This window comes from Gobio gobio, assembly GCF_949357685.1.
Source record: "Gobio gobio genome assembly, chromosome: 19".
Classification (NCBI taxonomy): domain Eukaryota; kingdom Metazoa; phylum Chordata; class Actinopteri; order Cypriniformes; family Gobionidae; genus Gobio; species Gobio gobio.
In genome coordinates this window covers 49,859,927-49,974,926 of record NC_137112.1, presented here as the reverse complement: position 1 = coordinate 49,974,926, position 115,000 = coordinate 49,859,927, and the positions used below count along the sequence as shown (strand labels likewise).

General features: G+C 40.0%; 4 protein-coding genes across 5 annotated transcripts; 3 read left to right on the top strand and 1 right to left on the bottom strand.

Moving 5' to 3' along the window:
- Positions 1–6,476: 6,476 nt before the first annotated feature.
- arid3a (AT-rich interactive domain 3A) lies at positions 6,477–53,653 on the top strand. 2 transcript variants are annotated; one of them, XM_079844576.1, is made up of 9 exons: positions 6,477–6,650; positions 26,238–26,731; positions 27,917–28,193; positions 42,609–42,681; positions 43,124–43,307; positions 44,780–45,027; positions 45,806–46,069; positions 50,154–50,243; positions 51,769–53,653. In XM_079844576.1, the coding sequence occupies exons 2-9, from the start codon at positions 26,421–26,423 to the stop codon at positions 51,888–51,890; spliced, it is 1,569 nt and encodes a 522-aa protein (XP_079700702.1). In that variant the 5' UTR covers positions 6,477–6,650; positions 26,238–26,420; the 3' UTR covers positions 51,891–53,653. The 2 variants fall into 2 exon arrangements, with proteins under 2 accessions (XP_079700702.1, XP_079700703.1); XM_079844577.1 differs by lacking the exon at positions 6,477–6,650 and adding an exon at positions 6,733–6,937.
- An 8,954-nt stretch (positions 53,654–62,607) lies between these two features.
- ctdspl3 (CTD (carboxy-terminal domain, RNA polymerase II, polypeptide A) small phosphatase like 3) lies at positions 62,608–80,777 on the top strand. The gene is made up of 11 exons (XM_079843901.1): positions 62,608–62,897; positions 63,419–63,530; positions 63,668–63,781; positions 65,914–66,025; positions 66,104–66,221; positions 69,366–69,452; positions 69,796–69,858; positions 75,615–75,694; positions 75,799–75,925; positions 78,399–78,494; positions 79,956–80,777. Exons 1-11 carry the CDS (start codon positions 62,775–62,777, stop codon positions 80,019–80,021), a joined length of 1,098 nt encoding a protein of 365 aa, XP_079700027.1. The 5' UTR covers positions 62,608–62,774; the 3' UTR covers positions 80,022–80,777.
- Positions 80,778–82,399: 1,622 nt separating this feature from the next.
- On the top strand, positions 82,400–90,369 carry ndufs7 (NADH:ubiquinone oxidoreductase core subunit S7). The gene is made up of 8 exons (XM_079844857.1): positions 82,400–82,447; positions 83,039–83,075; positions 83,572–83,640; positions 83,735–83,852; positions 87,808–87,987; positions 89,181–89,227; positions 89,317–89,405; positions 90,144–90,369. The coding sequence occupies exons 1-8, from the start codon at positions 82,432–82,434 to the stop codon at positions 90,239–90,241; spliced, it is 654 nt and encodes a 217-aa protein (XP_079700983.1). The 5' UTR covers positions 82,400–82,431; the 3' UTR covers positions 90,242–90,369.
- A 1,770-nt stretch (positions 90,370–92,139) lies between these two features.
- Positions 92,140–107,517, bottom strand: gamt (guanidinoacetate N-methyltransferase). The gene is made up of 6 exons (XM_079844856.1): positions 107,246–107,517; positions 103,184–103,329; positions 103,049–103,112; positions 100,912–100,979; positions 95,046–95,156; positions 92,140–94,969 (listed from the first exon to the last, which is right to left on the bottom strand). Exons 1-6 carry the CDS (start codon positions 107,418–107,420, stop codon positions 94,829–94,831), a joined length of 705 nt encoding a protein of 234 aa, XP_079700982.1. The 5' UTR covers positions 107,421–107,517; the 3' UTR covers positions 92,140–94,828.
- Positions 107,518–115,000: the final 7,483 nt, after the last annotated feature.

Below are 115,000 nucleotides of genomic sequence, written 5' to 3'. Positions count from 1 at the left end.
CAGTCTATCACAGATCTGGGGCCCGTTCTTCGTAGGTCGCTAACTCAGTTAGCTGGATTTGATTGTTGACGATTTGACATGATCTCGGATTGTTTGGTTCTTCGAAGCTCATCCTGGACTTGCTGTCATAGTAACAGGTCCGTAAGTTTAAACCTGCTCATGAGCAGGCTTATTTCATGTAAACAGGATTAGATTGCATCTTGAGGTGATACTTAAAATCTGTCCCAGCCACTGCTACTTTATTACAAGACTGCATTACTGAACCAGGGGCAATAATAATAATTTTAAATAATAATATTAAAATGTTATATTGTATATGTATATGAGAATGTATAATGTTGTGTATAATACTATAGACAGCCACTTGATTGAGCGATTTATTTGTGATGGAATAATTACTTTATATAATTTTATTTTTATTGGTTTACACACATGTTGTACAGTTACTCTGAGCCGTGCATTAAGTGATCACGGAAATTATGGGAGTGGCTTGATGCAGCGCAAGAGAGGATAATTTGATCTTGACCCATAAGAAACTTGAATACTGTCACGTTACAAATCTGCTCCAAATTTAATTAAAAATTTAATTACAACATTGAAATACAAATGTAAAGGGTGTACAAATACTGTATAAAATCATGAATATAAATAATTGGTAATCATGTAAAAAAAAAAAAAACATTTATCATTTATCTATTATAACTTCTATGTTGGTTTGGTCGTTTGGCTGTTTCCTTATAAAGGTTCAGAAATTTGTGTTTTTTTGTGTGTGTAATTTGTCAGGTTTTTTGCTAGGTGGCTTTTTAATTATATGATGTCATTACGTTGCTGTCTTGACGCCAGCCAATCGCTGCACTGCTGATCGTGGTTTCGAGTATCGATGCATCTGCCCTCTTTAGGGGAAAAAAGAACGCGCAGTGATCTTAGATCATTTAATCCAGATATTTTAATCCAATCCGTAAATTCGTTTGAAGAACCAAATTAGCCAGAGATCAGTTATCACGATTAGAAGATCTGGGATCTGTCAAATCATCTTAGATGTATTAAGCGAGGTACGAAGAACGGGCCCCAGATCATCTGTAACGTATCTGCTTGTTTTACACTCTTTGACCACCAGGTGGTATTGTGAACAAATGAAGCCTCGAGAAATGAACCCTTTTGTGAACTATTTGGCTAAAAAAGCCAATTTGGCTTTTCTTCAAAAAGTTATTAAGTCTCCTAAGAGACCGACAAAAATTGCCAAGGCTGACTGTATTTCAAGTCATCCTGGCGGGGTATTGGGTAAAGTTTTCATCCACACCTCAGATAAACCTCATAGGTTACGATATTGCCTCTGCGAAAGAATGCCTGCATAGGTCGCGACGTCTTCCGTGTACCTATCCGGACATGGAACGACAAGCTTTAAACTGCTATGCGATCAGCTTCTGGCACTGATGGCTGCATGGTGTGTCTACGAAACAGGCCAGTGAAATGTCCAAGAACATGTTTGAGTTTGGGATCGATTCAGCAAGCGAGGTTGGGCAGGATAAAGAAAGAGTGCAAGGACACTGCAAACATATTCTGAGGTAGGTCCAATGCCAGCTATGCTTTTCTAGACTCAGGCGTTCTCTCTAGGTTCTTTCCAACAAAGCAAAAGCAGCACACAAAAGAAACACAAGCACATCTCCCTCCATCAACACAGTTATGAGTCTCCTAACCAAAAGAATCCAATGCTCCTTGCAGGTCAGTCGAAGGGTCGCCTCGCTCATCAGCCCAACCTTTTACAACACATTATGGTGAACTTCATCTCCGTCGTGTTAATGATAGAGGCTGAAAAGCACGATAATATAATAAGCCTTATAATGAGATGGGCAAGTGGTTAAGGTGATGGACTGCTAATCCATTGTGCTCTGCGTGCATGGGTTCGAAAACCATTCTTGTTGTTTGAAGGCTTTTGTGTTGGAGAGATCCCAGTGCCCCACTCAAAGCACCTTGCTGCCAACTTTAACATTATCATACTAAAAATAGCTTCAGAAGTAGCCTGGTTAAAACCAGACCATTCTCAGTAGTAACTGAGTTATGGTCTGGCAAAGCTTCATAGACAAATCATTTCCAAAGGGGCGACACCAACGGGCGTCGCTCAAATGCCTCTCGGAGCAATTGGATAGATCTCAAACCAATCAGAGCGATGAGGGAGATGACGTATGCAGAGCGACGGAGAAACATCTGACTGGCCGTTTCTCAATATGCGTTCTTGTCTGTACTTGTGTTCTCAAATAGGAAATGTCCCCAGTTTCCATTTCAGAAATCTGGTCACCTTACCTAAACCACATATTAATGTTTAATATATTATTTTTAAAATGTAAACGTAAAGAGGCAGGGTGTTTTATACTTCGTTTTATTATAAATATATAAGATAATCAATGTAGGCCTAGCTACGCGTTGCCTGAACCACATTCGTGTGGCTATTATTATGTTTAATTTTTATTAAATTTTTTTATGAAATGAGGCAGTGGTGTTGTATGACATATTTCGTACGCGAACTTCTGACTTGCGTCTGTGACTTACCAAGTTTGACTCCGGAGAATGAACTCCCGAGGACGGGAGGAAACTAGTCCGCTTACTCTGCTAATGGACAAGCAGCGTTCTTGACATCACTCAGTATATAGCCTATGTAGTGTAGGCAATGCATATTATCTTCAATGCATGTTTATAACAAAACGAAATAGAAAAAAAAACCCAGCCTCTTTTCGTTTACATTTAAAAAAACACACACACATAATATAGGCTATGATTATCACTGTAATAAATTAAATATGACACAAAACACAACCCAGTCTCTTTTTGTTAAATGTCAGTTTATGTATGATCATCAATAGCAATTATAAAAGTATAAGTAAAAGGTATAAGAAGCTATACAATAAATAAAGCAATTCAGTCAAAGTCAGCGCTAGGAGACTACAATGGTAAAGTTTAATATCGTAAAAATATAAAGTTATGAAACTTAATTTTGCCCTCAGACAAAACGATCTGTCTAGGAACAAATTATAGATTAATGAGAGCAAAGATCAGCCGTTAGATCTACACAAGACGAGACGGTTTAACCACTGCAGAGACTTCAGAGCCAGCGGCAGACGGCAGAAGGACTGGCCGAGGAAAGAAGCCTCTCGGTGGGGTTAATGAGCGATTGAGCGCCGCTGAACCACTGGAGCTCACAACTCCGAAAACGACAGATTTCATTTTAAAAAAGGCGCTCTCTTTAGAAATAAACCTCAGATTTGAGCTTTAAACAACTACATTCACGCCTGAAAAGGACTTAAAACTATATTTAGTAAAACATTAACACTACCAGAGGACTCTCGCTAAGACCCATTCGTTTAGCCACCAAAGGGCCAAGCTGGTATCAGACTTTTGCCGAATCCAGTCGGTAAGACAGCGATAACATCTTTTTTAGATATGAAGGCTTCGAGTGCTGTTCTTTGCTCGGGTTTTAACGAAAAGAAAAAGTTTAAATCGCTTAAAACAGACACGATAGCTGATTCGAACGAGTGATGCTCCACAGCGGCAAATCTGCTTCACCATCGCTGCGCTGTCGTCATCGTGTAAAGCCCGCCCCAACGTTTCTAATTGGTGCCGCGATTTCTAGGGTTTAGAAATGGGTTTGAATGGGGTCTTTGCCAGACTACTTGCAGAGCAAATCTAAATTTGCCGGAAGTTGTCTGGGTTTTCCCAGGCTACTTCAGAAGAGCACCACAGCCCAGTTTCATAAAGAGATTTGAATGACGAGGCGGCCGAGTGGTTAAGGCAATGGACCTTCATCGTCGTTTCATGTCTTTAGTGTTTGAGAGTGCCCGGCAAGGGGTATATAGTGTGTAGCAAGTGCATCCTGGCAGGGTACAATTCAATTTGTCTTTATAATATAATACTGTTTTCAATCCATTTATTTATACAATAACTTATAGTTGCCTTTAAATTTTAGGAAGGGTCCTTGCTAAATGTTATATGCCATGTTATATTTTGAGGGGTGTTTGGCATCAAAAAGTTGATCCAGTCTCCATTTTGGGAGAACAGAACCTTGAATCACTTGTATGCCAAAGTTCAAATCATAATATTGCATATATTTATTATAAATGTGTCCAGCTCTCTTTTGTCACGTCAGCTGACTGATGCCCCTTTTCCACCAGAATGAACCGGGTGCTAGTTCAGAGCTAGTGCTAGTGCCGGTTCGGAGTTGGTTCAATTGACAAGCCTTCTAAGAACTAAATAAATAAATAAATGTAGAAATGAAAAAATGTAAAAATAAAAAAAATGTAGAAATAAATAAATGTAGAAATGAATAAATGTGGAAATAAATAAAAGAATACATAAATAAATATGGAAAAAATTTCAATAATTCGTTTTTTTGCTTTTCTATGTATATGTATTTATATGTTTGTTCTTTTTTACATTTATTTGTATATTTATTTATGTTTTTATTTATTTTTAATAATGGCAGGGTTGGAATTCCATTCCCGGTGCATCTCGAACAAGCCTTCATCAACAATGGCGAACGTTGCGAAGACCAAATTTCGTCTTGTTGATCCGGACTGTGGTCCAGATGAGGTTTCACACCTGGCACTTTGATTCGGATCAAACTGAAAAGTCAGAAAATCCGGACCAAACAAGGCAAGAGTGAAAGGGCCCTTATAAAGCATAATCCATTATATAGAGGGAGTTTTGAGACTCTTTACTTTGAAATCTGCAGCTTTATCAATCTGTTACACATTAATATTATAAATGTCAGTATATGACTTTTCTCTATGTTGTGAATCATATGTATGTTATTTATTAACTATTACAAAGTGAAAAGTGGGCCATAGAATCAACTCCAGAAAATGCAATACTCGTTCTGTCCAGTAGGTGGAAACTATAAACCGTACAAAAGTTTTAATCAGTTCTCAGAAATGGCCTGTAGCTACTGGATAACATATGGCATTTATAATATCACTTGATCAGATCATTTCAGATAACAGGCTACCTTAATTATGCCATAAATGTACATGTGCGTAAGTGTATGTGTATTTAATCTGACTTAATGTTTCTTCTTAGGCTGATTATTAGGGGAGAGCGGCACAACCTAACGCTTTTTGACTTTCTCAGTTTGTGTAAATCCACTTGGGGTTCAGAGTATGTATTTTTTCTCACATTAATTGCACACATGTCTAATACAATTATGTGGTTTTGTTTCATTAACACAGTGTATACTTATTTACAGAATGGAATTGAAATGTGACAACATGCCCCATATGTGGGGGACACTATAACATGACCAAATATCAGCTTAAAATGTTACCTGATATAATCAAAAAAATATACGACAAACTAAAATATTTTGTCAACAAAATACAATTATTAACTTTTTTAAATAAAATAATGACTTTTTTAATCATTAAAAATATAAGCATTTTTGAGTTTGACTATAAACACATCATAAATACAGCTATACAGCATAGTTCAAAACATAATAATAATTCATCATTTATGAACATTAACTCTCAGTCATTATTCACCCTTTTCTCGTGGTTTCTCAAAAGAATTCATAAAAGTATAGAATATAATAACATATTTCTAATAGGGGCTCATTGTATCTGCACAACTGGGATGTAAATCGTGTCTCGAGTCTTCTGCTGTTAGATCAACATTAAAGAACATCTCAACTGATAAATAACAGATATAAGATCTAAATCTTATTTTAAATAAACACAAAAAAACAGAGATGAAAACTAAACTCAAGTAAGAAATTTACTTTTGCAATGTTCAGTGATATCTTCCAGAGATTTGTTAAATTTGGCTCTATTGTTTCTCTAAATAATGTTGATATGGCAACTGGTAGTTTCGTCATTCTGGTGTGTGTGGAAAGGGTTAAAACATGCGCGTTACAACTAAGGTTGTGCCCCGCGCTCTCCTACACATGATAACATTGAGTGTTTATAAACATTTAATGCATAACTTATGCTTTTCATTCGTTCATGATAATATAGTGTAGGTTGTTTGCTCTGTGTGTGTTTGCATGAAGCCCCAGCAGAAGCGAGACGGTGCCTGCGTAAAAGGGAAGGGCCCCTGGTAGGGAACGTCGCCAAATGTATAGATAGCACCATATAGCGTGCATATAGGCTGTGTATGTATGTATACATGTATACACCTCACTCAGAGGACGGTGGACGGCGCGTTAAAGGGTCTGCCTTTCCAAACGGGTTTCAGTCATCGACACAAATATATCTCACCAGGCCCCAAAACACACGTCTTTGGCGCAAAGGTCATTTAGTGCGGGACCTTCCACCCCTCATTAGTGTTGAGTCATTTGTAGATGTTTCCTATAGAGTGGGGGAAGGCAGCCCCATTGATTCAGAGGTTTGGAATTTGCATCTGATTGCTGTTTGTCAACCAATGGTTTGCCTCTGCGACCGCGGGCACCGCCTCAGATTAGACGCACATATGATGTTACTGCCAAATTAACCACTATATCGAAATCAAACGAGGAAGAGAGAGCTGATTTTATCCCTCAACGCTCTCGTGTGCTCGTGACTGTGATTAAACATTGACTCAGAGAGCGTCGCGAGGGTTGTTTTCACGGGCAAATCAGGAATGTTCCTTCCGCTTCCCAAGAAAAAAACTAAACGGAAGTTAAACTGGTAAGTAAGTGTCTTTTTTCCCCTCTCATCTCACATCCACATTCGTGTCGGCTGTGTGGGGAACACAGAACCTCTCCGGGATGAGGAGTGTGTTGTTTAAAGCTCATCTGATGATGTGTTTGCGTGGTAGTAGTGAGAGTAGAGTTGGTTACAGTGTGTGTTACAGAATACACACACACACACACAGTAACTGGCACGAGATTTATACATGCTAATGAGTGTAAATCCCCGGATTTTATTTCTTTATTTATGTACTTTTTCAACTTCTTGGGTGCAGTTTTGATGAGGTAAGTAACGGACTTTTTTCATTATTATTATGTGGAAGTAGTATTTTTAAAGACAAATCATTTTTATGTTTATAAACAGAATAGGCTCGTATGCTCTGAACAATATTGCAAGACAAAAAATAATAACCTATTATAGGTATTATTCTTTATGATGTGTTTTTCTGCTGACTAGCAATTAGAAACCGGTATATTAATTGTGAATAATTTGTTATCATAAATAATTATGAACATTTATTCCATTCTAAATGTGATTTTTAGGCTGTCTACGTGTTAAAAAATTAAATGTTACACTTCAGAATGATGTGGCTTTAAGGTTGAATAATAATAACAACAATAAATGGGAAAATAGGCCTACTAAAACACACAGTAAAAAAAAATCACGTCTCCAATTGACAATTGTTTTAGTGACCGATCACTTCTAAATTTTTTAGCTGGCCAAATTGAATTTCTGTTAATTGAATTGCATCAATTCACAGAAATTAAATTTGGCCAACTGAAAAATTTTGATGTGATCGGTCACTAGAAAATTTTCAATTGAAGACCCGATTTTATTTTACAGTGTAGCATTGTTGGTGCTTTTTTTTTTAAGAGATATCAAATTTGATTTCTAATAAGCTCTTTAAATCACATTTGCTTGTGTAGACTACACATGGCTTCATCACACTGTACTGAAACTCAACACGCACTTTTTTATATTTGCAACAGCAGCTGAAAAAGATATTTAATTCATCATCCTCTCACAGTAATCGTGATATAGGCGATTCGAGGGAATCTAAATCATATCAATCATGTATAAATGAATTCACAGATGCTCAGTGTTTATATAAATTGCTTCCACATTTAACCTTGGACAGAACAAGAGTTCCTTATACTAGTTGACTCCAATGAAACCACAGAATTTGATTCTGGAAAGATAAAAGAGAAGTGTGTGTGCTGGATTTTTGCCATTTATATGGGCGCTCAAAAGTGCAGCAGAAGTGAAAGTGCATTGCAAACACCGTTATATAATATATACACATTTTACCTTTGGAAAGGCGCTATTAAAAATCGAATGTATTGGTTTGCTACATAGAGAGCGAGCGAGAGAGAGTCTATAGAGATGGTATTGTCTCAAACCCGTTCACAGGAAGTGATGTTCACAATGAAGGTCTCGTGCATCTCTAATGATGTGGTTGAGTTTTCGCTGTGCCAGACGATGTTATTCTACAATCCTGTGGCTACACTAGAGACAGTTGTAATCGCGTGAAGAGTCTATTTGTCAGCGGATTTGCATGACACACATATATGTTATAAATATGACAGTAAAGCAAACATAAGGGGCAGCACCAGAAGAGGAACTCGCTTGGAGCCGTTTCGTCTGAGATGACGGAAACTACACGATACACTTCTAAATTTGTTACATTTATTGAGTACACATACTCAATCTTATCAGACACTATTGTGCGCACTGCTCCTGTATTCTGTGTTGGTGACCTGCATGTGTGACGTTTGTGTGTGAAATAAGTGTGTGTGGGGTTTGATGAGGTAAGATGAGGTATGCATCCTGCGATCAGAATGAGGGAACCGTATCAGCCATCATCTTATTTCAGGTTTTCAGGTTGGCGAACTGCTCTGAGCTGGCCTAACTGGTTTCAGCTTTGAGTGTCACTGGGTAGTGTTGAGAGGGATCAGATATCGAGTGTCGCAGCTCAAGGAAGGAACCGCTCTGTTTTTAGATTAATCCATATGTGTGTCTCGGCGTGGCCATTTTAGCACAGGGCTGTTGGGTAACTCTTGACACAAGCGAAACAGAAAGAACCATTGAAACAATAATGCTGTGCAAACAAACAAACGGTGAGGTAAGAAAAGCAGTCTGCGTTAAACGCGTCACATGTCCAAAGTGTGTGCTGCAATCGTGGACACAAGTAGAGCTGGACCAGAATATTTGTTCGATTCAGTGTTATGTTTTACAATTCTTATCGCCTAGCCTTTTTTTAATAGGGTGGATAGTTGAATAGTAACCCAACCTTGTTATACTTAAAGGAACACGCCATTGTTTTTGGGCTCATTCTCCGACTCTTCTATAGTTAAACAGTTGAGTTTGACCGTTTTGAGCCGATCTCCGGGTCTGCACTGTTACCATAGCTTAGCATAGATCATTGAATCTGATTAGACCGTTAGCATCTCGCTCAAAAATGAGTTTCCATATTTCTCCTGTTTAAAACTCGACTCTTCTGTAGTTCCATCGTGTGCTAAGACCGACGGAAAATGAGAAGTTGTGATTTTTCTAGGCCGATTATGGCAGGAACTATACTCTCATTCCTGCGTAATAATCAAGAGCTGTGAGCCGCCCCATGAGTGCAGCGGCGCAATGATATTACACAGGCTAACTTCCGTCAACATAACCAGCGGGACGAGCGGCTCACACAGAGAACGCTGGGACTATTTTCAGCCGCTGAATATGGAAACTCTTTGGTCATTTTTGAGCGAGATGCTAACGGTCTAATCAGATTCAATGATCTATGCTAAGCTAAGCTAACAGTGCAGACCCGGAGATCGGCTCAAAACGGTCAAACTCAACTGTTTAACTCTAGAGGAGTCGGAGAAGTGTTCCTTTAATAAATATATTTACTTCTTAGCCTAATGGCGCATTCACACCAGACGCGAATTAAGTGAATAAATTGTGCTATTCATGTGTAGTTAGACGCGTGAACATTTTGAGTTTACTCGCTTCATTCGCGTGTGACAACAGACGTGAATTCGCGTCATGGAAGGGGCTTCTGCCAGCGGCTCGGCTCGTTGTGAAATGGCTGACATGAGCCCCGATTCCACTGAAATTACCCGGAACAATTTGCACCAGGAACTTTTTCCCCCCAGACCTTCTACTGTCTGCGTTTCCACTGCGGTCTAAAGTACCGTGAAGAATAGCCAAATTAGTCCGGTGACGTGGGACTGTGCGCGACTGAGATTCAAACAGCGCTGCTTTTGCATTGGTTTACTAAAGAGGTAATAAACAAAACTGCGGAAAAGAGACGAGCACTGATACTAAAACGTATTCTGAAAGCTCGTAAAGCTAGATTTAAAATTAGACATGTTATCAGCTATTACAGAGATTGACCGTGAGATGGCTCAGACGAACGCGTGCCATCGGACAGAAAGAGCAAGACTGATATTTGCTGAACGCAAAAGACTTTTAAAAAAAATGCTGGTTGAAATAAAAATGCTGCGTGAGCTCAACCAATCAGCATGTTGAGCGCTAGTGCTGGGCGGTATACCGGTTCATACGGTATTTATTTTTATGATATGATTTTTGATGATACCGCAATACCGGTAAGATGGCTATGAGAAATCCAGAAGTAGATGGGAGCTGGATTTGGGAGTAAGAATAGGCGGGGACATGTGGGGTCAATTATGTAAAGATGGGATCACCTCAACCTTGAATTCTAAGTATAGATTAATTCAGTTTAATTTTTTACACCAGCTTTACTACACTCCATCTAGATTACATAAATTTAACAACAGTATTTCACCTCTCTGCTTCAGATGTGGTACAGAAGAAGGAACATTTTTGCATTCTACCTGGTTGTGCCCTAAAGTGAAGATTTTTTGGGTGCAAGTATGCGATAGTATATCACAGATTCATGGAATTGATTTCCCAATGGATCCAGAGGTGTGTTTATTGGGTAATTTTGCCAACTCTAATCTCCGAAATAGTCAAACTATTAAGCTTACTCAAATGCTGTTAATAATAGCTAAAAAGTGTATTGCTTTGAAATGGAAAGCAGACATTGATTTGCCAATTGGATTGTGGTTGGCGGAGGTCTGCAGCTGTGTACCTTTAGAGAAGATCACATATTCAATGAGGGGCAGGGGTGAATTATTTTATAAGATCTGGAAACCCTTTTTGAATTATATAAATATAGTACCAAATGGCTTGATTTGATAAGGTGGATTTAACCATTTTACATTGTATCTCCATTTGTCTCTTTTTTTATTTTAATTTTTGGTTTTGTTTTGTTTTGTAAGTTGTTCTTTTTCTTTATGTTTTGTATTTGTTGTAGGTGTTATATGTGAAAAAAAAAAAAAGTAAAAATAAAATTTTCAAAAAAAAAAAAGATGGCTATGAGAATTATGGGAAAAAGGGAATACCAATCATTGGAGTATTCATATGAGCAGTCGGTCATCAGGATAGCTACCAAGATTGTATCTGAATCTTCGCATAATTTAAATTCAGAATACGAGTTGCTGCCTTCTGGCAGACGATACAGGATGCCTATGTGCAAATACAATCGTTTTAAGAAATGTTTTGTACCAACGTCGATTAGACTTTTAAATAAGTACTATGTATTTTTTTTTGTTTTGTATATTATGTCTTTGATCATTGTATGTGTACATGGGCACCAGAGTCCAAGAAAAATTTCCCCATTGGGGAATAAAATTAATTTAATTGAATTGAATGTCGCAAAACAACGTTCGGAATGCGGCGTAGTGCGTCATTGTTTGAGAGGGGACGCATTTCACTGTTGCACTGTACTAGTGAGAGCAGTCAGAGCACAGCTGAGATCGCATTACTGAATCCGAGATCGCCCCCTATACCCTCATTCACTATTCCCGACGTTATCACTTTATTTGAAGGAGAGAATGAAAACGAGTGCGTGAAGTCGGACAACCGTTGTGTGTACATCGTTATTGCGGTGTGATTGTGGGATAGAATGAGTGCACTCAATAACGTCCACTATGGTTTCGGACACCATTACAGCGCTGTCCCCTCCAAATAATGCCCTATTTAAGGTTATAAGGGGCGATTTCGGATTCAGCCCTTGATTACAGTGGAGAATTCAAACTACACGCGGCGCGCAAGAGAGCGGTTTCTGCGCGGAGCGATGAGATTAACAACGCTAACCACATGGACTGGAGTGAGCGCATTTAAGTTTTTTTATGGGCATATTTCATATACTATAGTGCTCTAAACGAGAACTCGACGTGTGTATGCGCGCATATTTCATCACGTCTTCTTCAAATGAAATGTGCACTGATCTGGCTATACTGAACCATCTGATCACGACCGCGATGACACAATGGATTATTTTGCTATGCAAAAGACAATGAATGATGTTAGTTAATAAATAAACTGACAATTCAAAGAAGAATGGGCAAAAAAGTAACTGCTTTATTCTTTCTGTGTTAAACTGATGTGTCATTTGTTCAGAGCGCGCTCTTAAATGTATTGCAAATATCCGCGTTCTCCCTCGTTTTGGCAGTTTGTTGTTATATAGGATTTTTATAACAACAAGATAAGATTTTTTTTAAATGCTTAAGGTGCCCTCAACAGTTTTTTTTTCTCTTTCTGTGGTCATATTTTAATATTCATGTGCCTGTAATGAGTGTGTAGCAGGTCTGTGTTTTATTGGTTGTTTCTCCATAGCATCATTTTGTGGGGCTTTGCAAACTTGTATTAACTCTAGTGTGGAATTTTTCTACAATATTCACCCGTCGTGACAGTAAAATAGGGCATTCTAGTCAATCCACTGCAGTATTTCTTCTCTCAATCAGTAGAAAATGTGGTTAACACCCGGTCATGCGTAGGGGAAAAAAATACAGTCATATACCGTGAAACCGATATAATTTAGAAAAATAGCGTGATATACATTTTTGGTCATACTGCCCTGCCCTATTCAGTCCCCAAGTCCCACCCCCAAAAGTTCCTGAACTTTGAAAAAGCACTACCTTGCGAGCAGGGACTTTCTGAGGGCAAAATCTTTACCCAGAAATTAATTTAGACCCTGTGGTCGAAACACACCGAGTAACAGCCCAAAGTCCCTCGTTCCTGGGGAAAGCTCCTGCCGTGGAAACGCGGCTATGGATTGTTTTAAAATACGGCGAATAAGCTCAATGTGCGGCTTTAGCTAGCTTGTAGTCTCAATAGGGTGAATAAGCTCAATGTGCGGCTTTAGCTAGCTTGTAGTCTCAATAGGGTGAATAAGCTCAATGTGCCGCTTTAGCTAGCTTGTAGTCTCAATAGGGTGAATAAGCTCAATGTGCGGCTTTAGCTAGCTTGTAGTCTCAATAGGGTGAATAAGCTCAATGTGCGGCTTTAGCTAGCTTGTAGTCTCAATAGGGCGAATAAGCTCAATGTGCGGCTTTAGCTAGCTTGTAGTCTCAATAGGGTGAATAAGCTCAATGTGCGGCTTTAGCTAGCTTGTAGTCTCAATAGGGTGAATAAGCTCAATGTGCCGCTTTAGCTAGCTTGTAGTCTCAATAGGGTGAATAAGCTCAATGTGCGGCTTTAGCTAGCTTGTAGTCTCAATAGGGTGAATAAGCTCAATGTGCGGCTTTAGCTAGCTTGTAGTCTCAATAGGGCGAATAAGCTCAATGTGCCGCTTTAGCTAGCTTGTAGTCTCGATAGGGTGAATAAGCTCAATGTGCCGCTTTAGCTAGCTTGTAGTCTCAATAGGGTGAAAAAGCTCAATGTGCCGCTTTAGCTAGCTTGTAGTCTCGATAGGGTGAATAAGCTCAATGTGCCGCTTTAGCTAGCTTGTAGTCTCGATAGGGTGAATAAGCTCAATGTGCCGCTTTAGCTAGCTTGTAGTCTCGATAGGGTGAATAAGCTCAATGTGCCGCTTTAGCTAGCTTGTAGTCTCGATAGGGTGAATTCAGGGGGATTTGGACACTTTCTCCAAGTCATCTCAATGGCAAAAAGTGTCCCAATCGCCCTGAACTCACTCTATGTAGAGCTCAAACTGAGTAAAGAGCGCTTTCTACAACTCTCCAGACTGTCCCACCTCCTCACTCACTTTCTTCCAAGATCCTTTTATTCTGTTTCTATAAAGTATGAAGATGTGTCGACAGCTCCGGGTATCCACATATGATTCTGTCCTCAGTGTTGTCACCATAGATATACATAATAAAGGCTAGATGTCTTACGGCGGAGTCTCTAACGTCTTCACCGGCGGCCATCTTGTCACAGGCGAGCTTTCTGGCGGGCTCCTGATGTGAGGCGAGTGATCTGACCACAAATACTCTTATCACTCTCTTCCAAGCAAGATCCTTTTATTCTGTTTGTATAAAGTATGAAGATGTATCGACAGCTCCGGGTATCCACATATGATTCTGTCCTCAGTGTTGTCACTACTAGAGCAAGCTCCTGACTGGTTAGCGTGGCGCGAATATCCACCAGAGTTCAGATTTTTCAATTTGCTCGAATCGCGCCGCAGAATGTCTATCCGCGTCTTTGCATTGATTAACATGTAAATCACTCGCGCAAAATGTTCCATTCGCGTCTGGAGTGCACAACTGCACGAGCTTATATGGAAGAAGCGCGTGACTGAGCCTTTTGGGTTAAGCTGCGTTCGTTTGACGTTGTGGAAAATAGAATAATAGAATCAAAATGTATTCTCCAGAGTCCTGGCTTTATTACAGAGAAGAATATGTTCAGCCCCTTCCCTCCGAAGCTTTGAATATTCGCTGATGATTTCTACCGAAGCTTCGAAGCTCAAAAAATGGTATTCAGACCAGCCTGGTATTCTAGACACAAGCTGCCTTAAATGTATTCGATGTGCCTATAAAAAGGCCGAGTTCGCTGGTGTTGGGAGGAGGTTGTGAGTGGCTTGGCTCGGGTTCAAACTGTGCCTTTGCCAAAAGCCACATAATAAAACGTTTCTGTGGTGCACTGCTGTTCACCTCAAGCACCTGCCAAAAAAGTGCTGATTTCACTGTTTGGGAGTGTGCCATGAGGGAATCCCGGCCAGCTGATCTTCGCTTTTCTTTCTGCAGAGAGACGCTCTGTAACAGAAACTACATCCCTCGGCCTGTGTGGTCTGGAGCGTTTTTGGCCATTGTCAGATTTGGTTAACAAACAATTCTGCTGTATTAAGGCTGGCAGTTTGCCATCATAGTTGCACGCAAACAAAATCAACAGACTTGATTTACTGAATTACAACATCAATCATTCTGACTCTTTTGTGGGGCTGCCATTAACTGAAAAGACCGGATTCTTTAGGTTATAATACAAAGCAAAACACATACACTTTACTCACAACATACGAAACTACCAACTGACTCGTTCTGCCAGTTTATTTCCATCAGGTCTTTGCAGGCTAATACTGATGGAAAATTGGCAGTTCTGACCTACCCCCACTTCCTCCGGAATACTAGATCATGCTCATGCAAATGCATGTTTGGTAGTGAAAGTTGAAAATTGGCAGTATTGTCTACAAAGCTGTCTTTCTCTCAGAGCTCTGTTATTGACAGGGGTCATAAAGAGTTAAAGAACAATAACCGTATTCACATGAAGAATCTAGAATGCAAAGAAATGCAGCGATAGACCCGACCAGTGTTGATAGTAATATATACTTTAATGATAGTTTTTTTTCTTATAAATAACATTTATAACTTTTAAAATATATAAACATTTAATATATTAGTTCAAATAAATTACCTTTTTGAATTTATTAATAAATGTTTTGGAGAAATGTCTGTACCATCTCTTCTAATATTATATAAATTGATACAGTACACTTCCAACACACTCAAATTGACATAAATCATAGTATAATATTATTTATTCCTCCAAAAATGTATTATATCTGCCCACTATCTATAAAAATTAATTGAATGCATTAATTCAAGTGTGGTAGGTTTGTCACACGATACCAAAAAAAATGTCATGGTTCTCTGTGCAAATTTCGGTACCATAGCAAAGATTTGATTATAAAATCATGAAATAGATTAACTTAGTTATTGTTAAATACGCTATTAATGTGTTAAGTAAATAATACATTAAAACATTCATGCATGCAGCCTTTAATTTGGTAAACATTGCATTTAAAAAAAAACTAATTAAAAGTTAATATTAAAATAAAAAACAGAATTATCCTTTTGTGTGTGTGTGTATGGATTCTTCTCAATATATTTTAATCTTTGCTGTTTTCTGTTACTGCCTGAACTTCACGTTATTTGTAGTGCAGCATCCATAATCGCAGGACTTAACGGTCACCTTCAATCTGTCACTTTTAACTTGTTTGTTAAAGGGGTACTTCACCGCTGTAAAGATGAATGTGTATTTAAATTGGGTCATTTATGTAGTAGAAATGTTAAATTAATTTAGAAGTTGGTGCCTTCTAGACTGAGAAAAGCCAGAAAATGTATTCGTGGCTCATGTGGATGAAAGACTACAACTCCCAGAATGCACTTGCTTTGCTGCCCAACAAGGCCTACCAGTTACATCTCTTGCCCACCATGGCACCGGCACACATTCAAAGCGAAATGCTCCTATTTAAGTGAGTTTGTCATTTTACCGTTTTGTTGTGTTTTCATGAACCCACAATTCAAGCAACCCGCCCAGAATTGGCGCTAATTCTAAACCGAAACTAAAGTGAGCACGGCCGACCAGCGTTCATTAACGGCTGCAGTGTGCGTGTCCAATCTGGCGTGTTTTCAGTTCATGCCTATGGAAGCTTAACTTTCAAAGGAATTCATTGAGAACACTCGCTTTGCTCCGCACTGTCTGAGTCTTACATTCCCTATGGGCGGCTGTAAACATGCGGAACTAACTCTACTACTGGCTGTAGTCTCTAGCCTCTGGCCAAAAAAAGCCTCAGATGATGCAAAATGAAGATATTTGCATCATTGGAGGCTTTTTTTCCAGACATAAAATACATAAATCTCTCGTCTCAGGAGGATATGAGGGGGGAAACGAGATCATTTGAACATACTAATGGGTTTCTACTGATACAAAGCTTAATCCTAATCGCTGAAGTAACCCTTTAATTTTAGTAAACGATTAACAAACGTTACACTTTTTGACGTGTCCTGACAGCTGCTCAATCAGCACCTTGGAAAGAGCTTGTATAGAACAAATCGAGAACAATCGTGTAACGTCATATTTACCTCAGAAAAGCCATTCAATGCTCATAAACTAGAAAAATAACTTTAGAAAGGGGCGTTTGGCTAAATATATGCACTATATCATAATCCTTATATTTTTACTTAACCTGTTGTCTTCATGAGAGAGATTGGAAGGAGCTAATAATGTAATTCAACACCGGCCATATAATTGCACGTGAAAAATGAAAACGCGTTTATTCTGAAATAAAAGGTACCTAAAGTAAAGGTTGGGTGCTCCAAGTCCTCCAGACTTCTTTGGCCTTTGAAGAGTGGATCATTTTATGCAGGCTTTTTTCTTTTTCCAATAAAGCTTTGATATTGTACTATTTAAAGAGGAGAACTAGCCTGGGGGTGGAGTGACCGGCATCATGGAGAAAAGATCATTAATTTTTGGAAGTATATTCACTTTTACAGATGATATACGGCCGATTAGAGATATGGGCAAATTGTTCCATCTTTCCAAGCTACTTTGTGTATCCTGTAATAAGGGGACATGGTTGAGCTTAAACAGATCTTTGCAATGAGGTGAAATATGACTTCTGATACTTTGCTGAAATCAGATTATGGGCTGACAGAAGTGAGGAAGATGGATTTGTGATATATAAAAGTATGTCATTTTATGATGTTGAAGTTTTAATTGGATTCCAGATGTGTTGTGTGATTGTCGTATTGCAGCTGCTAGGGGTTCAATGAAGAGGGCAAAGGGTAGCGGTGAGAGTGGGCGGCCTTGTCGGGTACCTCTTTAAAAATGAAATCGATTTGATATGATACCATTAGTTAGGATCGATGCTGTTGGTGTATTTTAAGGTGTGTTCACACTTGTCATGTTTGGTTGGATTAAAGCGACCCCTGGTGCGATTGCTGGGTTAGTGCGGTTCATCTTAACACATTTGAACATCCGAACCCTGGAGCGCAGCAAACAAGCGGACGAGACGCTAAAGAGACGGGTCTCAGTCCGCTTCCAGACCAACTCTGGTGCGGTTCCACTGATATATGAACACAACACGGACCAAAGACATGTGAACCAACCACAGGACGTGACAAAAACACGTCCAAAAACAGGACGTGATGTCACAAGATGCGCCGCTACAAGTCAGCTGATTTGATGAAAGATCGGTGTATCCAAACAGGCAAAAAAGAGCTCATCAAAATATGCAGATCTGCGTTTCTGCACACCGGAGGAAATCCTGCTGCTGTTCTGAATGTGTTGAGCATTTGGTGAGCTCTTCGTGAGTTCTCTGCTGGTCAAAATAAAGCCAGATGTACACGCATGAGGTGATGGCGTTTAATTAGCACACAGCATTGTTCTGAATGTTCGGTGAGCAGCTACGTCGCAAAAAATACACATCATAAAAGCCGACCAATCAGGTTGTGAGCGTATCCCTATGCCTTTGGTTCGGTAACTTTAGGTTCGCTGTTAAAAATGCCAGTGTGAGCGCTAAGCGGATCAGGACTATATGATTTGTTTTTGTTTTTTGGTCCGGACCAAACTACAAGTGTGAACGCACCCATAGAGTGTTTTAATCCAGCTGATGATATATGATCTAAAAGTCAGTGAAGAGAGAGGACCATTTTACCCTATCAAAGGGCTTTTATGCATCCAAGGATACAATTATAAATGGTGGTTTGTGTGTGTCAGATGAATTGTTTGGCATGAGAATGAATAGTTTGGCACCTTACGTTTTCCCTTATAGGAGCCAATGGCTCCTTATAGGGCTGTGCAATTAATCGAATTTCGATTTCGATTTTGCCTCCCAACGATCACCAAAATAGTACAATCGAGAAAAAACGATTATTTTGCCTTGCGTTCTGAATGAAACGCGCATGCGTTCATCCGCCCCTCCCGAAGCCACAAACTTTCTCAGATCGTGAGTCTCGTGTGCATATCATCCGCTGGAATTTAAAAACTCTGCGCGAGTAAAGATGGCAGAAGGAGGGCAGTTACAGCAGCGTTTGGTGAGCAAAAAAGACAAAACCAACTCCGTTGTCTGGGAACAGTTTGGCTTCGAGGAATCAGACAACGAGCAGAAACATGCTACGTGCAAGATTTGCTACATGGTAGTGTCTGCAACGCAAGGGAAAACCACGAATTTGTTTAACCACTTGAAAATTAAACAGAGTGACCTATGACAATCTAATAAAGAAACAAAAACTGACGAGAGCAGGGGAGCCGTGTAAACGTCCTTTTTCCCCTCATATTTTTCAAATAATTCTCTCTTTGTAAACTTTGTTCAATGCATGCGAGTGCTGCCGTATGTTTGAATATGACCAGTCGTTTTCACCGTCATCACCCGGGTTTAGTGCCAGAAGACGCGAATGAGAAGCCGCGCGTGCACTCATCCGAGAGCGCGCGCACGTCTCAGCGCGCAAATATTGAGTTCTCTTTCAAGTCTTGCTCTTGAACGGACAAACTCACACAAAACGTATGTCAACGTCCATCTTGATGAGTATCCTGGCAGACATAGTCTGTATATGCCTTAAGTGAACTTTATACAGTCGATAAAGACGACGCATATCCGATCCGGATTGAATAGCTTTTGTAAGTTTAATAGGATTCATCTTTAATTTATAAACTCAAATATGCAATGTTATTTTACATTTGACACATTTCTGTACCTGAAAACTAATGTTAGACGTACCTGAAAAGCATATCTAGCCGAACCATATTGTTGATCTTATTTATTTGTGATTATCATTTTTACGTGAATACTTTTATACTTTGATTTGAATATGTTATAATATTTATTTTAATAATTCAAAAAGTACAACAAATGTTACAATTTCAATTGAATTGTTGAAAGGTGTATTTTTAATAAATACAACACATTCCCAAAGTCATGTGAAATAATCGTGTTACATAATCGTGATTTCAATATTGACCAAAATAATCGTGATTATGATTTTTTCCATAATCGAGCAGCCCTAGCTCCTTATTGATGTTTTTGTCTGGAGCCTATGAGTCTGTGTTTTCTACAAAGTCTTTGCGTTTGAGATTTGCCTTCCACTGGCATGTCATTCCACTGTGAAATAGACAGATTTGGTTTCTTGCATCATTTCGCCGCCTTTATGGCTGTTAATCTAATGTTAAGTTACATCCTGTTCTTGAAGACGTTGTTTTTAGACAATATGCACCTTCACTAGTGAACATCATGTCAGTCCATTGCTTTATTTACTCATACTTGCTCATGTTTTTTGTTTTGTTTTACCAATACTTTTTTTTTCTAGTCCTAGTGCTTATCTAAAAAGTTGTTTGCGTAGAGTTGCGTTGAAATTTCTGTTGTGTGTCAAATCTTCTCAATGGCACAATATCCTCAAGAATAGAAGCATGTGAAATCATGTGCACTTCTGTTCTCTTACTGCTCGGAGGAAGGAAATCTCATGTATATGGTGGCCCACGCTTTCGCCCTCAGATCTGCCCACAGCCCTTACACACACCATCGTCATGGGAACCGCTGAAGAGATGGTAACAAGGTTACACAATCGGCTCACCTTTCCTGAAACATTGAAAATAACATTTCAAGAGACATCAAACCGATGCTTGAGATTCAAGCCCAGGATCTCTCGCTGGGTGGTTTTCCACTGCCCAACACAAAAACACTTTAATTACATCTTTTCCTTTATGAAACCCTTTTAGAAATAAATTTTTGGGTTTTTAGATAAGTAGGTTGTAGGGGTTTAAATACTAATTTGTTTATTAATAAATATAAGTAAATAAATAGTCACATACACTTGGTTGATTAACTGAAATGTTTGCTCTCCCATATGTCAAGTTTTAACTTTATATTGTGTAAAGAACTTCACTTGTTACAGCATAGATGTGCTCCGTTTTTTTAATAATGCTATATATTTTGGCATTATATTTGTCACCTTGCAGTCTAGCTTTTGTTTACAGCATCAGTCATGAACTGGCTTTTTAAAAATCTTTTATCCTGTTGTCTGAGGTCAACTAATGCCGTCCGTGTGGTTTTTACATTCAGAGACCTCATAATGAATAATTAATGTCTATTTTCTGCCCTGGTTTTGAGCTTCTCTCATGGAACGCTCTGTTTTTATGGGCATGTCACACTGAAGACTTGGAAGTAAACGCCCACTGCTAGGATTGGATAAGATTTGCATATTATAATGAGCTCCGGCTCCCCCGTGAGTACACATGAGGGATTGTGTTGAAAGTGTGTGAGAAAACGTCAACCGGAATGATCCGGCCACAGGACTCGCAAAACGTCTTTATCAAACACACACAATGATTTATCTCTCATCCACCTGTGATTGATTGTAATGTTATTTTTTTTATTACTTGGCCCGCCCGATCGGCGAACTGCGCATCACTAACACACACACACACACACACGCTTCAGCAAAATTTCACTGCAGACAAATCAGCGTGTTCAAAACTTCCGCAACATAATCAGTAGATATCAAACCATCTGTACCAATGCAACCCTGTCAAATATAAAACACACGTTTTACTCACACAAGTGTTGCTTCATTCATTCTTGTCCTCTCATCCTGTCTGCAAATCCAGTCTCTTGTTTACAAACGAATCCGCGGTGAAATGAAGGAACAGACGCTCAATGTCTTCCCCACGTGAGCTGGATCTTCATTAAAAATAAAGTTCATCCACACATTCCTAATATTAGAATCTGAAGGAAGCTTTTGAGCGACTGTGTTCTTCCACAACCAGGCACAGCTCAATATCTCGCTATCTTCAGCATGTTTATTGCTCGCTGGCGCGATCTGTTTAGCTCCAAAGGCCCATGTTATTAATGTTCATTTCTTGCACGAGTCGGTGGGCGGGGCTACAGAATCAGGCGTTCTTCTTCTGTTGAGGCGGTGCTTCACTACACTCTGACGTCACAGCCGGGCACAATTAACTATCTAGTGTACTTCACTATCTAATGTAATTCAGAGTATTTCACCATCTAGTGTTCTTAATTACCAAGTGTTCACAGAATATGGGGCTGAATATGGGTTAACCACTCTCTCAAAACACTTAAGGGATTGCACTTGCATCTGAGATCCAGCGTTTGCTGGGGCTGCTGTCAATAAAAGCTTTTCTTTGACTAACAGGGAAGTTTTCAGCTCCGAAACTTACAGCATATTCTTATATCACCATGAACTTTTATATATCAAAGTTGATTTCTCAATTCATGACCCCTTTAAAAGAAAACACGCTATCTATCAACCACTGCACAATGCTTTCCGGCACAAGTTGTGCAGTTTATCAGCCGATTCCAATAATCTCAAAATGAGCTATTGTGCTCAAAAAGTGACAATTATCAGAATAAACTATTTGTTAGATTAGTAAATCAAATAAATGTCATATCTTGAGTATTAAGCTTGACACATTGGGAATCATTTAATGACACCCTTTAAGTTTCCACTATACATTCAGGAAGCACAGAGATTTGTGTGTGTGTTTCCTCTTTTAGTGAACTGATCTGTCATAACCAGAGTGATTTGTGTGATTAACAGGTGCCGCATTCTCAGGACACATGAGAAATGTTAGATGTTGACACTGGTGATGTGAAATTACTAAGTAGTGTTGGTTTCTGTGCATCACAGGATGTTTCTTAAAAACTACATGGACACATATTCAAACTTAGAGTGGTATTAAATGCTTAGCATTTCAGTCAACATCTCCTGTTTATTGTTTGTAATGTGATGTTTCTCTGTGATAAAGATATGACAATGCTTGATTTTATTCACCATGATGGATCGTATTGTGTAAAGTGGGCATTGCAAAATGGAACTGGATTGAATGAGAGTTTGGTTAAGTGACATCACTGGACATGCAAATTAACTTCAGAGGAAAACATTACATTTTGTTTTGAATGGAAATAGTCTAGTCAGAATCTGAGGTCAGCTAGTAGTTGCTGTGTGAGTAAACCTCACTCCTCTGATCTCGAGACGCTCTAGAGACTGACACTAGAGGTTGCAGCCTTTAGTCTCCTTGTTAGAGCGTCCAGACCCGGGTTCGAGTCCCGCTTGGAGCGGGTTACATTGGTGTTGTGACCCGGATGGGAGTGAGTGTAATGGAGGTCAGCTAGTAGTCGCTGTGTGAGTAAACCTCACTCCTCTGATCTCAAGAAACGCTCTAGCGACTGACACTAGTGGTTGCAGCCTTTAGCTGCCTTGTTAGAGCGTCCGACTCTCATGCCGGCGGACCCGGGTTCGAGTCCCGCTTGGAGCAGGCGGTTCTAACAGGAGGGGTTACACAAGTACAGACCGAACTTCCCCACCTCAAACGTTGTGGGCATCCAGGATAGGAATCTAGGCCAATTTCATATTATGAGAAGCTTGTATCGTGACTAAACTACAGTTGCAAACTAGCGTCTCCAAAACTGATCTGATGTTTCTCAATGCTAGAGTAAAGAATGTCACCAGACCAGAACATCTCGGTTTCATTTCTATTACCTTGGAATGCACGTATAGAACAGACACAGCTAGCCTGTGCAGTCATGCACTACAGACAGATATTAAAAGGTCAACCTCAACTCGTGTCTTTATCTGTTGGAAGAATACATGGCTAAAAGAAAAACCAATAATCCTTATTCTCTGTCCGTCAGGACTTCATCATATTCTAGTCAGGCAGGAGTAAGAAATAGATGTTGAATGTGTGGTGTAAATGCATGGATTTCAGATCTGGATGTTGGCCAGCCTGACGCTCATTATCAGTGTGGAATTAGACCCTTAGTGCTGCCTTTATCTCCACTGTGTTTGTTCAGACTTCACAATCGCCAGCGCCCAACATCCATTTCTGTGGGTTAACCCATAAACTCCCAGATCGTATCCGTCGGCTGAATCCGCTCGCCTTTAAGGGTGCCCTGTTCTGTGCCTGATTCAGTTGGTCTTAATCATGAAAATAAGTTTAAAGGAATAGTTGACCCAGTACTAAAATCTGTCATTAATTACGCACCCTCATGACTTTCGTTCATCTTAAAAACACAACCTTCGAGAGTTGAAACCAGCGATTTTGGTTCATCAACAGCGAGGCTTCATTTGATGAACGATTAATTGAGGCTTTTATTCATATAAGCTCAACCGTACTTGTTTAACGTACGAGGCACTTTGTTGTTGTCATGCTCCCCTTTTACACAGAGAGCGTCGTAACGTGACAACCAGAACACTCCCAATATAATCAGCGAAGCGTCACATGACATGTTGACATAGTGCGTGATGATTTTATATGAAAGCTTTCCACGTGCAGTGAATCGTCTAAGGTGTGGTCCTGATTGATGACACATAGTGAAATGCAAATGTGAGGCAAGTGATGTTTTCATATAGGACACGATAGCTCTGCTTTAGATGATTGTGAATAGGCTGTGTGATTCTTGTCCTGTGAGTAGAAGTCTGAAGACGGTATTTCTGATTTACACTTCAGTTGCAAAAACTGTGTTAGACTTGGTAAGTTAATTTTGATTTCCACGAGTCACTTCAAATGTGGTCAATTCTGACTCCACTATTTGTTTTTGTGTAATCACTCACAAATATTCACTGAAATGAGTGTAGGGAAGACATCAATATTGCTCTTAACTACTATTAATAAATGTTAGTCATATTTTTGCAGTTAAAGTCTTAATTTTGTGAAACAGTGATGTTTGTTCAATGATGACTTTTATTCTTCAGTGGGACATAAGTTGTTGTATAAAAATTTTATCTGAATGAGGACTGAGGATTCAAAAAGGACAGTCAACATAAATGTAATCAAAACGACAAATTGCTCTGTATTACAACTGAAATTTACATCATTATGCATATCATTACTTCTTACTACTTAAAGGGGTCATGAACTGGCTTTTTTAATTTTTTTTATCCTGTTGTCTGAGGTCAACTAATGCCGTCCGTGTAGTTTTTTTCAGAACCATCATAATGAATAATTAATGTCTATTTTCTGCCCTGGTTTTGAGCTTCTCTCATGGAACGCTCTGTTTTTATGGGCATGTCACACTGAAGACTTGGAGGTAAACGGCCACTGCTGTGATTGGATAAGATTTGCATATTATAATGAGCTCCGGCTCCCCCGTGAGTACACATGAGGGATTGTTTTGAAAGTGTGTGTGAAAACGGCAACCGGAATGATCCGGCCACAGGACTCGCAAAACGTCTTTATCAAACACACAATTGGTGGATATAACCGCGATCACTAACACACACTCACTCACACACTCGCACACAATGATTTATCTCTCATCCACCCGCTATTGATTGGAATGTTATTTTTTTATTACTTGGCCCGCCTGATCGGTGGAAATAACAGTGAACCACACGCACACGCGCACACACACACTGCCCTTCAAATCTCAAGTCAAGAGAGTGAACAACGCCATCAAGAAAGGAATGTTATTTCACTATTTCAGATTCTCTGCCTGCCGATGGATTTACGTTTTGGTAGCCCGTCTGGAACACACACACACACACACACAGCCCTGGGACATTGGGCTTTGCGAGCCCTGGCCCATACATGTCTAATCCAGATATAACCGCGATCACTAACTCACACACACACACACACACACACAATGATTTATCTCTCATCCATCCACGATCGATTGGAATGTTATTTTTTTATTACTTGGCCTGCCCGGTCGGTGGATATAACCGTGAACCACACACACACATCGCCCTTCAAATCTCAAGTCAAGAGAGTGAACAACGCCATCAAGAAAGGAATGTTATTTCACTGTTTCAGATTCTCCGCCTGCCGATGTACTTACGTTTTGGTAGCCCGTCTGGAACCCACACTCACTCATTCACTCACACCTACCTACACACACACACACACACACACACACACACACACACAGCCCCGGGACGTTGGGCTTTGCGAGCCCTGGCCCATACATGTTCTAGTCTGATCTCGAATCGCAGCACAATGAACCAACAACAGCTCAAATAAAGGATTCTCCAGCCTGTGACAGCGAGCTCTGTTATGTTCAGTTACACACACACACACACACACACATATTCAGACAGTAGATATCAAACCATCTGTACCAATGCAACACGGTCACATATAAAACACGTTTTACTCACACAAGTGTTGCTTCATTCATTCATGTCCTCTCATCCTGTCTGCAAATCCAGTCTCTTGTTTACAAACGAATCCGCGGTTAAATGAAGGAACAGACGCTCAATGTCTTCCCCACGTGAGCTGGATCTTCATTAAAAATAAAGTTCATCCACACATTCCTAATATTAGAATCTGAAGGAAGCTTTTGAGTGACTGTGTTCTTCCACAACCAGGCACAGCTCAATATCTCGCTATCTTCGGCATGTTTATTGCTCGCTGGCGCGATCTGTTTAGCTCCACAGGCCCATGTTATTGATGTTCGGTGGGCGGGGCTACAGAATCAGGCGTTCCTCTTCTGTTTTTCCTTGAGCAAAGACATAAATATTTTTTTAAATATATATTTCTTTCTGTTCTGTTCTCTCTCAGGTAGGCCCCTGTGTGTGGGGGACATCTTCCCCTTAGCTGTCTGTCAAGTAGAAGATCAACACTTCCTGTTTCCTGAAGCCCTGCCTTCTGGATCAAGCTTATAAAGAAGAAGCGGTCCCGTCTGTGTTTGGGGTCGGGGGAAGTGAAGGGGCCAGAATCCCAGCTTGTCCCGTTTCTCAGGCAATGAAGCTGCAGGCGGTGATGGAGAACCTGCACAGGCAGCAGAGAGCCAAGCTGCTGATGGAGCAGGCGGGGCAATCACACAGCCCCGCCCCCATGGGGGAGGAGCTTAAAGCAATCTCCGCCTCTGACACGGAGCAGGCGCAGATGGCGGCGCTAGCAGCAATGCGCGCAGTAGCAGCTGGACTTCAGAGGGCCAACAGCCCCATGTCTGAACACAGCAGCGGAGGAGAGGAAGATGATGAAGACGAGGATGAAGAGGAAGGGGAGGAGCAATACAAAGATATGATGGGGTCTGAGGAGGAAGAGCAGATGTAAGTGGGCAGTCACATGCAAATGAGTTGGTTGTTTACATTACTTACACTACCAATAAGAAGTTGTACATTCATATTTACAAGTCTTTTTTGCTCACAAAGGTTGCATTTATTTGATCAAAATATAGCATTATGAATTATTACCATTTTATTCCTGATACAAAGCTGAATTTATCCTCATTACTCCAGAGTCACGTGCTCCTTCAGAAATCATTCCCATATGAGGATTTGATCAACATTTCCTATTTTTATTAATGTTGAAAACACTTCATATTTTGTGAAAACGTCAAAGGTTTAGGGTAAAATACTTTTGTTTTGTTAAAAAAGATTATTCCCACGAAAATACTAAGCGGCAAAAACTGTTAACTGACTTAGCATGTCTTTTTTTTACTTTTTATCTAATAATGAGGACTTTTAAAGTCATATTTTCATCATTTTATCTTATAATTATGACTTAGCATGTCATTTTTTTACTTTTAATCTAATAATGATGAGTTTTAAAATCATATTTTCTTTTTATCTTATTATGACTTAGCATGTCATTTTTGACTTTATCTAATAATGAGGACTTTTAAAATCATATTTTCTTCTTTTTATCTTATTATGACTTAGCATGTCATTTTTGACTATCTAATAATGAGGACCTTTTAAAATCATATTTCAACATTTTATCTTATGACTTGGCATGTCATTTTTTTACTTTTAATCTAATAATGAGGACTTTTAAAATCATATTTTCTTCTTTTTATCTTATTATTATGACTTAGCATGTCATATTTTGACTTATCTAATAATCAGGACTTTTAAAATCATATTTCAACATTTTATCTTATTATGACTTAGCATGTCTTTTACTTTTTATCTAATAATGAGAACTTTTAAAATCATATTTCAACATTTTATCTTATTATGACTTAGCATGTCTTTTACTTTTTATCTAATAATGAGGACTTTTAAAATCATATTTTCTCTCTTAATTATGACTTTATGATAATTGAAATGAGCTGATCAATTATATAGTTGAATATTTAGTGTATCTGTAAATGATTTTTAACAGAACTTGTGATGTAGTGTATTTTGAGGACATTGAACCCATAGCCAGTTTGATTAATGGAATGAGTTACCTGAATTTATACCCGTCTCACGTGTCGCCTCTTTAACATTTTACCATCTACTGTGTTTCAGAAAACAGAAATGGGATGAAGATGACTTCGAGGGCGAGATGGAGGAGGACTATGATGACGATCTCGGGGACGAAGGGTTGCCGTCGGACCGTGAGGCCATTGCCCCGGGCAGGGGTATCTTCCTCTTACCCCACCGCCATCTCCACCCTCAGCTGCTGAAGGCTCGGCCCGGTTCTGAAACTGAACCGCGAGCGCTGACTAACTCCGCTCACTCATCCCATGGGCCGCACCATGGGCAGGACCACGCAGACTGGACCTATGAAGAGCAGTTCAGACAGGTGGGCACTGTGGGTAATTCTATCCTGAAACAGGTCTTGCCACAATGATGTTAGTCTAGAGGAAATGCAAACTAAATAAACCCTCCTCACGCACACCTGGACGGGTGCAGGTGTGCAGGATCAATGTTGTGTAAAGAATAGTATTTGTTGCGTTCTCTGTTGTAATGTGCAAATATTTATCTGGAATGGCAACAGCTTTCTTAAGAATAGCAATATAATGGTCTTCTTCGGGGAAGTTTGTTGAAGCAAAACCACATATCAAATAAATATTTGCAGCCAACGACAGTGTGCGGAGCTTGAGGAAATAACGTGACTAATGCAGCCCATAGACAATTTTCTGCTGAGTGAGAGACTTTATGATCTTATTAAAAGCAGAACTCCTGAAGTAAGCATTATACAGACATTGAGTAAATCATGTGTGTGTGTGCTTTTACACACGAACGGCTGTTCTTCTACCAGACTGCAGCTACGATCCTGATATTCAATCTCTCACAAAGACACTTGGTTGAAAAAGTCATTTTATGACATGCATTTGTTAGACATAAGAGTCACACACATGATCTGCGGGTTAGCCCGGGGCTTATGATGTCAAATACTTGTAGTCGCTTCGAGACATAATGACAGATACTGATTATAGGGCAAACGCTGGATCATGCAGACTCTCACGCATCATATTTGTGGTTGGTTTGTCGAAATGAACTTTGAATGTTGAAGCAGGACGTCTCTATGGTGTGAACTGGAACTTGCTTAGTGGCTTGTCATGCGGGAATTTTACAACATTTGTGTGCGTTTACTCATGGTTTATGAGGATATAATTTGGTTTATGGACTATATGTGATTTAATGTTAGCAGTAGTAAGTGGAACGGTTTTGCATGTCAGACCAGTGCGTGTTTACATAGAAAAACAATGGAATAGTAGCGCATTTGAATGAACGAGTCGATAGCGAACAACACACAGACATTTGAAGCAGTTTTACGCTCTGCTTGCTTCCAACACACGACCGTGAACCTTAATCGCTGGGACCGCTCCATCTTTCAGCATTAGACCAGCTACAAATCCAGCATCAAACTGAGCCTTTAGTCTGCTTGTTAGAGCGTCCGGACCCGGGTTCGAGTCCCGCTTGGAGTGGGTTACATTGGTGCTGTGACCCGGATGCGAGTGAGGTTTAGGGGGTGAGTGTAATGGAGGTCAGCTAGTAGTCGCTGTGTGATTAAACCGATTTCAAGACACACTAGCGACTGACACTAGAGGTTGCAGCCTTTAGCCTCCTTGTTAGAGCGTCCAACACTCATGCCGGTGGACCCGGGTTCGAGCCCCGCTTGGAGTGGGCGGTTAAACAAGTCCAGACCAAACTTCCCGACCTCAAACGTTGTGGGCGGGGCTAAACTCGACTAGAAATGAAGATCTTTTTAATTTAATCTGAGAGCTCTCAGTCTCTTCATTGGCCGTCTACACACTTTCAAGCTCCAGAAAAAGAGTAAAGACATCAAAAAAAAAAAATCCATGTAACTTTTATGAAGCGATGCGTGTGCTTTGTTTGCAAACAAAAAAACATAATTTACCAAAATGTTACAAGAGACTTTACTACCTTTCTGGGGCTTGAAAGTGGTTGTGTAGGCGTTCCGGGACAGAAACGGCTCCGATTTCATCAGAAACTCCTTCATTTGTGTTTCCGAAGATGACGGAACTTTTCAAGACGTTTGAACTTTGAGTTTACTCGCTTCATTTTCGTCATGGGAGGAGCTTCTGCCAGCGTCTCGTCTCGTTGTGAAATGGCTGACATGGATTGTTTTAAAATACGGTGAATAAGCTCAATGTGCGGCTTTAGCTAGCTTGTAGTCTCAATAGGGTGAATAAGCTCAATGTGCGGCTTTAGCTAGCTTGTAGTCTCGATAGGGTGAATAAGCTCAATGTGCGGCTTTAGCTAGCTTGTAGTCTCGATAGGGTGAATAAGCTCAATGTGCGGCTTTAGCTAGCTTGTAGTCTCAATAGGGTGAATAAGCTCAATGTGCCGCTTTAGCTAGCTTGTAGTCTCGATAGGGTGAATAAGCTCAATGTGCCGCTTTAGCTAGCTTGTAGTCTCGATAGGGTGAATAAGCTCAATGTGCGGCTTTAGCTAGCTTGTAGTCTCAATAGGGCGAATAAGCTCAATGTGCCGCTTTAGCTAGCTTGTAGTCTCGATAGGGCGAATAAGCTCAATGTGCCGCTTTAGCTAGCTTGTAGTCTCGATAGGGTGAATAAGCTCAATGTGCCGCTTTAGCTAGCTTGTAGTCTCGATAGGGTGAATAAGCTCAATGTGCCGCTTTAGCTAGCTTGTAGTCTCAATAGGGTGAATTCAGGGGGATTGGGACACTTTCTCCAAGTCATCTCAATGGCAGAAAGTGTCCCAATGGCCCTGAAATCACTCTATGTAGAGCTCAAACTGAGTAAAGAGCGCTTTCTACAACTCTCCAGACTGTCCCACCTCCTCACTCACTTTCTTCCAAGATCCTTTTATTCTGTTTCTATAAAGTATGAAGATGTGTCGACAGCTCCGGGTGTCCACATATGATTCTGTCCTCAGTGTTGTCACTACTAGAGCAAGCTCCTGATTGGTTAACGCACCGCGAATATCCGCCAAAGTTCAGATTTTTCAATTCCGCAGAATGTCTATTCGCATCTTTGCATTGACTTAACATGTAAATCACTCGCGCGAAACGCTTCATTCACGTCTGGTGTGAACGCAAATAAAGAGACAATTTAAATTTTTGGGTGAATTATCCCTTTAAGACCAATCCGGACCCACTTTGCTCCTCTACTATCTAATAAAGTGAAAAAAGAGCCATCTGGTATGGATCTGTCAGGAAGATTAATCTGATTATTATGATTTCCTTTCTGTTGACGGTCTATTAAACAGCTGCTGGTTTATGGAGCTGAAGGGCAGTAGCTCTATCGTGAATGCGTCCTGTGCCGTTGTAATACTGCTCTCCCAAAAGTGCTGTGCCCTTCTCAAGGGAATCAAACCGATCTCCGCTTCAGGAGCAGTGCAGGGTTTTTAATCTGTATTTTAATGATCATGGCACATTTTGTACTCTGTAGGTCATGTGATGTGCTGAGTGAAGCGTTTGCAGGTGTTTACGACTGTTCGGCGGCCGACCAAAATGCTATCAGGGGCTTTAGCGTTCTTGATCTTCATATCAAGTCATTGCCAGAAAACGTGAATATCGTGGGCAGTTGCGTAATCAAGACGAACAGGACTCTCTGTACGTTGAGATGTTGCACAATGATTGTATAATGTATACTTTACACCTCCGCCCCCTTGCTGAATATGAGATGATACACCCAGTCAGACCAATGGTTTTATGCAGGCTGCCTTACACCAGCGTGTTTGAGAGAAGGGGTTAAGGCCTGTGGTTTATTTTGGGCAGGTGGGTGGGGGCGGTGAGGAATGTGCCTGAGGGAAAGTGATAATCTGGACCCTGTCAGAAAAAAAATACCCGCCAAAGTCTTTATCAGCCGTCACAGCTGGAAGCTTTCCAAACTGAACTCTGGTACACTTTAACAAATAAAACCCATTACTCTAGTAAAAGCTCTCCTGGAAGTACCTGTGGCGTTACAGCGAGCATGTGAAGGACTGCCCTCTGCTGAAGCCGCTGGGACGCTGCCAAAACACACACAAAGCCTCCGATTGTGTTTGATACAGATATTAATTAATCGTGTTTCAGGCATTCTGCCAAAGTCTCCAGCATAACTATCTGCGCCTGCCATTGAGGGACTTGAATAAAGAAACAGATTTATTCACTGGTATCAAAAATTACATGTTCGAATCAATGGATTTATTGCTGCGGTTTGCCAAGACTGTGGTTGAAATTCAGTGTGATTTGCCTTTTTTTTCTATATTGTAAGGTTAAAACCAAAAATGTTGTTCTTGGAGAAACTAGATCAGTCATATAGAAATGTATATGCACCCAATGTGGTTTTATGTAACTTCCTCTTCCTGATAACCGAGCTCACGGTGCCAAGCATTTGTTTAGTGTTGTTTTCCGCCTTGAACTACATTTGCATGTATACACTATATACATGTTTATAAAGCGAACCGCTCAAGCTGGATTCTGATTGGTCGACATGCCTGAAGCGTGTGACGTGCAATCTATATCAATGTGGCTCGTTGCTACAGCACTTGGCAACCCTAACAGTCTACAGTTGATCGGATTTCAAAGGGTTTGTGATTGCTAATTTCAAATGTGGGCCTCACATGATATGTATAACTGCGTTTTGATATCAGTCATACTGAAGTTCTGTGAAGTCCTGGGACATTTCTGAGAAGATTCTGTTGTTTACGCACCCGTACGCTGTTCCTAACCTGTTGAAGAGTGTTTTAGAGACCATTGACTGTTGTACACTGTAAAAAATAATGTGTTGGCTCCAGTTTGCATCAATTTTTTGGAGTTATGACAACTTTGAAATGTTCAACTAACAAATATATTGAGTTAAAGGAATGTAATATGCTTGACTATGCTTCAACTACTCGAGTTGTACTTGTAACTTGTGAGTTAAGGCAGTACTTGCTTTCCCACACAACTTTATTTTGAGAATTTACTTTAATTCATGTTGTCATGAACCAACTGGATGCAAATGCTGCTGTCTGTAACCTTTTTTGTGTTCAAGATTTACAAAAAATATATATAATGAGAATGTACAACATGAATCCATTTTCCAAACCGTGTTTTTGTCTTGCCCTGAATCATTATGGTACGCTTATTATAAGTGTTTATATTGGGACTATTTCACACCGGAACCGCTGCGGAGGAGCACAGTCCGTGCGTGACTCGCCATAGACATAAACAGAGAGAAGTAGATCCGGCTGCAATGTTCTTCCGCGAGACGCCTGAAGTAATGTTTATTCACCGTTAAAAGTTACGAACTGCAGCCTTAAATAATAGACTAGCATGTAGGGATATCCCAAGTATCGGTACTGAAATAAAAAAAAAAGTGACGATAGCATTTCTGTTGTACTGGTAGTAACGTTACCGACTCCCAAGTATATTCGGTATCGGTACCCGGATCTGCGTTCAGGCGCTTCCGTGTTTATAAACGCAGGGCTCCAGATTGTAGCCAAGTGTCTGTGAATATTAAAAAATGCAAAATACTATTCAAATATATTACGCCTGAGTGTTCTGCGTCTCTGTGTGAATGGCACACACACACACACACACACACACACACGCTGTCCTTTTAGCCTCTGCTGTGTCACTATATGAGCACACGAACGCATAAACCGTCACTTTATGAGAATTTACCGTTTCATTTCAGAAAACGGTCTCATATCATAAACACAAACACTCAAAGGCCTTAACGAAATCCCGTCAACATAAAAGTTTGGTTTAACGTGAAGAAATTGACAGAATAGGCCTATTTATTAGGCTACTGTTGTACAGTTTAGCTACGTCTCTATGTAGTAATAATAATAATAATAGGTTACTACTACTAATAATGCCTAGATGGTTGCTTAATGTTTACTTTTAAACAGCATACAGCCTTTAAATGTTATAATGAGTATCATCATAAATGATAAACTGATGCTGACTACTGTAATTTTGGTATTGTGACATACATCATATATGAAGGTTGGAAGCTTTCACATTTTGTAGCTCTATAAAATGTTACACTTCTCCTTTTCACAGGAAGTTTGTGTGAGAGGAAGGAGTAGCTATACTTTGATGTGAACAGCAGGGCAAATGGAGCCCAGATGGACAGTAAAGAAAAGAGCTCTTTAAAAATTCATCACACCCTCTACAGGCAGTTGCCATTTAGTGGTTTTAACATTAAACATTGATTTGCTCACTGCAGATTGAGGAGGTCACCATTAAAGACACAAAGCTGTGTGGAGCCTGCAGTCTTTGTGTGTGTTTTTAGCCGCTAACCTAAAAGAATTTCTGTAAACTCTTACTAGTCATATTCAGTAATTACGTTGTTGTAGTTGAAACCGTTATATGCGTCTCCACTCGTTGTTTAAACAAATGAAGTTCTCACAGTTCCTCATGTAAACACATCAGCGCCTCATTTGCCTAATTCTCAGATTTGCTCTTGCCACGTTCGGTCAGCCGTTTAATTATTCCTGTCTCTCAAAAGAAGTCATAAAAGGATCTAGACGGTCTGATGAATGTAGACGTGTTCATATTGGTTTCAGACAGACGTCTCCCCATGGGTATTCTGCTATTGGAACAGCTTTAATTGCGCAGACCACTGACTCGTGTCCGAGCAGGAAAACGAGCTCTTGTAGACAGGAATTGCTGTTATGGGGAGTAGTTCATAGCTGGATATTGTCCAGGCATTGCTGAGCTGATGTCAGACTGACGGTTCTAGACACTGGAATGTAAACAAAGATGGCCGAAAAGCTTAGGCTAGCACTTTTTCCATTGCATCACAACTTTTTGTCCATCAATGTGAAATGTTGTTTAGTATTTAAAGGGATTTCTCACCATCAATGAACTTTTGTTTTCTTTTTAATTCCACAATGAATTGGGGTTTTCTTCAGTACGTGTGGTTTGACTTGCTTCTAAATTTAGACATGTGTACATTTATTTATGAATCATGATTTCTATGTGAAACCGCTCGCCCACATTTTACTCACGAATGTGTGTGTGCATATGCCTTGTGAATGAGACAGAAAAGAGAGGGTAGCTGGACAAATCTGGGATCATTGAGGATTGATGGAGATGAACTACGACAGGAAGAGAACAGGCTGCGATAAATGACTGGAGCTCTAACAATAACCAATGTAACCTGATTCAGAGCAGAGAGTTTCCTCCCTTTTGCTCTCTTTATGTCTGTCTGAGCTGGCGTCTCATATTTAAGTTAACTGTGTCATCTGTGTCGTTCATTGTCTATGCAACTTTTCTTTTTCTGTGAATTCAGACATTAGAACTCCTTTTAGTAATGACTCCGGTTTAATAAAAAGCTTCAATGTGGTGTATTAAACTGTTTAATTTAGGTAATATGTTGCTTCTATCATTAAAGGAACACGCCACTATTTTTGAAAATAGGCTCATTCTCCGACGACTCTAGAGTTAAACAGTTGAGTTTGACCGTTTTGAGCCGATCTCCGGGTCTGGTGGTAGCACTGTTAGCATAGCTTAGCATAGATCATTGAATCTGATTAGACCGTTAGCATCTCGCTCAAAAATGAATTTCCATATTTTTCCTATTTAAAACTTGACTCTTCTGTAGTTCCATCATGTGCTAAGACCGACGCGCAAAACGCTAAGCGTAAAAGCGTCATTTTCAAAAAACGTCTTTGGTTGGTTTTGTTGTTTTGACACGGCGTGTTAGAAACTGTCCGACCAATGAGATCGGCGCTTTAGTTGACGTGCCTGGAGCTGCTGAAGTTACAGTAAAACACCACTTGGTGGCGCTCAAGCACAAAACGCTCTTGCCAAAATTCCACAGCTTGATTGTATTGGTAAAACTGACTTGGTAATGCACAACAAAACATTGGTATTTGAAAATAAAATTTTAAAAAGTAAATTTAATTCATACACATTATACGTTTCAACCACTTGGTGGAATTGGCAGACGCTCCCTTAGCGGGTCAAAGCGTTCTCGAGTATTAGTATGCAGCATTAATGCACGTAGGGTTTTGATATTTGATGTCGGTATACAATTGCACACTTAAAACTGATCGTAGTGTTTAAATATTTGTAAGACTAGCGAATCTATAGAACAATGCAAGGAAAACTAACTTTACCGCAAAGTCCCCCGACTTTTCCGAGAGTCCTCTAGTGGTCGGGAGCATTTTCGTTGTGATGTGGCTTGATTTCATTGTGTTGTGAACTACTGGGCCACTGTAGATAAGCATGTAAATACCATAGATGTATATAATAAAGGCTAGATGTGTTACGGCGGAGTCTCTAACGTCGTCACCGGCGGCCATCTTGTCACAGGCAAGCTTTCTGGCGAGTGATCTGAACACAAATACTCTTATCTCGCTGACATCTGGACGGATTTACAAATGGTTTGGTTTCTTACAAACGTTATTAACGTGGCTATAATTCTGGATGCTTGAACAAATTATTCATAAGTATGCAGTGTCATAACTAACATCTCTGACGTTTATAACAAACCAAACAGTTTGAAAATCGGTAGAAAATTGAGCAAGTTATGGTCATTTATAAAGTACACGCACCATTAAAACACAAGTGAGTGAGCGAGCTGACTGTGACAAGATGGCCGCCAGGAGCGGACGTCGACCTCCATTGGCCAGCAGTGCGGACGAGACATCTAGCCTTTATTATGTATATCTATGATGTAAATACTGTCTCTTCTTCTTCTGCGTGACAAGCGAGTGTCAGAAGTGTAAAGTGGCGCCACCTTGTGTCCCGGGAGCGCCATCATCTACTGAATGTGCACGTTCACTCGGCAAATCACCAGTGGAAATTGCTTGAGTGTGAACACAAAGACACGCCAAAAAAAAAACGTCTCGATAAGCGCGCGCGATATTCATCCTGGTGTGTACAGGCCTTACTAATCAAGGAAATTTGAGCCGTCCCATGAGTGCAGCGGCGCAATGATATTACACAGAAAATAGTCCCAGCGCTCCCTGTGTGAGCCGGTTGACGGATTGTTTTGAGCGAGATGCTAACGGTCTAATCAGATTCAACGATCTATGCTAAGCTAAGCTAAAAGTGCAGACCCGGAGATCGGCTCAAAGCGGTCAAACTCAACTGTTTAACTCTAGAGGAGTCGGAGAATGAGCCCAATAGTAGTGGCGTGTTCCTTTAAGATCAGACATGCTTTAGTTAAAACCAGAGATCAGATTGAGATGCCTCTTTGCGTTACACACTCTGGTGTATTAAACAAACGGTTAAGTAGTGTTTTTTATACTATCTATAGACTGTATTCGAAACCTTGAGCCCTCACAGATTTCAGTATGGGTTAAATTAATAAATGATTTGAATAGTTTAGCCAGAACTTGAGTTTCAGGTTTCTGAAATCAATTTCTCGTTCCCTGCAGGTGTTTCTGCTGAGGCGTGGTTTAGCTGTGACCCTATAGTTTCTCTCAGTAATACAGAAACCACAGCCTTTGCCCATCACTCAAAGGAAGTCAGACTGAGGCGTCTGAGAACAGGCGTCTCGATGAGATCAATACTGTTCTTATGTGCTTTCATTGTTCGCCCCCCCACTGGTTTCCGGCCCTTCCCCACTGTCGCTCTGCCTCGTGAAGTGATTGGCAGGTGTGAAGTGTTTCTGCGTCGTTTCGAGGCCAACGGCTCACGTGTCGTCAAAATACAATGTCAGACCTTCTCAATGTCAATCCAAGGTGTCCATTTCAGCATTCACTCGCGTCTGAAAACCTTTAGAGATGTAAAACTGGCCCACCTTTACACCTTTGTCGCTTTTAACGTGATTGATGCTGCTTGTGTAATTATTTCTTCAGCATTCCTGGATTCAAATACGGACGCAAATGCTCATTTGAATCCTGGTTGTTCATTAGGTTGGATGTTTATCTTTGCGTTTCTCTGAATGTCAGTCAATGCTTCCGCTTTACCGCCAAGTCTGATGGAACATTTTAGAGCCTGAAATCAGTTGAAGAGAAATGCACATCCAACCGACTTTTATGGTATGTTTCTCCACCCTGTATTTGAGGTAATGTCAGATGGCTCGGCTTCCACCCGCTCAAAACAGATAAACAGATGTGTTTCTGTGGTATGAGGGCGGGGCTTCAGGCGGATCAGCAGAATTTGGGGCAAAAGGATCCATTGGTGGGCTGAAGTCCCTGAGGGGGAGATCTCACAGCGAAATCATAATGATTGGTTTCTGTTTACCTTCGGTTGTTTTAGTAAGCTAAAAATATCTGGCTTAAATACTAGATTTGGACGTCAAAATTCACTTTAGGATTCCTTAAGCCTTACATTGACATTGGCTGGTGTAAGGGACACAGATGGTAAAATTATGGGTAAAAAAACGAGGGTGGGTTCTGAGTACTGAAAATAGAGAGGAGGCGAGCCATTTGAGAGATTTATTGTGTGGCACTCCACACACACACACACACACATCCTGTAATTAACCCTTCACTGGCCTCCAGCATCACCTTCACACTCACTCCGAGTCGGCTGAGAGAAGACAGAGCTCTGTGTGCTGCTAATGAGAGCTCAGGAACAGGGGAAGGAGAAAGAAAGAAAGAAAGCAAGAGCCATTTAATGCTGCCTGTTGCTCCGCTACCATCACTGTGTGTGATTAAGGAGCTTCTGCTATCGTTAAGATCCTTCAGGCATTCGCACGCTTCGAAATATTGCTTTAGTTAAAACCAAAGATTTGTAAAGCAGCTTTCGCACATAAAATGCCACTTAAAGTGCTTCACCGCTGACATGCGGATAACAAGATCAACCAGAGTCAGCAGAAGAAACTGTAAACTGATCAAACACTGAATCTACTAGTCATCACAGCAGGGGCGACTCGAGGCTCATCCACAGCCAGGGGAAAGAAAGGCATTGTGTGTTTACTGCTCATTTCAGAAAGTATAGATGGATGGATGGATGTGTGGATGGATGGATGTGTGGATGGATAGGTAGATGTGTGGATGGATAAATGGAAAGATGATAGATGGATGGATGGATGTGTGGATGGATGGATGTGTGGATGGATAGATGTGTGGATGGATAGATGTGTGGATGGATAGATGTGTGCATGGATGTGTGCATGGATGTGTGGATGGATGTGTGGATGGATGTGTGGATGGATGTGTGGATGGATGTGTGGATGGATGTGTGGATGGATGTGTGGATGGATGTGTGGATGGATGTGTGGATGGATGTGTGGATGGATGTGTGGATGGATGTGTGGATGGATGTGTGGATGGATGTGTGGATGGATGTGTGGATGGATGTGTGGATGGATGTGTGGATGGATGTGTGGATGGATGTGTGGATGGATGTGTGGATGGATGTGTGGATGGATGGATGGGTGGGTGGATGGTGGGTGGATGGATGGATGGATCTGTGGGTGGATGGATGGATCTGTGGGTGGATGGATGGATGGATAGATGGATGTGTGCATGGATGTGTGCATGGATGTGTGCATGGATGTGTGCATGGATGTGTGCATGGATGTGTGCATGGATGTGTGGATGGGTGGATGGGTGGATGGGTGGATGGATGGGTGGATGGGTGGATGGATGGATGGATGGATGGGTGGATGGATGGGTGGATGGATGGATGGGTGGATGGATGGGTGGATGGATGGGTGGATGGATGGGTGGATGGATGGGTGGATGGATGGGTGGATGGATGGATGGGTGGATGGATGGATGGATGGGTGGGTGGGTGGATGGATGGATGGGTGGATGGATGGGTAGATGGATGGATGGATGTGTGGATGGGTAGATGGATAGATGAGGGATGGATGGACGGACGGATGGATGATGGACGGACTGATGAATGGATGGATGGATGGCTGGATGGATGTGTGTAGTGTGTGTTAGAAGCATTAGTGCACTTGATGTTAATGAATATGTTAATGAGTTGATGCACTTCCTGTGAATCAGATCACATTGCAGGTTCTGGTTCTGGTTCAGGTTCTGGTGTGTGTGTGTGTGTGTGTGTGTGTGTTTCAGCTTTAATCCGGATAACTCTAGCGCTGGAGGATTAGCGTAACCGATGTCCGTTGTGTATGCAGTTTCGAATAAAGCGTCAGCAATAGCATGAACTATGGGTCAGCTGATCGCCTCGGGTCAGGCTGCGGGTCACACTCCTCAACGCACACAGAGCTGTGGCCCTGATTCACTGCGTTCGGCACGAAGCCTTTAGCCAACCGTTTCAAAATACAGCACGGCTTCTTGTGCTGTGTGTTTTATAGATGTGCATTTCTGAAATGCATAACATGGACAAATCAATTTAAATTGTGATGTAGATGCATTTTCTGTGAAGCTGCTTTGAAACGATATGTATCGTGGAAAGCGCTATACAAATACATTTGAATTGAATTAAAGGGTTAGTTCACCCAAAACTCATGTGGTTGGACACCCGTCAGACCTCCGTTCATCTTCAGACACAAATGAAGATATTTTAGTGTAAAGCTGATGCTGAGAAAGGCTTCAGATAGGCCTCCATTGGCATTCAGTACATTTACACTCACAAGACTCATAAAAGGCACTAAAAACATTACAAAGTCCATCTCACCACAGTGACTCTACAATAATCTTACGATGCGATGACAATAGTTTTTGTGCGCAAAGAAAATCTAAATAACACCTTTATCCAGCTTGTTCTTGTCTTCCGTGTGTGTCTCCACGACGCATGCGTGAGAATATGAGCAGATCCGGCGTTCGGACACATGACCCAGAAGAGATTTGTTTACGAGCAGAGGAAGACGCGCGTATCTCAGCTGTTGAATTCTACACTGATCAGTCCTTCCAGAAAAATGCGGCTTTTTTTTGTGATTGTTGCGGGCAAAAATCCTTGATTATGCGGCACGTTTTCTTAAAAAATGCGATGAAAAATGCGGGATATTTATGCAATTTTATGCGATAAAATTGCGGGAACTTGCAAAAACTGCGGTTTGATGAGAAAGAGAAAAAAAGCACTACATCACAGAAAGTGCTGGAATATTTAAGTTCTCATCTTGTTTTATTGAAGACCTTAATAAACACACGGCTCAAATTTACAAAACATTTAGTCAATCAAGTTCTGTAGCTTTACAAAAGGAATATGCTACAACTTCTGAAAAAATTAATAAATAACTTCCTGTTTTACAGATGTCGCTATACAAAACAGACAGTTGAGTGCTTCCAATGCACAAAGTGCAATCTCTTAAAGGGTTAGTGTGTGTGTGCAAAAAAAACTAAATAACGACTTATATAGTGATGACTGATTTCAAAACACAGCATCATGATGCTATGAATCATCGAGTCGATTCATGACTCGGATCGCGTGTCAAACTGCTGAAATACGTGACTTTGGCGATCCAACCCGCTGAATCGACTCATTGATTCATAACGCTTCAAACCGCTGAATCAACTCATTGATTCATAACGCTTCAAACCGCTGAATCGACTCATTGATTCATAACGCTTCAAACCGCTGAATCGACTCATTGATTCATAACGCTTCAAACCGCTGAATCGACTCATTGATTCATAACGCTTCAAACCGCTGAATCGACTCATTGATTCATAACGCTTCAAACCGCTGAATCGACTCATTGATTCATAACGCTTCAAAGCTTCATATGCTGTGTTTTGAAATCAGTCAGCACACAGGGAAACTGCTTTGCTCTTTTGCTGTTATTTTTGTTGGCCAATGGGAGTTTGTGCTTCATCATGGTTTCACCGGTATCTATGGTTTCTCCACGGGGTTTGAAGCTTTTCGATGACGTTCGCGTCGGGTAATCACGTCACTTCAAAACGTTCCCATGGCAATAGGCGGAAATGGCGGCTCTTGTGTGAAGTAAACGAAAATTTTTCAACTTTCTGCTAATATATATGACTTTTTTTGCAACGAAAATGCGGGGATTATGAAATCATGATAGCCCCGCATATTTTGCACGCGGAAATAGGCAATTTATGCGGCGAAAGTGCGGCGTATTTGAAAAAATGCGGCCCCCGCATGAATATGCGGACTTTGTCTGATTATGCGTTAAATCACGCGATCGCATAATCGCGTTTTTCTGGAGGGACTGACTGATCGTGCTTTAGGTCTCGCTGTAGTTCTCAAAATGGGGCTAAAGTGGCATTTCATGGATTCCCGAACGCCGGATCTGCTCATATTCTCACGCATGCGTCGTGGAGACACACACGGAAGACAAGAACAAGCTGGATAAAGGCGTTATTTAGATTTTTTTTTGCGCGCAAAAACTATTGTCGTCGCATCGTAAAATTATTGTAGAGTCACTGTGGTGAGATGGACTTTGTAACGGCGTTTTTAGAGCCTTTTATGGGTCTTGTGAGTGTAAATGTACTGAATGCCAATGGAGGCCTATCTGAAGCCTTTCTCAGCATCAGCTTTACACTAAAATATCTTCATTTGTGTCTGAAGATGAACGGAGGTCTGACGGGTGTCCAACCACATGAGGGTGAGGAATTAATGACAGAATTTACATTTTTGGGTGAACTAACCCTTTAAGAACACATTTTCCTGCACTGCATGTTTAACCCTCTCGTGTGTGTGTGTGTGTGTGTGTGTGTGTGTGTGTGTGTGTGTGTGTGTGTGTGTGTGTGTGTGTGTGTGTGTGTGTGTGTGTGTGTGTGTGTGTGTGTGTGTGTGTGTGTGTGTGTGTGTGTGTGTGTGTGTGTGTGTGTGTGTGTGTGTGTGTGTGTGTGTGTGTGTGTGTGTGTGTGTGTGTGTGTGTGTGTGTGTGTGTGTGTGTGTGTGTGTGTGTGTGTGTGTGTGTGTGTGTGTGTGTGTGTGTGTGTGTGTGTGTGTGTGTGTTCCCTGATGCAGCTCTATGAACTGGACAGTGACCCAAAGAGGAAGGAGTTCCTGGACGATCTGTTCAGCTTCATGCAGAAGAGAGGTACAGAAACGCTGCCCTCACACACACACATCAACACCAGCTCATCTTTCATCTCCACGGTGATGTTTCTGTGTATTTATATCAAAGCGCTGGCGTTTCCTCTGTTTATATCTGCTGAAGCCACATTCACATGTGCGATTATAAACGTGGGAGTGCTAACACATGTCCATGTCATGATCCGGCCTTGGAGTGTGTGTTCCCGTCTAAACCCTGGCTGTGGAAAATGTTCTCCAGCACCTGTTAAACCCTCTCATGATTAATAAATTAATGACCTGGGAGAGACATTTTATCAGCCGTGTTTATTAATAGCACAGATGCGTGTGTGCGACACAACCTGCTGCCTGGAAAAACTCTGCCATTTCCCCAAATAAAGACGTGATGTGGGAGTTTCTGTCCTCCTCCACTGCTATGGCCCTCAGAGCAGCTGTTTGTTTCTGTGCAGGGACCCCAGTGAACCGGATTCCCATCATGGCCAAGCAGGTGCTGGACCTCTACATGCTGTACCAACTGGTGACCGAGAAGGGGGGGCTGGTGGAGGTCATAAATAAGAAGTTGTGGAGGGAGATCACGAAGGGCCTGAACCTGCCGACCTCCATCACTAGCGCTGCCTTCACTCTCAGAACACAGTACGTACTCGCTGACAGCGGAGAAATCACGTTTACTCACACGTTTATATGCTCTATTAAGCCGTGTGTAGTTGTCATTCTCCGTTTGTAAGTATTTTTCTAGATATTATCCATGTTTTATATTAGGGGTGTAACGGTACACTAAACTGACAGGTACAGCAGTTTTACAAAATTGCTTTTTATTTAATTTTATATTTAACAGTGGTTTACTGAAAGGGTTAGTTCACCCACAAATGTAAATTGTGTCATTAATGACTGAGCCTCATGTGGTTGGACACCCGTCAGACCTCCGTTCATCTTCAGACACAAATGAAGATATTTTAGTGTAAATCTGATGCTCTGAAAGGCCTCCATTGGCTCAACTTTACACTCTCAAGACCCTTAAAAGACACTAAAGACTAAAGTTACAAAGTCCATCTCACTACAGCGGCTCTACAATAACTTTATGAAGACGAGAATAGTTTCTGTGCGCAAAAAAACCCTAAATAACGACTTGCATAGTGATGACGATTTCAAAACACGGCCTCATGAAGCTTCAGAGCGTTATGAATCAGTGAGTCGAATCATGATTCGGATCGCGTGTCAAACCCCCAAACTGCTGAAATTTGGCGATTCAACGCTCTGAACCGCTGAATCGACTCACTGATTCATAACGCTTCGAAGATTCATGAGGGCGTGTTTTGAAATCGTCATCACTATATAAGTCGTTATTTAGGGTTTTTTTTGCGCACAAAAACTATTGTCGCTGATTCATAAAGTTATTGTAGAGCCGCTGTAGTGAGATGGACTTTGTAACTTTAGTCTTTAGTGTCTTTTAAGGGTCTTGAGAGTGTAAAGTTGAGCCAATGGAGGCCTTTCAGAGCATCAGATTTACACTAAAATATCTTCATTGTGTCTGAAGATGAACGGAGGTCTGACGGGTGTCCAACCACATGAGGCTCAGTCATTAATGACACAATTTACATTTGTGGGTGAACTAACCCTTTGAGCCGTGTGTAGTTGTCATTCTCCGTTTGTAAGTATTTTTCTAGATATTATTCATGTTTTATATTAGGGGTGTAATGGTACACTAAACTGACCGGTACTGCAAAATTGCTTTTTATTTATTTTTATATTTAACAGTGGTTTACTGAAGAAGAAAAAAAGTGTCTGCCCTTGAGTGAATTAAATTATAACAAAGTTTATTGAAGATATTTCTGTAAATTATAAAGGGAGCCCTTACTTGCACATTAATATTAAAGGTTAACAACAGAGCCCAAACTATTAGCCTAAATTCAGTTGCTATTTATTTTTAGGTATAATAATCAACACTCAAAAAACACACAGTATGCAAACATGTAAACTTCACATGAGGCGGGTTTTGCATTAACTTCTAAATCTAAATAAAATAGTTAATTTAGTAAAAGTACTACAGGTTGGTTTGTGTGTAGTCAGATCCTCATTGTGTGTTGTTGATTCCTCCCCCTCTGCAGATATATGAAGTATCTGTACCCGTACGAATGTGAGAAGAGGGGTCTTAGCAATCCCAATGAGCTGCAGGCAGCCATCGACAGTAACCGGCGGGAGGGACGCAGGCAAGCTTTCGGCAGCTCGCTCTTTACCTACTCGCCCAATGGGACGCCCACCATGCTCTCCTCTCCCAAACTCTCCATGCCACCCATGGGCATCGCCATGCCCAGCAACGGAGCCTCCGTTTTATCCTTACAGAAAATTAAAAAAGGTAAAACCTGCTCACACACACACAGAAATAATGCAGAGGCTCATCTCTTGGTGTTCTTTAAAGGGTTAGTTCACCCAAACATGAACATTAGCCCATGATTTCCTCTCCCTCAGCTCATCCGAGGTGTGTGTGACATTCTTCTTTCAGACGAATAAAATCTGAGTTATATTACAAAAGTCCAGACTAATCCAAGCTTTAGAATTGGATTCATAGTTGCTTTGTTTTTGAGGTCCATAAAAGTGCATCTATCCATCATTTAACTGCTCCAGCGGCTCTGGGGTGTTAATAAAGGCCTTCTGAAGCGAATCAACGCGTTTGTGGAAGAAAAATATCCATATTTAAAACTTTATCAAGTAAACTTTTGGCCGACCACCTTCTGTGGAAAAGTGTTGAATGTTGAAAGTGAAACTCTTTCAACACTTTCTCCATAAATTGAACAGGGAAGGCGATCAAGTTTACTTGATAAAGTTTTAAATATGGATATTTTTCTTACACAAACGCGTTGATTCGCTTCAGAAGGCCTTTATTAACACCCCAGAGCCGCTGGAGCAGTTATATGACGCACAGGTGCACTTTTATGGACCTCAAAAACAAAGCAACTATGAATCCAATTCTAAAGCTTTGATTAGCCTGGACTTTTGTAATATAACTCAGATTTTATTCGTCTGAAAGAAGAATGTCACACACACCTCGGATGACTTGAGGGAGAGGAAATCATGGGCTAATGTTCATTTTTTGGGTGAACTATCCTTTTAATGTTTGTCCTTCTCTGTTGTAGAGGATGACGGGGTTCAGACCCGTGTGCCGGTGTCTTTAGCCAGTCAGACTGTAGCTGCGGCCCAGGCTGCGGCGGCTCAGGCCACCATCGCACAGGTGGCGGCGCTGGAGCAGCTGCGGGACAAGCTGGAGTCCGGCGAGCCTCCAGAGAAGAAGATGGCACTGCCCCTAGAGGAACACCATCGGCTACTGCAGAGAGCCCTGCAGCACAACCTGCTGGCCATGACGGCACAGATCCCTATGAACATTCGCATCAACAATCAAGGTACTGACACTTTAACACTGTGGCCTCCAGACAAGCGATGAACCAAACATACACTCACCTAAAGGATTATTAGGAACACACACTAATACTGTGTTTGACCCCCTTTGGCCTTTAGAACTGCTTTAATTCTACGTGGCATTGACTCAACAAGCTGCTGAAAGCATTCTTTAGAAATGTTGGCCATATTGATAGGAGAGCATCTGCAGTTGATGGAGATTTGTGGGATGCACATCCAGGGCACGAAGCTCCCGTTCCACCACATCCCAAAGATGCTCTATTGGGTTGAGATCTGGTGACTGTGGGGCCATTTTAGTCCAGTGAACTCATTGTCATGTTCAAGAAACCAATTTGAAATGATTGGAGCTTTGTGACGGTGCATTATCCTGCTTGAAGTAGCCATCAGAGGATGGGGACATGGTGCTCATAAAGGGATGGACATGGGCAGAAACAATGCTCAGGTAGGCCGTGGCATTTAAACCATGCCCAATTGGCACTAAGGGGCCTAAAGTGTGCCAAGAAAACATCCCCCACACCATTACACCACCACCACCAGCCTGCACAGTGGGAACAAGGCATGATGGATCCATGTTCTCATTCTGTTTACGCCAAATTCTGACTCTACCATCTGAATGTCTCAACAGAAATCCAGACTCATCAGACCAGGCAACATTTTTCCAGTCTTCAACTGTCCAATTTTGGTGAGCTGGTGCAAATTGTCGCCTCTTTTTCCTATTTGTAGTGGAGATGAGTGGTACCCGGTGGGGTCTTCTGCTGTTGTAGCCCATCCGCCTCAAGGTTGTGTGTGTTGTGGCTTCACAAATGCTTTGCTGCAGACCTCGGTTGTAACGAGTGGTTATTTCAGTCAAAGTTGCTCTTCTATCAGCTTGAATCAGTCGGCCCATGACCTCTGACCTCTAGCATCAACAAGGCATTTTCTCCCACAGGACTGCCGCATACTGGATGCTTTTCCCTTTTCACACCATTCTTTGTAAACCCTAGAAATGGTTGTGTGTGAAAATCCCAGTAACTGAGCAGATTGTGAAATACTCAGACCGGCCCGTCTGGCACCAACAACCATGCCACGCTCAAAACTGCTTAAATCTCCTTTCTTTCCCATTCCGACATTCAGTGTGGAGTTCAGGAGATTGTCTTGACCAGGACCACACCCCTAAATGCATTGAAGACACTGCCATGTGATTGGTTGATTAGATAATTGCATTAATGAGAAATTGAACATGTGTTCCTAATAATCCTTTAGGTGAGTGTATATTAGTAAGGATAGACCAGGACTGGGCAACTTGGACACTTTTTGATTCTTGCAGAGTTTAGCTCCAGCCTTAATCAAACTCACAGGCTTGAGATGGTCTTATTATTGGGAGATGCCAGCGTCCGTGGCTCTACAATTGGAGAAAGCAATAACTTGGGTCATGTATGCCTGGATAACCAATCACATTACATTTATGCATTTGGCAGACCCTTTTATCCAAAGCGACTTAGTGCCCTTACTACAGGGACAATCCCCCTGGAGCAACATGGAGTAAAGTGCCTTGCTTAAGGACACACTGGTGGTGACCCGCTGGGATCGAACCAGCAACCTTCTGCATATCAGTTCCATGGTTTAACCCACTGGACCACCATTACAGCCGTCCTCCATCGACATCCATTCAAAAAAACTTCTCTGCGTACTCCAGAGTTACGCCTCTCCTTGAAGGCTTGCCTTAAAGTGTCTTTGTTTCTAGTAATCCTAAAGACCAGTGTTAGCGTGTGTTTGATTAGCCTGGTCTTACCAGACTCTCACACACTTCATCTGTTCAGCGAGTCTCGCTCTCCATTGACAAGCGTTTACTTCCTTGAAGGCGGGAACTCTTGAAGTTTAAATCTATTGGATCTGCCCAGAGCCGCTCTGGATCCGCCATAACCAATCGCTAACGTTTAGCCGTGACGTAACTAGCGCATGACATCAGCGTTATCGTTCTCAGCCTCTGTTCACTGATTGGACCGGAGAAAACATAACGCAATCCCAGACGTCCTGAAGGAAAAGTGCGTAGGAGGGCGGAGCCAGGCTAGTGTTTGATTGGGGTTGGAGCTAAACTCTGCAGGAAAGTATATCTTGAGGGCCAGAGTTGCCCAGCCCTGGACTAGACCGAATGTTGCTCGACCGATCTCGAAAACGTCATTCCAAACCCATAAGCAAGTTTACCATATTTGATGTGCTCTACGTATTTGTGTTATTCACTATCATTACTATGGAGGGCATGTATCCAAAAATGTATATCACTTTTTTTTTTATTTTATTATATTGGTTGTGCGGTATATGACGGTATTTTTTCCCCCAGTGCATGAGGTGTTAACCACATGCTCTACTGATTGAGAGAGGAAATACTGCAGTAGATTGACCAGAATGCCCTGTTTTACGATCATGATGAGTGAATAATGTAGAAAAACTCCACACTCGAGTTTATACAGGTTTGCAAAGCCCCACAAAATGATGCTGTCAGGAGACAACAACCAATAAAACCCTCATTACACACACATGAATGGTCCGGCAAAACAAAACATGAAATATTTTGTGTTCAGATTGTCTGCAATGAAATACAAGTCAAAGTAAATTTAGAAATCACTACTACTTTTCTTTTTTTTTGCGTTATCCATACTGTCCCAACTTTTTCTGATTTGGGGTTGTATAATATACACCAATGTGAACATCCATATTTCTTAAATCAGCAATTGTGTAACGTATAGTACACTCATAATATATTCATATACGTTGAAACATGATCATCACAGCGACGGCCTACACAGAGTTGCCTCGATTTGCATTCTTACCGTGGTTTTATCTTTTCCCATAAACACCAACCTGAGAAAAAACACCTTTTATAGCATGTGTGATGTTTCAGGGAAACCTGTGTGTGGAATATCCAGCTTCTGGTTCCTGAGGTTATGATGTTAGTACTGCATTAGAACACACACACACACACGGTGGCATGTGGTAAGTGCAGTGTGCAGATCAGTAGTAGTCGAGTGTAGTGTGTGAGTCATGGGGCTGATCTCTCACTATCCTCAGTAGTAACTCGAGTACTGTTTTCACTCAGCGCTGTTCTTCTGAATAAGGGAAGAGGTTGTTTGAGAAGAGCTTTGATTAGAATTGGAAGTGTCGCTGATGTAAAGGATAGTGGCACGCAGGCTCTGATTCATTAGAAGACTGGAGGTGTTGACCCATTTTAAACCGCAAACACGACAATTTAAGTCCAATGGCTGTCCTGTGTGGGGGAACCCCTGCCTCCACACTGATCGACTTCCTCTTCTTGGTTAGAGGTGTTAAATACTAGTGGTTTCGCCTTACGTTATTTTATCGGAAGATGAATAGGAGGCTGAATAAATTCCCCTTGCCACTGCATGTGAACTGTTTGCTTTGTTTTCTTTGAGTTGCTTTGAAATATTGAGTTGGAAATAACAGAGGCAGCGCCCCCTGCTGTCCATCAGATTACAAAGCTCAACAAAACCAAGAAAAAAACACCCACATTAAATGTGATATTATTTTATTGCCATACAAATCAAGGTTGATGAAATCAGCTCATTGCAATTATCATAGTCATAATTACATTTACGTTTAGTCATTTAGCATACTAGTAGTCATTAATTAAGACAATATGAATTTAAAAGTTCTCATTATTATATAAAGTCAAAAATATGGCATGCTAAGTCATAATTATAAGATTAAATGTTGAAAATATGATTTTAAAAGTCCTCATTATGAGATAAAAAGTCGGAAATATGAAATGCTAAGTCATTGTGAGTCAAAATTAACCCTAACCCATAATTATGAGGGAAAAAGCTGAATTTTTTTTTAAAGTCTAAATTATGATCAAAACACACAAGACATTTAAGAGATGAAATGCCACTGAGGATTATTGCTGTTGCATGCAGATCCTGTGGGTTAGTGATCTGTATAAATCCTCACGTATGTTGGCACTGTTTGTGTTAATAATACCTCATGCTACTTTTTGAGGAGAGTTGTGCCGTTACTTTTGCAAAGTGATAAAATGTGTGCTTTGACTGAGATGTGAACTCTGTTGTCCCTCAGAGAGCAGAGCAGACTCTGCCATGAACCTGAGCACCAATGGCCTGAACAGCATCAGCATGTCTGTGGAGCTTAATGGAGTTGTGTACACCGGTGAGGAGCCTGGCAGCTGGAGATTCACGTGTGTGTGTGTGTGTGTGTGTGTGTGTGTGTGTGTGTGTGTGTGTGTGTGTGTGTGTGTGTGTGTGTGTGTGTGTGCGTGTGCGTGTGCGTGTGCGTGTGCGTGTGCGTGTGCGTGTGCGTGTGCGTGTGCGTGTGCGTGTGCGTGTGCGTGTGCGTGTGCGTGTGCGTGTGCGTGTGCGTGCGTGTGCGCGTGCGCGTGTGTGCGAGTGTGCGTGTGTGCGAGCGAGCGTGTGCGAGTGTTTGTGCGAGCGAGTGCGAGTGTTTGTGTTCAAGTGTGTGTGCGAGTGTGTTCGTGCCCGTGTGTGAGTGTGCGAGCGTGCGTGCGAGTGAGCGAGCGTGCGTGCGAGTGTGCGAGCGTGCGTGAGTGAGTGTGCGAGCGTGCGAGCGTGCGTGAGTGAGTGTGCGAGCGTGCGTGAGTGAGTGCGTGAGTGAGTGTGAGAGTGAGCGTGCGAGTGAGCGTGCGTGCGAGTGAGCGTGCGTGCGAGTGAGCGTGCGTGCGAGCGAGCGTGCGAGTGAGTGTGAGAGTGAGTGTGAGAGTGAGTGTGCGAGTGAGCGTGCGTGTGAGCGTGCGAGCGAGCGAGCGTGCGAGTGAGTGTGAGAGTGAGTGTGAGAGTGAGTGTGCGAGTGAGCGAGCGTGCGAGTGAGTGTGAGAGTGAGTGTGCGAGTGAGTGTGTGAGTGTGCGAGCGTGCGAGTGAGTGTGAGAGTGAGTGTGCGAGTGCGTGAGAGTGAGTGTGCGAGCGTGCGAGTGAGTGTGAGAGTGAGTGTGCGAGTGAGTGTGAGAGTGAGTGTGTGAGTGTGCGAGCGTGCGAGTGAGTGTGAGTGAGTGTGCGAGTGCGTGAGAGTGAGTGTGCGAGCGTGCGAGTGAGTGTGCGAGCGAGCGTGCGAGTGAGAGTGAGTGTGAGAGTGAGTGTGAGAGTGAGTGTGCGAGTGAGCGTGCGTGCGAGTGAGCGTGCGAGCGAGCGAGCGTGCGAGTGAGTGTGAGAGTGAGTGTGCGAGTGAGCGAGCGTGCGAGTGAGTGTGCGAGTGAGTGTGAGAGTGAGTGTGTGAGTGTGTGAGTGTGCGAGCGTGCGAGTGAGTGTGAGAGTGAGTGTGCGAGTGCGTGAGAGTGAGTGTGCGAGCGTGCGAGTGAGTGTGAGAGTGAGTGTGCGAGCGTGCACGTGTTCGTGTGTGTGTGCGAGTGTGTTAGTGTGTGAGTGCGAGAGTTCGTGTGAGTGCGAGAGAGTGTTCGTGTGAGTGCGAGTGTGTTCGTGTGTGCGAGTGTGTACGTTCGAGTGTGCGAGTGTGAGTGTGAGTGAGTGTGCGAGTGTTCGTGTGAGTGAGTGTGCGAGTGTGAGTGAGTGAGTGTGTGAGTGTGCGAGTGTGTGTGCGAGTGTTCGTGTGAGTGAGTGAGTGTGTGAGTGTTCGTTTGAGTGTTCGTGTTTGAGCGTGTGTGTGTGTGTGTGTGTGTTCGAGTGTGTTCAAGTTGTAACCAATCCTCCTGTTTCCTCCTATCAGGTGTTCTGTTTGCCCAGGCCGCGGCTCAGAGCTCATCAGGGGCGTCTCTCAGATCTTCCACAGGAGCTCCATCAGTTCTCCACACGCCTACCTCATCCTCCTCCAACAACCAATCGCCTTAGCCTCAGACTCTCTCAGTGCAAAACAAACCTCAGTTACTACAGAAGATATGCCAAAAACAGTCTGAATCTACTCCACTTGAAGTACACTAGCTCAGGTCTTTTATTTACACTCTCCTCTGTTCAGGAGTCAAAAGAAATCTAAAATAACATCAGAGTTTATTATAAAGATAATGATATATAATGTATATGCAAAACCTGTGAATAATTTATTTCTCTTTCTGTGAGCACAGTCGGATTCTGCTCTTTAGGGTTTTATCGTCTCTGACTGATGAAAGATCTTCATCTAGAACAGTCGTAGTATTGTGGCGCAAACAGCTCAAGGGTCGGAACTGATAATAATAATATATTATTCTAGATTTTATGTATCTGCAGTGCCTTTTTCCTCAGCACCAACACAACACGAGTATTGAGCTGCTCTGATCTTCAGTCACTGGACGTTCTGTTAGGCCTGCATTTGTAGACGCGTATACCTGCATTTATAGCGTTTATATTATTCATGTATGTTTTATGTTTGCCTCTTCACAAACTCTGGAGGCTTCATTCATCCGGATAGAAGCGCTCTAACATCATCCGCACACTTCAAACCTCATCAACGCTCACTGAGATGAGACTGACGTCATGAAGTTATCACACACGATCGGTTCATTCATCTCAGCGTTCACTGATGCGTCCAGCTCACACTCGTCCACCATTGTTTGGTCTAACACACAACGCTTCTCGTGTTTTCCCACATTCGTTCTGTCATCCTTGTGACTGTGTGAATGTGAAGAGCACATAAGCAGTATAAACATGCATATCTATTGGGACAATATGCATCACATGACTAGCAGTTTTGGGCCCTTTGAGAGAATATGATGTTTGGCCTCTACCACACCAAGCTATACAAAATCTGTCTGCAATTTAATAATACTGACCAATTAAAGGGATAGTTCACCCAAAAATGAAATTTCTGTCATTGTTTACTCTCCCTCAAGTTGTTCCAAACCTGTGTGAGTTTGATTGAACACAAAAGAAGATATTTTGAAAAATGTGTGTAACCAAGAAAATAGAGCAACTATTGAATACTGTAGTATTTTTTTCCTCTACTACAGTAGTCAATGGTTGCTCTCTCTTCATTCTTTATTCAAGATACCATCTTTTGTGTTCAGCAGAAAAATAACTAAAATTCATACAGGTTTGGAACAACTTGAGGAAGAGTAAACGATAACAGAATTTTCATTTTTGGGCGAACTATCCCTTTAAGCTCCGCTCGCTCAACCCAGAATGCCACAATTAGTTGATGAAACATTGACTAAAATTAAGATATAAAACTTAATGAAGTGTCCACAATCATGTCTGGCCCACTCCATGTCTCCTGGCATTGAGCATCTGATGACGTGTGCTTTCTATTCACTTTTCATAATCAACAGAGATAGACATACAAAATAACATTATAATATTTAAACATTAATACCTTTTCTTAAGGGCTACAGTAAGTACAGAGAAATGTCGGAGCGTTAGGCTGGATTCATGCAGAGATAAGCCATCATTTTGTTATATTTGTAACTCTTTGGTAGATTATGCATTTATAATTTCTATTACATTATTACTAGTACTGTTACTACTTATAAAGCCGGTCTCTGTGGGCCCTTAGAATCGTCCCAACTTACCCCCTGCGGTGTCCCTGCACATGACTAAACATGCGTCATCGTTTCCAAACACCTCTGTCTTCACAACAAGAAGACGCGTTTTCAAAAGTATCCGCTTTGGAGAGTTTTCAAAAAGCTCGGGCTGAATCTGAAATCGCCCCCTATACCCTTAAACAGGGCATTATTTGAGGGCACGGCCATTTGTAGTGGTGTCCGAAACCATAGTGGACGTTATTGAGTGCACTCATTCTATCCCACAATGCACCGCATTAACGAGTGTACAGCTGATGTACACACAACATCTGTCCGACGTCACACACTCGTGTTCATTCACTCATCAAGTGAACTGTATTAGTGGACTAAAGTAGGGGATAGTGGATGAGGGTTTATGGGGTGGTTTCAGATTCAGCCAAAGTGTTCGCTGTTTGACTCAAAGCATGACAAGATCATACGATCGTTTAAAGATTGAAACAGTTCATCATGTGTCTGATTACCACACTAACTGGAGATTTAGTTTGTCACTTCATCAGGTGTTTTAGCTCAATGTGATGCAGTTTTGAAGCTTTGCTTCATCACACAGGGCCGTTTCTGGGGATGTAGGGATAAACGAACACGCCATTGTTTTAGGGCTCATTCTCCGACTCCTCTAGAGTTAAACAGTTGAGTTTGAGCGTTTTGAGCCGATCTCCGGGTCTACACTGTTAGCATAGCTTAGCATAGATCATTGAATCTGATTAGACCGTTAGCATCTGGCTCAAAAATGACCAAAGAGTTTCCATATTTCTCCTGTTTAAAACTCGACTCTTCTGTAGTTCATCGTGTGCTAAGACCGACGGAAAATGAGAAGTTGTGATGTTCTAGGCCGATATGGCAGGAACTATACTCTCATTCCTGCGTAATAATCAAGAGCTGTGAGCCGCCCCATGAGTGCAGCGGCGCAGTGATATTACACAGCGGCTGAAGATAGTCCCAGCGCTCCCAGTGTGAGCCGCTCGACCCGCTGGTTATGTTGGCGGAAGTTAGCCTGTGTGATATCAGAGGTGGACAGTAACTAAGCACATTTACTTGAGTACTGTACTTAAGTGCACTTTTTGAGTATCTGTACTTTCCTTGAGTAGTATTGTTTCTGGAAACGTATGACTTTAACTTCACTACATCTGAAAGACAAATATCGTACTTTTTACTCCTCTACATTTCTATCAAGGCCCTCGAAGGAGAAAGTCGTAGCCGCTTTGAAAGTCAGTGGATGATTTGTTTTCTTCTTTAAAACGGATGTTTTTTTTTTTGCAGACAGCCTATCAGTAATCACTCTTGTAGGATCACATGAGGTTCAATGATTTCCAAGTATTTTTTGAACACCAATCAACTGATGGCAAAATAGAAGATGCAGTTCCCAGACTCAGTGCGCGCAAACATAATCATACTGAAAAGTTATAATTCAGAAGAGCAGACGTGGAGAAGTGTGAAAGTGCACAGAAAGCTGCCTCTCAGACGCCAGAACACAAGTGCTGAAGTTTAGTCTGAATCTATTCAAATCTTATTATAGTCAATTAAAACTAGACTAAAACAATTCAGATGCTAAAAATGTTGTAGTCAAAAGTATGATTGACTTTGATAAGAGCTTTGTAACTTTTAAACAAGTATTTAAATGAGGTATGCTAGCATGTCAGATGGAGCATGACTGATGATGGAACAGTGCACTCATACAACAATAATAAAATAATGCGTTTACTTTTGATACTTAAGTACTTTTAAAAGAAAGTACTTCTGTACTTTTACTTAAGTAAAAATCTATCTTTACAACTTTTACTTGTAATGGAGTAATATTTAACCAATAGTATTTGTACTTTTACTCAAGTAATGGAGTTGTGTAGTTTGTCCACCTCTGTGTGTGATATCATTGCTCTTTGGTCTTTTTTGAGCGAGATGCTAACGGTCTAATCAGATTCAATGATCTATGCTAAGCTATGCTAACAGTGCAGACCCGGAGATCGGCTCAAAACGCTCTAAACTCAACTGATTAACTCTAGAGGAGTCGGAGAATGAGCCTATTTTCAATAATAGTGGCCTGTTCCTTTAAATCAGGTTGGATGGGACACTTTTTCCTAGTCATCTCAGTGGCCAAAAGTGTCCCAATCGCCTCTAACAATATAACAATAAAACTCGCCAATCAGAGAGAACAGAAATGGGTGTTTTTAATCATCACCTGACCTTTTCCCTGTCCTTATCAATTTAGGAATTATGTCTTCTAGCGCTTTATGCAAGGTCAAAAAACTCACTCGCTGGGCATCAGGGGTGAAACTTTCTCTAGATGGACACAAACATGGCATCTGCCGTCTTCGCTTACATGAGGTTGAATCATTTATTTAGCATTTTAAGTTGGCAAAACAGGGTTTCCATAAGCGTAAAGCTCTATTTTTATCTTGTTTCTTTGGATGCCTTGATCCTTTATTTGCGGCCTTTGCTTTGACGGATGAGATCCTCTTGATTATTCACAAAAGGACCTGTTCAGTCTAGTCTAATGTTCCTGTCTGTGTGTATTAACATCAGGACAACTCATTACTGCCAAATCTCTACCTCAAAGACTGGTTCCCAGTTTGCCCGTGGATTCGGAACGGCTCAGTTCATTTGAATATGTTAGAAAACAGCTTCTTGCTCGTAAATTCCCACATCATGGCATTTTCCAGTTTCATCCGAATCCGACCCTCGTCATGTGACTGTGGTTCTGCAGTGTGTTCAGATCTGAGATGCTGTGTTTTTACTGTTACTACACAGAATAAAGCAGTCGCTGGGATGTCGGATCTGTTGGACGAATGCCTTAAAGTATGCACATGTTGAAAAGTCAATCTAGCATGCTAATGTACTCGACTCTATTGCAAGGACAACCAAAATTGCTGTACAATAAAACTTGCCTTATTCTTTGATATTTCTTTGTTAGCTTCTCTCTCTCTCTCTCTCTCTCTCTCTCTCTCTCTCTCTCCAGAACGTTAACGTTCTTGACGTTACACTAAAAGTCAAGCGATTCACTTGTCCAATACATAGACAGCTGTGAAATTCAGGTTTTACATGAAGCCTTTTGTCGTCTTCTCAGGAAATACAACTCTACCTCTAGTCATCCAGATCGTTCATCAGTGCTGTGACGTTTATTTGACCCTTTTGTAATGGTAATGGTAAATGTTTCCCTCAAGGATTTTTATTACATGTGTTTTTTTCTTCTTCTTCTTTTTTTAAATCTCAGTATCTCTTTCTTACGCGAGTGCTTTTGAGTTTTGGCTTGCTTGGTTTGAATCTGCTTTTGGTTCCAGACGACGGATGGAGACAATCCTAAAGATGTGTGTAGATGTGTAATCGATCCAAAGAATGACACACAAGTGCTGTTATGGCTGGAATATTATGGATTCAAAATACTCTATAACCTATGTTTTAGGAAATCGTCACACAACTGTACCTCTCTCAGTCCGAATGCTGAAACACAAACACCTCAGAACATGTTTCAAACACAACACCGTTCACACGTGGAATTGTTCTTTTTATTATTTTATATGTTGTAATGGTAATTCTGGAGCTTCAGTTTGGGTGTGTGTGTGTGTGTGTGTTCATGGTGGTGAGTTTTGTCGTTTCAGAGTTTGCTAATGTACTCTCAACGTTTACCTTTTATAATTGTCAAGCATCAGATTTTTCACTGTTTGATTTTTCAGCTGTAGACGTTGAACAATAAAATGTAATAATTCTGATGTGATGCGAGTCTTGCAGTTCTTGAGCTCAGATTCATCTGCATTTATTCAATCAGAATTCAAACTGCTATATTGAAATGCACATGATTCATGTATTGTACGTTATACTATCCACTTTTTAAATTATCAAAGGTAAAATGTTCATATTTTATCAAAAAAAAAATCAATGTCAACTTTATCAGAATGTTGTTCATCAGAATATTTAACCTAAATGATGGGGATATAAAACCGGCTTAATGGACACTTGTAACATGTTTCTGCAGATGTTTTTGAAATACAACGCCTCCTTGTGAAAGATCTGTAATGTTCCATATGTTATTTCTTTTTTCTTTTTTTGTTGCTAAATGACAGTTTTTTTCTGTTTCTTTTCTTTTCCACAACATATATCAAAACGATGCATATTATTCCAAATTATTAACAAAACCTATCAAGCCATGGACGGATCTTCCAACACTTATCCCCTGCTGATTTGAAGAATTGTTGTCAGTGAAATGTAGAGATGCTAGTAGAGTCTGGAAACTGTTGCGTGACATATTGTCATCATGGGATGTCATTTTGTCATTTTCTCAAGTATGCATGATTTCCTGACATCTGGTGCAGAGCAATAGCAATCAATATTTCCATTTTTTTAAACAGTGCTGTAAACATTTTTCATATAACACATAAAGTATATAACTCTAAAATAATAATTGAATCAGGTAAATTAACTGAGCAGCTCATTAATATTTTTCTTAATATGACAAATACATCACATAAAAATATTGGTTAACAGCCCCATGTGACATGTCGCCACAATATTTTCGTAACTTGTTTTATATCAATTTGTTTAAGAAATTTATTAAAATCAGGTTAAGTGTAAATCTATGGTAAGCTATTAAAATGTTACTATTGTTGCATGGGTTGAAACATACAAACAAGCGTTTTAAACAATTGCTGACACTGCAACATGTGCTAACCAGACAGGCCACCATTTTGGAAATGTTGCCATGGCAACAAAAATTGCACAAATTGTCACATGACTGAACCTGGGTTTGAAGGAGAAACTGCGGGAGGAGCTGATTGGTCGAAACCAAGCCTGAGCACTCCTCTCAGAAACTGAAGCCTCCGCCCCTCGATCGCCCCCTGGTGGTTAGTTCCAGTATAGCTCATAAACTCCACCTCTCCGTGTGTTACAATGGACACGAGACAAACTAAACAATCAACTTACACTTCAAATAATTGTTCCCTTTCATAGGTTCTCTCGACACTGCGAGCCGTTGCTATGGGAACCGCCCTCAGTGACCAATGACTGAAGCCCTTATACCATCACGCCAATTTATTGGCCAGTGACACTTAACCCCGCATTAGAATATACGTCATGAAGCTTATACGCACACGCTGGGCTTCATCTCCTCAGATTTCATTCCTTCAGGAGGCGGATTTTCTGTTGGAAAGCTTTCCTCACGTGTTCTTAGAGCAGTTCTTAGAGCAGTTATCAGTCCTCTAAGCGGACACGATGAGCTACAGAAGATGCATCGATATCAAAACCTCAGGCTCTCTTTAACCTCTGGGGCTCTTCGGTCAGGAACATGTTCTGTTTTGAAATGTTAAAAATCACAGCTTCATCTGAATATGAAACTTAGGGACTTTTCTAGCATTAGGGATGTAAACACACACACAAATTGGGGTCATGATTCGAGCATGCTGATTGGTCGTAAAAAAAATACTCCCACTTCTGCTCTTCAGTCAAAAATGACCAACCATAGGAAATTAATGGAAATCTGCAAACACACAAAAATTCTCTGAATATTTGTGTGTACAATCTACAAATCGGCCACAATGCTGAAAAAAAGTACACAGTGACACTCTAAAACATCAAGAGTGTGATATTCACACACACACACGCACACACACACACACTTATACACACACACACACACACACACACTCACACACACTTATCCACACACGCACACTTATACACACACGCACACACTTATACACGCACTCACACACACACTTATACACATACACACTTATATACACACACACACACATATACACACACACACACACACACACACTTATACACACACGCACACTTATACACACACACACACTCACACACACACTTATACACACACACACTTATACACACACACACACATACACACTCACACATACACACTCACACACACACTTATACACACACACACTTATACACACACACACACACACACGCACACATACACACTCACACTCACACACACACTTATACACACACACACTTATACACACACACACACATACACACTCACACACACACTTATACACACACACACTTATACACACACACACACACATACACACTCACACATACACACTCACACACACACACTTATACACACACACACTTATACACACACATACACACACACACACATACACACTTATACACACACACACATATACACACACACACACACACTTATACACACACGCACACTTATACACACACGCACACTTATACACACACACACACTTATACACACACACACACACACTCACAAACACTTATACACACACACACACACACACTTATACACACACTCACACACACACACACACACACACTCACACACACTTATACACACACGCACACTTATACACACACACGCACACTTACACACACACACACGCACACTTACACACACACATGCACACTTATACACACACACACACACACACCTATGAAAAACTGAACCTATGAACCACATTTGGAATTTTTTGAAATCACAGCTTCATCTGAATGATATGAAACTTGGGGACTTTTCTAGCATCAGGGATGTAAACACACACACAAATTGGGGTCATGATTCGAGCATGCTGATTGGACGTAAAAAAAAAACTGGCATTCATCGTCTTCGGTCATAAATGACCAACCATAGGAAATTAATGGGAAATCTGCAAAAACAGAAATTCACAGAAAAAAAATCAATATTTCTAACTAAAAAAAAAGATTAAAACTTTATAATAAATAGTCAAATCCCCAAAAAAATCAAATAAATCATTAAATGTGTTCAAAAGAGCCCAAAGCCTCTCCATAGAGACCTCTAGTGGTCACACACATGGTTGCAAGATTTCTGAAATTATTCCAAAAGAGGAGCTAATCTGCCTTCAAAAAATATATATATTTTGAAGGCCTTGTCTCTATTTTAACCTGAAATACTGCAATGATGAATTTTTTTTTTTTTTTATTACAATTATTTTTTTTTTTTTATAATTTTCAATGGCAAAAATAGACCATAATTATTGCATAAATATATAAAAATACCATCAAATCATCTCAAAATACAAAATTAAAAAGAAAAAATATTATTGAGGAAAATTAAATGGCATTGGTTTTACTGGAGTGGAGGAAGTTTCGGTCACTAATGACGGGGAAGACGACCAATGAAACCCCTAAACCAAGAGCAGCAGAGGGTTAATATTAAAGATGGTTCTCTTCAATCACCTTCATCAAGTTCTCTGGGCTGGACGTGACGGAGACGGCTCAGTCTCACAGGTTTATCCACATCTTCCAGCTTCTCTCAGGTGTGTGAAGGCATTATGGTGTCATCGTTCCCATAGCGACGCCTCGCAGTGTCTCACTCCCTACTCGGGAAACCAATGATGTCATGATTGACAGCTGTCGTCCATATTTTTTTACGGTCTATGGTCGAAACTTAAAGGGTTAGTTCAGCCAAAACTGTAAATTGTGTCATTAAAGACTGAGCCTCATGTGGTTGGACACCCGTCAGACCTCCGTTCATCTTCAGACACAAATGAAGATATTTTAGTGTAAATCTGATGCTCTGAAAGGCCTCCATTGGCTCAACTTTACACTCTCAAGACCCTTAAAAGACACTAAAGACTAAAGTTACAAAGTCCATCTCACTACAGCGGCTCTACAATAACTTTATGAAGACGAGAATAGTTTCTGTGCGCAAAAAAACCCTAAATAACGACTTATATAGTGATGACGATTTCAAAACACGGCCTCATGAAGCTTAGAAGCGTTATGAATCAGTGAGTCGATTCAGCGGTTCAGAGTGTTATGAATCAGTGAGTCGATTCAGCGGTTCAGAGTGTTATGAATCAGTGAGTCGATTCCGATCGTTATGAATCAGTGAGTCGATTCAGCGGTTCCGAGTGTTATGAATCAGTGAGTCGATTCAGCAGTTCGAAGCGTTATGAATCAGTGAGTTGAATCATGATTCGGATCGCGTGTCAAACCACCAAACTGCTGAAATTTGGCGATTCAAACTGCTGAATCGACTCACTGATTCATAACGCTCTGAACCGCTGAATCGACTCACTGATTCATAACGCTCTGAACCGCTGAATCGACTCACTGATTCATAACGCTCTGAACCGCTGAATCGACTCACTGATTCATAACGCTCTGAACCGCTGAATCGACTCACTGATTCATAACGCTTCTAAGCTTCATGAGGCCGTGTTTTGAAATCGTCATCACTATATAAGTCGTTATTTAGGGTTTTTTTGCGCACAGAAACTATTCTCGTCTTCATAAAGTTATTGTAGAGCCGCTGTAGTGAGATGGACTTTGTAACTTTAGTCTTTAGTGTCTTTTAAGGGTCTTGAGAGTGTAAAGTTGAGCCAATGGAGGCCTTTCAGAGCATCAGATTTACACTAAAATATCTTCATTTGTGTCTGAAGATGAACGGAGGTCTGACGGGTGTCCAACCACATGAGGCTCAGTCATTAATGACACAATTTACAGTTTTGGGTGAACTAACCCTTTAAATATGGCACTGCACTGTAAAAAAAATCTGCTTAAATTCGTCAGCTGTGGTTGCCAGAACTTTACGGTAGCAACACTTCAGATTAAATTATGATTAAAAGTCCTAATTATGAGATAAAAAGCTGAAATTAGATGTAAAAAATCTAAATTATGAGCAAAACACACACTAAGACATTTAAGAGATGAAATCATGCTTGTTATTTGTATTAAATGCGCTTTTAATTTTTTGATTCACACTTATAATAATAATATTCACATTATTGTTTTCATTTTGTGTAATATATTTTTTTAAATGCGTTTGTACATTTTGAAATCATATCATACAACCTGTGGTAGCTTTTTTAGTATTATTTAAATGTTTATTTAATTTTCTGTTGAGCCTTACACGGCAGTATTTTCTATGTATTTTGACTGTTTTATGCCATTTGTTTTATTCAATAAAAATAAATTAATAATAATAATATATAAAATAATAATAATAACTCACCGCAAAAAAATCGCCCGTCACTGTGGCTTCCGCGTCACGTTGCGCAGTTGTTATGTGAAGCCCCGCCTACCGCTTCGAGCGTGTGTTCTGATTGGCTAAAGCTCGGTTGTGTTTTTTCCTCAGTTTAAATTGAGGTCAGTCGGTCTGGAAACAGCGAGACGGCGCCGGTTACCGCGACTCTAGAACTACAACATCATTCCTGAGAGGTTTATCTGTTGGCGACATCGTTTAATCAGGGCTGACGGGAAAATGAGACTTCGCTCGAGAAATATCTTAAATGAAACCCCACCGACACCGACACCGTCCCGCCGCCGTCGAGCCGCACCGGAGAGCGCGAGCCCGCAGACCCCGCTGGCCAAGAGCCGGTCCCAGGTCAGTCCTGCTCTATTCAACTCGAGATATGAAAAGAACACTTTCGTGTGTTTGTTTGGTGTGATCCGCTTCAGGAATGATCTGCGCATGCCTGGTTAGCAAAATGCTAACCATTTTAAAGCGAGAGATATGACGATACGAGTGGAGTTAAACTAAAATACTACTATGATAATATTTAATCAAATCATTAAATACCGAACAGGTTATATGAGAAGTAAGAAGTTGTGTGTTGCTAGTAAAAGTGTCTCTGACTAGATGTGTTTATGGACAGGGCCTGTTCTCATCGGGTAGCCAATGAGATTGCAGTATTTTTGATTGGCATTTGATTTGGCCAATCAGCTTCTCTGTGTATTCTCGATGTAGTTGCACGTGGATCTTGTAGCTATTATTGTTTATTAAAACACAAATAAACTTCATAATTTCTGTCATTTTGACTTTTTTTATTTAATTGCACGTGTTGGTATGAAATGTGTAGCTTGTCTTAATCACAGGTTTATTAACTGCTGTCTTTTTTACTTTAGAATGAAGTCCGATTTCTCCAAGACTGCTCGAATCTGGACCCTGATGACGTCCCGACGGCCGCCAAGCGTCCCCGGAGGAGGAGAAAAGCTCTAGTGGCTGTTGACAGTAAAGGTAAGTTTATTAATAATGATATTGTATTAAAGAGATAGTTCATCCTCTCCCTCATGTCGTTCCAAAGCCGTGAGGAATTAATGACAGGATTTACGTTTTTGTGTGAACTGTCCCTTTAAGAGAATCTGTGTTTTCAGAGTCGGATTTCAAGACCCCCGTCCGCCATCTCCGGGAAAGGCATTCATTATTGAATCCTGCGGCTCGGAGCCTCTACTCTCCGGCCGTCCACTTCCTCACTCCACCGGGAGACGGTCAGTGCATCTCAACCTCTTGCTCATTTAGGCCATTTTATACGGTTTAGCATTAAACTCATACGCTTTTGCCATCAGTCATTGGTACAGAGCCCACGCAGAAGAAGATGTGATATTGTGGCCTCAAATTAAGAATTCATTCCTACTATTTATTAAGGGGTTAGTTTAGCCAAAAATGAAAATGACCCCATGATTTACTCTCCCTCAGCTCATCCGAGGTGTGTGTGACACTCTCTGACTCCTGTCCTGACTCTTCCACGCTTTATAGTGGCAGTGAATGAGTCCATAAAAGTCCATCCGTCCATCATAAAAGAGCATCTATCCATCATAAAAGTGCATCTGTCCATCATAAAAGAGCATCTATCCATCATAAAAGTGCATCCATCCATCATAAAAGAGCATCTAGCCATCATAAAAGAGCATCTAGCCATCATAAAAGAGCATCTATCCATCATAAAAGTGCATCTATCCATCATAAAAGTCCATCTTTCCATCATAAAAGAGCATCTATCCATCATAAAAGAGCATCTAGCCATCATAAAAGAGCATCTATCCATCATAAAAGTGCATCTGTCCATCATAAAAGTGCATCTGTCCATCATAAAAGTGCATCTGTCCATCATAAAAGTGCATCCATCCATCATAAAAGAGCATCTAGCCATCATAAAAGAGCATCTAGCCATCATAAAAGAGCATCTATCCATCATAAAAGTGCATCTATCCATCATAAAAGAGCATCTATCCATCATAAAAGAGCATCTGTCCATCATAAAAGTGCATCTATCCATCATAAAAGAGCATCTTTCCATCATAAAAGAGCATCTATCCATCATAAAAGTGCATCTATCCATCATAAAAGAGCATCTGTCCATCATAAAAGAGCATCTAGCCATCATAAAAGTGCATCTATCCATCATAAAAGTGCATCTGTCCATCATAAAAGAGCATCTAGCCATCATAAAAGAGCATCTATCCATCATAAAAGTTCATCTATCCATCATAAAAGAGCATCTGTCCATCATAAAAGTGCATCTATCCATCATAAAAGTTCATCTATCCATCATAAAAGAGCATCTGTCCATCATAAAAGAGCATCTATCCATCATAAAAGAGCATCTAGCCATCATAAAAGTTCATCTATCCATCATAAAAGTTCATCTATCCATCATAAAAGAGCATCTGTCCATCATAAAAGAGCATCTATCCATCATAAAAGAGCATCTGTCCATCATAAAAGTTCATCTATCCATCATAAAACTGCATCTGTCCATCATAAAAGAGCATCTGTCCATCATAAAAGTTCATCTATCCATCATAAAAGAGCATCTGTCCATCATAAAAGTTCATCTATCCATCATAAAAGTGCATCTGTCCATCATAAAAGTGCATCTGTCCATCATAAAACTGCATCTGTCCATCATAAAACTGCATCTATCCATCATAAAACTGCATCTATTCATCATAAAAGTGCATCTATCCATCATAAAACTGCATCTATTCATCATAAAAGTGCATCTATCCATCATAAAACTGCATCTATTCATCATAAAAGTGCATCTGTCCATCATAAAAGCGCATCCATCATAAAAGGAGTCGGAGAATGAGCCTATTTTCAATAATAGTGGTGTGTTCCTTTAATAGTATCATCAAACTTCAAGTAATCAAGACATTAATAAACGTAACCCCAAAGAATCTTATCCTCATGTGTGTAAATCTGCTCCTACAGTTCAAACCTCCGGAAGTGTCTGACCTTCATTCTGAAACTGTACTGCTAAACTAAATGAGTGCCTGTCCTTGATTTGATTGTGTGTTCTTTGTACAGGCGACCATCCTCCCTAATTTATATAGCGCCTTTCACAAGACCCAAGGACGCTTAACAAATAGCAAGGGAAGGGGTGGAGAAGGGGGGGGGGTTAAGGATAAGAAGGAGAGAAACCAGAGCATCTATGGCCCATAGGCCTCAGTGAAGAGGTGTGTTTTAAGCTGGTTTTTAAAGGTTGCTAAAGATGTTGCAGAGCGGATGGCATGAGGACTGCTCCTACAGTTCAAACCTCCGGAAGTGTCTGACGTTCATTCTGAAACTGTACTGCTAAACTAAATGAGTAGTGACTGATTGTGTGTTCTTTGTACAGGCGACCATCCTCCCAGCGCGAGCCCCATGTTCAGCCCTGAGCTGTGTGTGTTCGGCTACAGCGCGGCCAGCCCTCTCTCCGAGGATGAGGAGAACCAGGAGGCCTTCAGCCCGTGAGTCTCTGGGCTTCAGACGGGCTGCGGTGCTGCTTCTGTGGGTTAATCACATCACTGTCTCTGTTTGTGCCTCAGCTTCACCTTCATCAAGAACATTCCCAACCGCTCCCAGCAGTCCAGACCCGTCTCAGCAGTGCGAGACATCCCCCCCAAGACCAGGAGCACTCCTGCGGCCACACTGGTGCTGGATCTGGTCAGTATCTTCCACTCTATCCATCATAGAGTCACTGAACTGCATTGGCTGAATCCCAAACTGTTGGAGGTCAGAGGCCGTTACAGGGCTCGACATTAAAGGGTTAGTTCAGCCAAAACTGTAAATTGTGTGATTAATGACTGAGCCTCATGTGGTTGGACACCCGTCAGACCTCCGTTCATCTTCAGACACAAATGAAGATATTTTAGTGTAAATCTGATGCTCTGAAAGGCCTCCATTGGCTCAACTTTACACTCTCAAGACCCTTAAAAGACACTAAAGACTAAAGTTACAAAGTCCATCTCACTACAGCGGCTCTACAATAACTTTATGAAGACGAAAATAGTTTCTGTGCGCAAAAAAACCCTAAATAACGACTTATATAGTGATGACGATTTCAAAACACGGCCTCATGAAGCTTCGAAGCGTTATGAATCAGTGAGTCGATTCAGCGGTTCAGAGCGTTATGAATCAGTGAGTCGATTCAGCGGTTCAGAGCGTTATGAATCAGTGAGTCGATTCAGCGGTTCAGAGCATTATGAATCAGTGAGCAGAGCAGCGGTTCAGAGCATCAGATTTACACTAAAATATCTTCATTTGTGTCTGAAGATGAACGGAGGTCTGACGGGTGTCCAACCACATGAGGCTCAGTCATTAATGACACAATTTACAGTTTTGGCTGAACTAACCCTTTAACGCTTGTCCAGGACAAGTGGATTTTTTGAAGGGGCAAGTGAAAGAGAATTTTACATTATTTTTATTTTTTTCAAGTATCCTGATAAAACGTCATTAACAAAAAAAACTAGGGAATCAACCAAATGCAAGAATGATTCTGCATTCATTACTGTAAGTTGCGATCGTCAGTGAATGATGATAATATATAATGTGTTAATGAACTGACGGTAACTAAAGCACTGTTGACGCTCACACAGAGAAACTCAGTCACACACTGCCTTATAAATGTAGAAATGTGGAGTTTATTTATATTTATAACATGATACAGTTGCAACGCCACATTACCAAGAGTGTGTTCTCCTGAACACCATCACGACTGAACATGACACTGATTTCATATGACAGTTCCATAAACAATTATTAACATTAAGTCACTTACATTTTAGATGCAATATTGAGTGTTTTGTTCTATTTCAGCAGCGAAAATAGTTCCAAAAGATCACATCAGAACGAGTGTCACAGCATCAGTGTGTGTGTGTGTGTGAATGATTCAGTGTTTGAATGAATCGATAGAATCAAAGATTCAATGAACTATTCGTAAACGACCGCCTCATACTTGAATGAATCAGCTGTTTGAACGAATCGACTCAATGATTCACTCATTCAGACGGTCACCTGCTGCCATAGGTGCTTTAGTTTCATCTTTAAACATTTCTTATTCGTTAATTCAAAAAATATTTAAAACAATCTCATAACATTATTTAATGCAGTTGTAATTTTTCAGTGTAAATTATTCTATTTGACTGGGAACGGTCTATAGTGTCGTCTTCTAATTTAATTTATTGATCCAATTTAAGAATATAAAAGGAAAGCTGAATCATAGCCTATATTTAATAAGTTTAGGGGGAAAATGCCCTTTATAAAAGGTACAAATATCACAATTATGCATATGTCAAAGCTGATTGAACACTGGTGACAATATTGCTTCAGAATACATTTTATTTACAACACACACACACAAAAAAAAAATTATTTTCCCCGGACAAGCTCATTTTTTACTCGGACAAGCGGAGGACAGATTTACCTGTCTGAAGGACAAGTGGAGGACAGATTTACCTGTCTGAAGGACAAGTGGAGGACAGATTTACCTGTCTGAAGGACAAGTGGAGGACAGATTTACCTGTCTGAAGGACAAGTGGAGGACAGATTTACCTGTCTGAAGGACAAGTGGAGGACAGATTTACCTGTCTGAAGGACAAGCGGAGGACAGATTTACCTGTCTGAAGGACAAGTGGAGGACAGATTTACCTGTCTGAAGGACAAGTGGAGGACAGATTTACCTGTCTGAAGGACAAGCGGAGGACAGATTTACCTGTCTGAAGGACAAGCGGAGGACAGATTTACCTGTCTGAAGGACAAGCGGAGGACAGATTTACCTGTCTGAAGGACAAGTGGAGGACAGATTTACCTGTCTGAAGGACAAGTGGAGGACAGATTTACCTGTCTGAAGGACAAGTGGAGGACAGATTTACCTGTCTGAAGGACAAGTGGAGGACAGATTTACCTGTCTGAAGGACAAGTGGAGGACAGATTTACCTGTCTGAAGGACAAGTGGAGGACAGATTTACCTGTCTGAAGGACAAGCGGAGGACAGATTTACCTGTCTGAAGGACAAGCGGAGGACAGATTTACCTGTCTGAAGGACAAGCGGAGGACAGATTTACCTGTCTGAAGGACAAGCGGAGGACAGATTTACCTGTCTGAAGGACAAGCGGAGGACAGATTTACCTGTCTGAAGGACAAGCGGAGGACAGATTTACCTGTCTGAAGGACAAGTGGAGGACAGATTTACCTGTCTGAAGGACAAGTGGAGGACAGATTTACCTGTCTGAAGGACAAGTGGAGGACAGATTTACCTGTCTGAAGGACAAGTGGAGGACAGATTTACCTGTCTGAAGGACAAGCGGAGGACAGATTTACCTGTCTGAAGGACAAGTGGAGGACAGATTTACCTGTCTGAAGGACAAGCGGAGGACAGATTTACCTGTCTGAAGGACAAGTGGAGGACAGATTTACCTGTCTGAAGGACAAGTGGAGGACAGATTTACCTGTCTGAAGGACAAGTGGAGGACAGATTTACCTGTCTGAAGGACAAGTGGAGGACAGATTTACCTGTCTGAAGGACAAGTGGAGGACAGATTTACCTGTCTGAAGGACAAGTGGAGGACAGATTTACCTGTCTGAAGGACAAGTGGAGGACAGATTTACCTGTCTGAAGGACAAGTGGAGGACAGATTTACCTGTCTGAAGGACAAGTGGAGGACAGATTTACCTGTCTGAAGGACAAGTGGAGGACAGATTTACCTGTCTGAAGGACAAGCACGTGAACAAGTGAAGTTGACTAGTGGAACGGGTCTCACTGGTTTTGATCGACTGGTTTGTGATTTTATTGTTTTTCCCCGATTCTAGGATGAAACCCTGGTGTTCAGTTCACTCAATGTGATTGCGGACGCAGAATACACCTTCAGCACCCGCTTTCAAGATCACAAGTACAAGGTCAGTGAAACCTTTACTCAACCCGTGTTACGCTAAAGTCACATTTGCACATTTCTCTCAATCAGGACTCAACAGTGAAGATCTCTAAAACATCAAGAGTGCAAAAACACACACACACACAAACACAATTGATCCCTATAAATATAAGCATTAGTTTCAAACTACAGTTTTAAAAGGTTTAGGTGTTAAAGCTGCACTATGTAAGATTTTTTCAGTCAAATATCCACTAGGCCAGTGTTATATATGACGGAGAAGTTACATAGTGCAGCTTTAACAGCATAAAGAGTGAATGTTCTCTGGAATATGCAAACATTGTCATCATTAGTTGAACATGTTTCCACAGGTGTACGTGATCCTCAGGCCGTATGTGAAGGAGTTTCTACAAGCCATGACCAAACATTTTGAGGTAAACATTGTGAAGAGCAAAAGGACAAACTTTAGAAAACTTTAACATTTGGTGTGAAAAACACTTTAATTAGAATGAACCGCTGTTGGGGCGAGACTCTGCAGGTGAAGGGGGATTAACTTCTCCAGTTTATTACTGACATAAACAGAAGGGGGAAAATGTATTACAAGTTTTGTGTAAATTCATGTTTTAATATGCAAATGATGCCTTAAATGCGCTCATTTGCATACATTTACATAAACTAAATCTGTAAATTGGACCAGGTTTAAAACTCTTGGTTCTGTTTGGTGCTTGTATGAGAATCTGACTCTGAGAAGTGTTATATTGTATAATTTCATACATTTCTATTGAACCCCCCCCAACTACAAACATAATATATATTCAGTTCATTAATATCAGTAGTGTATAATATTTATCCCTCTCTTCCCCGTCATTAGTGACCGACACCTAAAAATAAAACTTCCTCCACTCCAGTAAAACCAATGCCATTTATTTTTAATATTTAATATTTTTTCTTTTTAATTTTGTATTTTGAGATGATTTGATGGTATTTTTTAATATTTATGCAATAATTATGGTCTATTTTTGCCATTGAAAAGAATTTTTGTTAAAAAAAATTGTAATTTACATTTTTTTATTTTTAATTATTGCAGTATTTCAGGTTAAAATAGAGACTAGGCCTTCAAAATATTTTTTTTGAAGGCAGATTAGCCCCTCTTTTGGAATAATTTCAGAAATCCTGCAAGCATGTGTGTGACCACTAGAGGTCTCTGTGGAGAGGCTTTGGGCTCTTTTGAACACATTTAATGATTTTTTTTTTGTTGTTGTTGGTGGATTTGAATATATATTTTAAAAAATCTCAAAGACTATTTATTATTAAGTTTTAGTTATTTATTTATATTTTGTTAGAAATATAGATTTTTTTCTGTGAATTTGTGTTTTTGCAGATTTCCATTCATTTCCTATGGTTGGTCATTTATGACCGAAGACAATAAACGCTATTTTTTTTTTTTTACGACCAATTCGCATGCTTGAATCATGACCCCAATTTTTTCCTAATGCTAGAAAAGTCTCCAAGTTTCATATCATTCTGATGAGGCTGTGATTTTTAACATTTCAAAACAGAAAATGATCCGGTCAGAAATAACTGAAGAGCCCCAGAGGGTTAAATCACATGGAAATTGATAAATGAATAAATTCAGTGTGAGCAGGCCTATAGACTGTACTCGTGGCAGTTGAGAAAACATTAATTTAGTGAAGTGAAGGGTAAAAACAAACCATTGTGTATAAATGTGCACCTTAAATTCATCCAGTCGTGTTTGACCATCTTTAACTCTTGTGCATCAATTAATAAACGTTACACTGGTCCATAGAGGACAAAAATGTCCATGTCAAAAAAAGTCATAAAAAAATGTAATATTGAGGACAAACTTAAGTTTAACTTAACCTCACATTTGGGATCTCAGTGATTATAAATCTGCCTACATTGTGTGATTATGGGATGTACAATATGATCATGCAGAATAAGGCGTCAGTATTTGCTTTATAAGTAATAATAAACAGCCAATATCATAATATGCATACTAATAAGCTACTAGTTAATAGTGAGAATTGGACCCTAAATTATTATTAACTAGCAGTGTTGGGGAAACGCATTACAAGTAACTTGAGTTACGTAATAATATTACTTTTTCAAGTAACTAGTAAAGTAACGCATTACTTTTCAAATTTACAACAAAATATCGGAGTTACTTTTTCAAAAAAGTAACGCAAGTTACTTTTTCACATTAGTTTGACTGACAGCTCTCCTGCCCCCATGTTGTGAAAAATAAGTGGAGAGGCGTGTGTGTGTGTGTGTGTGTGTGTGTGTGTGTGTGTGTGTGTGTGTGTGTGTGTGTGTGTGTGTGTGTGTGTGTGTGTGTGTGTGTGTGTGTGTGTGTGTGTGTGTGTGTGTGTGTGTGTGTGTGTGTGTGTGTGTGTGTGTGTGTGTGTGTGTGTGTGTGTGTGTGTGTGTGTGTGTGTGTGTGTACACATGATGGTTATTGTAGTTCTAGACTAAATGTGAGCATTTATTTATCTCACTTGCACAATAAAGATTCTGTACTCCTCAAAATGAATAAAATCTGTCAAATGCAAAATTAGAGGACTATGCAAACCTCCAATAATTAAATGTTAAATAAAACAAATATTTTTATGCATTTAATCTACCTTTATTGACCAATGTCGTGCTGCTGATCTTTGATGATTCAGTTAAGCCATGATCAAAAATTACTAGATTTTTTTTATTTATTGGTAAAATGTTTTTCTCCTGCGTCCTATTCTTCATTATCCAGAATGGCAGCACATTTTTACCTCAGCCTGAGACCTATTATTTCAATTTTGATATGAAGAGATGTCTTTACATTTGCACAAAAAAGGACTTTTTTGCTATTAAAAAACAAAACAAAAAAGCAAGCCCAGCCCAGGTGAGAAAAAGTAACGCAAAAGTAACGTAACGCATTACTTTTCTTAAAAAGTAACTAAGTAACTCAATTAGTTACTTTTTAAGGGAGTAACGCAATATTGTAATGCATTACTTTTCAAAGTAACTTTCCCCAACACTGTTAACTAGTACTACTTATTACTAACTAATTATTGTTTAGTGATTTGGTCTTAGTGACTTAGGAGTGCTCTTGACTACTCCTGGCGTTTCATGGATTTAGGAGCTAGTTCTAGTGCTAAAATGCTTTGTGAAATTCTTAGAGAAAATTTAGAAGTCCTAAAATTAGGATTGACACGTAGGGTTGGGAATCGTGAGAAATTTTCCGGTTCCATTAAAATTATTAAACAAATAGTGGTAAAGGAAAAAGGCACAATACGCAACTCAAACAATCCTTTTTGTGTTTATTACTTGCTCTAAAATTAATTTACAGGTTGGCAATGTCAAAAAAGTCGTGTACTGTACATATATTACAGTATTAATTAAGCCATTCTTGCAACACATTTTTTTTTTTCTTCAAATGAACACCTCTGAAATTGTCTTATTACATTTTATCTCTCTGTCTCTGAATAAAACCAAGTTATAAATTATATTTATTAGTTATATTTATTAATTAGTTGTATATTAATTTAATAGTAATTCAGTTATTCAGTGAACTTGTAAATAATAAATTGCAATTCAGCATTACAAAGGTAATTGTGCCTGAACGCTTACCTAAACCATGGTGACTCAACGGTTATAGATATATATATATATATAGGCCTTTCACTATAGATCTGGAATAAGCCATTCTGTGCTGTAGCAAATGTTTTGTCAGATTGCTAGTGCAGCCTCCTTTGCATGTTATTAACTTTTCACATGTGTTACATTTTGCTTCATTATCATTCATTCTTTGGAAATGAATCCATACTTGTGACTTGGCCATGCTGGTGGTCAACGAGAAAATATCTAACGCTAAACCGTGTATGTGAAGCGCGAGGGCTTCAGGCTGAACTGCGACACTCCTGGAAGCGGCAGCGTCATTAATATTCATGAGGAGGTGCGCCAGGGTTGCCAGGTTTTCACAGCAAAACCCGCACAATTGCTACTCAAAACTAGCCCAAAACAAGCCCAATCGCGTTTCAGGGGGGCAAAATTTGCATTTCCGGGGCTAAATATCACATAATTGGGGCCGCTTCAACCCGCGGACATGAAACACAGCCTGCGGACAACAGTGTTGAAGGAGCCCAATTCTGCGGGAAAACCACGGACTTGGCAACACTGGCTATTAAAGGATACGCTTCCAGCGCTTCGCACACACATTGCATCGCAACCGAAACTTCGGAATTTCGCACGGCTCTGTTATTTTTCAAAAATCAGTTTCGGTTCTGCATAAGACAGGGTTCCCGCGGGGTCTTAAAGTCTTAAAATGTCTAAAATTAAATTTTTTTAATTTAAGGCCTTAAAACGTCTTAAAAATGGCCAGATTTTCACCCGAGGTCTTAAATTTAATTTAGTTAGGTCTTAAATTCATTTCCAGAAATGCTGGCTGCAGAAAGTTATTAACGTTACACTGTAGCAAAAAAGCATCGAATGGCGAAAGCGGATCTCAAAGTGGAGGTCTAGAGTCTTTGCTCCGCCCTCAGAGCGTTCGTTCGGGGTGTTGTAGTTCTTTCTGGGGGTGTTGTAGTTCTTTCTGGGGGTGTTGTAGTTCTTTCTGGGGGTGTTGTAGTTCTTTCTGGGGGTGTTGTAGTTCTTTCTGGGGGTGTTGTAGTTCTTTCTGGGGGTGTTGTAGTTCTTTCTGGGGGTGTTGTTGTTCTTTCTGGGGGTGTTGGTACACATACACGGTGATAAAACTACAAATCCCGTGATAAATACAATTACCTGCCCGTAAAATACATCTACGTTTAATAACGTTGTATTTTTCTGGACAGAATGAGGCAGACATGCATTGTTTTATATTATTCTAAACAGTGATAAAGTCTGCACTCAATCAGCACTGCACACCTTATGATTATGACAATAGTGGAGGCTTGAAGAACTCAAATACACCATATCTTGATGCAGTCGTGTTTATTGTCTTCGTTTCATCAGTCAAAGCGTTTCTATCTTCAGTTTATCCCACATCGCTAGCTTCACATTAGAGTGATTACTTCTCTGAGGGAAATGTGGAGATTCTGCTCGAGGGCGCCCTCTGGCTTCAGTATGAATGAAACGTTTGGGTAAAAAATATGAAAAATAATACTTCTCTCTAAATAAATTTATATGACAATCCATATGTTTTTCTCCAATGTACAGTTTTTCCCCCACAGTGGATGCATAAGAGGCTCATATTTCATATTAAATACATAGACTTTAAGAAATTATGTCACAGATAAAAAGCACAGATTTTTTGTTGATTTTTTTTTTTTTAATAATAAATCTTTAGACCTTTCTAATGATTTTTAGTCATAGGCTGTCTGCATATTAACAGGTAACCCAGCAGTTTTTTTTGTAAAATATAAATGTTATTATTATATTGTTATATTTATTCTTAAATACTCTATTTTGAATTTTTTAATAATTAAAATTGTACTGTAATGGTAATATTTCTAATTTTGTTAAATATTTGTATTTATCGAATATAATAATTATTATTGGTCTCATTAATATATAAACATTAATATATAAAATGTTATATGCACACACTTTTCATTTGTAATTTTTTTAATTTATTTTTTTATTGCATTTTAACCAGAATAATCTCAATTAGATATCTTCCCCAAATCGTGCATCCCTAGTTTCTCCCTAGAGCATCCCCTGTTCAATCTCTATTAGGATATTAATATGCAGTTTTGTAATCTATTCTATTTGAGGGCAAGTTTGTTTTAGCCTATTTTCATTTTGGGCCTAAGGTTTTGGGCATTTGGCACGTTGTTGGCTGTGGAGGGTTACTAATGTCATTGCTTTTTGTATTATTTCTTTGATTTAAATAATTTTGGTAAAGCGTCGTATAGGTCTTAAATTGCAATCTTTATGGTCTTAATGTCTTAAAATGGTCTTAAATGTGACTTTCTGAAACCTGCAAGAACCCTGATAAGAACCGGTTCTCGGTTCCCAACCCTATTGACACGCCCATTATTTGTAAGAGTTTCTCCTAAATCTGCAAGTTATGAGCTACTTTTACTCTTGAGATGTTGTTTTGAAACGGCCCCTGGACATTACTCAAACTGTGGGAACCCTGGGGTGATTTTATCTGTTGGTGTGGCCAGTGAGTAGATCTATTATTAAATCTGTTCTGTCTTTTTTCTTCTTCCAGATGTTTGTTTACACCTCTGCCAAAAAGGAATATGCAGAAAAGATCGTAGACATATTGGACCCTAATAAAAAGCTCTTTAGGTGAGACAGAATCATCCTGGAGATGTTCCCAGCCTGCATCTGTCTCATAACGAAACATACCTTGAGTGAATGCGAGTGTGTGTTCTTCTTCTTCTTGTGTTAAGGCACCGTTTGTATCAGGATGATTGTGCCTGTGTGCTTGGACACTACATTAAAGACTTGAGCGTTCTGGAGAGAGACCTGTCGAAGACCGTCATCCTGGACAACGCCCCTCACACCTTCCCATACCACGTATGTTTGTCTTCAGTGCTTTCCTAACCCGGAGAGAGCAGGGCCGGTTCCATGAAGCCGGTTTAGCCAATCCTGGGTTTTAGATACTCCTGTAACCCTGAGTTTGTTAAACTACCGTCATGGTACAGGAACCAGTGGTCATGTTTATGTATGAAACCGCTTTTCCTCCGCACAGTATCGCTCGCTCTGTCTTACAATCATTCCAATGATCACAGAAGCGCTGGGTGGAAGTTTATCAGATACACACTGATGTCTGCGCTACAGCTCTAAATACAGCAGATCCTCTTGTTCATTTCATTGGCGAATAATTTTCGTCAACAACCTTTTTTTCACTGACGAAAATGAGACGATAACTAAATAAAACTAGGGTTGGATGACAAAAACTATGACCAATCAATTTTCGTCAACAAATGTCCTAGAGGGATTAGGGCAGAGATGGGTCAGAACTGATGATCTGAGTAACAGATGAACACATTTAATCTGAACTGATCTAACCTCTGGAAAACACACGATCTACAGGCTCACACACACACACACACACACACACACACACCCAATCCAGCTCCAGAGCGGCTCAATCAATAACACACACACCCAATCCAGCTCCAGAGCGGCTCAATCAATAACGCACACACACACACACACACACCCAATCCAGCTCCAGAGCGGCTCAATCAATAACACACACACACACACACACACACCCAATCCAGCTCCAGAGCGGCTCAATCAATAACACACACACACACACACACACACACCCAATCCAGCTCCAGAGCGGCTCAATCAATAACACACACACACACACACACACACACACACACACACACACACACACACCCAATCCAGCTCCAGAGCGGCTCAATCAATAACACACACACACACACACACACACCCAATCCAGCTCCAGAGCGGCTCAATCAATAACACACACACACACACACACACACACACACACACACCCAATCCAGCTCCAGAGCAGCTCAATCAATAACACACACACACACACACACACACACCCAATCCAGCTCCAGAGCGGCTCAATCAATAACACACACACACACACACACACACACACACACACACACACCCAATCCAGCTCCAGAGCGGCTCAATCAATAACACACACACACACACACACACACACACACACACACACACCCAATCCAGCTCCAGAGCGGCTCAATCAATAACACACATTTATGCCAGACCAGTGTTTATGAACTAATGCTGATGAATAATGACTTTATGATGTTTATATAGTAATATGTTTTAGACGGTTGTAATAATGCATATTTATCTCCTCATCTGAACTTGAATGAGCTCCTGCAACTGCAATAGAGACGCAGACATTTCAAAATAAGAGTCCTGGTGTATTTACAGCTTCTTTATCATTAAAAGTCACGCATTATATATTCGTTTTTGCTTACACAATAAACTGTGTTTAATTTAATTCCCATTTAATTCATAGTCAGGAGGAAAGACCAGTATTTGACACATATTTAATAAAGTATCAGGGTTATAATAGTTCACTAAAACCATTAAAAAAAAAACGTAATTACTTGAAATTAAATAAATGTTACTGAAATGAATAAATAAACAAACTTATTTGAAGCTTTAGCTTAACCTGATATGGCCGACTAAGTTATAAAAACGATATAGATGTTTTTAAAAAAGTGAATTGAGCTCTTTCGTGTATTTTTAATGTCAAACTAAATGATGTCAAAATGTCAGTCAAGTGACAGTCGGTTATGTGATGCTTAAATGCTTAATGTATGACCTAAACTCATTAGATTTAAGTAGACTAAAACTAAATGGCATTTTAGTCAAAAGACTATGACTAAAACTAAATCAAAATTTGCTGTCAAAATTAACACTGATGAAAGTAACTTAGTGCTTCCAATAACCATTGTATTGATTACATTAAGCCACCAGGTGGCGATACGTGACCGTTAAAATGCCATTACTGGGCTTATTCAAGTCCTCTTTTATTGAGTTATTTTTATCCATTCCGCATCTCCCACATGTGTGTGTTTTAGCAGTGAATGAAGAGACACTACTGCTTTATTAATACTGCTTTACTCACTAGCAGCTACAAAACACACGCTAACAGTATGTCACAGGCAATTCTAGTTGCATTTTTCATCAATTAATTTCTTAAATTATCCTTTAACTGTGTCCTGGCACGTCAGCGACGCTCTTCTGAGACCTAAGATGACAAATGAGACACGCCCAGACTTAACACACAGCCATTGTAAGTCCACAAGAGCGAAAGACCACATGAAGTGTGTGTGATTTGGGACACAGAGCTTATATCCTGCCTTCAGGACTCGATCAGATGAAGGGATCTCAGGAGACAGGAAGTGAACATTAGATTATTGCCCTCCGACCTTGAGATGTGTGTTTCAGACTTGGCTCTGGTATATCAGTGTTTGATTGGCATGTTCTTACTGGATATGTTTGTTTGTTCTAGCTGATGAATATGATTCCCATAAAGAGCTGGATTGGAGATCAAGAGGACCGTGAGCTGCAAAAGCTCATTCCATACATGGAGAAACTAGTGCCTGCGGTGAGTGTTTCTAAGCCTTTAACATTCATGCTGTTCTTCTTCTTTTATATGCATCACATCTATTTGATATCCATAAACTTGGCCCATCCAGTCATGGTTAAATAAAGCATTAAATAGGAGAAATATGGAAACTCTTTGGTCATTTTTGAGCGAGATGCTAACGGTCTAATCAGATTCAATGATCTATGCTAAGCTATGCTAACAGTGCAGACCCGGAGATCGGCTCAAAACGGTCAAACTCAACTGATTAACTCTAGAGGAGTCGCAGAATGAGCCCAAAAACAGTGGCGTGTTCCTTTAAGGCAGAGCTTATTGAAGTAATGGATACATATTTATGAGTAGATATGACACGCCGTCCGCATGTAATAAAACCGTACACATTAGGGCTGGGTATTGACAACAATTTCACAATTCGATTCACAAGCTTTCGACTCGATTTTTGATTCTTTTCAAATCAATATGGATTATTTTGGATATGTATCAGGTATAATACATGGAAAATGTTCTCAAGGAAAACGAATCTCTGAACTAATGTTGTAAACTATGTGAGTCAGTTGATACTACATTAGCCGACTAATAGTGAATGTAAAAATTAACTTGTATACAAACACTTAAATGACACTATATATATAAAAACATAATTAAGTTATAATAACTTAACAATTACATAACCATAATTCTACTCCAATTAGATTTTTTAAATATAAACATTTAAATGGTGGCTGCATAAAAACTTGCCAGATTTATTCATACATACATGCATTAAATATTGAAGAACATTGAATATGAATATCCTATGGAATGGTGCATATAATTAGCAAAATGCTCCTCTAGGGTTAATTTTTCTAGCTGACTAACGAGTTTATGGACACTGGATATGGTTTTTCTGAGGTAAATGTGACGTTACATGACATTTACAAGCCGTTTTACTGACGTCTTTCTGCGGTTGAAACACATGATCCAGATTTCGGTAAGTCGTCCTGTATCTTTAACACACTTTCAGAAGCTCATTCGTGTTTATTTTGCGCTGTAACTGGTATAAGGCGGAAGAGAAGATCAGCTCATGTTTGCGGTTCTCTTGAGTATTTATGTTTTTGAATTTCGTAAAAAAATAGACGTAATTTGAAATCTGAGACTGTTTCATATCAATAGTAATAAAGCACAAAGATTATAGCGATTTATTGAATGGGAGGAGCTACAATGTTTATTTCATTCATTAACTGAAAACAGGATGACTAATCGATTCTTGGGATTTTAAGAATCAATATTGTTTTGTAAAAGTGAGAATCGATTAAAATCGGGAAATCTATATTTTTTACCCAGCCCTAGTACACGTGTAGGGAAAAGGGCAAACCAAAGGGAAGGTGAAAATGGGTCTGAAGACTAAATCGAGACGCACTTGCTTTATTTCAGTAAAAGTAATTTTGTAGTAATGATGATCTTGTTTGATTGTGTTTTCAGGATGACTTCAGAAATGTTTTAAAGAAGAGAACTGACCACTTCCACAGGCTGCTTTCTGAAGACTGACCCTGCTCATGAAGTGACCGGAGAACACACACACACACACACTCACACTCACACTCACACACACACTCTCACACACACACACTCTCACACACACACACACTCACACTCACACACACACTCTCACACACACACACTCTCACACACACACACTCTCACACACACACACTCACACTCACACACTCACACTCACACACACACACACTCTCACACACACACACACACACACTCACACACACACACACACACACACACTCACACACACTCACACACACTCACTCACACACACACACACACACACACACTCACACTCACACACACACACACACACACACACACACACACTCACTCACACACACACACACACTCACTCTCACACACACACTCACACACACACTCACACACACTCCCACACACTCACTCACACACACACTCACACTCACACACACTCACACTCACACTCACACACACACACTCACACTCTCACTCTCACACACTCACACACTCTCACGCACACACACACACCAGTGACTCTGGTATAATCAGTGTTTCTGGGATAGAGTAGTCTTACATCGCGCTGATGTTCTGACCCATTTTCAGAATTAGACTAGATTCTTGCCTTTAATTTATTGATAAATCTTGAGATTTGTACAGGTTAGTGCCATTGGATGAATATTTTCACACTTTAAACAGGCAAATTAATTTCAATATGTGTTGTACTTGAGTTTTTTTAAAGGACACCAATTTCCAATAACCATTAAAAAGAAAAAAAAAAATTCTGACAAGCTTTTGCTCTGTAAATTTCCTCCTCAAATTGTGGTTTGCTGAGAAAAGCTGTGCAATAATATTTCCAAGTGATCATACGAGAACAGAGACGGACCCACATCAGGAAGAAGAGCGAGGCTGATGGACTCTTTCTGCTGGGCAGGGCTGGACTGGTAATCTGGCATACTGGGCATTTTCCCAGTGGGCCGACACCCTTTGGGGCCGATAGAAGGTTATTTATTTTTTTTACCATGAACTGGCCCATTGGTTTGTCTTGTAAATGAACAGGTCAAAGCGAGAGAGACTCATATTAGGCCTCTGCTATTATTTCTTCCATTAAATATTGCAGAATATAAATAACTTTTACAGAGGCTGTTTGATATATTTACATGTATGTTTTTATTACAAATTCAATAGTTTATTATTATTTTGTTTATTTTTGAAACCCATGGTAATGAGGAGAACGGTTTTACATGTGACCACCATGATCTTGCAGTTAAACTATAAATAAAATGGCATTAGGGTAATTCAAGGATATTTAACCAAACAGCTTTAATGCCTGGATGCCATTAATTAAAGCTGCTGTCCGTAACTTTTTTTTGTGTTCAAGATTATATAAAAATGTACAACATGAATCCATTTTCCAAACCGTGTTTTTGTCTTACGCTGAATCATTATGGTACGCTTATAAAACGTGTTTAAATCGGGACTATTTCACACCAGAGGAGCACAGTCCCTGCGTGACTCGCCATAGACATAAACACAGAGAAGTAGATCCGGCTGCAATGTTCTTCCGCGAGACGCATGAAGTAATGTTTATTAACCGCTAGAGCGCAAAAAGGACATTCAATGTTATTTCAATGAGAACCTCATGAAGGATAGATATCAGTGTCTTACATAAATTATGTGTTAACTCTAAAATATTATTGTTTTTAAAGGGGTAGTTCAACCTTAAATGTGTATTACTCACCCTAATGTCATTCCAAGCCGTTCTTTCTGTGTAACATAATCATTTGAGTGTGTTTATTTTATTTGATTTTTACTTACTTTAATGCATCCTAGCTCAAATTGGATTGATAATGCATTGAAGTGCAAACTAAAGCTCCTAACAAACACATAACACTGATAAAGGATCAATTCTCAAACCTCTAAGAACATTAATGAGCAGTTTAAAAGTCTTTTTATGCCTCAATAAACTAAATAGATTGTTTGATTTTTAATAGTTTCCATCTGCAAATACCCAAGGATCACTTTAATCACATACAGAAACTGATTATGAGACTCAGATTACTAATAGCCATAATTCCTCTCAGACGATGAACCTGTCATTTACTAATCACTGACTGACGGTAAAATTCTTAAATTGAAAGCTTTCAGCTCTTCAAACAACACAATAAGACAATACACACATAGCCTGCCTGTTGTGTTTTTATTGCAATATTTGTTATGTTTGGCCGATAATGGTTGACCACTATTTTATATTACATGCTCATTTAGTGTATAATTTACATAATAACGTTTAAAAAGTGTAAATAATGTGTACTAATGTCCAGTTTTGTGGTTTATTCGTTGTGTTTTGGTTAAAATAAGAGTTCGCTTGAGACACGACGGAAGTCGGGTCGCTACCGGAAGTGGATGGTATGCTAAGATGGCGGCGCTGATGGGTGAGTGATCGAGCTGGTCCTGGGGGATTTTAAGCCTCTGTGTAGCCTAGCATTGCTGTTACTGCATCATATATAGATCGAGAGCATTAGGGGTAAATAAACTACAGTGTGTCTTCAGTTGGTAAGCGAGGTATTCCGTGTTATGGAGGACTTTACTCGCTGACCTTGTTACTCAACACGACTCCATACGAGATACACACACACACACCTCACATGATTTACAGATCATAGTTGAGCAAAGATATGATATTACTTATGGTGTAAATGTCATTTGGACAGACATTGTGCGGCGATTTAACATCACTGTCACAGAGGCGATACTTATAAACCGCGTAAGGTTCAAGTAACGTTACCTAATTATTATGTAACCACTTAATGGACAGTGTTTTAGCCGCAGTATTTTTATTCAATTGTTTGTTCGTGTTGATTTTATTGTTTTATTTGTTTACTTCTGCTTGTGTGTGGGAGTTTATGCCGTTTTCTTGAGATTGAAACATTACTACATGTGTGTATATATAATTTTTGTTGAACCACTGAGCTGGAGATAATATCAAATAATGCGATTTAACGTTAAGTAACGTTGTATTTCAGTTCCCCGCCTTCCCGCCCTTTGCTCCTTTAATCTGAGGTAAGTTTTGATTTCTTAAATGCTGTCTGTTAGAAGTGTTCATGATTGCTCTACTTTAAATGGTATCTTTGATTTGGAAGAAGGTAAAGATTATAATTAAAATGATGGTTTGACAGATGTTCATCAGATCTACATTAAAGCTGCAGTTCGTAACTTTTAACGGTTAATATACATTACCTCACGCGTCTCGCGGAAGAACATTGCAACCGGATCTACTTCTCTCTGTTTATGTCTATGGCGAGTCACGCAGGGACTGTGCTCCTCCGCAGCGGTTCCGGTGTGAAATAGTCCAAATATAAACACTTATTATAAGAGTACCATAATGATTCAGCGTAAGACAAAAACACGATTTGGAAAATGTATTCATGTTGTACATTCTCATTATATAATTTGTCAATCTAAGGCACAAAAAAACGTTACGGACAGCAGCTTGTATGCATGGCATATGTCTTTATGTGTTGTAATTTCTTTTTTCTTGATGTTGTTTTTAATGTAGGGCCATTTCATCGTTCTCTGCTCATAAAAGGGTTCCTCTGACAGACAGGAAGGATGAGAACTCCTCGAGGTGTGAGATGAATGTTGTAGTTGTGTGCGTTATGAAATGACTATTACATTGAGTAGTTATTATTATTATTAACGGAGCACATCCGTCTTTCCAGTCTGGTCCCGTTCAGAGAGAGAAGCACCGCTCTGGCCCCAAAGCCGGCTTCAGCGCTCAGCGGTAAAGGAGAATACGTCATCACCAAGCTGGACGATCTGGTCAACTGGGCGCGCAGGGTACGCAACTCTACACACGTGTGAATGTCCTGTGTATTTGATCATGATTGGGTCACCAGTAGGGATGCACCGATCCACATTTTTTCACTTCCGATCCGATCCCGATACCTGAATTTGGATATCGGCCCATACCGATACTATTCCGAAACCAGAGCTGTGTTTGCTTTAATATTATTATTATCATTATTGTTGATTTTATATGATGCTGACATAAACTCCACTCTACAGGCAAGTGTGATATGAACATAAGTGACCCAAATTATCACGGTTATCAATTTATATTTGAAAATCAACAAACAAAAAATAAATCAAGACGCTCTAAGAACTTTTTTAAGCTAGATTCTGTGGGATTTCCTTCCTTATAATGGCTGTCGTCAATGGCAACGCATAATGCATAAATCTCTAATATTATATCTGTAAATATATTCTCAAGCAATATTCTCATCTCACATTTAAATCTAGCATATTTTGTGTAAGAGCCCATACAGTATTCTATTGAAATAAAGCATATATTTTCATATGATTTGACAGTTTATTTGATTAAATATCAAAAATCCAAAAGGTGTGCATCATACCTAACACCTAGATGAACACTTTACAGTCAGTTTTATGACTAAGTCATTCTCTTCAAATGCCATTTAAGTTAGAAACGTGTATAGCCTACCAATGTTGTATGTAACTTTAGATTCGCGAACGTCAAGCCAACCCAATGCCAGTCATATCAGATGCGCTGTGGTTCTGCTGTGTTTGTTTGAAACTATTTTCGGTGCTGAAATATAACAAAAACTGTCAATCACTGTATGATGAATGAACGTCCATCGCACGTTTATCTCTGCTTTGAGTGCAGATTTCAGCGAGAGTGAGAGCCGCGCGCGCTCTGAACAAAACTACGCTAATCTGAACGCCTCTGATTATTATATTCATAAACTCAATATAAACACGTGTGATTGGTTATAATGCGCAACGTGATTATAACAGATGGCTTTTGAGAAGACTTCATTAAGTTAATTTAGAAAAATGTTTGAAGCATTTTTATGTTTGTTAAATTAAAGTTTTTGCTTTTTAAAGTGACGACCAATCGGCTGACAGTGAGTTAACCCAACGCTTTAGCCTCTCAAATCAACACTTGACTTGTCTTGCTTATAAAATCCATATAAACACTTAAAGCGTGGTTTAAACGTTTAGCCTACTATCACCACCATCACAGTAAAAAGGCATTTTTGACAAGATGAGGCAGGCAGATCGCAACGAAACTGCTACACAAATCTAAACCAAAAAAAAAAAAATGCAGGTTGTCTTGCCTTACACCTCTCCGCGAAATTAATATAAATCCGATCTTCAATTCCTGTGCTGTATGCACATTTAACGGAATTCATGTCAACGATATGAGCATTTTATTCATCAGCTCATTTCAACATCAGAGACGCATTATGAGAACGAGCGACTTAAACACGGGAAGAGCCTTTAGTCTCATTAGTTTTAATGAAGATGATTGTGTTTTTGAGCATCTAAGACTTCGCTTATTTTCAGTGTCACTTGCGGCCGTTTGCGTGTTGGCTTGCTTTACTCATTAGTGGTGATGCGTGTTGCATATGCCGTCCTCTAAACACTGTTAGCCGTATTGACAGTCGCGATATCATGGTCTCATGTTGTTTCCACCAGCGCAGCACATCTCATTGGTTCTTTTAATTATTGAATGTCTAAAATATAAAATGAAGGAGAAGCCTAAAAAGGCCCGAAGCCCGGCCCGCGTTTGACGTATGACGGGAAAATGATTTGTGTAGTTCTGCCACTGGGGGACGCTAGTGTTGTTTTTTTCAGGATTCTTTGATTAAATATAAATTTCCAAAAAACAGCATTTATTAGGGGCTGAGCACTGAAGGTGCGGAGGCTCCTATTGAAACCGTTAGATTATTCCGCCATTGGAGTCTATGGCAGCCCATAGAACCGTTTGCGGGAAAGTTATGAAATTTGGCACACAGATAGAGGACTGGCCCAACGTCAACCACACCAATTTTGGAGTCTCTAAAACAATCCCTCTAGCGCCACCACCTGTCCAAAGTTTCACTCATGTTTATGCTAATAACCTTTGAACCCTAAGGGATAGAGATAAAATCGTAATTTTCATTCATGAAAATTTCCCCGCCATTTTGAATTTTCCGAAAAACCTACTTTTGCGAACTCCTCCGAGGCCGTTGCTCTGATTTCCGCGAAAATTTATCATCATCAGACCGTGCAGACAAAAAGGAAAAATAAATAGTTTTCGATAAACACGAACACATTTTATGTAGCTGTTACGAAAATGCTCTTAAGGCTATATCTCCGCAACACTTTATCGTATTTTATCCGAACTTGGTACACGTCATCACAAGCATGACCTGAGGCAACATGCAGCGTTTCGGCACAGCGCCACCTACTGGTCTGGATTTATGAAAAATTGCTATTTTTACTTATAACTTCTGAACCGTTTGTCCAAAAATCATAATCTCGTTAGATTCAGGACGGCATGCCGAGTCGACTGATATCCAATTTAACCATGTCAGCCATTTTAGCTGCCGGCCATTTTGAATTATGTGCTAAAATGCTGTATTTTATGAACTCATGAACGGATTGTCATGAAACTCGGTTTGGGTCATCAGCTCGATGCCCTGAAGGAGCCTGAGAAGTTTCGAAACAGCGCCACCTAGTGGATTTTTTTTCAAGCGCTTATAACTTTGGGTGTGATTGACTTATTTTCATGGGAGTAACTTTTTTTGTCTCCTGAATCGTTGCTGAGTCCAACGATACCAGACTCGCCAGGTTTCGGCGTATGATTTGTGTAGCATTATAATTTAGCGCTTATAAAATGTTAGCTGATATCTTCAAAACCGCTAGTCCGGTCGAGACGAAACCAGCGTCAGAAGTTCAGAAACACAGGTCGATAGCTAAACGCTAATGCTCAAATGTCAAAATATTGATAGTAAGGGGGAGTAAAATCCAATCAAAGTCAAGTGTCAGTCATTTTTTATGTGTTTTTTCACATAAATATTTATAACTCAAAAACGAAATGAGATATTTTCACCAAAATTGACACATGTATGTGCTCACATAAAAATATGGTAGGATTGTGCCTCTTGGTGGCGCTATAATAGAACAAAACATGACATCGGCTCTATACAACTCAATGTTTTAATGTGGGGTTTAACATTTTTGCTTCAAATGTCTTCACTCATTTCTTCAGTTGGTCTGCTGCTAGCTTCCTTGTTTGCTTCTGTTGCGCTTGGCCCCGTTAATGGCTGCTTGTTTGACATTGATATCTTAGTGTTAAAGCTGCACTATGTAAGATTTCTGCAGTTAAATATCCAAACACCTCTAGGCCAGTGTTATATATTGTGTTCAGAGCACTTACAATATCCCAAATGTTTCCAGCTATTTGTAAATGGTGAGATGTTGTTTTAGGTGTGAGGGCGTGGCCTGTGGATGACATCATATCCGCGTTAGTTTGCGGTTTTATTCCATAGTAGCGGCGAGAGAACACTCAGAGTAACGCCATCCCATCATCAACACACTCAGATGTGTGTAATATGAGCTGCGTTACCTCACACTCATGAGCGGAAGTGGCGACTGTGGCTTCATAATAAAAGTCCTGCCGCTCGCGAGGCGTGTGTTGCGTTCATCTTATGAACAATCGCTCCAGCGGTTCCTCAGCTCCACAACACTCGTCCTGCTCCGCTTCACTACAGTAACGCTAATAATCACATCATCAACATGAGTTCTGAAGACCACATGACCCGAGATTCTGCGCTCAAACATGACGTCATCAAACCACGCCTTGGTTTTGAACAGGCGACCTCTAGTGGACGGAAAACTTACATACTGCACCTTTAATTAAAGTATTACGAACCCCAATAAAGCAGATGCGATGTTCTCTTTCTAAACTCTCTGTCATTGAGTTGGATCTGTGTGTGTGTTGTAGAGCTCCTTGTGGCCGATGACCTTTGGCCTGGCGTGTTGTGCGGTGGAGATGATGCATATGGCCGCTCCGCGATATGACATGGACCGGTTCGGTGTGGTGTTCAGAGCCAGCCCCAGGCAGGCCGACGTCATGATCGTTGCAGGAACTCTGACCAATAAAATGGCCCCTGCGTTGCGGAAGGTATTAACACCAAATCTCCTTTAACCCTCTGGGGCTCTTCAGTCTTCTCTGACCGGAACATCTTCTGTTTTGAAATGTTAAAAATCACAGCTTCATCAGAATGATATGAAACTTGGTGACTTTTCTAGCATTAGGAATGTACACACACAAACAAAATTGGGGTCATGATTCGAGCATGCTGATTGGTCGTAAAAAAAAAAGTACGGTTCATTGTCTTCGGTCATAGGAAATGAATGGGAAATTCTCTGAATATTTGTGTGTACAATCTACAAATCGGCCACAATGCTGAAAAAAAGTACACAGCAGTGACACTCTAAAACATCAAGAGTGTGATATTGACACACTCACACACACACACCTATGAAAAACTGAACCTATGAACCACATTTTGAATATGTTAAAAATCACAGCTTCATCAGAATGATCTGAAACTTGGGGACTTTTCTAGCATCAGGGATGTAAACACACACACAAATTGGGGTCATGATTCGAGCATGCTGATTGGACGTAAAAAAAACTCCCACTTCTGCTCTTCGGTCAAAAATGACCAACCATAGGAAATGAATGGGAAATCTGCAAACACACAAATTCACAGAAAAAAATCTATATTTCTAACAACAACAAAAAATATCTAAAACTTAATAATAAATAGTCTTTGAGATTTTTTTAAATATATATATTCAAATCTACCAAAATAAAATCATTAAATGTGTTCAAAAGAGCCCAAAGCCTCTCCATAGAGACCTCTAGTGGTCACACACATGCTTGCAGGATTTCTGAAATTATTCCAAAAGAGAACATTTTTTTGAAGGCAGATTAGCCCCTCTTTTGGAATTATTTCCTAGTCTCTATTTTAACCTGAAATACTGCAATGATTAAAAAACAAAACAAAATAAATATTTAAAAAAAAGTGTTGTATAATTTTCAATGGCAAAAATAGGCCATAATTATTGCATAAATATTACAACATACCATCAAATCATCTTAAAATACAAAATTAAAAAGAAAAAAATATTATTGAAGAGAAATAAATGGCATTGGTTTTACTGGAGTGGAGGAAGTTTCGGTCACCAATGACGGGGAAGACGACCAATGAAACCCCTAAACCAAGAGCAGCAGAGGGTTAATAAATGATATTGCCTATATTGATGATATTTTGCTACTGTAACTCCTGCATGTGCTGCTGACGACAGGTGTATGATCAGATGCCGGAGCCCAGATACGTCATTTCCATGGGAAGGTAAAATCAGCGCTCTCTCATAAATCAGCTGAGCAGATGTAGTTGTTGTTTTTATTAATTAAAGCTGATTTGTTTGTTTGTTTTGTTAGCTGTGCTAACGGTGGAGGCTACTATCACTACTCTTATTCTGTGGTCCGCGGCTGTGACCGCATCGTTCCAGTGGACATCTACGTACCAGGTGCGCTTCATTTAGAGGAACGTTTGAGCTGATCTCCGGGTCACTGTTAGCATAGCTTAGCATAGATCATTGAATCTGATTAGACCGTTAGCATCTCGCTCAAAAATGACCAAAGACTTTCCACATTTCTGTTTAAAACTCGACTCTTCTGTAGTTCCATCGTGTGCTAAGACCGACGCAAAATGAGAAGTTGTGATGTTCTAGGCCGATATGGCAGGAACTATACTCTCATTCCTGCGTAATAATCAAGAGCTGTGAGCCGCCCCATGAGTCCAGCGGCGCAATGATATCACACAGGCTAACTTCCGTCAACATAACCAACATGACGAGCGGCTCACACAGAGAATGCTGGGACTATTTTCAGCCGCTGTGTAATATCACTGCGCCGCTGCACTCATGGGGCGGCTCACAGCTCTTGATTATTGTGCTAAGCTAGGCTAGCTGGAGCCATTTACCTCCAGTCTTTGTGCTAAGCTAGGCTAACATAAATAATAATAATAATACATTATATTTCCCTCGTCAGAAGAGTTTACAATTTAAGAACATCACACGAAGCAGAGTCCATCTTTTCACATTCAGAAACAACCCCAAGCCCTTTAAAATTCTGAAAGATCATCCTGTAATGTCCTCATACTGTGTGTGTGTGTGTGTGTGTGTGTGTGTGTGTGTGTGTGTGTGTGTGTGTGTGTGTGTGTGTGTGTGTGTGTGTGTGTGTGTGTGTGTGTGTGTGTCCTGCAGGTTGTCCTCCCACCGCAGAGGCTCTGCTTTATGGAACGCTGCAGTTACAGAAGAAGATCAAGCGAGAAAAGAAACTGAGAATTTGGTATCGCAAGTGATGTGTGTGTGTGTGTGTGTGTGTGTGTGTGAGATGTTTATTTAATGTTGAAGGCTGACGTCTCAGGAGCTGCTCTGGTTCGAGTGAAGCTCCTCCTCTTTGTAGCTCAATAAAAGACTTCCTGCTCGACTTCTGTTTGGTGCTCTTAATGAGATGCTAAACCACTTTATTTTAGTGTGTTTGTGACATGTCGTTACTGCCCTATGGTCAGAATCTGAGTCTGATTATGGGCTGTTTCTCTGCACTCAATTGGACAGACCTACAGCCAATCAGAGCACTGGAGTGAGTGATGCGTGTTGAGCGACACAAGTTCGGCTGGCATCCACTTATTAACTTCATCTTTGGTCTAAAATGAGTTATTGATATTTAATAAGCACACCTGAGCTCCTGGTTTAGCCACTGATGATCTGGTTGAGGTGTGTTTAATGGGGTTTGAGCTGAACTCTGTGGCCCTCCAGGACTGAGTTTGGAGATCCGCATGAGATCATAATCTACTTCCTTTAGCTAGCAGCGTATAGCATCAACAGACCAAACGCCTCCATATAAAGAACTATCGTAAACAGGTTCCCACTCGTCCTGGGAAATAGAGGAAATGTCCTGGAAAATCTTGTGGTTGTCTGGGAAAATTCTTTAAAAAAAAGTTATTTCTTTAGCCGAGTATAACGAGTTTATCGCTGGCCCAAACGATTAGCGCTAGCTGCAGAAAGCACATGTTCAGGATTGCGGAGTTTGATGTGTGTGAGTAGTATTTGAATAATGATGTTTAATAGCTAACACTATTAACGGCTCAAATGTATGCAGTGAATATTAACTCGTAAGCTGCATACCAATCACATCATTTTGATATAAAGTCGCATTTGTGTTTTATAAAGTCAGAATTGCGTGATTATAAACTCGCAAGTCTTTTCTTCACAATTGACTTTTTTGCGCAGTTGCGAGTTTATATCTTGCACTTCTGACTTCTTTTCTCAGAATTGTGAGATCTAAACTGCAATTGCAAGTTAAAAAGTCCAATTCTGAGGAAAAAAGAATTGCAACAATTTTTCGCGTTTATATCACAAATATGTAAACTCGCAATTGCGAGAAAGTCAGAATAGCGAGATAAGTCCCAATTACCTTTTCTTTCTATTCTGTGGCGTAAACAAGCTTCCATAGTCATAATGTATGATTAAGAGCTCATGTTGAAAAATGCTGGATTGTTCAGTAATGGCAATAAACTGGACGGCTTTTAAAGACAATATTTGGCATGATCCTTGTCTTTTATTCCCGCCGTAGTAAAATTGAAAATGTACTGGAAAGTGTTTGCTGAAAAAGAGCGGGAACGCTGGTAAATCATCCAGAACAATAAATTATGCATAATTACCATAGACTGTAAATAATATGGGCGTAATCAGTGTTGGGGAAAGTTACTTTGAAAAGTAATTAATTACAATATTGCGGTACTCCCTTAAAAAGTAACTAATTGAGTTACTTAGTTACTTTTTAAGAAAAGTAAAGCATTACGTTACTTTTGCGTTACTTTTTCTCACCTGGGCTGGTTTTAGTGTTGTTTTTGACTTTGTGATATATATATATTTAACACTTCAGTACAAATACAGTAACTATTTTAATGTTATAATAGTGATTTGATGATCTATAAAAATTCCTTAAAACAAAAGAGAAAAAGGCCAATGATAAGTGTTCCTCTTCCTCCATCTACTGGTTATAGTGGTCATTTCGTTTATAATTTAAATGTTGTTAACGTCTGAATGTTATTTTATGATACTCGATACACAACAGGTGAATATAAATGATGATTCTAGCTTATACAGAATTTAACCCAAGAAAGAAGTTTTAAATAGTGTTTAAATTAGTTACCAATTTAATTCAACTCTTTTTATCCAGGCGTTATTCATATTCAAACTTACCAGAATACTTTATTACTTGAAAGAAGTAAATATACATTAATGAGCACATATATTTTTGAAAGAACTAAGTGTTTTTAGCTAAGAATAAACTAAAAAAGTTACACAGTGTAGCTTTAACTAACACTAACATTTTTTGTATTGTGACAGACATTTTAAGCACATTTCCCTCAAAATTCCCCCAGAGTATAACAATGAGCAATTCATTTAATTGTGTTTCTTAATCTTTGTCAGCATTGGTTAATAAAATACAACTCAAGTTCAAGTCCAAATTATGTGAACAGGTACATTCGATTTTAATAATATATTAGTTTGTTGTAATTAAATTAGCATTAAGTAAGATTAACAAATGCTTTAGAAGTACTTTACATTGTTAGTTTGTATGTAGGATGTTAACAAATGGAACTTTATTGTGAATATGCTGTGGAAAACTGCTTAAAGGGTTAGTTCAGCCAAAACTGTAGATTGTGTCATTAATGACTGAGCCTCATGTGGTTGGACACCCGTCAGACCTCCGTTCATCTTCAGACACAAATGAAGATATTTTAGTGTAAATCTGATGCTCTGAAAGGCCTCCATTGGCTCAACTTTACACTCTCAAGACCCTTAAAAGACACTAAAGACTAAAGTTACAAAGTCCATCTCACTACAGCGGCTCTACAATAACTTTATGAAGACGAGAATAGATTCTGTGCGCAAAAAAACCCTAAATAACGACTTGTATAGTGATGACGATTTCAAAACAAAGCATCATGAAGCTTCGAAGCGTTATGAATCAGTGAGTCGATTCAGCGGTTCAGAGCGTTATGAATCAGTGAGGCGATTCAGCGGTTCAGAGCGTTATGAATCAGTGAGTCGATTCAGCGGTTCAGAGCGTTATGAATCAGTGAGTCGATTCAGCGGTTCAGAGCGTTATGAATCAGTGAGTCGATTCAGCGGTTCAGAGCGTTATGAATCAGTGAGTCGATTCAGCGGTTCACAGCGTTATGAATCAGTGAGTCGATTCAGTGGTTCAGAGCGTTATGAATCAGCGAGTCGATTCAGCGGTTTGAATCGCCAAATTTCAGCAGTTTGGCGGTTTGACACACGATCCGAATCATGAATCGACTCACTGATTCATAACGCTTCAAACCGCTGAATCGACTCACTGATTCATAACGCTTCGAAGCTTCATGAGGCCGTGTTTTGAAATCGTCATCACTATATAAGTCGTTATTTAGGGTTTTTTTGCGCACAGAAACTATTCTCGTCTTCATAAAGTTATTGTAGAGCCGCTGTAGTGAGATGGACTTTGTAACTTTAGTCTTTAGTGTCTTTTAAGGGTCTTGAGAGTGTAAAGTTGAGCCAATGGAGGCCTTTCAGAGCATCAGATTTACACTAAAATATCTTCATTTGTGTCTGAAGATGAACGGAGGTCTGACGGGTGTCCAACCACATGAGGCTCAGTCATTAATGACACAATTTACATTTGTGGGTGAACTAACCCTTTAACTCCGAAACTCCTGTTGGAATCCAGAGAATTTCCATGACGTTCTTGAGCAAAACACAAACTCCTGGATACTTCAGAGCAGGAGTACAGAACCTGAAACAAAGTTTGCTGTAATTCCCCAATGATAAAAAAAGAATATGTGTCTGCAAAATCCATATTAAACAGCTGACTTAGGCAAAACAGTAGAAGAGGAAGTGCAGCTGAAGCTCTGAGAATACACTCACAATATCATGAGGCGTATGAAACACAACCGCTAATGTAACGAACCCTCTCCAAGCGGGGCTCGAACCCGCGTCCGCCCGCATCAGTCTGATCAGGGATTGGCACAAATATCAATTTCGATCTTGATTCAGTATCAATTCATAAGTGTATATAGCCTACTGTACATATAAGGAAAAATAAATGTACCTTAGCACTATTTTAAACGTTTCGGATGTGCTCGCATTCATTAATATTCACTTGTGTGCGCTTATATAAGTATCATTAAAAATATTAGGATGTAAGTTATTAACGTTTTACAATTTCACATTTAATTTTGATCATGTCTAAATATTTATTCAAATGCAAAACCTAAAAATAAGTAAGCAGTTATGATCTGCAATACTTTGAGCAACTAGATTAGATACATTTATATTTATTCAAGAGCCATTCAGGCACCAGTAATGGCTTTACAAATGAAAATTATTATTTTTCTGGCCACAAAATGACTCTAATTTGCTGCTTTGCATTGGAATTCTCTATTTTAATCTTAATTTCTACACTAATTGTAAAATAAATAATAAAAAATATTAGAAGAGAAATATTTTAAGTGGTCATTAATTGACAATAATTATTTCACAAGTAGTATTTGGTACCAAAAGAGCAACTCAAAAAATATTATTGAACTAAAATATAGAACATTTATTTAATTGAACAATAGTTAAGGTGTATAGTCACATTTGACCATCAATGAGTATGAGTGAGCAATTAGTAAGAGGGCTAAATATAAGAAAAACATTAATGTTCACAATGTTGATCTCCATCACTAAAAAAATTTGAAACACAACCGCTAACACGGTGTGTAAATTATGTAGTGTTTATTTTCAAGTAGTACAATCAAAAAAAGAAAGAAATGTCATTTATAAAAGCTAGTAATGAGATTGAGATTTTAAAGCTGTTTCAGAGACGTTTGCCAATGATGGATCTGCCGTTTGTCTCATTCTTTAACTATAGTGGGTGTGATCATCTTCTTAAAGGAATAGTATTTGCATTCGCTGGGAGGACTGATGTCCATTAAAGCGGTGCTGATCTTCTCCTTCCTGAATCCGGCCTCCAGCAGGTGCGGAACCTGTGTCTCCTGGAAAACAGCGCAGCTTCAGGCCAGAGCAGAAGCGGATGCAGATCAGGACAGGAAGCAGAGCTGAGTTACTCACCTGGAACATTCGGTTGATGTCAGTGTACTTGTCTTTCAGCAGCTCGCCCCAGGAAGTGAGATTGCAGTAGGTGAGCACTCCGCCGGGCTTCAGCAGTCGGCCAGCATGAGCCTACCAATCACAGGCCAGAGCGATTACTGAGCCGTCCAATCAGAACACTGATGACAGCTAACACCTGCTTAAAGGGACAGTTCACCCAAAATGAAGATTAGCCCATGATTTACTCATCCGAAGTGTGTGCCGCTCTTCTCTCAGACGAACACAATCAGAGTTATATTAAAAATTACCTGACTCTTCCAAACTTTATAATGGCAGAGAATGAGTGCATCCATCCATCATAAAAGTGCATCCGTCCATCATAAAAGTGCATCCGTCCATCATAAAAGTGCATCTATCTATCATAAAAGTGCATCTGTCCATCATAAAACTGCATCCGTCCATCATAAAAGTGCATCTATCCATCATAAAAGAGCATCTATCCATCATAAAAGTGCATCTATCCATCATAAAAGTGCATCTGTCCATCATAAAAGTGCATCTATCCATCATAAAAGAGCATCCATCCATCATAAAAGTGCATCTATCCATCATAAAAGTTCATCTATCCATCATAAAAGTGCATCTATCCATCATAAAAGTTCATCTATCCATCATAAAAGTGCATCTGTCCATCATAAAAGTGCATCTGTCCATCATAAAAGTGCATCTGTCCATCATAAAAGTGCATCCATCCATCATAAAAGTGCATCTATCCATCATAAAAGTGCATCTATCCATCATAAAAGTGCATCTATCCATCCATCATAAAAGTGCATCTATCCATCCATCATAAAAGTGCATCTATCAATCATAAAACTGCATCTGTCCATCCATCATAAAAGTGCATCTGTCCATCATAAAAGTGCATCTATCCATCATAAAAGTGCATCTATCCATCATAAAAGTGCATCTATCCATCCATCATAAAAGTGCATCTATCCATCATAAAAGTGCATCTATCCATCCATCATAAAAGTGCATCTGTCCATCATAAAAGTGCATCTATCCATCATAAAAGTGCATCTGTCCATCATAAAAGTGCATCTATCCATCCATCATAAAAGTGCATCTATCCATCATAAAAGTGCATCTATCCATCATAAAAGTGCATCTATCCATCCATCATAAAAGTGCATCTGTCCATCATAAAAGTGCATCTATCCATCCATCATAAAAGTGCATCTATCCATCCATCATAAAAGTGCATCTGTCCATCATAAAAGTGCATCTATCCATCCATCATAAAAGTGCATCTATCCATCCATCATAAAAGTGCATCTATCCATCATAAAAGTGCATCTATCCATCCATCATAAAAGTGCATCTGTCCATCATAAAAGTGCATCTATCCATCCATCATAAAAGTGCATCTATCCATCCATCATAAAAGTGCATCTGTCCATCATAAAAGTGCATCTATCCATCCATCATAAAAGTGCATCTATCTATCCATCATAAAAGTGCATCTATCTATCCATCATAAAACTGCATCTGTCCATCCATCATAAAAGTGCATCTGTCCATCATAAAAGTGCATCTATCCATCCATCATAAAAGTGCATCTGTCCATCCATCATAAAAGTGCATCTGTTCATCATAAAAGTGCATCTATCATCATAAAAGTGCATCTATCCATCATAAAAGTGCATCTATCCATCATAAAAGTGCATCTATCCATCATAAAAGTGCATCCGTCCAACATAAAAGTGCATCTATCCAACATAAAAGTGCATCCATCCATCATAAAAGTGCATCTATCCATCATAAAAGTGCATCCGTCCAACATAAAAGTGCATCTATCCAACATAAAAGTGCATCTGTCCATCATAAAAGTGCATCTGTCCATCATAAAAGTGCATCTGTCCATCATAAAAGTGCATCTATCCATCATAAGAGTGCATCTGTCCATCATAAAAGTGCATCTATCCATCATAAAAGTGCATCTATCCATCATAAAAGTGCATCTATCCATCATAAGAGTGCATCTGTCCATCATAAAAGTGCATCTATCCATCATAAAACTGCATCTATCCATCATAAAACTGCATCTATCCATCATAAAAGTGCATCCGTCCAACATAAAAGTGCATCTATCCAACATAAAAGTGCATCTGTCCATCATAAAAGTGCATCTGTCCATCATAAAAGTGCATCTGTCCATCATAAAAGTGCATCTATCCATCATAAAAGTGCATCTATCCATCATAAAAGTGCATCTATCCATCATAAAAGTGCATCCGTCCATCATAAAAGTGCATCCGTCCATCATAAAAGTGCATCTATCCATCATAAAAGAGCATCTATCCATCATAAAAGTGCATCTATCCATCATAAGAGTGCATCTGTCCATCATAAAAGTGCATCTATCCATCATAAAAGTGCATCTATCCATCATAAAAGTGCATCTATCCATCATAAGAGTGCATCTGTCCATCATAAAAGTGCATCTATCCATCATAAAACTGCATCTATCCATCATAAAACTGCATCTATCCATCATAAAAGTGCATCCGTCCATCATAAAAGTGCATCTATCTATCATAAAAGTGCATCTATCTATCATAAAAGTTTATCTATCCATCATAAAAGTGCATCCGTCCATCATAAAAGTGCATCTGTCCATCATAAAAGTGCATCTATCCATCATAAGAGTGCATCTGTCCATCATAAAAGTGCATCTATCCATCATAAGAGTGCATCTGTCCATCATAAAAGTGCATCTATCCATCATAAAACTGCATCTATCCATCATAAAACTGCATCTATCCATCATAAAAGTGCATCCGTCCATCATAAAAGTGCATCTATCTATCATAAAAGTGCATCTATCTATCATAAAAGTTTATCTATCCATCATAAAAGTGCATCCGTCCATCATAAAAGTGCATCTGTCCATCATAAAAGTGCATCTATCCATCATAAAAGTGCATCTGTCCATCATAAAAGTGCATCTATCTATCATAAAAGTGCATCTATCTATCATAAAAGTGCATCTATCCATCATAAAAGTGCATCTGTCCATCATAAAAGTGCATCTATCTATCATAAAACTGCATCTATCCATCATAAAAGTGCATCCGTCCATCATAAAAGTACATCTGTCCATCATAAAAGTGCATCTATCAATCATAAAATTGCATCTGTCCATCACAAAAGAGCATCTGTCCATCATAAAAGTGCATCTATCCATCATAAAAGTGCATCTATCCATCATAAAAGTGCATCTGTCCATCATAAAAGTGCATCTATCCATCCATCATAAAAGTGCATCTATCTATCCATCATAAAAGTGCATCTATCTATCCATCATAAAACTGCATCTGTCCATCCATCATAAAAGTGCATCTGTCCATCATAAAAGTGCATCTATCCATCCATCATAAAAGTGCATCTGTCCATCATAAAAGTGCATCTATCCATCCATCATAAAAGTGCATCTATCTATCCATCATAAAAGTGCATCTATCTATCCATCATAAAACTGCATCTGTCCATCCATCATAAAAGTGCATCTGTCCATCATAAAAGTGCATCTATCCATCCATCATAAAAGTGCATCTGTCCATCCATCATAAAAGTGCATCTGTTCATCATAAAAGTGCATCTATCATCATAAAAGTGCATCTATCCATCATAAAAGTGCATCTATCCATCATAAAAGTGCATCTATCCATCATAAAAGTGCATCCGTCCAACATAAAAGTGCATCTATCCAACATAAAAGTGCATCCATCCATCATAAAAGTGCATCTATCCATCATAAAAGTGCATCCGTCCAACATAAAAGTGCATCTATCCAACATAAAAGTGCATCTGTCCATCATAAAAGTGCATCTGTCCATCATAAAAGTGCATCTGTCCATCATAAAAGTGCATCTATCCATCATAAGAGTGCATCTGTCCATCATAAAAGTGCATCTATCCATCATAAAAGTGCATCTATCCATCATAAAAGTGCATCTATCCATCATAAGAGTGCATCTGTCCATCATAAAAGTGCATCTATCCATCATAAAACTGCATCTATCCATCATAAAACTGCATCTATCCATCATAAAAGTGCATCCGTCCAACATAAAAGTGCATCTATCCAACATAAAAGTGCATCTGTCCATCATAAAAGTGCATCTGTCCATCATAAAAGTGCATCTGTCCATCATAAAAGTGCATCTGTCCATCATAAAAGTGCATCTATCCATCATAAAAGTGCATCTATCCATCATAAAAGTGCATCTATCCATCATAAAAGTGCATCCGTCCATCATAAAAGTGCATCCGTCCATCATAAAAGTGCATCTATCCATCATAAAAGAGCATCTATCCATCATAAAAGTGCATCTATCCATCATAAGAGTGCATCTGTCCATCATAAAAGTGCATCTATCCATCATAAAAGTGCATCTATCCATCATAAAAGTGCATCTATCCATCATAAGAGTGCATCTGTCCATCATAAAAGTGCATCTATCCATCATAAAACTGCATCTATCCATCATAAAACTGCATCTATCCATCATAAAAGTGCATCCGTCCATCATAAAAGTGCATCTATCTATCATAAAAGTGCATCTATCTATCATAAAAGTTTATCTATCCATCATAAAAGTGCATCCGTCCATCATAAAAGTGCATCTGTCCATCATAAAAGTGCATCTATCCATCATAAGAGTGCATCTGTCCATCATAAAAGTGCATCTATCCATCATAAGAGTGCATCTGTCCATCATAAAAGTGCATCTATCCATCATAAAACTGCATCTATCCATCATAAAACTGCATCTATCCATCATAAAAGTGCATCCGTCCATCATAAAAGTGCATCTATCTATCATAAAAGTGCATCTATCTATCATAAAAGTTTATCTATCCATCATAAAAGTGCATCCGTCCATCATAAAAGTGCATCTGTCCATCATAAAAGTGCATCTATCCATCATAAAAGTGCATCTGTCCATCATAAAAGTGCATCTATCTATCATAAAAGTGCATCTATCTATCATAAAAGTGCATCTATCCATCATAAAAGTGCATCTGTCCATCATAAAAGTGCATCTATCTATCATAAAACTGCATCTATCCATCATAAAAGTGCATCCGTCCATCATAAAAGTACATCTGTCCATCATAAAAGTGCATCTATCAATCATAAAATTGCATCTGTCCATCACAAAAGAGCATCTGTCCATCATAAAAGTGCATCTATCCATCATAAAAGTGCATCTATCCATCATAAAAGTGCATCTGTCCATCATAAAAGTGCATCTATCCATCATAAAAGTGCATCTATCCATCATAAAACTGCATCTATCCATCATAAAACTGCATCTATCCATCATAAAACTGCATCTATCCATCATAAAAGTGCATCTATCCATCATAAAAGTGCATCTGTCCATCATAAAAGTGCATCTATCCATCATAAAAGTGCATCTGTCCATCATAAAACTGCATCTATCCATCATAAAAGTGCATCTATCCATCATAAAAGTGCATCTGTCCATCATAAAACTGCATCTATCCATCATAAAACTGCATCTATCCATCATTCTGAAGGAAATCGATGGGTTTATGTGAGAAAAATGTCCATATTTGACACGTTATAAAATAAAATATCAAGCTTCCGGCGGACCGCAAGTGTGACGCCTCTCGCAGTTCAAAGCGCTTGCGTAGCGTCCAGCGTCATCGTCGAGTCAGGACAGGTTTACTATAACTGAGTGTGTTCGTCTGAGAGATGAAGGTCACACACACCTCGGAGGAGCTGATCATGGGCTCATGTTCATGTGTGGGTGAACTGTCCCTTTAAGCTGCAATGGAACCGTCCACAAACCTTGATGAAGTTGAACTGGTGTGTGTGCCAGGTCTCCTCTGACAGCGGATACGTGTCGTACAGAATGCCTGAGATCGGAACACAAACATCGCCACAACTTTCTCAATTGCAACTTAATATAATACTCTTAGTCTGTATTTCTCATAAGTCGCTTTGGATAAAAGCATCTGTCAAATGCATAAATGTAAATAATTTAATACATTACATATATTATTAGATCAAATTTACAATAGCGTTCACAAGTGTCTAATGCTCACCCCAAGCCTTTCTTTATAATTCAAGTTGATTCGTCAAATCGTTTTCGATAAACACGCAAACAAATTTTATGTAGCACTTGCGAAAATACACTTAAGACTGTATCTCCGCAACGCTTTATCGTTTTCAAACCAAACTTGGTACATGTCATCACAAGCATGACCTGAGGCAACATACAGCGTTTCGGCACAGCGCCACCTACTGGTCCGGAGATACGAAAATTGCTATTTTTGCTTATAACTTCTGAACCGTTTGTCCAAAAATAATCATGCCGAGTCGACTAATATCCAATTTTACCATGTCGGCCATTTTGACTGTCGGCCATTTTGAATCATGTGCTAAAATGCTGTATTTTATGAACTCATGAACGGATTGTTCTGAAACTCAGTATGGGTCATCAGCTCGATGCCCTGAAGCAAATTTTGTAGTCTCTAACTCAATCCCTCTAGCGCCACCACCTGTCCAAAGTTTCACTCATGTTTATGCTAATAACTTTTGAACCCTAAGTGCTAGAAACAAAACAATTTTCCCTTTGATTCCTGATCTCAAGCCAATTCAACGTCATGTTCCGTCATGAAAATGTTTCCGCCATTTTCAATTAACCGAAAAACCTACTTTGGCGAACTCCTCCAAGGCCGTTGCTCTGATTTTCACGAAAATTGAACCAGATCATCTTCAGACCATGGCGACAAAAAGTTAAGGAATTCAAGTTTATCTGTTAAATCGTTTTCAATTAACATGCAAACAAATTTTACGTAGCGGTTGCGAAAATACACTTAAGGCTGTATCTCCGCAACGCTTAATCGTATTCAAACCAAACTTGGTACGTCATCACAAGCATGACCTGAGGCAACATGCAGCGTTTCGGCACAGCGCCACCTACTGGTCTGGAGATATGAAAAATTGCAGTTTTTGCTTATAACTTCTGAACCGTTTGTCCAAAAATCATAAAAGTGGTCTCCTTAGATTCAGGACGTCATATCGGATTACCATATCGGCCATTTTGTCTGTCGGCCATTTTGAATTATGTGCTAAAATGCTGTATTTTATGAACACATGAACGGATTGTCATGAAACTCGGTTTGGGTCATCAGCTCGTTGCCCTGAAGGAGCCTGAGAAGTTTCGAAACAGCGCCACCTAGTGGATACATTTTTTTTCTCCAAACGCTTATAACTTTGGGTGTGATTGACTTATTTTAATGGGAGTAACTTTTTTTGTCTCCTGAATCCTTGCGGAGTCCAATGATACCAGACTCGCCAGGTTTCGGCGTATGATTTGTGTAGCGTTGTAATTTAGCGCTTAAAAAATGTTAGCTGATATCTTCAAAACCGCTAGTCCGATCGAGACGAAACCAGCGTCAGAAGTTCAGAAACACAGGTCGATAGCTCAACGCTAATACTCAAATGTCAAAATATTGATAGTAAGGGGGAGTAAAATCCAATCAAATTATAACTCCAAAACGAAATTTTAACCAAAATTGACACGCACATGTATGGGCTCACTCCGAAGACACATAAGAAAATGGTAGGATTGAGCCTCTTGGTGGCGCTATAATAGAACAAAACATGAAAATCCCATGCATTTTTCAGCCTAAAATCATCTTTAAATGTGTTTAATTGCTCATTGCTGTCGTTGATCTGACACTGTCAGCCATTTTGGCATGTCTTGTCTTCTTCTTTGCGCTTGGCCCCGGTATTGCTGCTTGCAGATATATTTATTAGTATAATTTTGCAGGATTCTGTAATGAATATAACATGTCTTTACTGCCACATTTCAATTTAATGCATCATTGTTGATTGTTGAAAAGTATTATTCACCCAAACTTCATGTTTAATGTAAAGTCATGGGAAGGCAAACAGCAGTAAATGTTAAAATCATTACCATCGAAGTGATTGTCTGGTAGGGTCGACACCACCTCTTCCCACAGGCCTTTCAGAGGAACGATCTGAGAGATAAACCCCGTTTAATAAGTCACATGTTAATCACAGCCTCCAAAATCAGACATGTTTGCTTTACTTTATGTGGCTGACTCTTGGCCCACTCCTGTAGCCTCTGGAATACGCCGTCGTTACACTCAATGATCCAGTGCTCCTCAATGGGATAGGACTCCACTTTAGTGGCTGCGATGGCCATCCCAAAGCCGATCTCAAGCACCCGTCCGCCTGCATTCACAAACAACACACACATTATTCATTATTCATGTATTGCTCCTCACTACACGTGTCTTTTGCCCATTTAGAGCATATATTGTGCATCGTGCTATAAAATTAATATTCTCATTAATATGTGGCATAGTAAGATTTACACACTCTTTACTACGCCAGATATTAATGACAGGAAAGGTCCTGACCCTGGAGTTACACGAGCTGATATTTCAGAGAAGAGTAAAAATAGGCATGTGAGGAGCAGAGAAGAGGTTACTACACCCTTCTCAAATTAAACTCTGTTTGTGAACCATTGATGTGACACATGCGCTGTATAAATATGGAAAAAAAAATCTTTTATTGAACAGATAAAAGAGCAAATAGTCACAATTCAAAAAAGCATTTAACAACAATAACAAAAAATTATAAACATTAGACAGAGGTTGTAAAAAGTAACAAAACAAAACAACACAAAACAGATATTGAGCCAGGGGTGACATACAATTTAAAATAAATTAGGATCAAGAGAGCTAGACAAGAAAAGAAAAAACCGGAAGAAGAAGAAAAAAAGATGCCTCTTTTCTTTTCTTTATTCAATTATAAGAAGGCATAAATATTATATTTTGTACATAGCATAGAGGACTTCAAAGCTTTGACATTGCTGGAAGAAGAGATGGTATCTAAATAACATTTCAGATCTTTACAAAAAATAGTAAAAAAAAAAAAAAAATGTGCACTTGTGTATAAAAAAACTTGGCTAGAAAAATAAATAGATTAATCAAAAAATAATAGTCTTTAAGATTCATGTCAGAGTTATAAAATCCAAATAGGACATCCTTAAACTCGAGAGAAACACGTACAAACAAACTAAATTTCTTCCAAAAAGTAGCTACATAAATATACAATCCCAAAAGAGGTGAGACTCATCTTCCACTCCACAAAAGGAGCAAAGGGGATCCATCTCAGACTCAGGAAACATGTTTTTGATATAAAGATTGACAGGATAAAATCGATGCAACAACTTAAAGGATACCTCTTTAAATAAATATGAACATACATTCATATTCAGGCGCGTGCACTGCAGCCACACAGACGGGAGCGCGCCGTCTCGTGGCGAGGCGTTTACGTGAGAAATAACTGATTCAAATTCAGTCGACTTTAGTATTTTTTACCTCTGTAGTTTGCGCTGGGAAGTTTTGCACCTGTCGTCGTGACACAAGCACGTGTTTGTGTCGCATATTCACAGATAACTCTTATCTCACGAACGCAACGTGATCGCTGTTCACGTACTAGGAATTATAGTGACGTGACCTGTGAATGCGTGGGTGATTAATATTAATTAAGGAAGGTTAAGAAGCAGCATTTCCAAATTAATATCCATAAACTTCGCCATAGTAGAGCGGAGACTCGTTTTGAGAGTCGGTTCTTTCGAGCATCGTTTCGAACGGTGCTTTACGTCATCACGTCGTCGTCTCTTTCACAATAAATCTGTGTAATCAGCTTACACACTGCATTAATATTGCCTTACAACCCCGTGAGCGAGATTAATGGGACTAATAGTGAGGAAAAAATCAGTGGAAAGATACAAAGCAAACATATACAATTCTGGAAAGTATGTATAGCCTAGGGCAAGAAAGAAGAGAAACATTTAGAAATGAAACAGTTTGAATGTTTGGTAGACTTTATCCATTTTTGCTTTGTCTTTTTCATCTCTGAAATTTTCTGGGGACCCCTTAGAACCTTCTGGGGACCCCAGTTTGAAAACCACTGCCCTAACCCATCCTTTTTGTAGTATGAAGCCTGTTTTTTCCTAAACATACATCCTCCATGCTAATTCTGTTATTGATTGTGGGATAATTATGGAAGCTTGTTTCTGCCACGGAATACAACGATTTAAAAGATAATTGCAACTTTTTTTCTCTCACAATTGCAATTTTACATCTCGAAATGTAACATCTCGCGTGATATAAACTCATAAATATGACTTTTTTCTCAGAATTGCGTGATATAAACTCATAATTCAGACTTTTCGTCAGAATTGCGTTATATAAACTCATAATTCAGACTTTTTTCCTCAGAATTGCGTGATATAAACGCATAATTCAGACTTTTTTCTTAGAATTGCGTGATATAAACTCATAATTCAGACTTTTTTTCTCAGAATTGCGTGATATAAACTCATAATTCAGACTTTTTTTCCTCAGAATTGCGTGATATAAACTCGTAATTCGGACTTAACTCGTATAAACTTGTAACTCATAATTCAGATTTTTTTCCTCAGAATAGCGTGATATAAACTCGTAATTCAGACTTTTTTCCTCAGAATTGCGTGATATAAACTCATATTTCAGACTTTTTCCTTTAGAATTGCGTGCTATAAACTCGTAATTCGGATTTAACTCGTATAAACTCGTAACTCATAATTTGGACTTTTTCCTCAGAATTGCGTGATATAAACTCGTAATTCGGACTTAACTCGTATAAACTCGTAATTTATAATTCACCCTTTTTTTCCTCAGAATTGCGTGATATAAACTCGTAATTCGGATTTAACTCGTATAAACCCGTAACTCATAATTTGCACTTTTTCCTCAGAATTGCGTTATATAAACTCATAATTCAGACTTTTTTCCTCAGAATTGCGTTATATAAACTCATAATTCAGACTTTTTTCCTCAGAATTGCGTGATATAAACTCATAATTCAGACTTTTTTTCCTCAGAATTGCCAGATATAAACTCATAATTTTGACTTTTTTCCTCAGAATTGCGTGATATAAACTCGTAATTCGGACTTAACTTTTATAAACTTGTAACTCATAATTCAGACTTTTTTCCTCAGAATAGCGTGATATAAACTCGTAATTCAGACTTTTTTCCTCAGAATTGCGTGATATAAACTCATATTTCAGACTTTTTCCTTTAGAATTGTGTGCTATAAACTCGTAATTCGGATTTAACTCGTATAAACTCGTAACTCATAATTTGGACTTTTTCCTCAGAATTGCGTGATATAAACTCGTAATTCGGACTTTTTTCCTCAGAATTGCGTTATATAAACTCATAATTCAGACTTTTTTCCTCAGAATTGCGTTATATAAACTCATAATTCAGACTTTTTTCTTCAGAATTGCGTGATAAACTCGTAATTCCGATTTTTTTTCTCAGAATTGCGTGATATAAACTCTTAATTCAGACTTTTTTCCTCAGAATTGTGATATAAACTCATAATTCAGACTTTTTTCTTCAGAATTGCGTGATAAACTCGTAATTCCGATTTTTTTTCTCAGAATTGCGTGATATAAACTCTTAATTCAGACTTTTTTCCTCAGAATTGTGATATAAACTCATAATTCAGACTTTTTTCTTCAGAATTTGCGTGATAAATACTTGTAATTCTGATTTTTGTTATGTGCAATGAGATAACTCAAGTGCGAGTTATTCTGAGGAAAAAAAGACTTTTGGTGACTTTATGTCACACAATTCTTACTTTATTTCTCTAAAGTCAGAATTGCGTGTTATAAAGCTAGAATTGCAAGATATCAAGTCGCAATTGCGTGTTATAAAGTCAGAACTGTTAGATAAGTCGCCTTTTTTATTATTCTATGGTGGAAACAAGCCTTTGTTCTTGCAGTATTTTTCATTAATACTGCTGGGGTACATAAATTCACTTTATTGGTGTAGTGATTCTTACACACCATATATAGCAGGTCAGCACATTCGGACTTTGGGACAGTTCTTGCTGCTGAGTTCACGATCGAATCCGACTCAGCTGAAGAATCGGATTCCCTTCGCCATAGTAGAATTCAATGTTGATATGTTTTAACACATATCGTATTGATCAAATTTAATATATAATATTGAAATTAAGTCACTTTTAAGTGAACACATCGCATTGTTGTTTGAGCTGAATCCAGAACTAAAGTGTAAGATACCTTTAGATGCAGCAACTGTTGCTAGAGAGTGCATGTATGGAGTCTCCCAGCGCTCCATGACGGGTTTCCCCATGATCTCCAGGTGTGTGTCGGCCGCATTATAGTCGGCACTCGCGTCGTGCCACACTTGTTTGCAGTTTTCGCCCTTTGAGAAGATCGGCTGTGCGCTGGTCATGGTTGAGTGTGTCTCAGTGGCTGAAGAGATCGCCTCTGCCCTGACTCGAGTGTTATATATTTAAAGAACTGCTGATTGTGCAAGACTCAGTGTAGTCAAAGAGTGAGTGTTGATAAGGAGTCCACTGAGGAGAAGGGGGTGGACTCTCACATGCATTGCTGGACAGCTGGAACAGCTTCTGATTCATGATGGTTAACCCAACAGCTGTAGCTTCTTCACTATTTAAATGCCATGGTTATGCATTCCCATGTGGCAGAATCATGGCACAGTGACAGATAATGATAATGATAAATACAATGACACTTTGATATGCTGTGCAAAAGTCTGAGACCACATTGAAAATCTGGGACTTGACATCTGGGCTATATTTGCACTATTTGTAGGTCACAATGCAAATGCAAACTCCTCTGAACACATCAGAATATGCTTAATACGATGGATCATCAAGTTTTGCAGAAGTTAAGCCTTCTAAGCAATTGTCAAAATATTTAACGTCACACTAATTATTATGCTGCAAATACAAACATCAGGAAACTCAAAAGAGTAATGACAAAATGTTCATTTTGGGGCGAACTATCCCTTTAAGATTGTGCAATTGTTCAGAACAAGTGGACTTTCTGAACTCTTTACATGCTGGACAGACACAGTTTTTGTAGTCAATATTTCTGTCAATAATTTAAGGCTACTTGCATACCTAACATTCCCATTGGGTGGAAAATTGATAGTGATATTGTGGCAATATCTGTTTTCTACAGCATCTCTTCAACAATTCACATTCTGCCAGCAGCAAACAAGAACATGTGATCCTGAGAGATATCTGAGTAAATTAATATTGGTCAATATTTCAATTCATTATTAAGAGATATTTTTTTGTACTGCTTAGGTTACACTTGCATGCTCTTCAAATTCACAACCGATTAATATAGTAGATTTAATCAATATGTGGCTGTATAAAGCCTTCTCCTGTCCTGTAAACACACATATCTGCACCTCATCAGTGTGAACCTGTTGAACCGGGTTTGCCGATAGTACAAACCAAACAGCGTATCATTAGATCACGATTAAGCACATCAGAACTGACATTTCTTAAAGGGATCGTTCACTTTAAAAAAAATAAAAAGAAGGAAGATTCTGTCCTTATTTACTCATGTTGTTATAAGAGTTTAAGAACGTACTGATGGCCACTCTTTTCCATGCAATGGGGACTGTTTTATAAGCACCATATAAATATACAACTTGCACTCCCATTTCAATCATTTTGAAGTCATGTGATGGCTTTGTGTGGGAAACTGGTTTATGGACTAATTCTTCCCTTCCGTGAGCTGTTCACTTCGACCGGATCAATGAGTCAAGAACTGAATCAGCCTGATTTACGAGCACATCATTCAGACTGGTTTTGTGACCTGGAACAATTGATTTATTAAAGGAACACGGCACTATTGTTGGGCTCATTCTCTGACTCCTCTAGAGTTAATCAGTTAAGTTTGACCGTTTTGAGCCGATCTCCGGGTCTGGCGGTAGCACTGTTAGCATAGCTTAGCATAGATCATTGAATATGATTAGACCGTTAGCATCTCGCTCAAAAATGACCAAAGAGTTTTCATATTTTTCCTGTTTAAAACTTGACTCTTCTGTAGTTCCATCGTGTACTAAGACCGACGAGAAAAGGAGAAGTTGAATATCATTATACCTATAGAAGATGAGTGATGACCTGACCCCTATAGAAGATGAGTGATGACCTGACCCCTATAGAAGATGAGTGATGACCTGAAGATTAGTGATGACCTGACCCCTATAGAAGACGAGTGATGACCTGTACCCTATAGAAGATGAGTGATGACCTGACCCCTATAGAAGATGAGTGATGGCCTGAACCCTATAGAAGACGAGTGATGACCTGACCCCTATAGAAGATGAGTGATGACCTGACCCCTACAGAAGATGAGTGATGACCTGACCCCTATAGAAGATGAGTGATGACCTGACCCCTATAGAAGATGAGTGATGACCTGACCCCTACAGAAGATGAGTGATGAGAAGATGAGTGATGACCTGACCCCTATAGAAGATGAGTGATGACCTGACCCCTATAGAAGATGAGTGATGACCTGACCACTATAGAAGATGAGTGATGACCTGAACCCTATAGAAGATGAGTGATGACATGAACCCTGTAGAAGATGAGTGATGGCATGAACCCTATAGAAGACGAGTGATGACCTGAACCCTATAGAAGATGAGTGATGACCTGACCCCTATAGTAGATGAGTGATGACCTGAACCCTATAGAAGTTGAGTGATGACCTGACCCCTATAGAAGATGAGTGATGACCTGACCCCTACAGAAGATGCGTGATGACCTGACCCCCACAGAAGATGAGTGATGATAAGATGAGTGATGGCCTGAACCCTATAGAAGACGAGTGATGACCTGAACCCTATAGAAGATGAGTGATGACCTGACCCCTATAGAAGATGAGTGATGACCTGACCCCTACAGAAGATGCGTGATGACCTGACCCCCACAGAAGATGAGTGATGATAAGATGAGTGATGACCTGACCCCTATAGAAGATGATTGATGACCTGACCCCTATAGAAGATGAGTGATGAGAAGATGAGTGATGACCTGACCCCTATAGATGATGAGTGATGACCTGAAACCTATAGAAGATGAGTGACGACCTGACCACTATAGAAGATGAGTGATGACCTGAACCCTATAGAAGATGAGTGATGACATGAACCCTATAGAAGATGAGTGATGGCATGAACCCTATAGAAGACGAGTGATGACCTGAACCCTATAGAAGATGAGTGATGACCTGACCCCTATAGAAGATGAGTGATGACCTGAACCCTATAGAAGTTGAGTGATGACCTGACCCCTATAGAAGATGAATGATGACCTGACCCCTACAGAAGATGCGTGATGACCTGACCCCCACAGAAGATGAGTGATGATAAGATGAGTGATGGCCTGAACCCTATAGAAGACGAGTGATGACCTGAACCCTATAGAAGATGAGTGATGACCTGACCCCTTTAGAAGATGAGTGATGACCTGACCCCTACAGAAGATGCGTGATGACCTGACCCCCACAGAAGATGAGTGATGATAAGATGAGTGATGACCTGACCCCTATAGAAGATGATTGATGACCTGACCCCTATAGAAGATGAGTGATGAGAAGATGAGTGATGACCTGACCCCTATAGAAGATGAGTGATGACCTGACCCCTACAGAAGATGCGTGATGACCTGACCCCTACAGAAGATGAGTGATGATCTGACTCCTATAGAAGATGAGTGATGAGAAGATGAGTGATGACCTGACCCCTATAGAAGATGAGTGATGAGAAGATGAGTGATGACCTGACCCCTATAGAAGATGAGTGATGACCTGACCCCTATAGAAGATGAGTGATGACCTGACCCCTATAGAAGATGAGTGATGACCTGACCCCTATAGAAAATGAGTTGATGACCTGAACCCTATAGAAGACGAGTGATGACCTGACCCCTATAGAAGATGAGTGATGACCTGACCCCTATAGAAAATGAGTTGATGACCTGAACCCTATAGAAGATGAGTGATGACCTTGCTCCTATAGAAGATGAGTGATGACCTGACCCCTACAGAAGATGAGTGATGACCTGAACCCTATAGAAGACAAGTGATGACCTGACCCCTATAGAAGATGAGTGATGACCTGAACCCTATAGAATATGAGTGATGACCTGACCCCTATAGAAGATGAGTGATGACCTGACCACTATAGAAGATGAGTGATGACCTGAACCCTATAGAAGATGAGTGATGACCTCTGAACCCTATAGAAGATGAGTGATGGCATGAACCCTATAGAAGACGAGTGATGACCTGAACCCTATAGAAGATGAGTGATGACCTGACCCCTATAGAAGATGAGTGATGACCTGAACCCTATAGAAGTTGAGTGATGACCTGACCCCTATAGAAGATGAGTGATGACCTGACCCCTACAGAAGATGCGTGATGACCTGACCCCCACAGAAGATGAGTGATGATAAGATGAGTGATGGCCTGAACCCTATAGAAGACGAGTGATGACCTGAACCCTATAGAAGATGAGTGATGACCTGACCCCTATAGAAGATGAGTGATGACCTGACCCCTACAGAAGATGCGTGATGACCTGACCCCCACAGAAGATGAGTGATGATAAGATGAGTGATGACCTGACCCCTATAGAAGATGATTGATGACCTGACCCCTATAGAAGATGAGTGATGAGAAGATGAGTGATGACCTGACCCCTATAGAAGATGAGTGATGACCTGACCCCTACAGAAGATGCGTGATGACCTGACCCCCACATAAGATGAGTGATGATCTGACTCCTATAGAAGATGAGTGATGAGAAGATGAGTGATGACCTGACCCCTATAGAAGATGAGTGATGAGAAGATGAGTGATGACCTGACCCCTATAGAAGATGAGTGATGAGAAGATGAGTGATGACCTGACCCCTATAGAAGATGAGTGATGACCTGACCCCTATAGAAGATGAGTGATGACCTGACCCCTATAGAAAATGAGTTGATGACCTGAACCCTATAGAAGACGAGTGATGACCTGACCCCTATAGAAGATGAGTGATGACCTGACCCCTATAGAAAATGAGTTGATGACCTGAACCCTATAGAAGATGAGTGATGACCTGGCTCCTATAGAAGATGAGTGATGACCTGACCCCTACAGAAGATGAGTGATGACCTGAACCCTATAGAAGACGAGTGATGACCTGACCCCTATAGAAGATGAGTGATGACCTGAACCCTATAGAAGATGAGTGATGACCTGAACCCTACAGAAGATGAGTGATGACCTGACCCCTATAGAAGATGAGTGATGACCTGACCCCTATAGAAGATGAGTGATGACCTGACCCCTATAGAAGATGAGTGATGGCCTGAACCCTATAAAAGACGAGTGATGACCTGAACCCTATAGAAAATGAGTTGATGACCTGAACCCTATAGAAGATGAGTGATGACCTGACCTCTATAGAAGATGAGTGATGACCTGACCCCTATAGAAGATGAGTGATGATCTGACTCCTATAGAAGATGAGTGATGACCTGACCCCTATAGAAGATGAGTGATGAGAAGATGAGTGATGACCTGACCCCTATAGAAGATGAGTGATGACCTGACCCATATAGAAGATGAGTGATGACCTGACCCCTATAGAAAATGAGTTGATGACCTGAACCCTATAGAAGACGAGTGATGACCTGACCCATATAGAAGATGAGTGATGACCTGACCCCTATAGAAAATGAGTTGATGACCTGAACCCTATAGAAGACGAGTGATGACCTGACCCCTATAGAAGATGAGTGATGACCTGACCCCTATAGAAAATGAGTTGATGACCTGAACCCTATAGAAGATGAGTGATGACCTGAACCCTATAGAAGATGAGTGATGACCTGACCCCTATAGAAGATGAGTGATGACCTGACCCCTACAGAAGATGAGTGATGACCTGAACCCTATAGAAGACGAGTGATGACCTGACCCCTATAGAAGATGAGTGATGACCTGAACCCTATAGAAGATGAGTGATGACCTGAACCCTATAGAAGATGAGTTATGACCTGAACCCTATATAAGATGAGTGATGACCTGGCCCCTATAGAAGATGAGTGATGACCTGACCCCTATAGAAGATGAGTGATGACCTGACCCCTACAGAAGATGAGTGATGACCTGAACCCTATAGAAGACGAGTGATGACCTGACCCCTATAGAAGACGAGTGATGACCTGACCCCTATAGAAGATGAGTGATGACCTGAACCCTATAGAAGATGAGTTATGACCTGACCCCTATAGAAGATGAGTGATGACCTGGCCCCTATAGAAGATGAGTGATGACCTGGCCCCTATAGAAGATGAGTGATGACCTGACCCCTATAGAAGATGAGTTATGACCTGACCCCTATAGAAGATGAGTTATGACCTGACCCCTATTGAAGATGAGTGATGACCTGACCCCTATAGAAGATGAGTGATGACCTGAACCCTATAGAAGACGAGTGATGACCTGACCCCTATTGAAGATGAGTGATGACCTGACCCCTATTGAAGATGAGTGATGACCTGAACCCTATAGAAGATGAGTGATGACCTGAACCCTATAGAAGACTAGTGATGACCTGACCCCTATTGAAGATGAGTGATGACCTGACCCCTATAGAAGACGAGTGATGACCTGAACCCTATAGAAGACTAGTGATGACCTGACCCCTATAGAAGACGAGTGATGACCTGAACCCTATAGAAGACTAGTGATGACCTGACCCCTATAGAAGATGAGTGATGACCTGAACCCTATAGAAGACTAGTGATGACCTGACCCCTATAGAAGACTAGTGATGACCTGAACCCTATAGAAGACGAGTGATGACCTGAACCCTATAGAAGACTAGTGATGACCTGACCCCTATAGAAGATGAGTGATTACCTGAACCCTATAGAAGACTAGTGATGACCTGACCCCTATAGAAGATGAGTGATGACCTGAACCCTATAGAAGATGAGTGATGACCTGACCCCTATAGAAGACTAGTGATGACCTGAACCCTATAGAAGACTAGTGATGACCTGACCCCTATAGAAGACTAGTGATGACCTGACCCCTATAGAAGATGAGTGATGACCTGAACCCTATAGAAGACGAGTGATGACCTGAACCCTATAGAAGACTAGTGATGATCTGACCCCTATAGAAGATGAGTGATGACCTGAACCCTATAGAAGATGAGTGATGACCTGACCCCTATAGAAGATGAGTGATGACCTGACCCCTACAGAAGATGAGTGATGACCTGACCCCTATAGAAGATGAGTGATGACCTGAACCCTATAGAAGACTAGTGATGACCTGACCCCTATAGAAGATGAGTGATGACCTGAACCCTATAGAAGATGAGTGATGACCTGACCCCTACAGAAGATGAGTGATGACCTGACCCCTATAGAAGATGAGTGATGACCTGAACCCTATAGAAGACTAGTGATGACCTGACCCCTATAGAAGATGAGTGATGACCTGAACCCTATAGAAGACTAGTGATGACCTCACCCCTATAGAAGATGAGTGATGACCTGACCCCTATAGAAGACGAGTGATGACCTGACCCCTATAGAAGACTAGTGATGACCTGACCCCTATAGAAGATGAGTGATGACCTGAACCCTATAGAAGACAAGTGATGACCTGAACCCTATAGAAGACTAGTGATGACCTGACCCCTATAGAAGATGAGTGATGAGATGAGATGAGATGAGATTCAAGTTTATTGTCATTACACATGTACAAGTACAATGCAACGAAATGAAGTTTGGAGCAAGCCTCCGAGCCGCAGCTATTTAAAGCGCCGCCACACGCTCTCCAGAAATAAAGAAATGCAGATTGCTAAGCATAAAGATCAGCGCCAAAGCAGAGCGGGGAGCAGATAGAAGGCACGTCTGCTCTGTATGAGATCAGGAAGTGGAATGACCCCTACAGAAGATGACCCCTACAGAA

Bases quoted from the DNA above. Each gene is read 5' to 3' on its own strand.
- arid3a (XM_079844576.1), top strand. From the start codon at position 26,421: ATGAAGCTGCAGGCGGTGATGGAGAACCTGCACAGGCAGCAGAGAGCC. The intron at 42,682-43,123 runs GTACAGAAACGC...GTTTCTGTGCAG, and splicing joins CAGCTTCATGCAGAAGAGAG to GGACCCCAGTGAACCGGATT. The intron at 46,070-50,153 runs GTACTGACACTT...GTTGTCCCTCAG, and splicing joins CATTCGCATCAACAATCAAG to AGAGCAGAGCAGACTCTGCC.
- ctdspl3 (XM_079843901.1), top strand. From the start codon at position 62,775: ATGAGACTTCGCTCGAGAAATATCTTAAATGAAACCCCACCGACACCG. The intron at 66,026-66,103 runs GTGAGTCTCTGG...TTTGTGCCTCAG, and splicing joins AACCAGGAGGCCTTCAGCCC to CTTCACCTTCATCAAGAACA. The intron at 78,495-79,955 runs GTGAGTGTTTCT...TTGTGTTTTCAG, and splicing joins TGGAGAAACTAGTGCCTGCG to GATGACTTCAGAAATGTTTT.
- ndufs7 (XM_079844857.1), top strand. The intron at 83,853-87,807 runs GTACGCAACTCT...TGTGTGTTGTAG, and splicing joins TGGTCAACTGGGCGCGCAGG to AGCTCCTTGTGGCCGATGAC. The intron at 87,988-89,180 runs GTATTAACACCA...TGCTGACGACAG, and splicing joins TGGCCCCTGCGTTGCGGAAG to GTGTATGATCAGATGCCGGA.
- gamt (XM_079844856.1), bottom strand. From the start codon at position 107,420: ATGACCAGCGCACAGCCGATCTTCTCAAAGGGCGAAAACTGCAAACAA. The intron at 103,330-107,245 runs GTATCTTACACT...TTGTGAATGCAG, and splicing joins AACAGTTGCTGCATCTAAAG to GCGGACGGGTGCTTGAGATC. The intron at 94,970-95,045 runs GTGAGTAACTCA...GCTGTTTTCCAG, and splicing joins ACATCAACCGAATGTTCCAG to GAGACACAGGTTCCGCACCT.